Source organism: Amphiura filiformis, unplaced genomic scaffold (genome assembly GCF_039555335.1).
Source record: "Amphiura filiformis unplaced genomic scaffold, Afil_fr2py scaffold_24, whole genome shotgun sequence".
In the NCBI taxonomy this organism is placed as follows: Eukaryota; Metazoa; Echinodermata; class Ophiuroidea; order Amphilepidida; family Amphiuridae; genus Amphiura; species Amphiura filiformis.
The window spans coordinates 1,128,713-1,272,891 of record NW_027305488.1 but is presented as its reverse complement, the minus strand read 5'-3'; the positions used below and the strand labels follow the sequence as shown (position 1 = coordinate 1,272,891).

Sequence of the window (144,179 nt, the reverse complement as noted above, 5' to 3'; positions counted from 1 at the left end):
TAAATTCTTTTTACCATCTATAATATTTACCTAAGGCTATCCAATTATTGCGGAGTGCTGAGACGATCATATAGCTGTTTGGTAGGGGCCAGCGCTTGTATAATCATACAACAACAGCTACTATTTTATTGTAAACGGGTGGTGCAAGATTATGTGATAAAACTAAACTGCCAATAAAAATATTGTTACACTTGAAAAAGTCGTCATAATTAAGAAACATATTGAGTGAATTAATAAACTCGCTGACTTTAATATTGCGAAAAAGTATTGTTAAAAAAGGATTCATGGTAAATGGTCGCATTTCAAAAGTTGCAGTAGTCCCTATACAAACGCTTCTACATAGATTTCTGGATAATTATTTCAATGCGGTGCATGCTTTATTTTATGAGACTTTTGCATTCAAATTTAAATCAAATTATTTGTCGCGTGGTTGGTTGAACCCTATAGAGAGCAGCATTGACCAAGAAGTCAGATGCGATTGTATGCAACGTCGCATTACAGCGGTTGTAAACAGTGATAGTGGACACACTAGGTATTGTTGGATAAACTGAAGTAAACTGCGTTTGACATGATTCCCAACAAAACTGCTGTGTATATAGTCAGTTTACAAAGGATGCCAAAGGTGGGTGACCTGGTTGACAGCCTCATTCCCCACTTCAAGTTCAGATTTTGGTATCAGGTAAACGCTCGTATTAGTCATTAACATATTGAAACAGTTGAAAAACTGTCGCATTAGTCTCGACTATGAAGGGGTAAATATTAAAAACTAAAACTGAAATAAGAATAGAAAATAAAACAATCGATGACTTAGGTTACGCCTTGCTTCTTTGCCCTGCGGGGCCATTATATATTGGAACTCCGTTAGTTGCAAGTCCTCACTATGGACTTTCCGGTCTTGATGTGTTTTGTTGATGCTGAGCCAAAAAAACACATCAAGGCCGCAAGCCCGGCAGGGCTGAGGCCGGAAACTAAAGTAGGCTTAATGGAGTCAAAGGACACCAATTCAGTCATCCTAAACTGTTTTATATAGCCAATTTTGAGCCATATGCAAACTGACTATATACGGCAGTTTAGTTAGGAGTCCAGGTTGGCCAGAGTGAAGTAGATGTATATTCACAGAATAGCCAAGTTATGGCAACTCTCCGACCGGGACATATTAAGAATGTTGGTTTACACCTTTCTGATATTGGACCTGGTCTAAGTTTCAGATTTTCAGCTTCCGAAGATCGACTGCCCTGCTAAACGTCTACGTTGGCAGTTCAGGCATGTAACGAAAGCGAAAGGGTGTGGTTAAAAAACATCAGTCACAAGTACGTTAACCAACAGTGGCCATCGGGTGAACTATATTATTGTTAGGGTGCAAAAGAGATAATAAATGTGTATGTTGATTTAAGCGTCCCTGACATTTGGCCTGGTTCACATTTCAGATGCTCAACCTCCTCTAACTCGACTGCCCTATCAAACATCTACATTGGCCTGTTTGGTATTAACACAACGTGTCGAATTAACACAGCTCAACAAGGTGCTATGTGTGATTTCATCACACGTATGTCCTCATTTGTTTGTTTTTGAAGTCTGTCTTATACTACGTATTATACAATAATTTGTACAATAATAAACCACCTCAAATAGTTCAATCGACGTCCTTCGTGTAACAAATTATGATTAGTTAACCAATGTCCTGATCAGGAACTTAACCCCATGAGAACTACCTGCCGATTGGCCAAAATGAAGTTTTCATTATCAATTGGACCAATCAGCGACATTGTTAGAATAATTTCACCACACAAAAAAATTGGGGTGAATTAGTTGCAAAGCTCCATTGTGATTGGTGATTAAAGTGAAGATATCATGTAATTGACCAGTCAGAGGCAATGTTAGATCGACAGGTGGGGGTTAAACCTAAACACATTACATAGCGCCATAACTTTCAAATCATGGGATACTTTCATTTAAATGTACGCTATTGAGACTATTGCAACAAATAATAGGTGTCAGAAACAAATTCTGCTTCGATTTCATATTCCAAATTTGACATGCAATTAACCGTTTAGGAACAATGACCATAATTAAAGGGGGTAATTACTTTTTGGTAGATGTTTATATAAATAATGTAGAGAGTTTTTTGTAATCTATGTGATTATAAATCCATTATAATAATTTGATATACGATTCTAAATGCGATGCGTCTTTTCCGAATCATATCTCATGACGAAACATAATAGAAAGTCAATATTTAGAGGATTCATTTAGAGACACCAGCTTCGTAGCATGTTGATGCAGAACGAACATATCCTGACCCAAAAAACAAGAGTACAAAATAATCGAGAGGAGTTGTCTGCATTTGGGTACATTCCCGAAATAAGCCGGTTGATTTGATTGGGGGAAGTCTATTTGTAAATGTAAATTAATGACCATTATAATATAAGTACAAGAGATAAATCACACCGTACTTTAACCTAAAGTAAACCCGATATTCTGTCAGGGTATGATAGGCCCATGGTATTACTGGACACGAATCAAGGCTAATGACTCATCTTCTGCATAATGAGTGTCTTCAATGCATGTTTTGATATGTTCTTTAAGTTAATCGGCGCCTCTGTATAAGAAAATATAGTCCCATGCCCGCCCATTCAATTAAGAAGTCATTACTCCTAATCTTGAACGGATATTGATATTTGGTGATTAGCATAACTAGACATTTAATCAAGTCAAGGCCCTGACTGACCGTGGCTGGCTGCCGTTTGGACGTTACGGAGCCGGAAGAAGAACTAACCACTTGGAATAAGAAATTGGCACACGTATTGACGCGGCCATTGAGGTGCTGTGGTGCTTGCATGGTGCTAAAAACACCACTAATAGGCTTGGGCGATGCATGAAAATACGACGAGGAACTATTTGTTTGTGGGCCATCTGAACAGTGGACTTCGGGTATATATATAAATGCGCATATATAAATGCGCACGTGACATCTACAAGTCGCCATACCGTGTTCAACGATGTAAGGTACCCGGATGTGCACAAGTTCCACACGCAAATGTATAGGCGAAAGTGACAGGTTACAAGGAAAATTGGTTTTGCAAAATAGTGGCATTGATTGCAAAGGGCAAAATAATTTGACCCGAAACATAAACTCTTTATTTGAATTTTCCATTACGGAAAAAAAAAATTATGACGGAAAAGCTAGATATAGCTGATTTAAAAAGTTATATTTCATTATTTCCGTGCTAAATGGGCGTGGCAATTGGCCATATTGATGACGAAATGTGATTCTTACTGGCATTAAGGTCAGAACTGGGTAGCTGCCGATGATGTTATTTGATAATGTTTGCACGTAGGGAACTTAAGGGGCTGTCATTTTCTTCGGAAGGAAGGGGTCATGGATTTATTTATTTGGGAGTCAAGATAAGTATCCCCCCGTAGCGCCGCCAATGAACATAACTCTGACCCTAATTTTAACTCTAATTATAACGTTAATTGAGGAAACTATAACTTTAGCCCTTTTCGGTATAATGACCCTCTCAAACTAATAGGCTAGATGTCCCCGCCCGACCTCCTCAATTCTAACTTACTCATTCGTTCGCAAATGGACAAAAACAAATTCAAAATGTGTTTTTAAGCACCTTTTGTGTCCCCCATGCTAAATCGGTAATCTGTACACCCTTTGTCACCCTTTGACGTACAATTTAGAGTATAAACACGTAGATGACTGTACATGATCTAATCATCCCGGCTGGAAGATGTTGAGGAAGACTCGTATACTATACATCACGCTCATACGTTATATGACAATATGACGTACAATCACGTATGTCATGCATGGTTTGAGGTTTATTCAGCTAGTAAGTTAGATCTCGTCATACACATTATTGTCATGGTATATTGTAATTGTATACGTCAATTTTGTTCAGTTTGATTCAACCGGCTTATAAAGTTTTACTTTACACGGAAGGGGAAAGTTAGCAAAAAAACAATTAATTTAAAAGTGTAAAAGGGGGGGAGGGGTGGTTTTGGGGAAAAAGGGGGGGGGGCAAATAATATTTATAAAATTATAAGTAAAGGAGAAAGAGAGAAACCCTGTTCTACGGGCGAACGGACCTTTCAAGTAGGGTTGGTCGGTCGGTTGGTATTTTTTTTTTTTTTTTTTAAATAACCCAAAAAATCACAAAAATCTGTAAATAAATTTCAATTTGAGTAAATACAAAAAAAAAATTATCCTGAAATTTCCGAAATTTGGGGTCGGCATTCATTTGTACAGGAAAAATTTGTTTCCCAATATGTTCAAAATAGAACAGGCTTTTCGTTTTTCGTCGCATAAATAAATAAATAAATAAATAAATAAATAAATAAATAAATAAATAAATAAATAAATAAATAAATAAATAAATAAATAAATAATTAAATAAATAAATAAATAAATAAAAATAAATAAATAAACATTAGTTATGTTTGTACATGGGGGTGCCGTGCAATAATCATGATCCTTTGATATCCATGATTTATCCTTAATAAACAGTAAATAATTTGAATTCCAATTTTGCGTTTACTGTTTTATCACACCTCTTACACCATCCGTTTACAATAAAATCGTAGCTGTTGCTGGACGATTATACTAGCTTAAGGACTTAGCGCTGGCCCCTATCAAACAGCTATATGATCTTCTCAGTACTTCTTGAGATTACATTATAGCGACACTCCGCAATAATTGGATGGCCTTAGGTCAATATTATCGGTGTAAAAAGGATTTGCTAGAAACTTGGAGAGGATAGAAGAAGGGATATGTAGTTAGCCCCATTTGATGGCACACAGTAGAGCACAAATTAGGTATTTGTGCCATACTATCGTCCTAGATTTCTTTTCATACTTTTACAGACTAAACAGTCGTTAATTGCGTGAATAACGGTTGCCTAAAGTAAAGCCACTTTATTCTCAATCGCGTTGGCAGAAAAGCAAATCGAACGCATACTTAGTGTAATAAATAATTTTGTTAAAAAAGAAAAGTGGTGCTCGCCCATCTAACTGTTCAAATCACTCTCCTGTGACACCATTTTGAAAATTAATACGGCCTACGCACGATACTACGTGGATGATCCTTGATATCAGAACTCTTTCGACATCTATTTGACACAAATCTATCTTCTTCTTATGAGTTGTACGTTGCTATCAAAACATAATAATTATATCCTTTGAATTGGGCTTAAATTAAGATACTAATAAGAAATGTAATCATCTTTCATCTTTTTGTCACATGGGAAATCGTATTTCCATCTGAAGGACACGTGGTAATACTAAGCATGTCTACAAGTTTCGCAAATATTGTAATAATTTACTTTCCTAAAATAGATCACAAAAATAAGATTCAATTTACCAGAGATTTCATTTGTTGAATCTGAATTTGGGACATGAAAAATTTAGAGCACTCCATTTACACGGTACAGACCAAAAACGTTTTGTGTGTTTTCAGTATCATTATTTATACAGTTTCATGTTGTTTTAGCTTTTCTTATTCGAGGAAGAAGCAGTTTCCTAAATGCCTCACAAATGTTTTGACTTTTTAAGTCGTAGACGTGGTCATATCGATGCCTTAAAGTCACCTGTCTCAAATTGCCAAGTTAGCGTCCGACAAACATCCCAGTAGTGCAGTTATCGTGACTATGCAATCATTATCTTTAACGATTTCTTTTGTCCACTATTACTCGAAACCAATGGTGAGACTAGATTACATAAAAGCGCCCGATAAGCAAGGCCGCTTGTGGCGAGTACTACTGGTGATGGGAATCGCTCCTAGCATATAGCAGGTTATTGACATATGAAGTAAGATAAATGGAAAGGGTACTCTTAGATAAAATCTCTTTTCCCTCTATTTTCTTCTACTTGTTCTTCTTTTCGGCCTTCGCATTCAAACATAACTCCATACATGTCATCTACCATAATGTTAAGCGTCTTCACACAATTGTACGGATATTTGAAGTCCCTTTAAATCACTAGCCGTGGCATTCACCCTCTTCCATTACATCAGATAAAACAGATCCAATATGATAGCTAAAGAAAGACCCTGGTATCAAAACAGTCAAACACATTCTAAATCTACAGCCAGTAAGGAAAACCAAAACCAAACCGAAATGTGTATGTATAGTTAAAACAATCAGCAAGTAGTTGTTTTGTCGTGGTTTACATTTGCTATGACATGTGGAAGCATGGCGTGACGTACATTGACCAGTCAGTAAAATGCGATATTTGTTACAAAATTGATCAAGTTCCTGTGATCACCGTATGAATAAAACAACAGTTGCCACTAAGTCCCAGAAAAGTCAAATTGACATTGTACCTTGTAGATATAAAATAGTGCCAGTTATCGAAAAACACACTGCAGACACACTCTCCTTTAATAGATCAGTCATACTTTAACTGCAAAAAGGTTAAAAACTCATTCAACAAATACCGCAGAATGTGAGTATGCTACCTGTGGAGGTTGACGCTAATTCATAACCTCATTAATAAACGCGATGCGTGCGATCGAATCATTTTTATTTATTAGGCAAAACGCAAACGCTGAACGCGGTCATTAATAAACAACAGTGGACCTCCGCGCCGTCAGCGTAAATATTAGTAACCTCCGCGCGCGCCGTGTTGTGCGTCGAACAAATTGCGAGAGCGCCGGTCGCCGTATTTGGATTGAGCGCTACCATATTTGCACAGATTGTAATTCGCACTTTTGTTGTTGGTCATCCTGTTTTAGCCTGATCGATTTTTGGAAACGCAAAACATAAAAATTGTTTATTTTTGGAGGAAAATGGTGAAGTGAAGAGATGAAAGTGACGGTTATGAATGAGGTTAATAACTTTGCATCGGTAATATGTCGGGCATTGTGAAAAATCTAAACACTTTGCTTTGGACCTCGGGATATTCCTCGGTTCCAAAGGCAAAATGTTTAGATCTGCCCTCCAAATAACCGATGCGCAGTTATTAACCTCTAAGTCAGGTTTGCGTGTACTAAAGCATAGCGCAGATAGCTCAAACGTACACAAAAGAAACTTCGCGCATAAGATGAGCGATGTCGCCAGGTCTGAACGCTGTAACGACTGTACCGGCTGTAACACCTTTTACCAACTGTCAACATTTGACAACCAATTGCCTCAAAATAAGGTCACTTTTAGGTTATCTGACGTTACAGACCCATCTGGATCATTGACCATGGCTGTATTGCGAACTGATATACTGGACTTCTCTGGAATATTGAAACAATTCTAAAGAAACTGAAGCTGTAAAGAAAAATGATGAAAAGTTAGATGAACCAGAAGCGTGGATTAAAAATGACTAGCCTCACTTGTAGGATTTTTGGTCTCGCAAGGAGTTCCTTATACATTTCGATACTCATCTTACGAGTAAAAGGAACACAATCCAAATTTAAGAATTTGGCATTTGAGGTTTTTAAAAGAACAACGCATTTCATTAGACAAATATCAATTGGTCATATTATATAACGAATAGCTATAGCGAGAGGCTGGGGCTGCCGTGTAAAAGATATTACGTCAAATGAGTGTCTTATGGCTTAATTAATGGTAATTAAATAATTTGTAATCTAGTATAGAAAAGATTCTCAAAATAATTATGGAAACTAATTAATAAATTTACAAAAAGGTATCCAAGGCACTGTTTTTTGAACTTGAACGATCATGATACTCCATCACGCCTTAAAATGTAAGATCTTTAGTGTGCAAGACAGAGATGAAAAACAATTTTTTTTCTTAACCATAAATATGACATAATAGAACCTGCTCTATTTTGAAGGAAAAGTGTGCCATTCTTGATAATCTTGTAACTTGACGTCGCAACAAATTTTAGCTATAGCGATACGATAACAATACCACACGTGATCATACTGCATAATCATAAAGACTTCACAAAAAGTAACGTAGCCATTATAAATATGCCTATAGCTTCAAAACTAGTGATAGTATTCATAATATTTTTACATAAAAAAGGTGTATCAAAATACACGTAAATAAACCATTCTTCTTCATATGTTAAAACATTGCGAATACGATTAAGGGATGGGGTATGAACGTCTGGACAGTATTTATCGTGGGACATTAGAGCACATCAGACATATCGAATTGCATTCTGAATACGAAGAATGTCCTTCTGATATCAAATAATTTAGATTTTTTGAAATTCGCAATGTAATACAATGTAATTAAAAATTGATATTTTGATATTTAACAGTACTCGAAGTAAACTTTATAAATCTGATGATTTATACTTAAAGTGTATGAAGGTGGGATGAAAAGGTGGTATTGAAGATATGAATTTTTTCCCAAAACACCAAAAAAAATAGGTCTTTTAGGGAAAAAATCCATATCTTCAATATGAAAGGTCAAAATTTTCAATTGGTCGTCGGCATTTCCTCCCAGCTACATACACTTTAAGAATATATCATTAAATTTATAAAATTTACTTCGAGGACTGTTATATATCAAAAATGTGAAAATATCAAATTTTTATAATTTGTCATAAAATTTGTATTATATCGTGAATTTCATATAATGAAAATTATTTGATATCAGAAAGACATTCGTCGTATTCAGAATGCAATCCGATATGTCTGATGTGCTCTCATGTCCCACAAAAAATACTGTCGAAACGCTCATTCCAGATCCCTTAATAGTGCTGAAGCTATCATGTAGCCGTATTTATAACGACTGCGGTACTTTTTATGAAGGCTTTATTACAAGTTCAAGTACATCGCCAGCTAGTGTAACATTCGAATGATATTCTGCAAATAATATATTGCAATCCTGTGTAAAATTCAACTCACTGTCTCATTAAAACGTACATCACGTCTGTCAAATCAGAATATATATAGAGCAATATTCACACTATCGGTTTGTCTCGTAGAGGTAAATATCCGTCAGTTATAGTAGGCGGCTGTTGCAGTTGAAATCAATATACCCCGTATGGAAGACACGACCTTAATCTTCCACACAGGGAGTGTATATTTCAAATGGAGTCACCCATTCAGGTAATCCCATTTGAAATTCACACTACTACCTGTGTGGGACATCACCCCTCTGACCGACTTCACACCTCTGACCTCAGATATTTCTAAAAGAGCGAGGAAACCAAAGGCGGGTAAGATCAGATGAGGATCAGGAGCGAAGCCGAGATTTAGGACCAAACTCAACACAACTATTCACCAGATAAATTAAATCCGTCATGTAACCTAGCGCTTGGGCATTAATACATTTGCAAACGTAAAAAAGTAATTTGAAATGAACCCGTTGTTTTACTGGCAGCCAGTGAAGCTCATCAACCAAGCTGGCATGTCTTCCGCAGGGGGTGTATGGATTTTAACTAGAAGAGCCCAATACAAAAATCATTAACTTAAGAAGCAGTGATTAATATTTCAGGCCACGCCACAGAAACGAGATTTCGTATTGTAAATGTACTTTGGTTCACGTTTTATAGCTTATCATGACCGGTGATCCTCAAGGCGAAATTTTGTGTGTGTGAAGTTTTCAGATTTTCACGCTAAGGACGCGTTGCCTTGGGACGTGAAGCTATAAACTGGGAGTTAGTTAGAAAGATAAGCACTCTCGTGGGTATATTAAGTGCAAGAAAGATTTCATGAGACGATTTTAAACTAGTAAATATGTGAATATCTATTTACCAGGTGAATATCTAAAACACGCTATCGAATAATACTTGATGAATAAAACGCCCATGCTATAGAAAAGTGCAACCTTTCGTGGGCAGAGAATTACAAGGTTCTAACTAATGAATTGTGTTTTCGAGATAATGGCCTTGAAAGATCATAAACAATTACAACAAATCTTTCGTCCTTGACGAATGTAAGAAAAAACAAATGGTAAATTGGAGAGGAAGGGTACGCAGCCGTTGTTCCCTCGCCTTGCACCACCGAGTCTCCGGTTCAAGCCCCGGTCGTACCCAAGTATTGTATATGTGCACTTGGTTTATCCCGATTCATGCTCGCTATTGCAGGATTTATCCGGGATCTCCGGTTTTCCTTCTGATTTCAAAGGCGGTGATTAGTTCTTTGGTTATCAAACACCTCCTTCACCCAATAGAATTTGGGAAGCTGTACTGATAATTGGTGGATGTTACACTCTACGTGATTAAAGTGCGGACCACCTGGTTGATGCGATTTGATTATGATGATCACCCAATGGTAGCGCTTTGAAACCTATGCAAAATGCGATATATAGATGCAAAATAATAAATTTATTTATTTTATTTCAATCCCACGATAAATCTCCTTTTAGGGAAAACGAGGGAATTAACTAAGTAGAATTTGCGAGATGTCCGTTAAAAGATAACAGTCTTGACACATTTGTCAGAGTTGTCTCTGATCCTCAAGTTTGTTTTTTAGGCTTAGAGTGTTAGTTTAACTGCGCACGTTCTTGTCCATGGATGGAATAAACATGTTGTAGATGTAAAGCCGTGTTTAAAGGTATGTCATAATATGTGTCCGGAACAAACTCTACAACATTACTACTGTTACATCGCAGGTTTGTATTGCTTGAGATAACAAACGATATTGTTATCTGCCAGACATTTTCTAGCTATCTTAATTACATTTATCGCTGGATCCATTAAAGACTAGTAGCGCTTCAATACGATTAACCTGTAACTATAGAGCCAATGTTACAGAACATAAACATATCCATTGTTTAGTCAACGGCTCGATGTGTGTATGCCCCACACACAATGACACAGTCGCGGCGTATCTGTAATTGAGTTTAATATTGAGGGACTGTTCTCTTGTTATATATTGAGGGAGTGTACATTTATACTATCAAAATAATTGTCCTTCACCTCACTGTTGGTCCGAGACTTGTATAATATAAAATAACAAATTATCCAGACAGAAAAGATATAGTTTGGGGCATGTCTGCCCAAAGTATTTTAAACACACTTTCATTTGTCCAGATATGAATAGTCCCTAGGCCACTCACTACCTATCAGAAAAGGTACCATGATCTACTTATAGTGACTGTGACCTACTAGCCTAGTTCTAATTTGGGATACAAGTTGAGCCTGAAGTGGAAAAACTTGGCACATTGACTTCTCAAGGTAAAATAATTGGTTCAATATTAGTACTTTTAAATTGACCCACTTATAGATTCATCTTGGGTCATGTACATTCATAATATACTGCGCCAAAAAGTATCATTACACAAAAGTTGGATTTTTTTGTAAGGATAGTTTTTGGCTTATATATTAGCACTTAATAAAACGGCTAGCATTCTAGAGAAAATCATTTTATTATTCCAATGCGTTGAATAATGTCAAGGCTAATGCCAAATTCCACAGCAAATAAAAAAAAAGTCAAACGTGAAACATTTAACATTTATTTGGTGATACTCTCACATTTAGCTATATCTTCCTTTACATGTGTCATTCAACTTAAAACCTATTACGATATTCCAAAATCCTGAATAGTCATTTAAAAACAGGATCATTTGGGTGTGGAAGGTGGGAAAAGCTCCGTCCGAAAAACCCGTTTCTCACTAACACTAATGTGTTACCAATTAAATACAATTGGGCAAAAAACACTGTGCAATCGCACAAATGGATAAATGAAGCGATAGTATTGAATAACGCAAGCAAGAGTGATCTAGTGACGATGTTTCATCGTCATCGCAATGCAGGCAGAAGAAAAACAATGGGCTTTTCTAATTGAAATTCATACACCCCTATGGAAGACTTGATTTTAATCTCCCACACAATAAGTGTGAATATCAAATTGAGTTACCTGAATGGCTGACTCCATTCGAGATCTATACCCCCTGTGTATGAGAATAAGGTAGTGTCTTCCATGGACGGTGTATGTATTTCAACTGGAATAGCACAATAATCAAGCAGGCTGAATGCATTAACAGAACGACCTTGACGAGCTTCACAAAGGCGCCAAAGAAGTTTGATATTTCGACCATCATATGTGATGCGATCAAGAAAAATCATTCGGAACTCGGAAATATTAAATTTTCAGTTTCTTATAAGATAGTAAGAGGCACTTACAAAGCTGCATTCTGCAGAAAAGCCCATTGAAATCGAGCAGCCTGTCCCAAAGATATGAGCAAATAAAGAGTTTCCAAAACAATAGGATACAAAAGGAAATATTTCCTTTGTTTGGCTATATCTCAAAACCGAGTTCCGACTGAAGTTGCTTGATCGCATCACATATGGCTTAATTGTTATTGGTTTTTCTATAATGAACGAAAAAAATTATTGTCGCAACAGGTCATTGTTTTACTTAATTGAGTTTACACTCATGATCTTACTCATAAATATTTATATATTAAATATGAGAGGTTGACCAATAATAAGAACGAAGGCAAAAAATAAAGACACTCATCTTAATTTCAAGCACGGATTCTTGTCATATAAGAATATCACACCTTTAATTAAGACGACTGACGATTGTGTGAAATTGCTTAAAACCATAACAAAGATTTACGAACTGTAGTAACAAAGGTTAGAACTTGTTATGGATCAGTGAGGCCCCTTACAACGTGGGTCTCAAGGGTTTCAGTAACATACCTTAAGAAATAAAAGTGACCTCATAGTTAATTTATCAGCGGGCATTGGGCAATGAACCGGGTTATTGCTTAAGCCGAGAACTGCGAGCTAACTTAGTTTATTACAAAATATGAAACACTCTTTATGTGCGATTTAATTTCAATATAAGTTCATAATGTTAAATTTTAAGCACCAAGGATGAATGTTTTACTCGAGGTTAACCTGAATATTAAGACATCAAAGATTTTGTCAGAGCTTCCGATTGTATATATTGTTTATACATGTACAGTGTAGATGGCGGCTTCAGGCATATCAAGGCAACATGCTTTCGCGACCCTTTGATGCTTCAGAATAAGATATACTTTAATGCACTAAAATTGTATATTAATGCTTATTATTTATTGTATTGTACTTTAATATTTTTATCATAGACATACTGAAAATAAAACTTGACACGAAGTATTGTAAACTGAATCAGTATAACTTTTAAAACTATCAGAAAGCAAATTATAGAAGGCGCTAACCCTAGTCAGCCTATATATAATAACTATCGCAACCAGGATCAGCATCCCGAGTTGTTTGCAACCACAGGAAGACCGGCAGTTGGCAGTAAGATTCTTGCCCAGGAAAATTTCAAGATATCTCGATTGTTCTGCGAGAACAGAATAGTTACTGCTGGGCGGGGTGGGGGATTGGAGATCGTACCCTCAAGCATTCGCCCACCAGTCTAGAGGTTCGTAGACTGCAGTCCTTGTATGTATACCGAAACTCTTGCTGTTTATAGTGATGCACAGTTGCCGTTGCACAAATCATGTACCAACTCGTGTGTTTGTAGTGCAAATATCTCGCGCCCATATCCTTCGGTTGAGAAGGATTACTTACGGTACATACCCATTACGGTTAGTGTTTATAGCATTAAAGCAAATTACCGGACAATTTTTGACCGGAGTCAGAAATATAGTTATATTTACCTTACATCTGGTCCCACTATGGTAATGAGTTATGACCACTCGACAACAGTACCAGCAGGAATGATAAGGAAAGCAACCACAACAAAATAAAACAAAGAAACAGGTCCACTGTCACCAGTTACAATTTGTTTTGCATTGAATTTGACTTATGCATTCAAAGGTATTCTTGACTGTAATCTCCTTTTTGTTGGTGAAAATGTGTCGAGTCATTTCCTTGCTGGACAAAACCATCGGTTATATCTTGACTCAATCTGTATTTCCAGATGCGATGAATCTTCCACCAAACAAATTATCGCAAAGATGAATCTTTGATTAATCTTTGCACATTAAGATTGTTATGCTTTTACATAGAACCAGCACTCATCGAGCAGGTGAATCCTGACCTACAAAAACTGTTTTCTTGTGATGAATTTTAAACTAATATTTTGGGATAGTGATGAATTATGATTGCACAATAAGATTGCTCTGCTTTTACATAGAACCAGCACTCATCGAGCAGGTGAATCCTAGCCTAATATCTGTTTTCTTATGATAAATTTTAAACTAATATATTTTGGATACAAGGTGAATCTTTCCTTAAAAGATATAGGTGCTACAAGACGTAAAAACGAACTGAATTAACCCTTGATAGAAAGCAATTAATATCAATTACATCACATAGTCGTAATCGTTCAATGATTCTCAACAGACCGATCAAAGAAAAAACCCATACCATTCTAATGCAACAATAACATAATTAGAGAATGCTTGGTGTCCCATTCTTTCAAATTAGGTCACTTATCACTGGTAAAGTGTGTCATCAAAATATAAAATGTGTTATTCCCGACAGGTGACATAATTACTTCTTCGAAACGGGTGGCTCGCATGTTTAGACTTTCCAATTTATATACCCTTTCAATGCGATTGTCATGTCCAAACGTCACATTTCATATATTCTTTATTAACTTTAAATTGAAAATGAAATTTTATTTGATATATGAATTAAAATCCATTCATATGGAAGTTAACAAGCCAGTGCTTGTTGGTGACTTTGATGTGTCAGTTATGTTGTCATTGATCGTGTATAATGTAAATTGTATTACCATTTTCAAGGTAGCAAACATAAAACGTGTGTCTGATTATTCGACCTGCCTTGGGTTCCTTTTTAGAGACAATTATCGAGGCTAGTGGAGTAAAATAATTTTTGAACCGTTTAAATTGATGTGTCTTTTGTGATCGGTCCGGGCCAATCAGGCTAAATTCGGCAATAATGAAACTGAGATATAGACAAAAATTACGAGAAAAAACAATAAAAGAAAACATAAGAAATTGGACATGTAAAAGGTTCATAACTTTACCCCCAAGTATTAACATTTTCATTACTAAATATACCAGGGAATTACTATTTTAGTTCATATGGCAAGTTTAATCATAGTAAAACCAGTCATGTCTGCAAAAGAACCAAACGATGAGAGCTAAGGATTACACGTAGTAGAATGCGTATTCGACCACGTAATTAAGCCAAATAGCTGTAAATACTCGTTTTCATGGCTATCTCAATTATTTCAGAACTATATAATATACATTTCAAATGATTGACCTTGTTCTCAATTCTCGATTTTGAGTATTCGACACTCTGTAAAAAACCGGTGTCATACACTACACCAGGCACAAAAAGAAACTCGTCAGTTATATTCATCCTTGCTGTTCAATAACTGGATAATTTTGGATTATTCTGAAATATACATTTTGTTAATTGACTTTTCTTTTCATTTGACACCCTGTTCGTGAACATTGAGCAAGAATTGACCAAGATATGCGCCTCAAACTCTCAAACCCCAAAATGAAAAGTTGCAATTTTAACGATTCAATTGTGCCTGTTACACTGTGTGCTTTATTGATTGGCCCGTGGTGCTTGTGTGCAGTACAACGATGCGTTCCCATTGAAAATCTTTGAAAATGCAACTTTTGATTTTGGGGTTTGAGTCTTTGGAGGCGCATATCTTGGTCAATTCTTGTTCGTTTTTCACAAACAGGATGTCAAATGAGAAAGCAAAGTCCAATTAACAAAATGTATATTTCAGAATAATCCAAAATTATCAAGTTATTGAACAGCAAGGATGAATGTAACTGACGAGTTTCTTTTTGTGCCTGGTGTATTTTGACCTCGGTATATGCCGAGGACATTCCCAACGTCATTTGCTGACCTGTTATAAAGGATAAACAAAATATAGCAAATTTATAATAAACACGTTCATAGTGTCCTAAAGGCCTTTCATTTAAAGGTTCAATGCAAATTACTATATCTAAATACTTTGCAAGATACTTGAAGACTCGAAAATGGCACGCATTATCATCCTAGATTATTTTGAAATTGACATTGCTACCAATATTTGCCGAAAGGTACAGTTATCAGCACAGCTACTCCTTATATACATGAATGTCAAGAATGCACACATGTAAATGGCACCTTCACGTAAACCAAACCAAGCAAGTAATAGTAGTCATGGTAGTAGTTCTCAAATTAACCCTGGTTTGAATGCAAAAGAATATTACATTTCATATTTAAATAGTCTGCTGCAGTGAAACCAAACTGACTGCTCCTCATTTCTGTCACCAGAAAACCAATAGAATCCTGCATTATCATCTAACATCATTCCTTGCTTAAGGTGGTACTACACCCCTTGATAAATTTGTGACTAAATTTTGATGATTTTTACGATCGTCCGGATGAGCAAATTACTGAATGGACCTTAAAGGTAAGTTTGATAGTGCACATCACATCATTACAGACGGTGCATATATTGTTTTATTTAATTAGTTATTGTTCTTGCACAGGTCCCCTGGTTCTAAACGGGTTCAAAATTAGCCCAACTTCAGTCAAAGACAAGCGCCCTCTTATGGCAACTAAATAGTTTAATTCATGTTAAACCACATCTTCCAGAATTACGTCGTTGACCTCTAAGTGAATAGACCAATCAATTCGCCGTAGATTAATCGGATTAACTACCATAGCAATAGATAAATACAACTTTGAATATATCGCCCTGGACTACAACGGTCACGCGGTACCTATGCATTGAACCATAGATGTCAAAGAAAGTCTGATCACTCGCACCTGTAAGATTAGTATCTTTGAAAAGACCGCTATTGTATTCAATTGTGTGTATGTTTGCTAACATACACAGGTGATTCGTGCAATCTACTTGTAGTGCAGGGCGATCTATTCAATAATTGTATTCATCTATTGCTAGATGGTAGTTAATCCGATTAATCTACGGCAAATTGATTGGATTAGCTGGATTATTTTGACAGAACAGAGAAACTAGGTTGTCGTCGTCTACACCCGAAATAGCCTCTTAGACACAAGCTGAATCGAGCGTGTGTAACGGTCTTGAAGTTTGATGCTTTAAAAACAAAAGAAAATACTATGTTTCATATGGGCACTAGTTTTTATTTCTGCAATTGAATAAAAAGCAATGTCTGGCGCATTTTAATAATAATAATGTCTAAGGACTATAGTAACATTTAAGCTGTTGCATAACATGCAGTCTTGGGAAAACCACCTTCATATTCATCGAAACTGATACTTTGGAGCTAGTTATTTTCTTTTTTCCTCAAATTGATTTTATATTTATCTAATTTATTATCTCTAGGTATGACACAAACAGTATTTATATATAGGCTATACTTTATATTGACTGTGTGAAAATTATGATAACTTCATGGACGTATAATAGAGCACGAAGTGCGATGGACTTGCAACTCCGTTCGTCGATGTGAGGTCAGCGATCGTCACGCTTGCAACATGTGGACGTAGATGGCAGCAGCATTTTTTTTAATTAGCATAAGTCTCCACAGCACTACGCATATTTTTTTTTACATAAAGTTGTGTTTCTTCTTTCATTAAAAAGAGGATCGAGCACGTAGCTTTTAGTACTATCGTGGTGGCAGCAGCATTTTTCTTTACTTTTCCATATGGCGCCGCCCTTGAATCAATTTGGTGCCTGTTGGCGACGCCATCGGACGCCATTAAAACGCAGAGTAATACACAGGGAAAGCCGACGCTGTCGCCACCTTTTTGTATTGCGCTTGTATACGAGTTGCAACGGCCTGATAACTTTATAAATCAATATATCTACTCAATCTACCTAAAGTGCATCTAGCTGGGAGAAAAGCCGTCCAAAATTTGAAAAATTTGACATATCATATTGAAGTTATACATTTAAATGTATACGCGTATCTTCAATACGGATGGTCAAAATTTTCAAATGATGGACGGCTTTTCCTCCCACCTATATACACTTTAAGTACGTATCAATAGATTTATAAAGGTTACTTCGAGGACTGTTAAATATCAAAAGTATAAAGAAAAAATAAAATAAAATAAAATAAGAAAATAAAATTTATTTGATGTCAGAAGGATTGAAGATGCAATTTGGTGTGTCTGATGTGCTCTCAGGTGCCACAAAACTACTGTGCAATCGTTGCTACCCGATTCCTTAAGTATTTAAACATATTACAGAAACCTGCACACCTGAATTTACAGCGAGCAAATGGTGAATGGTTTGTCGATTTCCATAACAAAACGTTCTACTCTTAACCATGCATTCGGCTACAATTTATAGCCACGGATCTCTTTTATTCTAGTAATACCAAAATAATATCGTAATCTTATACCATTTATCATTTGTCAATCAAAATAAAATGTGAAATGATCGTATTGACAAGAAGTAGCGCAAATATTTACCGATATCATAACAACATCACCACCATCCCTGACACATAACACCTACCCGTTAGTACAGCTGCTAAAAGTAAATGATATCCAACACCACTTTTGTCATTTTGATCTGATTTTCTAGACTTATCACAAACTAAATATATTGATACAAAAAGCCCTGTGTACTAGTATAAAGGAAACCGGATAGTCTCTCGGAGAATTGGTGACAACACTTACAAACAAACTAGCATGACAATGGACTCGTGTAAATCACCATCTAAATTGAATCTGGTGACACACCGTAATTCTAACACAATACAGGATAACTAGTAGGGTGGCACTAATGTAACACGATTCCTGTACCTGTAATAAAGAGAGCCTCAGTCTGTAAAAAGCGATTTCACGAGGTGTATTATGGGTGTTATACGAAGATGGATATTTAGAAATAGAACCCATCCATTGATAATGTATTGGAAGGAATGACTCGTAGAAGAAATTTAAGATTGACTTTCTTATTTAGATCGCACTTTGTGGAAACTTAAACCACACGGTTTTATATCACGTTGAATGCAGCCAACAATTGCGAGGCATGATAGGGGCGTATTTTACTCATCTGCCGTGCTGGTCGCCATTGTTGCAAAACCTTAAAAATGTCCTTGTCAATTTCCACATATTTCCCAGAGGAGACTGACAATTGATGGACCTTTGATTTGTTTTTCGGTATAGTCTAAATTGGACTGAAGATTTGTCCAAACTTTATATTTTCAAGTGTATATGATATAAATGTAGAAATGTAGTGGTTGTAAGGTTGGTCTACTCTCGCCATTACGCCGCATGAATACAATATGCCGTTAGTTATGTGTGCAATTCTGGATTTTATTTTCTGTTATACCATTTTTAACGGTCAGTTAAACCACATAAAAGGCTCAAATGTTTTCCTTAGAACATAAAAATAATCATCTCCCAGTCAGTATTGTAAAATGACATACAACAGAGGTCCGTTTTACAAAGAATCAAACTCGATCTTACATTTGATATAATCGGTAATATATGTGGTGTATCAATCGTAAAAAAAACCTTCGCATGCACCTCTTTGCAGAGGTTATCACACGGTTGTTTGGTGTGATCATTTATTAATATTTCTAATGAAACATTATTATATTGTTCAATTATAGACCGGAATAATATCAACAGCTATCACACCAATAAAATGTATATATACAATTATATTTTGCAGCAATTTCTAATATAGATTTTCGTTTCTTTATCAAATTTCTGCTTTTTGTGGTAATTGTAATTGCATAATCTGTACATTTGTGTGCAAATTGAGGGCGCTATTTACATATATTTCACATCTTCAATGTTATAGCTTACATTTCATGATAAAAAGTGGGTTTTTTATTTCCCTTGTCATTTGTTAGTCTGTTTGCTGATGTTCTATACCATTTTACAAGTGTCTACCCCATGTAAAGATGCAAACAATGTTTTAGATAAATAGCGGCACCATTGTTCAACTTTTCTTAAAAATTACTCAGTTTTACATGCCATCAAACAACCGTGTTCTCAGAACCATTTAACAGATTTATGTACAAGGACATTATGACCGTGCTTATTTATTTAAAACCGTATAGATTTCATTCGATCATGTTTTCTTTATTGAATAAGAAGAGTAATGTAACAGGCACATGCACTTATTCTCTAAAACTGAATCTATACTACATTGCTGAGCGATAGCGATTGGTTTGTAGCCAATAAAGTAGAGCACTTTTTGTTACGTTGAGAAATGCGCGCTACCTTATTGGTCAAATACCAATTGCCCATCGATCTGCGATGGAGTATAACTTCAGCCTAAGACGTAAAACATACTTATAAAAAAAATCTCTGCCCTACCCGGGATAAACGCATTATCTGCAATGTTATTTACTTGTAGAATCTGTGTTTTTTCATCGGAAGCATATATATCATCAATAATAAAAAATAAACCCTAAGGAGAGTTTACACAGTTAGCAAGTACAGTAAAATAAGGTCAGACAGACAGTTAAAGGAAACAGTGAAATCAAAACATAATCCCATTTATATCTCTCTATATTCCCTGCCAACTTAATAACCAATGTATGCTTACTACATCCCGGAGTAACGTGTGCTACGTCAACCGCGCTATTAGATAACACTTTAGTTGTTATTATAAGCAAGAAATATACCTGTCGAATTTGGCATATGAGATTTCAAAGTGCACTTTATTGTCATATAACACCATCTTGTGCGAGGAAAACGATATCGTAATGAATTAAATACCATATTTTGAAGTGACAAATTGGAAACGTATATGTTAGGATAGATTTCAACAGTATCGAAAACTTAGATATTCCGCGAGTTTGAGGAATTATTTTTTATAGAGTATGTATCTATAATCCCTCAAAGTATATACTTCACGAAATATTGAGACTATTGGTGATAAAATGATTATTTACTTTTCATCTTGGGGTGGGGGTAAAGACGGTTTAAAATTGTTTTTGGAGGGTTTGATTTAAAGCGTGTTGATTTTTGGAGGGTTGATTTAGCAAACCAACTCAGGGGATTAATCACCACCCCCTCAAAGACCACATTGATTAACACTTAGAGTGTTCACACTCTTTTCAAATAGGAATTAAAGGTGGGCGATAGATTTACTTATATTCTGTTTTCTATCTTATGCTGAGGCCTACAATTAAAACAATCTGTTTCCGTTTTAATTGTAATTAATATGAGAACGAACACGTATACACCCATAGGATAGAACATACTTCTGGTGGTGGTAAACACTTTTTACTACGGTTCACGCCACATCTCCGGCGATACATTGCTCGGGTAATGATAAAAATATGATATTTCTTCGGATACCAAAACCATCAGTTGTGTTAAGGAAAAATGCAGGATGAGGTTGCAGTTCTAATCATGCACTTTTAAAAGATAATGCCAATCTATTTGTGTATATTCACTTTACATACTAAGCTATTACGTTAAGCGCTGTTGCTACAGCAGCGGTCACGGGAAGTCAAAAGAGAGTCCACTACTTACACTCACGTATACTTTGATGACTCGAGTATTTACGTGTGTAAAATTATACTATTCTTTTATCTGTAAAATGACGATTGCAAAATGCAAATAAACACGTCATATGGCTGTCATCCATGTAATTTATATATTATATTGACAAATAGCAGGACACCTTAAAGGCCCATTCAGCTATTTGCTCATCCGGACGATCTTAAAAATCATTAAAATTTTGGTACCTTTGTCACTGTCATAGATGTGCTAACATAGCATAGCATCCGCAAGACGTGTATGAAAGACAAAAAAAAGACATTTAAAATGAATCTGTAATTTATATACTGACAATATATAAATTAGCTACATGTAATTCGATGTCGTTTCAACTTTGTCAATAATGCTGTTTCCTTGCTTTTTTGCCCCCATTTTTCATTTCAGAAATAGGCTACCTAATGACAATTTTAACGACTTATCCATCACTTTTAAGGGATTTACACACAATTTCATTTTTTTATACTTTAGCTGGGAACACTGAATGGGACTTTAACTTTTGGGAATAGGAATCGTTCCTTAGTTTGCGTACATACAGCGATATTGATGTCGCCTGTCAAATATTGACGTATTTTCCAGTTACACCAGGCATATTATTCGTCGAACATATTAGAAGAAGAGAAGACAATTGTCATTAATAATACGAGCCTGAAATTCATCAGTTGACGATTGATAGTCACTAACGCTACACCTGACGATTACAAGAGAAACAGCGTAACAAAAACACAATTTCTAATTTAAGTCAGATTTCAGTTCCTGAATAAACACTGGTTTGTAAAAGTCCAATGACTATGATATTAGCCAACCTTGTGATCACACTAAGTACGTTTACCTCTCGCTTGTTCATAGATCTGTGTATTTCAGTTCTACATGTTAAGCGTTGAGGCATGGGTAAAATAAGCGAGTGTGTTGAAACTATAAATAAACAATGTACTCCAAACTATTTTTAATAAACTAAACCTTTGTGATAATGATAGAGCTTTACGCGCTTTGGGATAAAGGCTAAATTACACACTACGTTGAATACAAGACAAAACAAGTATAGTATCTTATTGTAATCTGTGTAATCCTATGGTACTCTTGTGTCGATTAGTACTTAGTACAACACTTAGGTAAACATATCGTTATGAACGGCGTTTTTCGGTATAGTCTAAATTGGACTGAAGATTTGTCCAAACTTTATATTTTCAAGTGTATATGATATAAATGTAGAAATGTAGTGGTTGTAAGGTTGGTCTACTCTCGCCATTACGCCGCATGAATACAATATGCCGTTAGTTATGTGTGCAATTCTGGATTTTATTTTCTGTTATACCATTTTTAACGGTCAGTTAAACCACATAAAAGGCTCAAATGTTTTCCTTAGAACATAAAAATAATCATCTCCCAGTCAGTATTGTAAAATGACATACAACAGAGGTCCGTTTTACAAAGAATCAAACTCGATCTTACATTTGATATAATCGATAATATATGCGGTGTATCAATCGTAAAAAAAACCTTCGCATGCACCTCTTTGCAGAGGTTATCACACGGTTGTTTGGTGTGATCATTTATTAATATTTCTAATAAAATATTATTATATTGTTCAATTATAGACCGGAATAATACCAACAGCTATCACACCAATAAAATGTATATATACACTTATATTTTGCAGCAATTTCTAATATAGATTTTCGTTTCTTTATCAAATTTCTGCTTTTTTGTGGTAATTGTAATTGCATAATCTGTACATTTGTGTGCAAATTGAGGGCGCTATTTACATATATTTCACATCTTCAATGTTATAGCTTACATTTCATGATAAAAAGTGGGTTTTTTATTTCCCTTGTCATTTGTTAGTCTGTTTGCTGATGTTCTATACCATTTTACAAGTGTCTACCCCATGTAAAGATGCAAACAATGTTTTAGATAAATAGCGGCACCATTGTTCAACTTTTCTTTAAAATTACTCAGTTTTACATGCCATCAAACAACCGTGTTCACAGAACCATTTAACAGATTTATTTACAAGGACATTATGACCGTGCTTATTTATTTAAAACCGTATAGATTTCATTCGATCATGTTTTCTTTATTGAATAAGAAGAGTAATGTAACAGGCACATGCAAGCACATGCACTTATTCTCTAAAACTGAATCTATACTACATTGCTGAGCGATAGCGATTGGTTTGTAGCCAATAAAGTAGAGCACTTTTGTTACGTTGAGAAATGCGCTCTACCTTATTGGTCAAATACCAATTGCCCATCGATCTGCGATGGAGTATAACTTCAGCCTAAGACGTAAAACATACTTATAAAAAAAATCTCTTCCCTTCCCGGGATAAACGCATTATCTGCAATGTTATTTACTTGTAGAATCTGTGTTTTTTCATCGGAAGCATATATATCATCAATAATAAAAAATAAACCCTAAGGAGAGTTTACACAGTTAGCAAGTACAGTAAAATAAGGTCAGACAGACAGTTAAAGGAAACAGTGAAATCAAAACATAATCCCATTTATATCTCTCTATATTCCCTGCCAACTTAATAACCAATGTATGCTTACCACATCCCGTAGTAACGTGTGCTACGTCAACCGCGCTATTAGATAACACTTTAGTTGTTATTATAAGCAAGAAATATACCTGTCGAATTTGGCATATGAGATTTCAAAGTGCACTTTATTGTCATATAACACCATCTTGTGAGACGAAAACGATATCGTAATGAATTAAATACCATATTTTGAAGTGACAAATTGGAAAGGTATATGTTAGGATAGATTTCAACAGTATCGAAAATGTTGTTAAAACTTAGATATTCCGCGAGTTTGTCATTGTCATAGATGTGCTAACATAGCATAGCATCCGCAAGACGTGTATGAAAGACAAAAAAAAAGACATTTAAAATGAATCTGTAATTTATATACTGATTATAGGTTAATGAACGCGTATTACTTGTTGGAAGAGAAATTAGACAAAATAATGCACGCGCGCTGATGTTGATGCGTCTAATGCACGAGCCCCGAAGGGGGAGTGCATTAGACGCATCAACATCAGCGCAAGTGCATTATTTTGTCCAATTTCTCGAGCAACAAGTAATACAAGTATTTCATACACGACAAGAAAACAAACACGTGATATTTGCTTTTTTTTATAACAAAATTGTCACTAAAAATATTGGAAAATAGAACCAAATATAAATGCATCAACCCGCCCGAAAAATGAATCAAGCCTACGAGACGCGAACGCGCGGGAAAACACTGCGCGTAGTACGCGGAGTGCAATTAGACACAATCAATGAATGGTTTGGATTTTTCTAACGCTTGCTCTGATTGGTTCTCACTATCTAAGAGTGTATGAACAATATTTAAATTAGCTACATGTAATTCGATGGTGTTTCAACTTTGTCAATAATGATGTTTCCTTGCTTTTTGCCCCCATTTTTTATTTCAGAAATAGGCTACCTAATGACAATTTTAACGACTTATCCATCACTTTTATGGGATTTACACACAATTTTATTTTTTTATACTTTCGCTGAGAACACTGAATGGGATTTTAACTTTTGGGAATAGGAATCGTTCCTTAGTTTGCGTACATACAGCGATATTGATGTCGCCTGTCAAATATTGACGTATTTTCCAGTTACACCAGGCATAATCGTCGAACATAAGAAGAAGAGAAAACAATTGTCATTAATAATACGAGCCTGAAATTCATCAGTTGACGATTGATAGTCACTAACGCTACACCTGACGATTACAAGAGAAACAACGTAACAAAAACACAATTTCTAATTTAAGTGAGATTTCAGTTCCTGAATAAACACTGGTTTGTAAATGTCCAATGACTATGATATTAGACAACCTTGTGATCACCATTAAGTACATTTACCTCTCGCTTGTTAATAGATCTGTGTATTTCAGTTTTACACATTAAGCGTTGAGGCATGGGTAAAATAAGGCAGTGTGCTGGAACTATAAATAAACAATGTACTCCAAACTATTTTTAATAAGCTAAAGCTTTGCAATAATGATAGAGCTTTACGCGCTTTGGGATAAAGGCTAAATTACACACTACGTTGAATACAAAACAAAAGAAGTATAGTATCTTATTGTAATCTGTGTAATCCTATGGTAATCTTTTGTGTCGATTAGTACTTAGTACAACACTTAGGTAAACATATTATAATACAAGACAAACAGCTAGATAATGATCGTAATACTTCTTTATATGTTTTTAAAAGTCCACACAATGAGTGATTTGTTACCGGAAGCAAACTTTTTATTGTATTCACACCAAGTCTTGTTATGATGTCTTTCTTTTTGTGATGACTAAATTTTGAATAACTCTCAAACAAAAGATGATAGAAAGATCGGATTTTCAGTGAAAGTAAACACGATAATTGATAAAGATATACAATAGAATTGATTGATTCAACATCAGACTCATCGCATTATTATTGGCTACGGGTCTCTTCTATTACAATATATCTTCTAATAATACCAAATGGTATCTTAAGGTTAGAAACTATTTTAAACTATTGAGATTTGGTAGTTTACAGCATCTTGCGAATGGTAGTGAGCTTGGCAAAAATTGCATTGATCATTTCATAGCGAGTGTGTAAAAGAATTTAAATATCACAGATAATACTTTTGTAGGTCCTGTGGTTCTTGAGGTATGTTGTACAAAGGGCTGAAACAACATTTTGTAAAACGCACATAACTCATTAACAATAATAAATCAAGCAAGTTGTCAAAGTATATGAATTTTGTTGAATGAACTTCTGCAAAACATCAAAGTGTTATGTTCAATAATATATTGATATAGATAATAAAAAACAATTTTTTTGGCTGCCTCGACCAACAATATCAAGTCTATATCCTTTATCTTATACCATTTACCAATCAAAATAAAATGTGAAATGGTCGTATTGATATAAAGTAAGCAAATATTTACCGATGTCATAACAACATCACCACCATCCCTGGTACATAATATCTACCCGTTAGTGCAGCTGCTAAAAGTAAATGATATCCAACACAACTTTTTTTTCATTTTGATATGATTTTCTAGACTTATCACACACTTAGTATATTGATACAAAAAGCCATGTGTATAAAAGTAACTGGATAGTCTCTCGGAGAATTGGTGACAACACTTACAAACAACCTAGCATGACAATGGACTCGTGTAAATCACAATCTAAATTGAATCTGGTGACACACCGTAATTCTAACACAATACAGGATAACTAGTAGGGTGGCACTAATGTAACACGATTCCTGTACCTGTAATAAAGAGAGCCTCAGTCTGTACAAAGCGATTTCACGAGGTGTATTATGGGTGTTATACGAAGATGGATATTTAGAAATAGAACCCATCCATTGATAATGTATTGGAAGGAATGACTCGTAGAAGAAATTTAAGATTGACTTTCTTATTTAGACCGCACTTTGTGGAAACTTAAACCACACGGTTTTATATCACGTTGAATGCTGCCAACAATTGCGAGGCATGATAGGGGCGTATTTTACTCATCTGCCGTGCTGGTTGCAATTGTTGCAAAACCTTAAAAATGTCCTTGCCAATTTCCACATATTTCCCAGAGGAGACTGACAATTGATGGACCTTTGATTTTGTTTTCGGTATAGTGTAAATTGGACTAAAGATTTGTCCAAACTTTCTATTTCCAAGTGTATATGATATAAATGTAGAAATGTAGTGGTTAAGTTTGGTCTACTCTCGCCATTACCTCATATGAATGCAACTTGACTTAGTCATGTGTATAATTCTGCATTTTATATTCTGTTATACCATTTTATCGATCTGTTAATCCACATAATGAGCTTAAATGCTTTCATTAGAACTTTAAAATATAATTTCCCACACAGTATTGTAAGACGACATACATCAGAGGTCCTTTTCACAAAGAATCAAACTCGATCTACATTTGATATAATTGGGCATACGTATGGTATATCAATCGTAAGGTTTTGTAGAACGGGGCCCAGTAAATTTATATGCGCTTACATTTAGTGATTCATCTTAACTTTCAGAACCATGGGTAATAGTAACGACTTTGCAACCGCCTCTTTGCAGAGCTTTTCACAGAGCCATTTAACAGATCTATTTACAAGGACACTATGACCGTGTTTATTTGTTTCAAACCGTATCGATTTTATTCGATCATGTTTTCTTTAAATAATTGAATAAGTAGAGTAATGTAACAGGCACATGCAAGCACGGGCACTTATTCACTAAAGTTGAATTTGTACTACATTGCTGAGCGATAATGATTGTATTTTAGCCATTGAAGTAGAGTACTTTTTGTTGCGTTGAGAAAAGCGCGCAACCTTATTGGTTAATACCAATTGCCCATCGCTCAGCGATGGAGTATAAATTAAGACGTAAAACTTACTTATAACGCTGCCCTACCTCACACAGAATAACGCACTATCAGCAATGTTATTTACTTGTAGATTCTGTGTGTTTTCATTGGAATATAGAATTGTATATTATCAATAATAAAAATAAACCCTAAGGAGAGTTTACACGGTTAGCAAGTACAGCAAAATAAGGTCAGATAGACACTTAAAGGAAACATTGAAATCAAAACATAATCCCATTTATATCTCTCTATATTCCCTGCCAACTTAATAACCAATGTACGCTTACTACATCCCGAAGTAACGTGTGCTACGTCAACCGCGCTATTAGATAACACTTTAGTTGTTATTATTACCAAGAAATATACCTGTCGAATTTGGCATATGAGATTTCAAAGTGCACTTTATTGTCATATAACACCATCTTGTGAGAGGAAAACGATATCGTAATGAATTAAATACCATATTTTGAAGTGACAAATTGGAAAGGTATACGTTAGGATAGATTTCAACAGGTTCGAAAATGTTGTTAAAGCTTAGATATTCCGCGAGATTGACGCATTATTTTTTTTACAGAATAATATCTATAATCCCTCAAAGTATATACTTCACAAAATATTGAGACTATAATTGATAAAATGGTTATCTAAAATCAACCGTACGTGGAAACAAAATAAAACAAACAACGAAATCAACAATAACATCATTAAAAAGAATAACAACAAAAAATGATTCTATATAAAACTGTCAAAATATACACAACTCCTTAAAGTGGTGTTTTTCTCAATTAACATGTGACTAACACAAGGTTAGCCTTTGTTAAGATTCGTGGTTTTGGGTTTTTTTGGGTAGGGGCGTTTTTGCCAAGAAAAAATGTGACATTGTTGACCCCGGGTTTTTTTTCCGCTCGCTCCAAAAACCTGACAGGGTGTGGGATAGGCTTTTACGACGGGAGTTCATAACAATTAGTAATATTTTAGGGGGTTCACCGTCAGACAAGTTTAGAATTGTCAAGCTGTAAACCTAAACTTAATCCCTCAAAGACCACACTGACGAACCCTTACATTTGGGCATTTTTGCCACGTTGTGCATTTTTGCCAAGAGAAATATTTAAAAGAGAACTAACGCTACACCTGACGATTACAAGAGAAACAACGTAACAAAAACACAATTTCTAATTTAAGTCAGATTTCAGTTCCTGAATAAACACTGGTTTGTAAAAGTCCAATGACTATGATATTAGCCAACCTTGTGATCACACTAAGTACGTTTACCTCTCGCTTGTTAATAGATCTGTGTATTTCAGTTCTACATGTTAAGCGTTGAGGCATGGGTAAAATAAGGCAGTGTGCTGGAACTATAAATAAACAATGTACTCCAAACTATTTTTAATAAACTAAACCTTTGTGATAATGATAGAGCTTTACGCGCTTTGGGATAAAGGCTAAATTACACACTACGTTGAATACAAAACAAAAGAAGTATAGTATCTTATTGTAATCTGTGCAATCCTATGGTAATCTCTTGTGTCGATTAGTACTTAGTACAACACTTAGGTAAACATATTATAATACAAGACAAACAGCTAGATAATGATCGTAATACTTATATATATGTTTTTAAAAATCCACACAATGAGTGATTTTTTACCGGAAGCAAACTATTTTATTGAATTCACACCAAGTCTTGTTATGATGTCTTTCTTTTTGTGATGACTAAATTTTGAATAACTCTCAAACAAAAGATGATAGAAATATCGGATTTTCAGTAATTCGATAATTGATAAAGATATACAGTAGATTTGATTGATTCAACATCAGACTCGTCGCATTACCATTGGCTACGGGCCTCTTCTATTATAATACCTCTTCTAATAATACCAAAATGGTATCTTTTAAGATTAAAATCTTATACCATTTGCCAATCAAAATAAATGTGAAATGATCGTATTGACAAGAAGTAGCGCAAATATTTACCGATGTCATAACAACATCACCACCATCCCTGGCACATAACACCTACCCGTTAGTGCAGCTGCTAAAAGTAATTGATATCCAACACCACTTTTGTCATTTTGATCTGATTTTCTAGACTTATCACAAACTAAATGTATTGATACAAAAAGCCCTGTGTACTAGTATAAAAGAAACCGGATAGTCTCTCGGAGAATTGGTGACAACACTTGAACAAACTAGTGTGACAATGGACTCGTGTAAATCACCATCTAAATTGAATCTGGTGACACACCGTAATTCGTACACAATACAGGATAACTAGTAGGGTGGCACTAATGTAACACGATTCCTGTACCTGTAATAAAGAGAGCCTCGGTCTGTAAAAAGCGATTTCACGAGGTGTATTATGGGTGTTATACGAAGATGGATATTTAGAAATAGAACCCATCCATTGATAATGTATTGGAAGGAATGACTCGTAGAAGAAATTTAAGATTGACTTTCTTATTTAGACCGCACTTTGTGGAAACTTAAACCACACGGTTTTATATCACGTTGAATGCTGCCAACAATTGCGAGGCATGATAGGGGCGTATTTTACTCATCTGCCGTGCTGGTCGCTTTTGTTGCAAAACCTTAACAATTTCCTTGTCAATTTCCACATATTTCCCAGAGGAGGCTGAAAATTGATGGACCTTTGATTTCTTTTTCGGTATAGTCTAAATTGGACTGAAGTTTTGTCCAAACTTTCTATTTCCAAGTGTATATGATATGAATGTACAAATGTAGTGGTTATAATAAAAATAAACCCTTAGGAGAGTTTACACGGTTAGCAAGTACCGTAAAATAAGGTCAGACAGACAGTTAAAGGAAACAGTGAAATCAAAACATAATCCCATTTATATCTCTCTATATTCCCTGCCAACTTAATAACCAATGTATGCTTACTACATCCCGGAGTAACGTGTGCTACGTCAACCGCGCTATTAGATAACACTTTCGTTGTTATTATAAGCAAGAAATATACCTGTCGAATTTGGCATATGAGATATCAAAGTGCACTTTATTGTCATATAACACCATCTTGTGAGAGGAAAACGATATCGTAATGAATTAAATACCATATTTGGAAGTGACAAATTGGAAAGGTATACGTTAGGATAGATTTCAACAGGTTCGAAAATGTTGTTAAAGCTTAGATATTCCGCGAGTTTGAAGAATTATTTTTATAGAATATGTATCTATAATACCTCAAAGTATATACTGAACGAAATATTGAGACTATTGGTGATAAAATGATTATTTACTTTTCATCTTGGGGTGGGGTAAAGACGGTTTAAAATTGTTTTTGGAGGGGTTGATTTAAAGGGTGTTGATTTTTTGGAGGGTTGATTTAGCACACCAACTCAGGGGATTAATCACCACCCCCTCAAAGACCACATTGATTAACACTTACAGTGTTCACACTCTTTTCAAATAGGAATTAAAGGTGGGCGATAGATTTACTTATATTCTGTTTTCTATCTTATGCTGAGGCCTAAAATTAAAACAATCTGTTTCTGTTTTAATTGTAATTAATATGAGAACGAACACGTATACACCCATAGGATAGAACATACTTCTGGTGGTGGTAAATACTTTTTACTACGGTTCACGCCACATCTCCGGCGATACATTGCTCGGGTAATGATAAAAATATGATATTTCTTCGGATACCAAAACCATCAGTTGTGTTAAGGAAAAATGCAGGATGAGGTTGCAGTTCTAATCATGCACTTTTAAAAGATAATGCCAATCTATTTGTGTATATTCACTTTACATACTAAGCTATTACGTTAAGCGCTGTTGCTACAGCAGCGGTCACGGGAAGCCAAAAGAGAGTCCACTACTTACACTCACGTATACTTTGATGACTCGAGTATTTACGTGTGTAAAATTATACTATTCTTTTATCTGTAAAATGACGATTGCAAAATGCAAATAAACACATCATATGGCTGTCATCCATGTAATTTATATATTATATTGGCAAATAGCAGGACACCTTAAAGGCCCATTCAGCTATTTGCTCATCCGGACGATCTTAAAAATCATCAAAATTTTGGTACCTTTGTCACTGTCATAGATGTGCTAACATAGCATAGCATCCGCAAGACGTGTATGAAAGACAAAAAAAAAAGACATTTAAATTAGCTACATGTAATTCGATGTCGTTTCAACTTTGTCAATAATGCTGTTTCCTTGCTTTTTTGCCCCCATTTTTTTCATTTCAGAAATAGGCTACCTAATGACAATTTTAACTACTTATCCATCACTTTTAAGGGATTTACACACAATTTCATTTTTTTATACTTTAGCTGGGAACACTGAATGGGACTTTAACTTTTGGGAATAGGAATCGTTCCTTAGTTTGCGTACATACAGCGATATTGATGTCGCCTGTCAAATATTGACGTATTTTCCAGTTACACCAGGCATATTATTCGTCGAACATATTAGAAGAAGGGAAGACAATTGTCATTAATAATACGAGCCTGAAATTCATCAGTTGACGATTGATAGTCACTAACGCTACACCTGACGATTACAAGAGAAACAGCGTAACAAAAACACAATTTCTAATTTAAGTCAGATTTCAGTTCCTGAATAAACACTGGTTGGTAAAAGTCCAATGACTATGATATTAGCCAACCTTGTGATCACACTAAGTACGTTTACCTCTCGCTTGTTAATAGATCTGTGTATTTCAGTTCTACATGTTAAGCGTTGAGGCATGTGTAAAATAAGCGAGTGTGTTGAAACTATAAATAAACAATGTACTCCAAACTATTTTTAATAAACTAAAGCTTTGTGATAATGATAGAGCTTTACGCGCTTTGGGATAAAGGCTAAATTACACACTACGTTGAATACAAAACAAAAGAAGTATAGTATCTTATTGTAATCTGTGTAATCCTATGGTACTCTTGTGTCGATTAGTACTTAGTACAACACTTAGGTAAACATATTATAATACAAGACAAACAGCTAGATAAAGATCGTAATACTTCTTTATATATATATGTTTTTAAAAATCCACACAATGAGTGATTTTTTACCGGAAGCAAACTATTTTATTGAATTCACACCAAGTCTTTTTATGATGTCTTTCTTTTTGTGATGACTAAATTCTGAATAACTCTCAAACAAAAGATGATAGAAATGTTGGATTTTCAGTGAAAGCAAACACGATAATTGATAAGGATATATACAGTAGATTTGATTGATTCAACATCAGAATCATCGCATTACCATTGGCTACGGGCCTCTTCAATTATAATATCTCTTCTAATAATACCACAATGGTATCTTAATCTTATTCCATTTGTCAATCAAAATCAAATGTGAAATGATCGTATTGACAAGAAATAGGGAAAATATTTACCGATGTCATAACAACATCACAACCATCCCTGGCACATAACATCTACCCGTTAGTGCAGCTGCTAAAAGTAAATGATATCCAACACCACTTTTGTCATTTTGATCTGATTTTCTAGACTTATCACAAACTAAATATATTGATACAAAAAGCCCTGTGTACTAGTATAAAAGAAACCGGATAGTCTCTCGGAGAATTGGTGACAACACTTACAAACAAACTAGTGTGACAATGGACTCGTGTAAATCACCATCTAAATTGAATCTGGTGACACACCGTAATTCTAACACAATACAGGATAACTAGTAGGGTGGCACTAATGTAACACGATTCCTGAACCTGTAATAAAGAGAGCCTCAGTCTGTAAAAAGCGATTTCACGAGGTGTATTATGGGTGTTATACGAAGATGGATATTTAGAAATAGACCCCATCCATTCATAATGTATTGGAAGGAATGACTCGTAGAAGAAATTTAAGATTGACTTCTTATTTAGACCGCACTTTGTGGAAACCTACACCACACGGTTTTATATCACGTTGAATGCAGCCAACAATTGCGAGGCATGATAGGGGCGTATTTTACTCATCTACAGTGCTGGTCGCTTTTGTTGCAAAACCTTAAAAATTTCCTTGCCAATTTCCACATATTTCCCAGAGGAGGCTGACAATTGATGGACCTCTGATTTGGTTTTCGGTATAGTCTAAATTGGACTGAAGATATGTCCAAACTTTCTATTTCCAAGTGTATATGATATAAATGTAGAAATGTAGTGGTTAAGTTTGGTCTACTCTCGCCATTACCTCATATGATTGCAATATGCCGTTAGACATGTGTACAATTGTGGATTTTATATTCTGTTATACCATTTTAACGATCTGTTAATCCACATAATGAGCTTAAATACTTTCATTAGAACTTTAAAATATCATTTGCCACACAGTAATGTAAGACGACATACATCAGAGGTCCTTTTCACAAAGAATCAAACTCGATCTACATTTGATATAATTGGGGATACGTATGGTATATCAATCGTAAGGTTTTGTAGAACGGGGCCCAGTAAATTTATATGCGCTTACATTTAGTGATTCATCTTAACTTTCAGAACCATGGGTAATAGTAACGACTTCGCAACCACCTCTTTGCAGAGCTTTTCACAGAGCCATTTAACAGATCTATTTACAAGGACACTATGACCGTGCTTATTTGTTTCAAACCGTATCGATTTCATTCGATCATGTTTTCTTTAAATAATTGAATAAGTAGAGTAATGTAACAGGCACATGCAAGCACAGGCACTTATTCACTAAAGTTGAATTTGTACTGCATTGCTGAGCGATAACGATTGTTTTTTAGCCAAAGAAGTAGATTACTTTTTGTTGCGTTGAGAAAAGCGTGGTACCTTATTGGTCAATACCAATTGCCCATCGCTCAGCGATGGAGTATAAATTCAGTCTAAGACGTAAAACATACTTATAACGCTGCCCTACCTCACACAGAATAACGCACTATCTGCAATGTTATTTACTTGTAGATTCTGTGTGTTGTCATTGGAAGACAGAATGGTATATTATCAATAATAAAAATAAACCCTAAGGAGAGTTTACACGGTTAGCAAGTACAGCAAAATAAGGTCAGACAGACAGTTAAAGGAAACAGTGAAATCAAAACATAATCCCATTTATATCTCTCTATATTCCCTGCCAACTTAATAACCAATGTATGCTTACTACATCCCAGAGTAACGTGTGCTACGTCAACCGCGCTATTAGATAACACTTTAGTTGTTATTATTACCAAGAAATATACCTGTCGAATTTGGCATATGAGATTTCAAAGTGCACTTTATTGTCATATAACACCATCTTGTGAGAGGAAAACGATATCGTAATGAATTAAATACCATATTTTGAAGTGACAAATTGGAAAGGTATACGTTAGGATAGATTTCAACAGGTTCGAAAATGTTGTTAAAGCTTAGATATTCCGCGAGATTGACGCATTAATTTTTACAGAATAGTATCTATAATCCCTCAAAGTATATACTTCACAAAATATTGAGACTATAAATGATAAAATGGTTATCTAAAATCAACCGTACGTGGAAACAAAATAAAACAAACAACGAAATCAACAATAACATCATTAAAAAGAATAACAACAAAAAATGATTCTATATAAAACTGTCAAAATATACACAACTCCTTAAAGTGGTGTTTTTCTCAATTAACATTTGACTAACACAAGGTTAGCCTTTGTTAAGATTCGTGGTTTTGGAGTTTTTTTTGGGTAGGGGCGTTTTTGCCAAGAAAAAATGTGACATTGTTGACCCCGGGTTTTTTTTTCCGCTCGCGCCAAAAACCTGACAGGGTATGGGATAGGCTTTTACGACGGGAGTTCATAACAATTAGTAATATATTTTAGGGGGTTCACCGTCAGACAAGTTTAGAATTGTCAAGCTGTAAACCTAAACTTAATCCCACAAAGACCACACTGACGAACCCTATATTTGGGCATTTTTGCCACGTTGTGCATTTTTGCCAAGAGAAATATTTAAAAGAGAATGACAATCTATTTGTGTGGGTATTCACAATACATACTTTTCTATTACTTTAAGCACTGCTGCTGCAGCAGCGGTCACGGTAAGCCAAAAGAGAGTACACTAGCTTACACTCACGTACTCTGTGATGACTCGAGTATTTACGTGTGTAAAATTATACCATTCTTTTATCTGTGAAATGACGATTGCAAATAAACACATCATATGGCTGTCATCCATGCATATATTATATTGGCAAATAATAGGACACCTTAGAGGCCCATTCAGCGATTTGCTCATCCGGACGGTCGTAAAAATCATCAAAATTCAGATTTTGGTACCTTTGTAATTGTCATAGATGCGCTAATATAGCTTGTTAGTATTGTATCCGAAAGCCGTGTATGAAAGACAAAATAAGACATTTTACATGAATCTGTAATTTATATACTGACAGTATATAAATTAGCTACATGAATTTTAATGGCGCTTCAACTTTGTCAATAATGCTGTTTCCATGTTTTTTGCCCCAATTTTTCATTTCAGAAATAGGCTACCTAATGACATTTTTAACGACTTATCCATCACTTTTTAGTGATTTACACACAATTTCATTTTTTTATACTTTAGCTGGGAACACTGAATGGGACTTTAACTTTTGGGAATAGGAATTGTTCCTTAGTTTGCGTACATACAGCGATATTGATGTTGCCTGTCAAATATTGACGTATTTTCCCGTTACACCAGGCATATTATTCGTCGAACATAAGAAGAAGAGAAGACAATTGTCATTAATAATACGAGCCTGAAATTCATCAGTTGACGATTGATAGTCACTAACGCTACACCTGGCGATTACAAGAGAAACAACGTAACAAAAACACAATTTCTAATTTAAGTCAGATTTCAGTTCCTGAATAAACACTGGTGTGTAAAGGTCCAATGACTATGATATTAGACAACCTTGTGATCACAATTAAGTACATTTACCTCTCGCTTGTGAATAGATTTGTGTATTTCAGTTCTACACGTAAAGCGTTGAGGCATGGGTAAAATAAGCGAGTGTGCTGGAACTATAAGCAATGTACTCCAAACTATTTTGTAATAAGCTAAAGATTTGCAATAATGATAGAGCTTTACGCGTTTTGGGATAAATGCTAAATTACAAACTACATTGAATACAAAACAAAATAGGAATAGTATCTTATTGTAATCTGTGTAATCCTGCATTTGGTAATCTTTTGGGTCAATTAGTACAACACTTAGGTAAACTAGTAATACAAGTCAAACAGCTAGATTCAGATCGTAATACTTGTAATATGTATATCGTAATACATGTTCTTAAAATTAGACATAATGAGTGATTGTTGTATTATATTTTATTCACAACAAGTCTTATTATGATGCTTTTGTTTTTGTGATGACTAAATTTTGAATAACTCTCAAAACAAAAGATGATTGAATGATCGGATTTTCAGTGAAACCAAACACGATAATTGATAAAGATAAATACAGTAGAATTGATTGATTCAACATCAGACTCATCGCATTACCATTGGCTACGGGTCTCTTCTATTATAATATCTCTTTTTAATAATACCAAAATGGTATCTAAATCTTATACCATTTGTCAATCAAAATAAAATGTGAAATGATCGTATTGACAAGAAGTAGAGCATATATCTACCGATGTCATAACAACATCACCACCATCCCTGGCACATAACATCTACCCGTTAGTGCAGCTGCTAAAAGTAAATGATATCTAACACCACTTTTGTCATTTTGATCTGATTTTCTAGACTTATCACAAACTAAATATATTGATACAGAAGGCCGTGTGTATAAAAGTAACCGGATAGTCTCTAGGAGAATTGGTGACAACACTTACAAACAACCTAACGTGACAATGGACTCGTGTAAATCACCATCTAAATTGAATCTGGTGACACACCGTAATTCTAACACAATACAGGATAACTAGTAGGGTGGCACTAATGTAAAGCTATGTAACACGATTCCTGTACCTGTAATAAAGAGAGCCTCAGTCTGTAAAAAGCGATTTCACGAGGTGTATTATGGGTGTTAGACGAAGATGGATATTTAGAAATAGAACCCATCCATTGATAATGTATTGGAAGGAATGACTCGTAGAAGAAATTTAAGATTGACTTTCTTATTTAGATCGCACTTTGTGGAAACTTAAACCACACGGTTTTATATCACGTTGAATGCAGCCAACAATTGCGAGGCATGATAGGGGCGTATTTTACTCATCTGCCGTGCTGATCGCTTTTGTTGCAAAACCTTAAAAAATTTCCTTGTCAATTTCCACATATTTCCCAGAGGAGACTGACAATTGATGGACCTTTGATTTGGTTTTCGGTATAGTCTAAATTGGACTAAGGATTTGTCCAAACTTTCTATTTCCAAGTGTATATGATATAAATGTAGAAATGTAGTGGTTAAGTTTGGTCTACTCTCGCCATTACCTAATATGAATGCAATTGGACTTAGTCATGTGTATAATTCTGGATTTTATATTCTGTTATACCATTTTAACGATCTGTTAATCCACATAATGAGCTTAAATGCTTTCATTAGAACTTTAAAATATCATTTCCCACACAGTAATGTAAGACGACATACATCAGAGGTCCTTTTCACAAAGAATCAAACTCGATCTACATTTGATATAATTGGGCATACGTATGGTATATCAATCGTAAGGTTTTGTAGAACGGGGCCCAGTAAATTTATATGCGCTTACATTTAGTGATTCATCTTAACTTTCAGAACCATGGGTAATAGTAACGACTTTGCAACAGCCTCTTTGCAGAGCTTTTCACAGAGCCATTTAACAGATCTATTTACAAGGACACTATGACCGTGTTTATTTGTTTCAAACCGTATCAATTTCATTCGATCATGTTTTCTTTAAATAATTGAATAAGTAGAGTAATGTAACAGGCACATGAAAGCACAGGCACATATTCACTGAAGCTGAATTTGTACTACATTGCTGAGCGATAACGATTGTTTTTTAGCCAATGAAGTAGAGTACTTTTTGTTCCGTTGAGAAAAGCGCGCAACCTTATTGGGTAATACCAATTGCCCATCGCTCAGCGATGGAGTATAAATTAAGACGTAAAACATACTTATAACGCTGCCCTACCTCACACAGAATAACGCACTATCTGCAATGTTATTTACTTGTAGATTCTGTGTGTTTTCATTGGAAGACAGAATGGTATATTATCAATAATAAAAATAAACCCTTAGGGGAGTTTCCACGGTTAGCAAGTACAGTAAAATAAGGTCAGGCAGACAGTTAAAGGAAACAGTGAAATCAAAACATAATCCCATTTATATCTCTCTATATTCCCTGCCAACTTAATAACCAATGTACGCTTACCACATCCCGGAGTAACGTGTGCTATGTCAACCGCGCTATTAGATAACACTTTTCTTGTTATTATAAGCAAGAAATATACCTGTCGAATTTGGCATATGAGATTTCAAAGTGCACTTTATTGTCATATAACACCATCTTGTGAGAGGAAAACGATATCGTAATGAATTAAATACCATATTTTGAAGTGACAAATTGGAAAGGTATATGTTAGGATAGATTTCAACAGTATCGAAAATGTTGTTAAAACTTAGATATTCCGCGAGTTTGAAGCATGACAATGGATTCGTGTAAATCACCATCTAAATTGAATCTGGTGACACACCGTAATTCTAATACAATACAGGATAACTAGTAGGGTGGCACTAATGTAACACGATTCCTGTACCTGTAATAAAGAGAGCCTCAGTCTGTAAAAAGCGATATCACGAGGTGTATTATGGGTGTTAGACGAAGATGGATATTTAGAAATAGAACCCATCCATTGATAATGTATTGGAAGGAATGACTCGTAGAAGAAATTTAAGATTGACTTTCTTATTTAGACCGCACTTTGTGGAAACTTAAACCACACGGTTTTATATCACGTTGAATGCAGCCAACAATTGCGAGGCATGATAGGGGCGTATTTTACTCATCTGCCGTGCTGGTCGCTTTTGTTGCAAAACCTTAAAAATTTCCTTGTCAATTTCCACATATTTCCCAGAGGAGACTGACAATTGATGGACCTTTGATTTGGTTTTCGGTATAGTCTAAATTGGACTAAAGATTTGTCCAAACTTTCTATTTCCAAGTGTATATGATATAAATGTAGAAAATGTAGTGGTTATAAGTTTGGTCTACTCTCCCTATTACGCCGTATAAGTACGATATGCCGTTAGTCATGTGTACAATTCTGCATTTTATTTCTATTATACTATTTTACCGGTCTGTTAAACCACATACTATACTGGGCTCAAATGATTTCCTTAGAACGTACAATATTCATCTCTCACTCAGTAATGTAAGACGACATACATCAGAGGTCCTTTTCACAAAGAATCAAACTCGATCTACATTTGATATAATTGGGGATACGTATGGTATATCAATCGTAAGGTTTTGTAGAACGGGGCCCAGTAAATTTATATGCGCTTACATTTAGTGATTCATCTTAACTTTCAGAACCATGGGTAATAGTAACGACTTCGCAACCACCTCTTTGCAGAGCTTTTCACGTAGCCATTTAACAGATCTATTTACAAGGACACTATGACTGTGTTTATTTGTTTCAAACCGTATCGATTTCATTCGATCATGTTTTCTTTAAATAATTGAATAAGTAGAGTAATGTAACAGGCACATGCAAACACAGGCACTTATTCACTAAAGTTGAATTTGTACTGCATTGCTGAGCGAAAACGATTGTTTTTTAACCAATGAAGTAGAGTACTTTTTGTTGCGTTGAGAAAAGCGCGCAACTTAATATTGGTCAGTACCAATTGCCCATCGCTCAGCGATGGAGTATAAATTCAGCCTAAGACGTAAAAAACATACTTATAACCAGTGGCGTAGCCAGGATTTTGGAACCGAGGGGGCACAACTTGTAAATGTACCGACGGAAATAATTTTTACCGACGGAAGTTGTGAATGGTTGCCCCAAATTTTTTTTCAATGGTTTGAAAAAGTGAAGACAAAAAAAAAAAAAAAAAAACAAATCAGGCGCTAGCAACCGACAAACTTCAATTTTTAAACATTTTTTTAGACAATTTTCCACTCTTTCTTTCATCATCGTGCATAAGCAAAGTAAAATATTAGTCCATTGATCACCCAAATTATTTTTCGCCAACACCTTCCGTCTACCGACGGCCTCTCATGTACCGACGGCCATCATGAGCGGGGGCACCGGCCCCCTGCCCCCCCCCACTGGCTACGACACTGCTTATAACGCTGCCCTACCTCACACAGAATAACGCACTATCTGCAATGTTATTTACTTGTAGATTTTGTATGTTTTCATTGGAAGACAGAATGGTATATTATCAATAATAAAAATAAACCCTAAGGAGAGTTTACACGGTTAGCAAGTACAGTAAAATAAGGTCAGGCAGACAGTTAAAGGAAACAGTGAAATCAAAACATAATCCCATTTATATCTCTCTATATTCCCTGCCAACTTAATAACCAATGTATGCTTACTACATCCCGGAGTAACGTGTGCTACGTCAACCGCGCTATTAGATAACACTTTTCTTGTTATTATAAGCAAGAAATATACCTGTCGAATTTGGCATATGAGATTTCAAAGTGCACTTTATTGTCATATAACACCATCTTGTGAGAGGAAAACGATATCGTAATGAATTAAATACCATATTTTGAAGTGACAAATTGGAAAGGTATACGTTAGGATAGATTTCAACAGTATCGAAAATGTTGTTAAAACTTAAATATTCCGCGAGTTTGAGGAATTATTTTTTATAGAATATGTATCTATAATCCCTCATACTTCACGAAATATTGAGACTATTGGTGATAAAATGATTATTTACTTGTCATCTTGGGGTGGGGTTTTTCATTCATTTCATTCCTCTGCGAAGCAGGCGACTACAAAGTTTCTCCATGTACTACGATCTGAAGCCAAAGTGGCAATGGCATCTGGCAGTAGAAAGTTGTCGAAATCCCCCAACAGTTTTTGCACATAAGACAAGTAGGATATTCTTTGCCTTCCAGGTCTTCTTTTACCATGTAATGGGGTGTCGAGAGCATATTTTCTGCATGGTTCATCTTCCTGCATCCTCAGGATATGTCCCAGGAATCGTAGTTGTCGTGATCTGACAGAGTTGATAAGAGGCACAGTGTTGGTGATGGTATAGACCCTTTCATTACTAACATGGTCAGTGCGCTTGATGTTCAGCATTATCCTGTAACATGATGTACCAAAAGCGTTGATCTTATTTTCCATGTCAGTAGATATCACCCAGGACTCGCAGCCATAGAGCAATACTGTAACACAAGTGGTGTGAAACAGCTTGACTTTTGTTGCAACAGTGATTGTTGGACTTCTCCACAGGTGCTCCAGTTTCCAAAATGCATACCAAGCAAGCGCCTTCCGTCTGGAGAGGTCACTGGTGCTAGAGCCCATCATGGAACCAAGATATTTGAAATCAGTGACATACTTGATGGACTCTCCGTATACTTGGAGTGGTGGCTGAGGATTGCAGTTGATGGTCATGTACTCAGTTTTGGGAACACTGATGATGAGACCCAGGCTTTCTGCTGCAGCCGCTGTTCTGGTCAGCTGTGCCTGTGCCCGCGGGATGGAAGATTCAAATAAGGCAATATCATCAGCGAAATCCAAGTCGTTCAAAACCTTGGCAGGATAACGCATGGAGCGACGCGGGTGTGTTTCAACGCCACTGTTAGTCCCCTCGGTAGCCATCGTCATCAAATAGTCAATGAGAACAATGAATAGGAATGGGGCTAGAACATCCCCCTGCAATACTCCAGTAGTCACTAGGAAGGGATCCGAGATGTTGCCATCTACCAATACGGCACTTTGCGAATTTGTATACAGTACACGTATTGCCTTTACGATGCTCTCTGGGATACCATAGTGCCGCAAAACAGAAAACATCATCTTCCTGTTGATTGAATCAAAGGCTTTCTTGAAGTCAATGAATGTTATAGTTAGTGGAAGTTGGTAACTATGGAAAGCCTCCATGATTCTACGGAGGATATGCGTTTGCTGTGCACAGCTTCTGCCTGGTCTAAATCCGGCCTGGTTACTTCTTATTACAGGATCAACATGGTCCCTAATTCTATTCAGTAGGATCCTATTATACACCTTAGCTGCAACTGACATCAGTGTGATTCCTCTATAGTTGTTCATGAGACTGAGGTCTCCTTTCTTTGGAAGGGGAACAATAACATTGGTAATCCACTGTTCCGGTGGCGTAAGCTTTGTAAAAACTTCTACACAGAATTTATGGATGATGTCTACCATAGCTTCACCACCACCCTGGAGTGCCTCGGTGGTAATCGCACAGTCCAGACCAGCAGCTGTGTTTGTTTTCATTGCTTGAATGGCTTTTCAAGGGGTGGGGTAAAGACGGTTTAAAATTGTTTTGGAGGGGTTGATTTAAAGGATGTTGATTTTTTGGAGGGTTGATTTAGCAAACCAACTCAGGGGATTAATCACCACCCCCTCAAAGACCACACTGATTAACACTTACAGTGTTCACACTCTTTTCAAATAGGAATTAAAGGTGGGCGATAGATTTACTTATATTCTGTTTTCTATCTTACGCTGAGGCCTAAAATTAAAACAATCTGTTTCCGTTTTAATTGTAATTAATATGAGAACGAACACGTATACACCCATAGGATAGAACACACTTCTGGTGGTGGTAAACACTTTTTACTACGGTTCACACCACATCTCCGGCGATACATTACTAGGGCAATAATAAAAATATGATATTTCTTCGGATACCAAAACCATCAGTTTTGTTAAGGAAAAATGCAGGATGCGGTTGCAGTTCTAATCATGCACTGTTAAAATATAATGTCAATCTATTTGTGTGTATTCACTTTACATACTAAGCTATTACGTTAAGCGCTGTTGCTACAGCAGCGGTCACGGGAAGCCAAAAGAGAGTCCACTACATACACTCACGTATACTTTGATGACTCGAGTATTTACGTGTGTAAAATTATACTATTCTTTTATCTGTAAAATGACGATTGCAAAATGCAAATAAACACATCATATGGCTGTCATCCATGTAATTTATATATTTGCAAATAGCAGGAGACCTTAAAGGCCCATTCAGCTATTTGCTCATCCGGACGATCTTAAAAATCATCAAAATTTTGGTACCTTTGTCATTGTCATAGATGTGCTAACATCCCGGGGCTAACATAGCATAGCATCCGCAAGATGTGTATGAAAGACAAAAAAAAGACATTTAAAATGAATCTGTAATTTATATACTGACACTATATAAGTTAGCTACATGTAATTCGATGGCGTTTCAACTTTGTCAATAATGCTGTTTCCTTGCTTTTTTGCCCCCATTTATCATTTCATAAATAGGCTACCTAATGACAATTTTAACGACTTATCCATCACTTTTAAGGGATTTACACACCACAATTTCATTTTTTTTATACTTTCGCTGAGAACACTGAAAGGGAACTTTTGGGAATAGGAATCGTTCCTTAGTTTGCGTACATACAGCGATATTGATGTTGCCTGTCAAATATTGACGTATTTTCCAGTTACACCAGGCATATTATTCCTCGAACATAAGAAGAAGAGAAGACAATTGTCATTAATAATACGAGCCTGAAATTCATCAGTTGACGATTGATAGTCACTAACGCTACACCTGACGATTACAACAGAAACAGCGTAACAAAAACACAATTTCTAATTTAAGTCAGATTTCAGTTCCTGAATAAACACCAGTGTGTATTAAGTCCAATGACTATGATATTAGCCAACCTTGTGATCACGATTAAGTACATTTACCTCTCGCTTGTTAATAGATCTGTGTATTTCAGTTCTACGCGTTAAGCGTTGAGGCATGGGTAAAATAAGCGAGTGTGTTGAAACTATAAATAAACAATGTACTCCAAACTAATAAGCCAGAGCTTTGCAATAATGACAGAGCTTTGGGATGAATTCTAAATTGCAAACTAGAATACAAAACAAAACAGGTAGTAGCTTATTGTAATCTGTATAATCCTATGGTAATCTTTTGAGTAAATTAGTACAACGCTAAATACAAATCAAACAGTTACTATAATATTGTAATACTTCTTTATACGTGTCATGATTTTAAAATTCAACACAATGAATGATTGATGACCGGAAGCAAACCATTTTAATTGTACACCAAGTCTTGCTATGATCCAATTTTGAAATATCAAGTTTGTTGTGTCACTCGATGTAAATAAGGCTGCGCAGTTTGCTGCTCATAGCACGCAGATTCAGTGTAATGGTCTGCTTTGCTCTAAAGCGTTCGACTATTTTCTGCTGAACTGATTTACAAGGCAGAGCAACGTACATAGTGTGGTGGTTGTATTGATGGCCTTGTTACTTCACTGTGTTCAATACGATATATCTGGTTATGTCAAGATAACAAGTTCTGTTATGCAACCACACAAGGTATTACAATGGTGTTATTGTTTTGAACGTGCATATGTCAGTATACACATGACGGACTTTGACCGTATTGAGGTTCTTCTTAAGAACCATTTCAACCTCCTTTTTAATCACGAACAGAATACTTTAATTGATGGTTTTTCATTTTTGTATCAATTTGTTTCTAAACTTCCTGTATTCACAGCATCAGTCCATTTATCATGTTTGTTACTTGACGTGCAAGTCAAGGAATAGCACGGAAATGGAGAAGCATTTTCATTGCTAACACGTCATTCGTCTCTTTTATTTTTACTTCTAGGAATACCCACGGGATAGTGTTCACACTCTTGACTTCATCTCTACGCGCGTCTGTTGTGTGTAAATCGAAACAAGTAACGATTCGTGTGTACTACTGACCAGTGACAGAGAGAAGACCGTCTTGCATGGTAAAGTTTGCTATTTACTCAACGTGTAGTCCAGTCACTGAGCGCTGGAGAAGACCTCATGGGGGTTTTCCATCACACATTATACAGTTAATGCTGTTGACCGATATTCTTTTATTATAGTATTATATGTTCGAACCTAGGCAAACGGACATCGATGTTATAGGTAATTGGACTAAGAGATCATTTACTAGTTGGCCGTCCGTAACCGAGGTTATCTACAAGAAACGTATTCAATATGCCGGCCGGATAACGATTCTCTATAGAATTCTCTGTGGTCTTATATTACATCAAGTGGATGTTTAAACAAGGACATAAGGACGGTCAGTCGGGATCTAAGCTGCAACACCAAGCTACTTCACCAGCCCTTAATTCTCCTGATAGATTGGCAAAGATTTTTAATCTGTTTCCTGCTATGTGCAGAATTTAAATCGCACGATTTCTGGTGCGAGCATTGTCAGTTTGAGCAGACAGGTTGACACCTGAGACTATCTTCATTAGCTAACATTTAAACCTCAAGATGTTGGGTTGCTAAAGTTCTGCAATGTGAGACATATGGAATCAACATAGACATATTTATATGGAAACAACTTACTTATCCACCGATTTGACCATGAATACTTTGTGACGTACGTGTGGAAGTTAAACGTGATTTAGTGTTTGTTTCGAAGGAATAGAAAAGCATTAGCGAGCCACTAGTGCAGCAGGTTTACATTGATATCAAGGTAAGACTTTTAGCATAATATTCTTCTTGTCCTGAGGTAGATTTCGTTTTTGATATGGGGGAAGATGTCGGTTGGTGTAAAATCTGTTAAGCAGAGTGAATGCTGCACCTTTAGCTACCATATTAACTTTTCTGCAACAAAACAACAAAAAATGCGCGGAAATCGCGCCAAAATACGCCTGGATGTGTCAAATATTTGTGTGTAACATTTTGGGGATAACACTGTGTATACTCACAGCCATCTGGGAAATATTCATATTGTGAATAATCTACCCAAAAAGTGATTTATCTGGTTGACACGATTTATTATTCACAATTTATTTTGGGGGATCAGTTATGGACATCTCCCACGAGTCGAATATTGGGAGGATTAATCCCACATCCCTCTAGGATATTCTCCTATGTTCTCTTTATTTGAATATATCCCATTTTATACGTCTTATTTGTACAAGACCTGAACACTAAAGCTTGCTTTATCGAAACATACAACCAATATTAATTGAAACCGATCACTTGCATATAATAGCTTTTGACCAGTTTTAGTACTCCAATATAACTATTTAGCAAAATCATTAAGCTCATTTTATAATTTCAAGTGGATCAAAATATTGCATTTTGGAAAGTTCATTACGCTTCATATTCCTTGAACAATTCGTTCTATTCTACCAACATTTTATCTGAAAATAAAGGTTATAACTCATTCAAATACGCTATGAACAAATATCCAGCATAACACCTGTTACCAGCCGTCAACATTTCACAAGCAATTGCCTCAGGTGAATGTCACTTTCTGGAAAGCTGTGCTGAACAAGGTCATCTGATGTTACCCATCTGGGTCATATAGGCTACACAATAGCTCTAAGAGAAGGTGGTAAACTGATCACCTCGTAAACAATGTAATGCTCTGTGTGCTAGCCACAGGCTTCAATATAAAAAGACGAATTTTGAGAAATTTATCAAAATATCAGGAGCTAAAAGCAGTCAAGATAGCTCAATCGATACGGCGTTCAACTATGGTGTGAGAGGTTGCGGGTTCGAACCCTGGCGGTGCCTAGTACGATCTCGTGGACAAATTGAGTTAGCTTGAAATTCCCCTGGACAAGGAACTTACTGCTAATTGTCTCGTTGTAACCCGTACGAAAGTCGGGGAGCTGATCCTGGTTGCGAAGGTTATTTGTGGAATGTCTAGGGTGTGCGCTCTTGTAGCATCAAAGTCCCTGAATTGTTGTTAAATGGTTTATGGAATGATGTGGGCCCGTAGTGGTCAGCGACAACCAGACGCGTAGCAAGCGGGGGGACAGGGTGGACGAAGTCCATGGGCCCCGAGGGTTCAGGGGCCCCGAGCACAAAAGCGAAAATTAAATAAGGGCTGATAATGGAGAGCAGGGCCGGATTTTTATACCATTGGGCCAGATGGATCCGGGTCCAGGGCAATTTTGGGCCCCCAAAATTGCCCTATGCATCTTTCTTTTAACCTCAATAACAGCATGTTTTTTGGTCAAAATAGGGCAAAATTGTAAAATTTTCCGCGCTTCGCGCGCATTCAAATACCAAAATTTATGGTGATCTGGGGCCAAAGTAGTCTAAAATTGAAATGAACAAAATAGTCCACCTTTAGTTAAACCAAAACTTGGCCACTGACTTGAGTGCACATGCCTTCCTCGGCACGTGAGTTCGGGGCCTCCAAATTTTGGCCTGGCCCAGGGCCCATAAGGTAGGCTAAATCCCGCCCTGGTTAAAAGGGCCCGCGCTGTTCCTTGTCCATGGGCCCCTGATGCTCTTGCTACGCTCCTGGCGACAACCTGTAAAGTGTGCTGAGGCTTGTGGATCAACGTCTATAGGCGTTGTGCCTGTGTGTAGCTCACTATAAATCACTGCGCTTTTTTTTACCACTGAACCAATACTAGTCTTGTTTGTATTATTTTTTCATGCTGATTCCAAATATGGTCAAAAAATTGCATTTTTGAAATATTTGAATTTTAAAAAAAAATTGAAACTTGTCGTCTGCTGTCGAAACCCGCTTGCTTAAAATTTGAATGAAGCGGTAGCGTAAAGCTGGTCTTTGGTCTTTGTTTTTCCATCTTATTTTCAATCTTTTCCAATGCCAGATATAAAATGCGAAAGGAGGAGAGGATACTGATTACCTCATTTTGGTTGAATAACATACCCATCACCTCCATGGAGTCCAATAATCCATTATGATATAGGGACCAAAACCTGTATCCATTTGACGCGTCCTATGAAATACGGTTTGTCTGCAGATGTCTAACGGACATTCCTAGTAAGAACCAATCAGAGCAACCGTTACTAATATGCGAGCTGTGTATAAATATTGTATAATTGCACGGGCGTGCATTCCGCGTAGTACACGCAGTACTTTGAACAGGTTGATTTTTCTTGCGGGTTGATGCATTACATTTGCTTGTATTTTCCAGCATTTAACGGACAGCCACAACGCTTACTTGTAGGTCATATGATCGTCAAACTTTTCAACACGTCTCGTTTGACCTAAAATACATATTATAGGCTCCCCTTATACACTAAACTGAGTGGTTGTCTCAATCACTTTACATTGACTGCCGTCATGGTTAAAATCAAGTACCAAGAAAATACTTATACATTATTGAAAGTTATTTTTTATATCATGTGGGTGATATGTATGTTCATTGGAAATGTTCCTGGAGTGTCTACGTAGATATATCAAGATGACAATTTAAGTGTGTTTTGATGGAATGATATTTTGTAAAATTTAAGTGCGCGCGCATTTTGCTTTTAAAGGATTATGTCCATGAATTATATCAAAATGGACATCCAAATACACACAATTGATACGTAAAATCTCATAACAGTATGCAAACATATAAATGCATTAATACATGGCGCCATTTCATCAGGATCAGCATGATCAGAGCGATGCAGTTTTTGGATATCAAAATCAGTGCACTAAGCTTCCTTGGCGCAGATCGACTGCTTAGTGCCAGAAGTGGGTAATTGCACTTACTCACTTCTGGCACTAATCAGTCGATATGGCGGGACTGACTGCAAGTGACAGTACAGACATGGCTCTTCAAACCGAAGGACGGGATAGACCTGCTATCATGGTTCATTGACGAATTATTAATGTATTATTAGGATAGCGTAAAAACATCATTTATCTAATGAGAACATCCATATTGCTTTCAGTTTAAATTGTTAAAAAACAAGAGACGCAAAAAAATCCTTAAACATCCTGTATGTGAATATTTGACGTCAATCACTTGGAAGAAGGAGGCCTGATGCGATATCGCCATTTATGACGTCGCCATTTGATTACACTTAATAGTTATTAAATCTTCACAAACAATTCTAAATATGTTATATATTGCTAAAGCAAAATTATGTCTAAAACCGTGCCCCACTGTTAGTATGTTGTTTTTCAATTTGTAACTGCTAACCGTCTACTTTGAACTGGCTGTCAGCCTTGTCGTTTCGTCAGCCTCGTACGTCACGTGTCCAGTGGCCTACACCACCAGCCAATCATTGATTGATACTTCAAGTTGCATTATTATATGATTTTCACACAAAAAAACACAAAGTAACAAAATATATCATTGACAAGTTGAAACGAATGCACCGCCCTAGTTTGAAATAAAAAAAAAAAGGGATTTCTTTTATTTACTTTCTTGATTGCTTACTCATTTTATTACATACTGACTTGCTTAATTATATCAGTTTGTCTAATCTTTTATCTTTGATGACCTGTTTTAATAGCCTGTACAAAATGTGATTACATTAACACTAACATGTCTCGAAAATGCAACCACATACTACGCAAAAAATGTAATGTAAAAACACTAACACGTAGTTTAATGTGTTGGCATACTAACACATAAAATGCATAAACGTTAGTGAACTTGCTTTACTTTAATACTAACTTGCTTACTTACTTTCCTACTTACTTCATGCACTTACCGAATTGATAAAAAAAAGTAAAAATAGTAAAATAGATATTAACGAAATACATTCTGAACAACGAAAAAATTGACCTTAAATTGTATCTGTATTAGTTGCATTATATGAGATTTACGTCAGCATATCCTTCCTTTGGGAAATATCAGGTAAGTACAAATGTAATTATTGGACAAACAAGCTTTTTAAGTGCAAGGATTTTACACTGGAGACATTTTTGCGTCCATTTAATAATTTGCTTTAAAGGTGCAAAAAAATGAGTTTAAACTTTATAATGGAGGTTGTTTAGTGTATGGGACGATTTTATTAGTGTCAACAAATGCAAAAGCACAAATAATAACATTGCAACAACAATGACATCTTCATGACCATGATCATCGTCATTCGTATCATCATTATCATCATCATCGTTGGTGTCGTCATCATTATCATCATCATCAACATCATCACCATCGTCGTCGTCGTCGTCGTCGTCGTAATCATCATTATCATGATCCTGAACGATTATCTTATAAATGCATCTACGCAGTTTCCCCCTCGAAACACCCGAGTACACAGATATATCCAAGCACGGCGAGTCTAGCCTCTACGCCAGAGGAGGCTTAAAGGCATTCCTACAATGCACTATGATTGGGAAATTTGATCACTATAACCTAATTTTAAAGGCAAAGTCCCCATTGCCACACACACAAAATGGTAATTTTAAAACTGCAGCCAACGAGTTAATAGTTGAGACTTATGACTGATATTTAATTTTCTTACAGGAAACATTCATATTGTCCCACTGCATTAATTTTATTCCTAAGTCTCGATGTTTTGAATGTTAAATAATAGGATGAAACAGATATTTGCACACAAGCCCAATGCAAGGTATGATCAACTGTACCGCATGTGTACAAAAGCCAGACATACAAGGTCAGAAACCCCATTGGGTTGTGAGAATGTCTTTAAACATCCTCTGCCTCTACGCAGTCTGTATTTATACTACACGGTTGAGTGCATATCATCATAAGAGCTGTGAGAAACCTAGTGGAAGATATGTATCTGTGATTGGTTCTTGTCAAAACCTCAAGTGTTCCCTTTATCCAATCAGAATTTTTTATATCGAACGAAAGCTAACACTTCCCCTTAAAAACTCTTTTTTTCATTACGACAACAGATAACGCAATTCAATGTTTATAGCAAGGCGAATGTGGTAAATCTGTTGCAAACGACCTATCCAAGCACATTTTTTGACTAAAATGTAGGTTTTAAAAGTCAAAACCTCAAGTGTTCCTTCAAGTTTATGTCATTAAATGAAAGAGCACACTTATATTGTCCATAAAGTAGCTTCATTTCAATGAGAAATGGCCAATTCTCATTAAATTACAAATCTTGTGCAAAAAGTTACTTTTTCGCCTGTTTTGTCATACAGGCTGAGTCAAAAAGAAGTAAACTCATGTTTGAGGAGCTGTAACTCGAGATCTGCAAAGAATCTGCTAAAAATAAAAATACCACTGGAAAGAGAAAAATCTACACGTCTAAATTAAAAAAAGAATTGTTGCAATTGCTCACAGCAAACTAAAGTTATGCTCATTTGAATACAACCACCCATTTTTGTAGCTGCACACGGCTGATTGATTTTCATCCATTTCAATTTCGAAGAATCAGCAAAGTGCTACCAGGATTTATTGTTGAAAAGACAACTTTTGCTTTTAATTAATATTCAACAACGTCCATGACGGTACTATAGTTTGTAGGGATACCAATTCAAGTCTTTACGATCGATCCGGCAGAAGCTTGATTGGGGAATGTTGGGTAAAGGATTGAGCTGATCTTTGGTCATGCTGTAACGCATGTCACGTGTGATCTAGCAGTTTGTGGTCTGCCTGAAGCTTCCGGCTGTCTATTCCTTAGTGCCAATGCACATTGAGCTTGTTCACATTCTTATACCGTAAAAACTCGATAGTTAACATATGTGCTTACTATCGAGCGCTTTTAAAACATGCAAACAAACATGAAGAGCCCCATCCACAAAAGTGTAAAGGGTTTTGAGCAAATCATCGATACGCATAGTTATATACGAACAAGTAAACCTGTAAATGTGTGTCTCAACCCCATTAGCTCAGTTGGTAAAGCGCCGGACTTTGGTACAATTTCACGTTTTCAAAAGCAATCGATAGTAAGCACATATGCTAACTATCGAGTTTTTACAGTATACTGCTCCCTCACATGAAACCCGGTTAGCTGTAGGAAATTGGAGACAACAAAGACGCTGAACTTCAGTGGGACTCTTAGTTTCATGATACTTCGTCGCCAGAAACGTGCGCTCCCGTGCAGTAAATTGTGGTGCCATGTTGTCATTTGGCCCGTTTTATTGTAATGTAGTGCAATGAGGTAAAATTCATATTGAAAAGAGCCCTTTAACAGGAATTATTGGTCGAAACCACACCTGCCACAGAACGTTATTTGCATTTGGATATCGCGCCTTACCAATCAATATAATAGGTAGGCTCTACTTAGGAAGTGAAACCGTGTGCAGCTACAAAAATGGGTGGTTGTATTCAAATGAGTATAACTTGAGTTTGCTGTGAGCAATTGCAACAATTATTTTTTTATTTAGACGTGTAGAATTTGCTCTTTTTAGTGATATTTTCATTTTTAGCAGATTCCTTACAGATCTTGAATTACAGCCCCTCAAACATGAGTTTACTTCTTTTTGACTCAGCCTGTATGATTGTAAATTCAATGAACTTTGACTTTGCTAAAGAGCGTTTACAGATTCATATGGAGAAAAGTGGGGAGAGAGAATGTATAGACACTGAAAAAGCTCTCTGTTTACAGACATTAACGCATTGGCTTCCACATCACGTATAGCAAACCCATAATGTTATTTATTTTCTTTTTGACCCTTTTTCTCACCTGATTTAGTTGATCACATTTTCTTCTTTTTGATCTGATTATAGCTGCTCATTTTGTTTACTGTGTAACACGATATCCCAAACTGCATGTCGATAACGCAGTCCATATCGATTGTATTGATTAATGCCTCACTATAAACTGCCATAGCAAGATCAAGGTGACGGCAGCCTACAATTAGATTTCCTGACTAGGGTCTGCTTAAATGTCAGCTCACGTACAGTAAAATTATTTCTCTCTCAAACAGGACTTGCTCAAGGGACGCCAATTTGAAATTCCTAGATTCTGTTGCATTTGAAGGAATTAAATGACCACTTTTATCTACCTCTGGCTCTTATTCAAAATTATTTTAAAAAGTAAAAAAAAAACTGTAGAAAAGAATCTATAACTTTATAAAATAGATAAACGTGTGGGTTGTATTGCAAGGCTTTGATTAACAGTGCAATGCATTAATTCAGAGAAGAAACGCACAAATACAAACCAAGCATAACTACATTAACGAAATGCATTTGCATTAAAAAAGACACAAGGCTAACATGATTAAGATGAATTAAAGCTGTCATGATTCAAATGAAACCTTTTATCATAGCTCGAGGTATAAAATATCCATTAACTTTGTTTAAGGGTAGTTAATGTGTTTTTAGTTATTTTTTAGTATGTTTTATTTGTTTGTATATCTCACAATAATAATCAAGACTCATAGATGAACAATTCAAAGTGCCGTTTCTGTTATTGTTTGTTTTGTTAGAGTACATTTATTGATAATTTTTTAGAAAATTTGTTCTTTCATTTTCATCTTGCTTGTTTTGTTTGTTGATTGCTTTTTGTTTATATTTTTCGTGCGGGTACATTCATTTACACCCCACACCCCCCTACACACACGTCGTATCACGGGTCCTTTTTGTCCTTTTTTCCTCTTTTCTTCTAATATGAATATATAGGAATCACATTGGAAGCTGTATAACTTGTGAATGTGCACTTTTGGCAACAAAGTGCTACTTTCGTTATTCAAGTTTTATTTACTTATGCGGCAGGTTTGCTCTCGGCAAAACAACATTTGAAAGTCAAAAAGTAGTAGCTAAAGTTGAATGGTGTCATATGATTACATTAACACTAACGACGTAAACACTAATACATATATACAAAGGGATTACGTTTATTTAATTACTTTCTTAATTGCTTGCCTATTTAATTACATACTGACTTAATTACTTCTTATTCTATGGAGACAAGAAAGTCCTAATTATCAGTGTGTTTGATCTACCTTTTATCTTTGGATCTATAGCCTACACAAAATATTACTGTATTACATTAACACTTAAATGTAAACAGCAATACATATTGTTGTCTCGAAAATATCAGCGCATACAGCACATAAACTCTAGCACATAACTGTAAGTGTTAACACATAGAATACATAAAACATTTTAACTTGCCTTACTTTAATACTTACTTATACAGGGTGTCCCAGAAAAAAATTACCGAGTGAATATAATTGGACGTAAGTCGAGAACTAGACATCAGAATCACAAAAATTACAATGTAGCACATAGCCTATTTTACTGTGCATTACATACGAAAATTTTATTTGATTCGCTTGAGTGGTTGCGAAGAAATTAACAATTACATAATGCGTGCATTAATGCAGTTCATTCCAAGTTTGATCAAAAGGCGTTTTTCTCATACTCGCTCACCGCTTCCTAAAGTTTGTGTATCTCACTAAATTTAGTCCACATAATCTATTTTATAATCCGACGGTGTTATATTATTCATGCTTTCACTGAAGAAGAATAACATTATGTCCGAGAAAACTGTGATTTCTGCAATTGGAAACTTTCCAACTTTAATTCTTTAGGTTGTGCAAATATGTTATATTTTAACTTTCCAAAGAACATTTGAGTAAAGAATGACAATGACCAAGTGCTCACAGCTTTACGTGTGATTTTTGATACCATGCAACATTAATGTTGAAGTTTTAAAAGATTTAAACTTTGCATTACAATTTCTTGGAAATATTCCAAACACATTAATATGTATGAGAATTGTTTTTAAGCAAGATGGAATTCTTTATCAGTAACTCTTTATGCAACATTTATATCAACATTAACGAAAAAAGTACCGAGCATCATCTTACATGCAAGCTCTCATTTTCAATACCATGCAAGTTTTCAAATTTGAACAAACCCTAATTAAATATTTTGCAAGAAACAAATTATTTAAAAATAACGGAAAGAATTTCACGGTACAAAATATGAAGCCCATTGACAGTTAACCACTAGTGCGCATGTTGAATGATTTTCTTTCAAACTTGGAATGAAGTGAATTGAAACACGCGTTATGGAATCGCTCATTTCTTCGCAATCAGCCAACTGAATCCAGTAAAATTAGCGTATAAGATGCAGAATAAGATGGGCTACACACATATTTTTAGATTCTGATTTGTATTTCTCGACTGGGACACCCTGTATACTTACTTACTTACTTACTTACTTACTTACTTACTTACTTACTTACTTACTTACTTACTTACTTACTTACCTACTTAGTTGCTTAAATTCCTTTTACTTTCTTACTTTTACGTACGTCAAATAAATAAATAGATATAAAATTAAATACATTCAGAACAAAGACAATATTTGACCTTAAACTGCCTGTATTAGTTTTATTATATAAGACTTACGTCAGCATGGCCTTCCTTTGGGAAATATCAGGCGCGTATAAATGTAATTATTTGACAAATAATCCTGTTAAGTACAACGACTTTACACCGGAGACATTTTCCGTCCATATAATAAATTTGCTTCAAATGCGCAGCAGCAAAAGTAACAATAATAACATTACAACAATAATAAAATCATCGTCATCATCATCATTATCATCATCATCATCGTCGTCGTCTTCGTCGTCGTCGTCGTCGTCGTCTTCGTCGTCGTCGTCGTCGTCGTCGTCGTCGTCGTCGTCGTCGTCGTCGTCATCATCATCATCATCATCGTCGTCGTTGTCGTCGTCGTCGTCATAACCGCCATAGTAATAGTCACCATCAACATTAGCAGTAAGATGACAAAATTATTAACTAAATTAACAAACAAAATAATGACATAATAATAATGCAAATTTGAAATTAAGCTAAAAGATTTTAAAAAAAACAGAGAATAAGCAGACAAATACTAATGAACAGGGAAAACCCCTATAATCTGAGTCAGAATGATAACATATACAATAGCTCAAATTGAAGCAAGTAAGAGAGAGAGAGACAAAGAGAGGGAGAGAGTGGGGAGAAAGAGAATATAGACACTACATCAAACCTTATAAATGTTTACAGACTTTGAATCCACATCACGTACAGCAAACCCATAATGTTTTGTTGTTTTGACCCTTTTTCTCACCAGGTTTAGTTGATCACATTTTCTTCTTTTTGATCTGATTATAGCTGCTCATTTTGTTTACTGTGTAACACGATATCCCAAACTGCATGTCGATAACGTGCTCCATATCGATTGTATTGATTAATGCCTCACTATAAACTGCCATAGCAAGATCAAGGTGACGGCAGCCTACAATTAGATTTCCTGACTAGAGTCTGCTTAAATTACACGTACAGCAAAATTATTTCTCTCTCAAACAAGACTTGCTCAAGGGACGCCAATTTGAAATTCCTAGATTCTCTTGAATGTGAAGGAATTAACATGAGCATTTTATAGAGTCGTGTGATTTTATTTTAAACCAGATTTTTTTTCTTGTGCTTGTACATTCCTCCTCCTCCTCCACACTTACACAGCATTTTTTGCGTTCGATGTGTCATTTATTCCTCTTCTCTTTGAATAATAATAGGTATAGCTATATATATAATACATAAAAATGCCACATTTCTAGCTTAGACATGTGAATGTGCACTTTTGGCAACATAGCGTTACTTTCGTTATTCAACTATTGTTTACATATGCGACAGGTTTGCTCTCGGCAAGACAACATTTGAAAGTCAAAAAGCAGAAGCTAAAGTAGAATGGTGTCATCAAATTCAAATAATTCCTACCTCTCTCAGATGTCCTTGACGAGTGCTTGTTACACATTGTATTTGTATAGTTACGTGCTTCCTTTCGTGTGATCCTCTCTGTAAATAAATACATTAGTTTCCATATTCATTAACACGAACGTAAATATACGTTCCGGCAAAGATTGCGGTTGAAATAAAAATGTATTGATTTTAGTGAAAGAAACTGTAAACTGTCTTCCAAAATATGCACATATTTCGATGATATTGTAAGGTTGTTCATTTTTTCAGACACGTTTTTGAAGACATAATACACTTAACTCTCTTCACGCGGGTGTCGATTGCAGACGACAAGTTTCAAAACTTTTTAAAAATTCAAACATTTCAGTAATGTAAATTGTCATGACCATATTTGGAATAAGCATGAAAAATGCATTAAAATGAGTACAAACAAGCCTAGTATTGGTCCAGTAGTTTTTAAGATAGCCCTTGATATTTTGAAAAAATATTTCAAAACTTGAACTTTTTCCACATAGCACGCAGAGCATTAATACACGTTTGTACTGTAAAATGTAGGACATTATCATATGTGATGCGATCAAGCAAAATCAGTCGGAACTCGGAAAAATTTAATTTTCAGTTTTTTAAAGGATAGAAAAAAGCATTTACAAAGCTGGATTTTGCAGAAAGCCCCATTGGAATTGAACAACCAGTTCCAAAGATATGAGCAATTAAAGAGTTTCCAAAACAAGAGGAAACAAAAGGAAATATTTCCTTTGTTTGGCTATATCTCAAAATCAATATTTGCGAGTTCCGACTGATTTAGCTTGATCGCATCACATATTGCAACACGAGAAACTACCTAACTATCAGTTTGTACATGGTGTATGATCTATCTTATATCTGTTGATCCGGTATGAGATATCAATACATACTGTAAAAAGATATTACCAAGTGCGGAAAACTAGAGAAAAGACACAATGATGATCTGTTAATGTAGACTGATTGAGTGGAGGAAATTGAAGAAAGGTAATCGACAATACTAGTCATGTTATCACTCATGATCAGTGCTATATGAGCAAGAATCATGAGCTAATATGCCATACATCATCATTATTGAGAAGAAAACACCTCCTATGTGACCTTTGAAATTCAAAACCCCTATGTCAAATTGGGCTGTTCTAATTGAAACCTCTCAGTACCCCCCCCCCTAGTAGTCATGACTTTGATCTTCCACACAGGGAGTATGAATTTCAAATGGGGGCTACCTGAATAAGTGACTCCATTCGAAACCTACACTTTCTGTGAGGGAGATTAAGGTTATGTCTTCAATATTGGGTGTATGGATTTGAAATGGAATATGCAAATGCGCGTGGTTTTAAAACATGTCGTATGTACAAATTACACCACTATGACAACACACCCTATAATCTACAATATTTACTCTGAATTCAAATTGGATATTATAAAAGATATTTTGCTGAAGCTATCATGTCCACCATGTATTAAGATTTTGCTAGTAATCTTGCATAATTTACCCTTGGGTCTTGTTTTGAAACTAAGCATGTCAAAGTTAAACTATGATGACACCACTGTTCATGAAAACAATATTCCATCTCTGCAACAGATGAGATGATCGACATCAAACGCCACAGGCATGTCAGTTACAGAAACCTGGTGATTTTTAACTGGTTAGTGTTGTTTATCTTGAAAAAATAAGTATTAAGTGCATCTAATGTAATTGTTTCCCTATCTGTGTCATATTAGACTTTGGCTGTATGACTGTTGTATAGTTAATGTGCTTCATATATTTTAGATTATTTTGGTATAATTAAACAGATAATAAACGAATGAATCAGAAGTTCTTGCGCAGCTCAATAAGTATAAAGAAAAGAATGAACATCCTTGAAGAGAGCAACTGTATCTAAGCAACTTATTCTGTGTAGAGTAAAAGTGTGTGTGCTTTATACAACTTCTATCACGTAGAGATTAAGCCTTCATTGTATTAGCTTTTTATAAGCATTCACTTGGGAATGTCGTTCGATAGCTCGCTTAATACCCAGTGGATTGGCTACGTTAATACTGACACTTAACTTCTACGAATCAACTATCACTGTGGAAGCATAAAATTGAATTGCTTGTCTTGTAAGGGGAATTAAAACAAAATAAATCTACGGAAGAACTGAACTTTCCGGAGTACGTTTTTATGGATTCTTTGCTTGTTACCTTGATTAATGTATTGCAGTGTTAGTACAAGAAGGCTGTATCTGTAAGAGCTGCCCTGTATCCTGTATACTAGTATATTTGACAACTTCTGCATTCTATATGTTACACATGTAATAATAATGACATCCGGCAACTATTGCAGATGGGAGCCTTATTACACCAACCCATCGGTATGTCAAAAATTCAATTGGGATCAAAGTAATTTTGAATCAATTGCAGATCGCTTTGCGAAATGTCAAAGTAAAGACACAGCCTTTGATGAACTTCACAAACAAATAGAATGGTAAATGAAATATTAAACGCAAAATGACAAAGTTATTGCATTTGTGAAAATTACCTACTAGAAAAATGTTGAACATGTTCAATATAACATCTGTGAAAGTTTTAGATTGATACATTTAATTGCAATGAAGTAGCGTTATTTACATTCTACGCGGATAGTGGAATTTCACGTAAAAAAAAAAAAAAAAAAAGGTTTGTCTCTGGACCTTTTGGCTAAAAAGCTATGTGCTATGCTTTTTTTTTTTTTTTTTTGAAAAACAGGCTATGTCCTATGCGATGTTTTTTTTTTTTTTTTTTTTTTTTTTTGTAACAAGAACGCCGCCCCAAATAACATGGCATACGCAAACGTAGTTCTTACTCCCGGTTTAACTAACCGTCACCTCCTAAAACCCCTAACCTAAACCCTAACCTATACTAAAAAAAAAGGTAAATAATTCAAGTTCCCGTTCAAGTTCTGAACAATTTCGATCACACGACGTGACAATGTAAATGTTGTGAGTAGTGCCAATGAATTGGTGCAAAATTCAGCACCACAAATGTTGATGTGCGCCGCTATTTTGTCCTACATTTAAACATTACCGTAAGTAAGGAGTACAAAAGTTGACATTTATGTGTTGAGGAAACTCCAATATTTACTCGGCATGGTATGAAAATTAGTTAAATAATGATCGTTTCTCTGGTATACCGATATGAAATCGCTTATCGAGCAGCAAAATATCTGCACATGGGGAATTCCCAGTGACGTGTTCTAGATCTACAAGTAGAGTCGATTGTCCCGCTATTTCGTTCGCAGAGCCGTTACTTGCATACTGTTTCAAGAGATCGGTATTCAGAGCGAACATGTCATACAGTTCTTGGAGTATTTATTTTTGAATTGTCAGAAATGATCGCCAATTGATTGTGCCAAAAATGTAATTTTTCTTGAAAACTACGATGTTTTATCATTCAAAAAAAAAAAAAAAAAAGCACTAGCGCGTAGCGCTACGCGCTAAATCTCATTTTAAAAGCTATGCGCGCGGGGTCCTGAGACAAACCTTTTTTTTTTTTTTTTTGGCCTAATGAAACTTACATAATTAAACTATTAATATCATTAACAATAGTTACACAACTTTTTTTTACAAAAACAGTGTCAAACTGTTCAAAATAAGACATTCATTAGGCAACAAAGTCCTTAAACAAATCGGTGCTATTTTCCAACGTTTTAACTGGAGGCTTAACTCATTCAACCATATTACTATGGTCAAAACATGCCTCCAGCATGACACATGTTACCAACTCTCTATATCTGACAACCAATTACGTTCAGGTCACTTCCTGGAAAGCTGGACTGCCACTCAACAATGCAGCAAGGATAATCTTGGATAACTATATAAATTTAGTTACCACACGGAATAAAGCAAATGATTCTATCGAGTTCAGTCGTGTTAACTGGATAGTTGTCCAAGATTCTGCTTTGTGCCTCAACAAGGTCATCCGATGCAACTGATTCTCCATATGTGTGATATATTACCCATCGTTGTATGCCGTACACTGGTCATTTCCGGTACGTGGAAAGACTTCCTTCAGGAAATAAAGCTATTGTAACAGTCGCCCTGCGGTGCTCCAAGTAAAAGGAGGAATCTCCACAGCGAATTTCTACCGATATCATGTCAGCCCACATGTCGCCGCACTGTTGATATTTGCGGAACGTTTTGGTGTAAATTTGACCTTTTATAGGACCCAAGGTGGTAAGTGTGTTTGATAGCCACATAATAATAATATTGCACTTGTGTTTAGGTAAGGTAAAGGTGCTAGATCGATCGTCATAAAGCTTATAATGATGTGTTTGAGCTCCTTGAGTTGGAGCATGTGTATACAGCATGTAAACAGAGTTTCATGATACATGTTGAACGTAATGTAAGGAAATGGGTTATTATGTTTGTGCAAGAGGATTTCCCATGCATTCTTGTAGCTATATGAACGTTTCATTTTATGATTATGCTAATGAAGAAAGAACCAGGTGTTCTATGTAGTAGAGTATCCCTACATGATCAATCTTTTGTAACCATGGTAACCAAATTGTGATTACTGTCAGGTGTCAAAATCTTGAAATTGGTAAACTATTATTTTACTGAATCTGATCCCAGATGTGATCATACTAGTCTCATGATATGATTTAATTGTTTGATAATGTGAACCTTTGAAGTAATGTTCAGTGATTTTATGGACTAAAACTGTATTTTTCCTTATGTGTGTTCTTTGCAGTTTTACGGAGTTTTACCGAAATAAACTTCTGTGAGAATCAGAAACACGTTGTTAACTTGCGAATTCTTCGTATGCGTTTTGCGAGTCAGTTTACACCGTGGTGGCAAATTATTGCGAAATAACTGCGGCCGCTACAGTAAAACACCAAGGTCCGAAGTAAAACAGCAGTGGTACTTCGGCGAATAGATGTTTGTCCAGCTGCCACGACCGCAGCTGATGAGATGAGATGTCAACGAACACCGATGGTGATTGGTAACTACCGGTACCTGCGATTCCTGAGTGCAGAAGCTGTAACTCCGTTCATTTCAACTTCAGCATAGATGCGACAGGAAACATCCACTGGAAATCAGAGAACTTCAGTGAACTTTGAACTTTATGAAATTAAAGTTGATTTTGCTCATTTTAGCAAAGCACATTTGCCATGCGTAATGAATAATGGTCCATAAAGGATCTGGGTATATGAATGATACCATATACATTTACAGTTGTCACAACAACAGTGGTATTATTAGCACAAGCAAGGTTATACCTCCCTTTTTTGATTCATTGAGTACAATTAGGTATCATTGTGATCCATGTATGGTTTGCCATGATCTGGTATAATTTTGTGTCCACCACATATTGGTCAAATTTGTTATGTTAATGTGTACTCAACATATCAAACAGTTTTTGCATGTTGTTGGTAAGGTATTATAAACAAGAGTATTGTGGTGACCATACTCAACATATAAAACAGGTTTTGCATGTTGTTGGTAAGGTATTATACATGTACATGTATACAAGAGTATTGTGGTGACCAAAGGTATGTGTAAAATAACACATGGTTGTCAATGTCATAGCTACATTGTTCTGTGAAACACTGTTAAAATTACATGTTGTTTCTTTTTCTATGTATATGCGTGAATTGCTTGAAGCAAGGGACAAAGGCCCAAAGGGCCCCTGAAACTGTATGTAGTCAAATAGATGAATTGTGTCTTGTGAAACCAAATATATCATTGCTATTGAATAGCATTGTTTATCCCTAGCCAACAAATTGGTGTTGGGGATTCAGTTTTCTCTGTGTTTGTGTACATGTCAGCACAAGCCAGCGTCTATGCTTGTCTGTCTATCCGTCTGTCTGTCTCACAATTTGAGATGCACAAGATAAGTTTTGCGTAAATGAAAATTATGAATGTGTATGTTACCAAATTGGTGCAAGGGCTGTGAATGTGTAGTAATAATATTATATTTTGTACCAGGTACCTACATGATATTATTGGATGTACTGCGAGCACATATAATCACGACTTGTAAATCCATTGTTGCAGCAAGTTTTGTATGAATGCCAGTAATTGGACCTTCAATATTCACACTGTTTTACGACAGGTCAAAACAATATAGTGTGTCACATGATATATGTACTGGTATCTAATGCTGTACCTGTGTATGAAATTTGCTTGAAATTATTCGTGTATGTATTGTACCAAGCTTAAGCATGGCATTTAATCCATGGGAAGGAACACCCAGAAATGGAGATGGAGAGAGACTTTTGCGTAGTAATGTATCAATTACTGATCGAACCCGACAGTTTAGTGACCTCGTGAAGGATTTGGAGAAAGAGTCATGGGAAACGAGGTCCGAAGTAAGAGCAACGTCCAGGTCATTAAAATCATCGTCCAGGTCAGTAAGATCTGGTGGAAGTATGCTGTCTGATGCTGTAGCTAATGCTGCTGCACTGGAGACTAGATTAAAGTACTTGGATGAAGAAATACAATTGAAAGGCAAACTTGAGAAACTTCAGACAGTCAAAGAACTGCATGTCGCCAGATCACAGGTCAAAGCTCTTACTAAATTAGAGCATGAGGGCAGCTCCAGTAGTTCAAGTCGTAAAAGCCTCCTGTTGCCCGATGTGGATAAGACAGAGTTTGTCCAAAATTACGTCAGTTCCCTTCCAGCTGAAGCTGGGCCACGCCCTTCATCTCAAATACTCGCCCCTCCCGAAAGCTTCAGTGATGCTGGGGCTATGCCTACAGGGTATAATGGTATAGGTAGTGAGGACATCAGGCAATCTTTTGATGGTCTGAGCACTCCCCAACCTCTGCCTGCCTCCACCTACCTCAGCCTGCTGAATCTTGGAAGACTTCCTCCCCCGGAGCCAGGGGTATTCACAGGCAACCCCATTGAGTACCCGGCATGGAGCATGGCTTTCGATACGCTGATTGAGCAAAGAGGATTACCACCTGCGGAAAGGCTGTATTACCTGAAAAAGTATGTAGCAGGCGAAGCCAAGGAAACGGTAGATGGCTACTTCTTACTTGGCTCTGATGATGCCTATATTGAAGCAAAGCAGGCCCTCAAGAACCGTTATGGTGATTCGTTTGCTGTAGCGAACGCCTTCAGGACAAAATTGGATTCCTGGACTAAAGTACCATCTCGCGATGGTCAAGGACTTCGCAAATTTGCTGATTTTTTACATCAATGTGAGACAGCAATGTCAAGGAATGAGAGCCTGAAGGTATTGGACGATATGCATGAAAACAGGAAAATGGCAGCCAAGCTACCAGAGTGGCTGGTGCACCGGTGGGGACGTGTCATCTCAGACTTCAAAGAAAAGGAGAAGAGGTTTCCACCGTTTAGCAGATTTGTCAAGTTCGTCACAAAGGAAGCTAAGGTGGCATGCGAGCCAGCACTGATGAATCTAAACAGTAAAACCAAACCTGAAGAGAAAGGAGGGAAGCTGACCACAGTTCACAAGCCAGCACGATCCTGCTCCACAGCCACGAAGCCAGCTCTGGTCTGTGTATTTTGTGACAAAGAAGGCCATGAGATCAGCAAGTGTAGGGGCTTCTGCAAAGTGGATCTTAAACAAAGGAAAGACTTTGCGATGAAACAGGGCCTGTGTTTCGGGTGCTTGCGAAAGGGTCATATGGCGAAACGCTGCAAGGATCGATTACAGTGTGAGACCTGTAATAAAAATCATCCAACTGCCCTACATGGGGACATAAGAGAGAAGAAAGCTGATCCTACTATAAAGGAAGATTCCCTGGCAGCTATTCCATCAGTTAGTCATCATACATCTGAACATTTAAGCGACAGATGCAGCAAAAGCTCAATGATTGTCCCAGTCTGGATTTCCCATTGCGCCAGACCAGACAAAGAGCAACTGATATATGCGTTGCTGGACACCCAGTCAGACACCACATTTATGTTAGATAGCAGCTGTGATGCTCTTGGACTGGATGGACCTAGTGTGAATCTGTTATTGTCAACCATGTCGGCAAAGGATCTGGTGGTGAACAGCCGTAAGATAGCTGGTTTGCAAGTGAGGGGTTATGATAGTGACTTAAGGATTCCTCTTCCTAATGCATACACGAGACAACTAATCCCAGCCAATCGTTCACATATCCCTACCATGGAAATGACCAGAAAGTGGCCCCACCTACAGAGTATCGCAGAAAGATTGATGCCTCTGACTGATTGCGAGGTTGGGCTCCTGATAGGGTATGACTGTTCGAGAGCACTTGCACCGCGTGAGGTGATCCTTCCGGCTCCAGATTCAGATGGACCCTATGGACAAAGAACTGACCTTGGTTGGGGCATCGTGGGAATCATCGATCATCAGATTGATGAAGATGGAAATGATCCCATTGGTGTGAGTCACCGTATTATCGCTCGTGAAAGTCCTCCACAGTTGAACCGCTCTTCTGATGTACAAATCTCTTTAAGATCTACCGTCAAAGAAACCATCAACCCGTTCCAGGTGTGTCAGATGATGGAGTTAGATTTCTCTGACAGATGCAGTGAACAGAAGTCTCTTTCTCATGATGACAGACACTTCATGAAGATAGTCAAGGATGGAGTCCATATGAAGGATGGACATTATGTTATGCCCTTGCCCTTCAAAGCGAAAGAGGTGAAAATGCCAAACAACAGGAGACAGGCATGGGACAGACTAACACAATTAAAGAAACGTCTACTTAGTCAAGCCAAACTAAAAGAAAACTACACGTGCTTCATGCAAAAGATTATAGACAATGGACATGCAGAGCTGGTTCCACCTGATCAACTCAGCAACCCTGATGTGTGGTATGTGCCACATCATGGAGTCCACGCCAAGAAGACTGACAAGCTCCGAGTGGTCTTTGACTGTAGTGCACGATCCAAAGGAGTATCCCTGAACGACCTCCTCTTACAGGGCCCTGACCTCACAAATGGGTTGATTGGAGTGTTATGTCGCTTCCGCCAGGAACCTATAGCAGTGATATGTGATGTGGAACAAATGTTCCATCAGTTCTATGTGAATGCTGAACACAGGGATTTCCTGAGATTCTTCTGGTGGGAGAATGGAAATTGCGACTCACCGCCTTTGGAATATCGGATGAAGGTACACCTGTTTGGGGCTGTGTCATCTCCTGGATGCGCCAATTTTGGCCTGAAATGTGTAGCAAATGACAACGAAGAGGAATGTGGATCTGCAGCAGCAAAATTCGTGCGGGAGAATTTTTATGTAGATGATGGTTTGACATCCGTGCCATCGGTTGAAGAGGCCATTGATTTGATCAACAACACCAGAGAACTGTGTCTTAGAGGTGGTTTAAGACTACACAAGTTCATATCGAACTCAAAGAAAGTAATGGCCATCATACCACCTACAGACAGGGCACAAGGCATGAAGGATCTTGATCTACTGAATAATGATCTTCCCATAGAGAGAGCCTTGGGGGTCCAATGGTGTGTGGAAACGGATACATTCCAGTTCCGGATCACTTTGCGGGACCAGCCTTTGACAAGACGTGGCATTCTTTCCACGGTCTGCTCGATCTATGACCCTCTAGGGTTTATAGCACCCGTCCTGCTTGTAGGCAAGCAGATACTGCAAGAAATGTGCAGAGAGAAAGCCGACTGGGACTCTCCCATGTCAGATACATTGAGAGTACGATGGGAAAAGTGGAGAAGCACTCTTTTCCAACTGGAAGGGCTGAAGATACCACGGTGCTTCAAACCAGATAAGTTTGGTGATGTTAAGTCCATTGAACTGCATCACTTTTCAGACGCCAGCACTGAAGGCTATGGACAGTGTTCCTACCTGCGTCTGATTGACAAGACAGACCGTATCCATTGTGGTCTAGTTATGGGCAAAGCCAGAGTCACGCCCTTGAAAGCCGTTACAATCCCCGTCTTGAACTTACTGCGGCGGTGGTATCTGTACATGTAAGTGATCTTCTGAGACGTGAACTCAGCCTTATGAATGACATAAAGGAAGTCTTCTGGACAGATAGTATGGTAGTCCTGGGATACATCCAGAATGACACCCGTAGATTCCACACCTTTGTAGCTAATAGAGTACAGAAGATCAGAGACTACACCGACCCAGCACAATGGAGACATGTCAAAACTGACCAAAACCCGGCAGATGAAGCGTCCAGAGGCATAAGTCCTTATGATCTTGTGCACACTTCGAAGTGGTTGACTGGACCTGAATTCCTGTGGAAGACTGAACTTCCCGAGAAGGTAGACACTGGCCAGTTGCTGAATGAAGATGATCCAGAGGTCAGGCGTTCAACCACCCTTGCCATGAGTGTGAGCAAGTTTCCCGAACAATTTGAACTTGAGCGACTAGAATACTTCTCCGACTGGGACCGGGCAAGAAGAGCTATTGCGAACTGCACCAAGTTCAAAGATCTTCTCAAGAATCGTGTCCGCCGGGGGGCGCAGGCCGGCGGGCAGTCAGGTGTTGGTGTTGGGGATCTCCAGCGAGCGGAGCGTCATGTCATCAGGGTGGTGCAGCTGGGGCATACCGAGAGGAGTTGGGGGTGATTACCTCCTTGGGAGTGGCTCAGGACACTCCTGACAGAGTGAGTGCAAAGAGGCGCAATGAAAGTATCAAGAAGACCAGCTCACTGTATCGTCTGGACCCATTTGTAGACTCTGACGGACTCCTTAGAGTTGGTGGTCGAATAAGAAGGGCAGAGCTTGCACCAGAATTGAAGCATCCAGTAATTCTACCAAAGGGCAATCACATAACAACCCTCCTTATACGTCACTACCATGAGAAAGTCCAGCACCAAGGCCGTGGCATGACCATCAATGCACTTAGGGCGAGTGGATACTGGATTACAGGTGCTAGCACAGCAGTTTCGAGTGTTATCCACAAATGCGTGAAGTGCAGAAGATTGCGCAGCCCATGTCAGCAACAGAAAATGTCTGACTTGCCAGAAGACAGACTGGAACCAGTTCCCCCATTTACATACAGCGCTGTGGACTACTTTGGGCCATTCATGATCAAGGAAGGCCGAAGTGAACTGAAACGGTATGCAGTGCTATTCACATGCATGTCATGTAGAGCTATCCACATAGAGACAGCAAATTCTCTGACTACGGATTCCTTTATAAATGCGCTCCGCAGACTTCTTGCAATACGAGGCCCAATAAGGCAGCTTAGGTCAGATTGTGGAACGAACTTTATCGGGGCCAAAAGGGAACTCCAGGAAGCATGGGCTAAGATGGACCATGAAGTCATACGGAATTTCCTACTTAAGGAGAACTGTGATTTTGTTATTGACTTCAAGATGAATGTACCCGCCTCAAGCCACATGGGTGGAGTATGGGAACGTCAGATACGAACGGCTAGAAATATCCTGACGTCCATGATTGACCGTGATGGCACCCAACTCAACGATGAGTCCTTGAGAACACTGCTGTATGAAGCCGCAGCTATTGTAAACTGCCGTCCCTTAACGACAGAATATCTGAACAATGCTGAACAAGAGCCACTGACACCTAACCACCTCCTCACTATGAAGTCTAGAGTCGTCGTACCACCCTTTGGTAAATTTGAGGAGACAGATATCTACTCGAGAAAACGATGGCGCAGAGTCCAACTTCTAGCGGAAGAGTTCTGGAAGCGATGGAAACTTGAGTATTTGTCCAGTCTACAAGCCAGATCAAAGTGGGAACAGCCTTGTAGAGACTTCCAAAGGGGAGACATCGTGATTTTGAAGGAGGATGATTCACCCCGCAATCAGTGGCAGATAGCGCGCATTGAGGAGACATACCCAAGTGAAGACGGTCGTGTGCGCAAAGTCAAAGTGAAGCTTGCAGACAAGCGCTGTGATGCAAAGGGCAAGCGTACCCACTCTGCAACCTACCTTGACCGTCCCATTCATAAACTTGTACTGTTGCTGGAAAATCCAGTATTTGATTTGTAAGTTGTAGGAAATCCTTATTTGTGGGGGTGTGTAACAGTCGCCCTGCGGTGCTCCAAGTAAAAGGAGGAATCTCCACAGCGAATTTCTACCGATCTCATGTCAGCCCACATGTCGCCGCACTGTTGATATTTGCGGAACGTTTTGGTGTAAATTTGACCTTTATAGGACCCAAGGTGGTAAGTGTGTTTGATAGCCACATAATAATAATATTGCACTTGTGTTTAGGTAAGGTAAAGGTGCTAGATCGATCGTCATAAAGCTTATAATGATGTGTTTGAGCTCCTTGAGTTGGAGCATGTGTATACAGCATGTAAACAGAGTTTCATGATACATGTTGAAATAAATGTAGGAAATGGGTTATTATGTTTGTGCAAGAGGATTTCCCATGCATTCTTGTAGCTATATGAACGTTTCATTTTATGATTATGCTAATGAAGAAAGAACCAGGTGTTCTATGTAGTAGAGTATCCTACATGATCAATCTTTTGTAACCATGGTAACCAAATTGTGATTACTGTCAGGTGTCAAAATCTTGAAATTGGTAAACTATTATTTTACTGAATCTGATCCCAGATGTGATCATACTAGTCTCATGATATGATTTAATTGTTTGATAATGTGAACCTTTGAAGTAATGTTCAGTGATTTTATGGACTAAAACTGTATTTTTCCTTATGTGTGTTCTTTGCAGTTTTACGGAGTTTTACCGAAATAAACTTCTGTGAGAATCAGAAACACGTTGTTAACTTGCGAATTCTTCGTATGCGTTTTGCGAGTCAGTTTACACCGTGGTGGCAAATTATTGCGAAATAACTGCGGCCGCTACAGCTATCATGCACAATCATTTTGCTTAAAACTGTGATAAGCTAGGATAAGCTTTGCCGAATATTTAACATTCAAAGAAAACATTTTTATCAACATATCAAAAGCAGGAAGCAGGACATTTTAGGATTATTTCTCTGAACATTTAACATAATAGACAACGCAATCCCTCCCGGACATCCGTACATGAACATCATTCACAAAGCTCAACATGCTCTACTTCATGGCTTTCCAGCCTTGAAATATTACTACTACCCTTTGAAAAGATAAACATGTCCAGGGGTTACAGAATAAGATTTTATTTTTAAGAAATCCATTAATGACCCGTCATAGTCGGTATTGGAAACATGCAGGTCATCTTTGGACGCTTTGACATTTTAACCAGGCTAAAGGAGGACATTTTGTAAATAGAGTTATTAACATCGCCAACTTACACAGTAACTTAATGGCCGATTTGTGAAATCCTTTAATCCCTAAATGATTTATTGCCAAGTTATGACCTTTTACAATGCCAGTTTTCTTATCTATTTTATTGTTTTATGTTCCTTGTTTTTACATGTATCTCAATCTTGCAATATTGCCATCTTTAGCCGGTTGGATCTCATCACATTTGTAAATCGCTCTCGGTGACAAGGAATAATTATTCATAACTTCAACGGAACCTTGAACATAATGAATAATTGTGCTTTGTTTTATATAGCGTACAGTAAGCGCCATGTTTATATTCGCAATCTTTTTTCATAATTATGTTTTCGAATAATATCTTCAATATCAATTTATCGACAAAATATGTCTGAGAAAACAGTGTGATAACACTTACAGTGGGCGATAAGAATAACAAAAAATGGTTGTTTATCACCAAGTAGCAATCAATACCTTACAGTTTCCTAGAACAGCAAACGAGTGGTCATCCCTTCAAGATATGCCCCAATATGCCGTCTTATGAATACAATATTTACTGTATGCATGATATGAATGGCTGCTTCGTGTATTATCTCACCATTGTATATATAAGTCAATGCTTTAATTGTTGTCTGTTTGCTTAACTCTCTCCACGCGGGTGTCGACTGCAGACGACAAGTTTCAAAAAATTTCTGAATTGTAAATTTTCATGACCATGTTTGAAATCAGCATGAAAAATGCATTAAAATGAGTACAAACAAGCCTAGTATTGGTTCAGTGGTTCTTAAGATAGCTCTTGATATTTTGAGAAATTTTCTCAAAACTTGGGTCTTTTTATGTTGAAGCTTATGATTAGCGCGCAGAGCAATAAATAAGTAAAGAATATTACTGATTTGTTCCCATCAATATTTTACCTTCCTCACAATACTTGGCGTACATATGTTGGATTGGATTTTCACAAAAAGCACTTGAATATGAATTTCATACGTACAGACTGAAATCTAGGTTATGGTTCTATATTAAGATATCACTTAAGAACTGACAGACACGTAATAGCTTTATTTGGTTTGGAATGAATATGCACTGATTTACTCAAATTCAATATAAAATCATATACAGACTTTGTTAGATATTTTTTTATGCACAATTTTTTAGCAGGTGATGCTTGTATCAGGTATGACAAAAATTGACCTATTCCTTAAACATGCAAATAACTGGGTAACTCTAGCAAGGGTTGATTTGGAGCAAAATTTAATTTTCTATTTATCAAACATGTCAAAACACAGCTATTATAATAAGGCCATATTCTTGGATTTACACATCGTCTGTCCTTGCTATGACGTGTCCATGTCAGAATTTTAAGCGGCCTGCAATATTCCTTGGATTCCTTGCTCGAGGTGAACATTTTGAAGACACCGACACCATTAGCTGTAGTCTCGATTACAAATGAAATGGGAATTATATTCTGTTTTTACAAATCAATTAATATATAAATGTGTTGATCATGACAGTGAAAACAGATGCAATGGAAGAAGATGTAAATTGTGCATTATTGCACTTATGCATTATTGCCTACAGGGAAGACCAAACATAATGAGAATTAGCTATACAATTGCCATATTTATTTGGTTGTGACATTTATTAGTTTTAAAAACAAAACACCATTTACTTCTCAAGTTTAGTCTTGGGCAATGATGACAGCTATCAAATTCATCTAAACTGTTATACTTTTGGGCTATTCCATTTGATATCCATACACCCCCTATGGTAAACACGACCTTAATCTCCAACACAAGGGGTGTAGATTTCAAATGGAGTCCCAATTTCAGGTAACCCCATTGAAATTCGCACTCACTGTGTGGAAGATTAAAGTCATATCTTCCATATAGGGGTTGTATGGATTTCAACTGGAATAGCCCTCTGCATTATAACGAATGCTTGTTACCTTACATGTACATGAACAAGGCGATAGACAATGTACCTGTATCAAACGCATCATTTATTTGTTGTTAATACGGTAAATTACTATTTGGCGCATCACTATATCAACGAATACTTTGGTTAAATATTGAGCGTGTTTTGAATTATTGCAAGTATAGTTTTCCATATTTAAGATTTTCCTAGGTTTTTTATCATGGATAATTCAATGGTGTTTTAAACCACAACTATGATATTGGAATCAAATAATGAACATTATTTAATTTCAAACACTAAAAACATTACTTAAATAAGCCAGCTGCATAACTACATTTAAAACACATTATTATGTACGTACGTGAGAATTTTCAATTGTCTAGTGCATTAGCCAAATGGAACTCGAGTACCGAGAATATTAGCACTTCTTTATGCAAACTACCTTTATGTTAAAACAATAGCACGTTAATTTTTATTATACAACATATCACATAAAGTAATTACCCTCATCATTACGAAATAATAACGCAAAATCTTCCAATTATAGAACTGAAATATTAAAAAGAAACCAAATTTTTAGCTGCCAATTTTAATAGTCCAAATTTTTGTTACCTTTGAATCAAAAAGATGCATTGTAATTATACACAGACTTAAGGGTGGTCTTAACCCTGGAATTATAGAAACTTTTGGGCCTCATAACTGCTAAATTATTGGTCCAAAATATATAAAAGTATACATATAATATAGTAGCTAAATGCACAGCTGAAAGAGTGCTCAATACCTAGGTAGAGCAAAAAGTAAAAGTATACATATTTAGAATGGCAAAGATAACTTGTGTTAAAATCAAGTTGTGGATACCGAGAGTATAAGCAATGGCACGTGCTTTAACATAGTTGTTGAATAGCAAGGCATAAATTAACAACCATAAAAATAGTATTCTTTTAATACAGGGTGTAACAATAAAATTTGTACAATTGCATTTTGACTTCTCAGGAAAAAACTAAAAGAGTTACGGCACACATGTTATATGCAATACAATCAGTAATATCTTGGCTAAAAGAAGACGTTTAATTGGTTTCTTTACTAGCTTGGGTTCAAAAGTTATGTTCGATTAATTAAATCGTCCAGAAAACGTGTTGGGCCACTCTTGCCATGTTAGCGTATATCAAGTTTGAGCCGCGTAGATTGTGCTTATCGTGCATTTAACATCAAAAGAACTGACACAAAAGAATTATAAGTGGTGTTTGTTCATAATTATGATTAACATGAACTTAATAATAATATGATATTTCTTTAAATTCTATAAATGAAGTCATGAAATTTCTTTCAAATTATCTTACAAATAAAGTAATTTCTCATATCCCTGAGATATCATTGGTAAAACCGAGAACAGTTTTTGCATCCATAAATACAAAACAATAAGATTTTAAAATTAAGTTCAGCTCGGCTTCTAGCTGTTTTGGGGCGACCACTTTTGCCAGCATTTCTGTTAACAAATTCTACATACTTCTCATAGTTATATGTAATTCTATGCCTTGATGGAAGATGTGAGTTTGGAAAATGAGCTAGATAAACATTCTTATTGTTTCTGCTTGAATCCATGTGCTACAGAATATCACAACCATAAAAATACGCTCTTCCAACGTGAATTGGGGTTGAAGGTGTTGAGCTGCAGCCACGATTTCTATAAATGAGGTTGTTATGTCAGTGCTTAGTTGTTACTTTCAAAAACTCAAGGAGATATTCTATTATGTAATCATTTCTACCACTTCGAATACCCCATTGTTTAAATCGACCTATCGTAAGATCGCCGTCCAACTGGTCCATGATTCAACTCTTTTCAGTCACTTTTGTAACACTTAGACAAAAGTGGCCCAAGCGGTTTTAAGACTAGGTTACATTATTGGCTATATCTTCACTTGTATACCTACGAATTTATTGGAACAAAGCTTATCTGGTGGCTAAATAAATTATCTTGATAGACATATAAATATCAAACCAAAAAATAGGCGGCATGCTTGTGTCATTCTATTTTCAAAATTGTACAAATTTTATTGTTACACCCTGTACACTAGCTTTGGCAATCATGTTGTAGCATTAATCCTCACGATACTCCGAATCTAGGACACGACATGTTAAGCCAGATGGAGCACTGACCATATAGTGAAGAGTATGTCAATCAAACGGTCGACACGTCTCTGTGCAAGACGTTTCCTAATGGCAGATACAAATTACTAGTATGTCCATGCATATTGCATGCGTCCAGCATATTGCACTTTTAAACCAGTTTTGAGAGACTTTCTGCGCCTTCAGGTCAGATGTGACCTGCTTGAGGACATGACTAAGCATGGCTCAATGGCTGAACATGATAAATGACCTGACATACTGTGGTGGCATATGCACTGCTATATATAACAGATTATGACGTGTTTGAGGACGTGGCTAAACATGGTTCAATTGCTAAACATATTTCAAACGACCTGACATACTTGGGTATCACACGCACTGCTATAACACCTCGTATTTTAGTCCGTAACCTTGATAACAACACGCAAATAGATAATGACTATAGAGAAGAGGATATCATCACCGACTAATGCGATCATTGTACTCAAAGACGTTTTTAAGGGTAGACGAGGTATTGTTGGTCGAAGCAACCAAAAAAATCGATTTTCATTATCTAGATCAATATATGTGACCCGGCAGCACAAATGAGCCGTAAATTCCCTAAATTGTATTCTGAGTTACGGTGTAAAATGTGTACGAAGGTCATATTCATCGGTAACCTAAGCTGGCCCGACATCCGTCTCATTTCGATAGTCAAAAACTAATCAATAATCCTATTGTTGAAGTGGATAATAAGCTTCTACCTTAGATGGCTATAGAACTTTTAATAGCTCTGGTCTTTGTTTGCTTATATTGCTAAATCCTGTTCAAGTGGTGGGTTACCAGGCATTGTATTTTGTACAGGTATGCATAACCAACAATTAACAATGAGAGAACTTTCGTAAACCTCGTTGACTTGGGGATGATTTGAAATGACCGCCAATTATGACTGTTTGATATTTATTGCCAACAATGTGGAAAAAGAGACACATGTAAAAACGTAAAAAGCTATAGTTTTGTTGAAGGAGCAAAGTTTAACAAACCATAACCCCGCTTCTGGATATACCATTTTTTTTTTTATGTTGTTTATTTTTTACACACGAAATAAAACAAAATTGACCGGGGGAGGAATTTACGGCTCATTCGCCGTGGACGGTCACATATTATTGAAAATTAACACCTTGATGTTTTGCAAAAGTTCATTCTACAAATCATATATTTTGCAAACTTGCTTAGTTTATTGTTGTTAATGAGTTATGTACGTTTTACAAAAGTGTTGTTGTTTCAGCCCTCTTTACAAAGTAACTCAAGAACCGCAGCACCTATAAAAGTATATCTGTGATATTTTAATTCTTCTACACGCTCGCTATGAATTGAGCAATGCAGTTTTTGCCAAAGCGCACTACCATTCGTAAGATGCTGTGAACTACCAAATCACAACAGTTTAAAATAATTAATAACCTTAAGTGAACGCAAGAAAGCGATTTCAGTAACCTTTCTCTATTAGAAAACGATTGGTACACGTTGATTACCTGTTGTTCAGATTAGCTGTTGTTCAAATCAATACAATTACACTGTCACGCGGCACCTCTATTATACAAAATGAATTGCATACGATTATGCTGCAGGTGGAGTCAGAGACTACGGCACATCCGCATTAGAACATGGGATAGCAAGATTCAGGGCATGCAAGACACTTCCTAATTGAAGATTCGAATTACCAGAGTCCCCATGCAGGGCACGTCCAATATATCAAAGACGTGTCATTTTAAGTCAATTTTCAGAGACTTCCTGTCCTTTCAGGACAGATGTGATCTGTTTGAGGACGTAGCTAGCCCTGACTCAATGGCTAAACATGATAAACCACCTGACATACTGTGGTAGCACACGCAACTGCATATATCCTCATCCTACTTTGAGGACATGGCCAGACATTGTTCAATGGCTAAACATGACAAATAGCCAAGGCATTTCCTAATTGCAGATACGAAATTACCAGCGTCTTCTTATGCAAAGCACGTCCTGTTTATCGAAGACGTGTCATTTTAAACCAATTTTGAGAACATGTCTGCGCCTTCAGGTCAGATATGATCGGTTTATGGACATGGCTTAACATGGCTCTATGGCTAAAAATAATTTTGAAAAACAACCTGCCATATTGCAATAAAGTATGGGATAACAAGATGATTCATGCAAGACATTTTCTGATTGCAGATACAAATTACCTGAGTCTTCATACAAGGCACGTTCAGTTTATCAAAGACATGTCATATTAAGCCCATTTCAAGATACTTTCTGCGCCATCAGGTCAGATGTCATCTGCTTGTGGACATGGCTAAAATGGTTTTATGGCTAAGTGGTAGCACACGGATACCGCAGATCCCTTACTTGAGGACATGACTAAACATGGGTAAAATGCTAAACATTTTTAACGACCTGACATAGTTTGGTATCACTCGCACTGCTAAAACACCTCGAATTTTGGTCTGACACAATTAAAACAGCATTTTGAATAAAATACAGATTAATGGTTATAGAAAAGTGGATATCATCACCACCAACTAATGCAATTAGTACTATCCAATCCATTGGCTACAGACATCCTCAAGTAATGACGTTGTTTAGCGAACTCAAGAAAACGATTGAAGTAACCTCTTCACCATTTGGAAATGATTAGTACACGTTGATTAGCGTTTGTTTTCCACCTGGTCAAAATCAATACAATTACATTAACACGTGTCACCGCTATTAGACAAAATGATTTGCATACAATGTAGCTGCAGGTGGAATCAGAGACTACGGCACATCCACAATAAAGTATGGGATATCAAGATTGCAAGACATTTCCTAATTGCAGATACGAATTTATACCAGAGTCTTCATGTAAGGCACGTCCATTATATCTAATACACGTGTCATTTTAAGCCAATTTCGAGAGACTTTCTGCGCCTTCAGGTCAGATGTGATCTGCTTGAGGACCAGTTGGTTCACGTTGATAAGCGTTTGCTTTCCGCCTGGTCAAAATCAATGCAATTACATTGTAACGCGTCATATTAGCCAAAATGATTTGCATACAATATAGCTGTAGATGGAATCAGAGACACCCAGAGTAAAGTATGTGGGATAGCAAGATTGCATTTCCTAGTTGCAGAGACGAATTGCAAGTCTTTATGCAAGGCACGTCCAGTATATCTACGACGTGTCACTTAAAGCCAATTTTGAGAGATTTCCTGCGTCTTCAGGTCAAATGTCATCTACTTGAGGACATGGCTCAATAGATAAACATGATAAACGACCTGGCATACTGTAGTAGCACACACACTGCTATAATGGATAGGACTTGCTTGAGGACGTGGCTAAACATGGTTCAATTATTAAACATTTTCTAACGACCTGAAATTGGTATCACACGGGCTGTTAACAGATATGACCTATACTTGAGGACATGGTTTTGCTAAACATGCCTTTAACGTGACCTGGCATACTTTGGTTGCAGACGCACTGCTATAACACCCAAAACGAATTTTGGTCCGACACTATTGTAACAATATAGATCAATGGCTATCAGCGCCGACCAATGCTATGCGAATGTTGCAGTGAAACGTACGATACAATTCATTGGCAACAAACCGTTACTCAAGTAAGGATATTTTTAAGTGAACTCATGAAAGCGATTGAAGTAACCTCTTTTACATTATGAAACGATTGGTACATGTTGATTAGCTTTTACTTTCCAGCTGGACAAAATCAATACAATTGCATTGACAAATGGCGCCTTCATTAGCCTGATTTGCATATACTTAAGCTGCATACACTGTAGTAAGAGAGTGCAAATCGTGGATCCTGGGATTCTCTTTACTACTCAGTTTGTACCGAAATTCTGTCCATAACTTTTATGTTTCCGATAATTATTTCTGGGTCAAATTTAACAAAATGGTGTTTTGTTTCAATAACATAAACCATATCACAGAATATATGCGTGTGTTCAAAATTTCTCCTCGCCACTGATATGCCCTCATGTCCTTAACCTTTACACAAATACTCCCATGCAATATGAGCCACAATATGACCTCGTTTTCAACTACCGAGTTCAATAACCCCCATTTAACAATCACTGCTCAGAACTTGACCTCAAGTTGTGGAGAATGAGTTTTGTACCCAAGACATAAAAAGGTCATTCTATAATTGTACAAACGTATTGGGGTTAACGAACTGCGCCGTAACATATGAGCATGCCTGACATCCTAGCAAAGCAAGTTCAAGTATCTTTATTACCGTCGTATCTTTAAAAGCTAAAGTAAGTTCCCAAAAAGGACTTGAAACTTCCTGGGTATGTAAGAATAGAACCCGGGAATAGAAACACTTCTTCACGGATCGTTTGCGTTAAGCGTGAAAGAAAGTTTGTTTTGTTCAGATTAAGCTGGTTTTAAAAGAGAGGTTTTAATTGCACCAAGTGACGCCACAATCTTTGAATACTGCGGTATTAGTGTTCAAGTAGCTACTAAAGGTGTCGAGTGTCTACTCAAATCGGCTATTCCGGTAGAGATACATACACCCCTTATGGAAGACATGGCCTTAATCTTCCACAGAGGGAGTGTAAATTTCTAATGGTGTTACCTGAATGGATCACTTTATTCTAAATCTATACCCCCTGTGTGGGAGATTAAGTTCATGTGTTTCATAGGGGGTATAGAGATTTCAACTGGAATAGCGCAATTATTTTCTATCGCGTACGTGAAAGCATGAACTTCAATTCATTCATAAAATGCATTTATGCGATGAGGAGGTGTAAGCGCAAATAGCATCATTGTATTCTAGTAGAGTTGCGGTTTAATGTATATAATCAGATTTAACATTTGTATTTCCAAAATGTATATACATTTGGTCAAAAGGCTCATATTACCCGACTTAACGAATAACATCCGCTATGTAAAGAATGTACAAGTATAAAGACATTAATGCAATATAAATAAAAGATGAGTTAACTCTACAAAATGGTGAATGATTGAAAGCTTTTTCCTTCATTCTTGGAATACCTTATGTCCTACTTCTTTGCACGCAGTATATGGGTTTACTCTTATGGTCGTTGACCCCCTATAACTGAACTCTGGTGAATCGATGAACAATTTGAATAATTAAAGTGCTCTTGATTATATTTCAACGAAATACTTCAAATTTCAGTGGTGCCTGTTCAAAAGCACTTCAAAGTCGATGCGAATAATGTTTATCAATGGAAGCTAAATATACTGATTGTACTTTTTGTTTAACAATTTGGCCCTAACTGACTAGGAAGTTAAAATAATCAGCGTCAACGTTTCGTGTTTAATGCTTTTTCTACTAATGTTATACTAAGTGAACCGTTCATATGTTGTTGTTTTTTGTCAGTATAGTCGTTTTAACATATTTTTGTTAACCGTTTTCGCTTTTACTCTTGGCAGTAATGTCCTTTTTTTCATATCCCCGTCAATTTTCCAGGGGTGTTGAACTGTATACAAAGAAGAATTTCATTTAAAAAAAACGCAGTGTTTTATAGTGCGCAACGCACAGGCACAACGCCTAGACGTTGATCCACAAGCCTCAGCACACTTCATACCATATTCGTGTCAGCGTTTCATTTTTAATTTTTTTTGTCAGTATAGTCATTTTACCATATTCTAGTTAACCTGTCATGTTTAACACTTTTGCTAGTAATGTTGTTTTACCATATCCTGATCGACCTGTCATGTTTGATACTAGTAGTGGCGCTTTCCCTATCGTCAACCTTTTATGTTTGATAATTCGCTAGTAATGTCGTTTTACCATATTTTGGTCAACTTTATAAAGTTTAATATTTTTGCTAGTAATGTCATTATACCATATCCTTATCAACCTATCATGTTTGATACTTTTGCTAGTAATGCCGCTTTACCATCACCTGGTCAACCGTACATGTTTAATGCCTTGGTACTATTGTCGTTTTAACATATCGCGGTCAACCTTTTCTGTTTAATAATTAGGTTAGTAATGTCGTGTTACCATATACTGGTCAACTGTTTAATATTTTTGGTAGTAATCACCATTTAAGGGTAGACGAGGTACTGTTGGTCGAAGCAACCTACAAATCGATTTTCATTATCTAGATCAATATATTATTGAAAAATAACACCTTGATGTTTTGCAAAAGTTCATTCTGCAAATTAGATACTTTGCAAACTTGCTTAATTTATTGTTGTTAATGAGTTATGTACGTTTTACAAAAGTGTTGTTGTTTCAGCCCTCTTTACAACGTAACTCAAGAACCGCAGCACCTATAAAAGTATATCTGTGATATTTTAATTCTTCTACACACTCGCTATGAATTGAGCAATACAGTTTTTGCCAAAGCTCACTACCATTCGTAAGATGCTGTGAACTACCAAATCACAACAGTTTAAAATAATTAATAACCTTAACTTATCCATGGCATTGTTTCATTTTCAATACCTTTGGCAGTAATGCCGATTTACCCTGATTAACCTTTCATGTTTCAATACTTTTGAAAGTAATGCCGTTTTACTATGTTTTACTCTGGTCAACATTACATGTTTAGTATTTTGCCAGTAATGTTGTATATTATTTCCTGGTCAACCTTTCATGTTTAATACTTTTGGTAGTAATGCCGTTTTACCACTTCATGGTCAACCTTTCATGTTTAATACGTTTGGTAGTAATGCCGTTTTACCACGTCACTGTGAACCTTTCATGTTAAATACTTTCAATGGTAATACCGTAAAACCCCGTCTACAAGGATATACCTAAGAAACGCCCTCAATAAAATTGGTTGCTTGTTGTATTTGGAGTTTGAGCAAATATAATACTGGCACTGGGTGGCTACGCATTCCATCTAAGTATGTTGTAACACCAATCAATTGTATTGACATAATAACGACTGTTTCGTATTATCAGGATCGTATAGCTCAATTGATAGAGCGTCAGACTTTGGAACTGAAGACATGCTGAAGAGAGCATGGTCCGGGCACCGGTTCCGTTTTTTCATTCTCGTTTAATTTTAACTTTTTGACATGTTCTTTTTATCTTTCTTCAAATCTACCTTTCTACTTTTAATTTTAGGTGTGTTTTTTTTAATTTTTTTTTTAGTTTTTTTATAGTTTTTTTAGTAATTTTGTGGTTTTATAGAAACTAGTAAAAGCATTTATTCTAAATAATAGCGAAACCCACGGTTAGACAGATGTGTTGTAACTACTTGTCTGTCCTCGTCTTTGCAATAAAAACCTATCATGCTATGTTGCACCTTTGTGCCATCCCAATTCTTGAGGAATGGTAGGTAGGGTGCGTTTTTGGCTTAAGCACGATTTTGTTTCTACTTGAAATGAAATCAAAATAAATATTGTTCTGTTGCCACAATTGCAGTTTTTTCAATAAAAAAAAATAGATGAGGAATAATAATTATTCCATATTTGAATCTATTGTCCCATCAAGAATAGAGTGTCTTCAAAAACTTCAATCAATTCATCTGACAAAGGAAACTATTCTGGTCATTCAATTTTGTTTCGCTTGCACCTGTTATATCACAGGCGTTGGTAGAGAAGGCACACTTCTCTTATCTTCACCGAAGTAGTGATGTAAACACTAACATGATTAATTACCATAGCTAGCAATGGACATACACTTTTTTGTTCCACTTGAACCCATACTATAGGCTATTCGCTGTCGATGTGACGTAATTAATCGGATTAACTACCATAGCAATTGATGAATACAATTTCGAATATATAGCCCTGCACTTCATCGTTCACGTGGCACCTATGCATTAAACCATAGTTGTCAAAGAAATGCTAATCACTCGCCATGTAAGATTAGTTGAATTTATGAAAAGAGTGGTATTCAATCTATGTTTGGTGACATACGCGGGTGATTAGTGCAATCTGCTTGATGGTAGTTATTGCGATTATTACGTCACTTCGACAGCGAACTGTAGTATAGACGAATCCAACAAGCCAAGTGATGGTCAGAATTTATTCGGCCATTATACGCTGGTAAAGTTGCGTAATTAATCGGATTAATTACCATAGCAATAGGTGAAAACAATTTTGAACATATCGCGCTGCGCTACAAGCAGGTTACACTCATCACCTGTACTGTGTATGTCTGCAATCATAGATTGAATACAATACTGGTCTTTTCAAAGATCTTACAGGTGCAGCATGATATGGTTCAATGAAGAGGTACCGCCTGAACGTATCAGTGTATAACGCGGTATATTCAAAAATTGTTTTCACCTATTGCTATGGTAGTTAATCCGATTATTACGTAACTTCGCCAGCGTATTGGAATAAAACAGGAGGATGTGAGTTCATAAGGGCAATGTCGGGGATTATAGGTCACAATCGATGTGGAGAGATGAGAGGTCCGACCAACAGCCATAGCGAATGGTTCATGTTCAACTAATTCCAGCGGACGGTCTGTGGCTAGTAAGGAATCGTCTTTGACCACATGCGCAGATCTGTCTCGTCAGGAAGATATTTAATATCCCGAATTTATAATAGGCCTATGCCTACCAGTTCCATCGTATAACCGATCTGCTAGAGAATATTTGTTACCATGTTTAATAAATTCGTATTTATCGTATAATAAAATGTAGCCAAATGTATATTATGTGTCACACGGTTTTCTGCTGAACCACTAGCAGGCTATGTTACCACATCTATGACAATGACAAAGGTGAATTTTGATGATTTTTACGATCGTCCGGATGAGCAAATCACTGAATGGGTCTTTAGTTCCCTCCTCTCCTTATCCTGCCAATATTATATGAATCAAAGAAAAATAAAGAAAAAATAAATTAAACAAGAAAAAAAGACAAAGAAAAGAAACAATAAAAGAAAAACAATAGAATAAATTAAACTAAATATGAAAAAAAATGATCACGAAAGGAGTCTTTAGAAAATGCAAGAAAATATAAATGAAAAGTTTGAACAATATTTTGTTTATAAAAGTTTGTGTGACCGTGATGAGGCTCGAACTCACCATCTTCCGATCTAAAGAACCAAAGTCTTATGCCTTGCCAAGTGAGCTATGCTCGTGAGATGCGAAATAAAGATAAAATAATACATTGTATACCTGCTTGTGTCGGTAAATGATTTGCTCAAATTCCATAATGATATAATATTGTGGAGGGCGCTAGCGTGAAATATGCTATCATCACAGTCGCTTCTATTCCTTATAGACGGGTTTCTACGGTATTGGGTATGACTAAGAATTTACACTCTTAATTTATATTTATCATGAAAAATACAAACGCACCAAATCAAAACAAACTCGCTTGCATTCGTTTGCAATTCGCTTGCAATTCCAATATATGTAAAAATTGCAATCACGCGAAAGAAACCAATGTTTTCACCAGCCATGTTACAAAACAACCTTTTCAAATAAAACTGACCATCACCATCAAAATGACCAGCAACGTCATTTACCTCATCGAATGCTCCCTCTGTAACATCCAATATGTTGGTGAAACCAGCAAAGGGTGCAGGATCGCATGAGAGGTCACCGGAGTGATATCAATTGCAAGCGCACAGACGAAAACCATCCAGTTGCAACTCATTTCAATCAACCCGGACACACACTTAATCACTTTAAAGTCACTGGCATTGAACATTGTTTTGAAAAACCAAACTCACACAGACAGAACAGTGAAACATATTGGCAACACCAGTTAAGATCATTCAACCACTGGGCCTAAACATAAACAACCAACTTCCGCAAGTTTATTAATAAATTTTCGCATCACAGTAGTATTTCTAGTTTTTTATTACCTAGCACCTCAGTTGAAGGCTTAGCAATGGCCGAAAGCTAAGGTCAAAAACCTGGTTGTTTTTGTTCTGTTTAGATTTGTATTCTCCGTATCTCTTTTAGTAGATCCAACCAGCATATTTTACAGCACACTGTGGAATTGTTTGTGGGCATTCTGGGTACTATTAATCAAAACAAACTGTTACGAGGCAGCACTATGTAATGTCCCTTATGCACTGCTTGCTAGCCATAGGCTTCAACATAAAAAGTTTTGGGATATTTTCCCAAAATATCAAGAGCTATCTGAAGAACCACTGAACCAATACTGGGCTTGTTTGTACTCATTTTAATGCATTTTTCATGCTGATTCCAAATATTGTCATGAAAAGTTGTAATTCTGACATTTTTTTTATTTTTTTCAAGAATTTGGAGCTTGTCTGCAGTCGAAACTCGTGTGGAGAGAGTTAAATTGTTTAACTTCATTTGTTTTATCCAACACTAAAAAGTTTTAACCAATTATACTTTTCTTATGTAGTTGACAGCTTTAAATGAGAAATAACCTTACATAGCGTCACACAGGGGCAAGGAAAGGGGGAAATGTCTGCAATAGCTTGTACCCCTGCAATCAATCAATTCGGTTCTACCTCAATCGGATGATTGACGCAGTACACCTGTGCCTAGGTAGTAGGATCGGATGATCAATGCAGTACATCTGTGCCTAGATAGGTGTAACTTTCAAAGAGAATCTTTGCCACCATTATCGATCACCATTAAGTGATGAATGTGAAACTGTGCAGATCAAAAAACACATATTTCCTTCCTTCCCCTCTCCCTCCCTACAGTGGCGGCACCAGAATTTTTGGCGCATGTGGGGAGGCAAAATGAATTTCAGAATCATGACATTTCACCTTTTCGATATTTTTGGGTATTTTCTGGGAGGAATTAAAATTTAAACGTATATGGCATATAATTATTATTATCACACATACACATTTTAAATCAAAACGAAGTAAAAACAGAAAAAGAAGGTATACTATTTTATTTTGCAGCAAACCTTTGACGAGCGCGACTACCGTGATGTTGCGAATTCGGAGCTAACAACGCGTACAGCACACAGTTCATTCATAAATTTCCACTCGGTAACAGCAGATCACCTCAGCACCCAATCAGAGACAAGTGCGTCCAACGCAGTAAATACGCGACGTATGCTTAAAATACGCACTCGTCAAAGGTTTACTGCAATTCACCTTTTCGGTAAATCCCATAAGCCTTTGCGAGTACACCTGAGACCTCGTCATTTGACGTCACACCGATCTGCGCCGATGCGCACATCGTTTATCGAACATCGTTACTGCGCATTGCAAATCGGCGTAACGTCAAATGACGAATTCTCAGGTGTACTCGCAAAGGCTTATGGGATTTACCGAAAAGGTGAATTGATTATAGCACAAACGTTACATTAACACAGAGAGGATGCTACCATTTTAGGATGTGACAGCTTTTACATAAAACCCATTAGAGGGGCCATTTTAATGCAGGTCCATTCACAACTGCAATCATAATGTAGGCTACCTTTTATGAACCAACATTTGCATATAGGCAGTGTCTCACCTGTATGAATGATCGTTAGACCGTGCGTTTTAATGCTCTCTGTGCTAGTCATAGGTTTCAATAAATTATAACAAATTTTATAACATGATTCCACATGTGTTCATGAATATAAACAAATCTGAAATTAAAAAAATGAATAAATAAAGTTGACTTAATTTCGTTAGTCACTGAGGGTCACACTACCAGCATATCATGTTTTCATTTCTTGGAGTACATTTTTTGTTCAAATTTAATAAAAACGTAAGAAACATTTTTAAAACAAATACAAAACAAAGAAATGACTCCTTATAAGAAACCTGAACCTCTTACCGAAAAAGCATTGTTGAATATTTTATTATCCAGGGACATACACATTTTTAAAGTAAATATTCTTCGGTGCATGTACTCCATATATTCACACGCCATTAAAGAAGAAACCAACATAACATTGAAATAAAATAAAATATTGAAGTTTGGAATTAAATCAAAATACTGGACTTACTATTTTTAGCAAAGCTACGTTGCGTGTGATACCATCACACTTCATCAGGCAACTGACCCGTTGGACTGGTCATGTGACAGACGGCTAGGGATCGGCTTGATGGCTCTGTCCCATGCGTGAGATAGGTTGTATCGTAGGCCTCCCCTTTTGTTGAGTGATGGTGATTCTACTCTCTCCCAAATAGCCTCTTTGATGCCTCGGCGGTGCCACTGTTCCTCCCTGTCTAAAATGGTTGCATCCTCAATGTTTATGTAATGACCACTTTCTTTGAGATGTAAATAAACAGCGGAGTTCTGGGCTTCGTTGGTGCTCGGCCGCCTATGTTGGTTTACTCTGGATTTTAAGGCTTGTTTGGTTTCACCCACATAGAATTCAGTGCAGTCTTTGCCAGCACACACAAGTCCACACACAAGGTTGGAGGATTTCTCTTTGGGTTGTTTGTCCTTAACATGAACAAGTTTTCCACGGAGGGTATTTCCTGGTTTAAACGAGGCTGCAATCCCGTACGCTTTCAGATGTTTCTTGACGCGTTCCAAGGTTCCCGAGATTAACGGTAGCGTAGCCCGCGCTTTAGTAGGTCTACCACCCCCGTTGGTTTGTTGGTTATCCTGGCTTTTCTTCTTGTTGGCTTTCAAGAATGCCCAGTTCGGGTAGCCACAGTTTTTGAGTGACTTTTCAATGTGGTCTTTCTCCTCCGGGACTTGTTCAGTTTCACTTATTATAGTGTCCGCTCTATACTGGAGAGTTCGTATGACTCCTAGCACACAAGTATGAGAGGATGGTGAGACCCAAATTGTAGATAATGGTCTGTGTGTGTGGGTTTAGCCTAGCCGTCTGTCACATGACCAGTCCAGCGGGTCAGTTGCCTGATGAAGTGTGATGGTATCACACGCAACGAAGCTTTGCTAAAAAATAGTAAGTCCAGTATTTTGATTTAATTCCAAACTTCATATACTACAACTGGATGACTGAAAACATTCATCAAAATAAAATACTGATTTAAAACCCTAAACAAATCTTCTCTTCTTCCTCCTCTGCCTCTTCCTCCTCCTTCTCTTCTTCTTTCTTTTTTCTTATTGCTTCTTCTTTTCTTTTTCATCTCTTCCTGTTTTTTCTCCTCCTGCTCCTGCTTCTTTTTCTCTTCATCCTCCTCATTCTTTTCCCCTTCCTCCCCTCCTCCTCCTTTTTCTTTTCTTTTCGATTGTTCGTACGCGACTGAAGTATAAATACAGTACAATAACAACCACCAGAGCTGTCTAGCATATATATGACTCAATTCCCAGCCAGCCACGTGCTCTACTGATATTACCCTGTCTGCATCACTTTAGACCTAACAGAAAAGAAATGACATAGCCATAGGGCAATGTCGCTTTAAACGTCACTTTTGATGAAAGCTAACATCATATTTATAAGATCCTTTGGAGGAAGAACTTGTAGTAAGCATTTCCTCCCTGCATAATTATGATAATCATTCGTTCTGTGTTTCAGATTTGATAAAATACATTTTTTCAGGCGACCTTTGTGATAGTTGGTCATATTTAAATGTCGTTATATTTTATTATGTTTTATGAAAGAAAAATATCACCATTGTTAGCTACAGGGTGAGTCAAAAAAGTGCAATAGAGAAAAGAATCCATTTTACTTAAGAACCGGGTTGAACTTTTTAGGTTTGAAAACATTTCATATATGGTATATCCATCAGTGACCTTGTGTGAAAAAATTAAGGAATTAGCATTTACCGTTTTGTTTTTATGACACATTTTATAGCGCTACCCAATTTTAATGTGTGTCCAAGAGACATCTAGAATTTGAATGTCAGCCCACTCTGTGTAAGGTTGTTTTGGAACAACTGCCATTTTCTTAACCTCATTGGCATTAAAATAAAATGGAGCATCCAGAGTGATATTGCCCTTGGTCTTGTTTAAGGAGAAGAAACATTATTTGTTGTTATTTTCATTTTACCTTTACTTTAAAGATGTTTATTCTCTATCAAAAACATACAAATTTGCAGGCAGGTTTTTCAAATGTCAAAATGAAATGCGCGCAAATTGAAATGGAGTGAATTACAAAATATCCAGTAAGTTGGACATATAGGAATTAAAAAAACTGGAGTTGGAGTCGAGTGAGGTATGAAGGACTTAAAGTAATGTTAGAAAGTTTGTTTGAACAGAAAAAAAGAAATTAAATTAACACAAAAATCAACCTTATTTAAGTTAAGGTCAGTTTTAGATATGATGCCTTTACCGCGCACTGTGTGCTCTCATTCAAAATACATGGTACCTCGTGGACAAATAACGAAATTGGGTATCGCAACAAAAGGACTCATCAAAATTAAACGGTAGTTGCGATTCACTTCATATTTTCACAGAAGGTGGCCATTGAGTGTAGCATTTATAGAATCTTTCAATATTGTTGTAAGATGTAAAATTCGCAAGTTATAAAAGCAGCACGCAATATTTTAGTATGTTTTGAATCATGAAGAAAGCGGATACAAAATCAGATTATTGTGTTCCACTCAGCAGACGACACTGTTTCCTTCCCATCATGCCTTAGTTCAATTATTTTTTATTTGAAAACCTAAACACTTTTAAATTTTAAATTTTAGTCTTGTGTAAAAAATAGTTATTAAATTCATGTTACCGGATATTTTAGGATGCTATTTCTTCCCATTTACATATTAATCTACTTATTAATCTATTTATTCATAATCTATTTATTCATAAATTATTTATTAATTTTGTAGAAATTGAGGGCGCTAATAATTTTAACTAAAATACTAATCTTATTATTGCTATTCTCTTGTTTAATGGTTGAACCCTTTTTCATGTTATTCATTATTATGATGGTGTTTTATCCTTAACTAAATGAGCAGTTTAATAGTTTTTACTACCTGTAAATACGCAAATTAGGCTTAAAGTAAATAGCGCCCTCAATGTTGTAATTTTGTTAAATAGCTCAATTGGTAAGGCGCTACACTCTGGTGTGTGAGTGCATTACGGTACGAGTTCGAGTCCCCGTAGTGGCTATTTCTGATCTCGTGGAAAGATAGAGCTACCTTGAAATTTCATTGGATAAGGACATTATGTCTGTCTATTCGTACAAAACTTGGGAGACTGATCCTGGTTGTGATGGGTTATGGTTGGGCGCATGTATAGAGCATTGTCTCTCAATGATGCTAAATGGATTATAGGGTGTGTCCTGGGCTACAGTGGACAGCGAGTTCATGTGAAGTGTGCTATTAATGCTCTGCGTGCTAACCATATTCTTCAACATGAAAAATTCCAAGTTTTCAGATATTTTCTCAAAATATCAAGAGATATCTTAAGAACTACTGGCTTGTTTGTACTCATTTTGTTGCATTTTTCATAATGATTCCAAATATGGTCATGAAAATTTGCAATTTTGCAATTTTTTAATTTTACAATTCTGAAAAATAAACAAATAAAGCTTGTCGTCTGCAGTCGAGTTAATAGCTCAGTGATTTAGCACAATTTGACAGACGCACCATGGGATGGTTTTGATCTGTGCATATGCCATCAGCTAGCTCCGTAACAAAGACACATCTACTTTGTGGTTCGTTGTGAACTTGTAAAATAGTATTCAACAAATTTAACAAGAAACTTCTATGTCCATCTCTACTCAAAGAAGGTAGGATCAATTCGAGACGGACAAAGCCTTAGCAGTGTTTGATTACACATAGAGTTGTATATCAGGTGTTACGCGCCAGAATATATGCACCGGAAGGAAGAGCGCGTAGTTTTAGGCTCCATATCACTTTTTCAATCAAGGGTACGCCTCTTCGCTTGAGGATAGAATTACTTTAAATCAAAATAACTCAGGTTTCTCTTTTGATACGACAAGAAATGTTTCCCTCGACTTCTTGCTTTGTGTATCTTATTTTAATGCAAGGTGAGACTTGTATTTACACATGACAGAACACAGAAGTCGTGTCTTCCCGCTCTTTCCATTATCTGATAGCAGACGGCATTACGCATCGATAACTTTCGCGCCAAAAAACACAAAATTAGTTAAGAGCGCTGATGTGTCAATAGTCACATGGAAAATGGCTTTTAACATTTAATCGTTGTCAGGTTACAATAACCACCTTTCCACTTTATGCCTTCATGAGGAAAATGAAATACCTACCATACCATGTTATTGACTTCTAGCTACTGCAATTTTCAACGGAAGGGTAGATATATATTCGGATTAAGGAACTTAACAATGTTGTTTTACTTTTGTTATTTGTAGGAGGCTTGGAGGTGTACGGATATATTGTTCCTGTGATGGAGACTAAGGGCTTCATTATTGCAGCGGTTTTTATAATAGAGGTAAGTTAACCAAATCACCCATGAACACTACCTGCCGATCTAACATTGCCTCTGATTGGTCAATTACATGATATCTTCACTTAAATCACCAATCAGAATGGAGCTTTGCAAATAATTCACCCCAATTTTTTTTGCGTGGTGAAATTATTCTAACAATGTTGCTGATTGGGCCAATTGATAATGAAAACTTCTCTTTTGGACAATCAGCAGGTAGTTCTCATGGGGTTTTAAGTTGTAAGTTAATGTTTGGAGTTTTCAAAAGCATACAATCTTTTAGAGGTAAGCATGATTTATAAATTAACACGATTGCAATTGTAATTTGCCGTGCTAAACCTGGAGGGTGAAAGTTTATAAGGGCAATGTCTGGACTTTATTATTCAAAATCCGTGATTAAACCTTACACGAAGAACTGGATAATCATTTTGATGTATACACTGGGTAATTTAATTTAATCATTTAACTTTGTTTACAATTTAAATCTATTTCATGAGAAATATGAGAGATGGGAACCACTTTAAATGTAATCATGCAATATTTTGTGTGTTGTAACATTTTTAGGGAAATACTCGTTGGTTGAAATAACAATTCAGTCAAGATTTATGATCGTAACATAATATCCAGTTTTACTACTTTGGTATAAAGGGTGAAAGCAAAAGATTTCTGTAGCAGATTGATCAATAAAGCTGTTGTAGGCTTTCTATTGTTTTGGTAGTCTGTGCCTTTAAAGAACGGTACCTGTGAACCAGTCATTATGCATAGCCAATAATGTGCGATTAATACAGCAATAACGAGGCAGATTTCGGGTATACGAAAGTGTTCACCCTCCCTAAGGGAATAGTATTCTTTTGTCGACTTGCTGAAGTCTGGTTTATGAAACAACACATCTGTCATTAAAGTGGTACAGTGTTGAAAAGGCATATTTCCTGGCGTGATTGGTGAAAGCAGCATCACATTGGAAACGGTCATTTTATACGTTACACTATGGACCACAATGGCCTCATCCCAATGGCATAGTTCAATAACCACAAGTAAACAATCATAGTGCAAAATTTGACCTCAAGTTGCAGAGTATGAGTTTTTGTACCCAAATTGTCAAAGGTCATTCAATGAATGTACAAATGTATTGGGGTTAAAGAACTGTGCCCTGATAGATGAACATGTTGTGGATCCTGGTGTTAAGGATATAATAACTTCAATACAATGTTTGACTTCGCTGAACGATTTGTCTTCGCAGGACAAGTTTGAATCAGTATATACATCAGTCGTCTACAACTTTGTAAGCAACAAGAAGAACGATATGTAGTAATTATTAGTGTGATATATTTATGTGCAGAATCATTGTCAATCACTTTAGGCACCACGTTTAATTTGGTCCTATAGAACAATCGGTGCCCGGTTAGGTACCGATGACTCTTAACATCGCTCCCTGGAGATATAATAAACTGTATCAAGCATATAATTAACAGTTCCATAGTGTTTTTGTTTTTCATTTAAATAAAAAACAAATGCACTGTACAAATGTTCAGGGTACGATAAAAAGTGTCATCGGTACCTCTTCGGCCACCGATAGCGCTATAGGACCAAAAAAGATGTTGTGACTTATTTTTCACTAAAGATATTGTTAACTTAATCAAACAGTGTGTGGTTGCTGTTGTTGTACATTCGTGTAAGAAATGGGAAAAGGCGTATTTTGACCTTGAGTGTTTACGGCTCGTAACTCTATTAAGTTGAACATGACTGGAAATAGAAAGGGAAAATGTTGCGTCGAATAATCTACGTCGAATACAAGGTATACAGCCAGCTACATGCCTTTAGGTACATGTTCTAGGGAGCGGAAGACACCAAATAGGTGTTTTGTGACCTCTGACGTTCTTTTAGAGAGTGACATGGTCTTTCATTTCGCGCCGAGTGTCCTTGACAGACCTGACTATGCTTCGGTGGTCATGAAAGAATTCAAAAGACAACCTCTGTCCCAATAATCCCAATTGTCTGAAACTGCTTCTCAGATGATGTATCATAATTCGTTATGAATTCGGCAGAGTGACGAATCGAGAATTTTGAGCAAATTGAGTTTTTGTATGCTTATGATTATGTTTCAGGTTATCTTTTATTTCCACCAAATATTAATGGTAAATCTTACTCACCGACGTAGTTATTGAAATTTTGATTTGGACGAATCGCGCCTAAGTGCGATAAATGGATTCGGCAGAGAGACGAATCGTATACGAATTTTCTATATTACATGTCCTATACTAATATATTTGATACCAACGTATAGCTGTAGGTATCTTCTATCCAGTGATACCAAAATAAGTACAAACATTCCCCACATGATATTGCTGTGGTTTAATAATGTGAGTGCGCGCCCGTGAAATTGGAAAATCCCGGAAAATCATACGCAAAATATAGGCCAATAATTGTTATTTTTGCTTTAAAATACTCGAGGTTTTGCTAAATATTACAGGGATGACTATTTATAACTTATATAGTGAGTTACGTCTACATAGCCTTACGACAACCAGTAGTTTCTACACACAAGCTCAAAATCAAGAATGCGTGCTATGGTTTACACGTAGTTGAATGCGTATTCGACCTCTCTCTGCGCAGTGGTAGAGGCATTTTGGATACAGCATAAAGCCGAATAGTTGTTAAAACGCGTTTTGAGGGATATATCGATTATTTCAGAACATGCAAGTATTGTCAATAATTCGTGTACATTCACTTCTATAATATACATTTCAAATGAGTGCTCACGAATGTTCTAAATTTTTAGAAGGACCAATGGAATGGTACCAATATCTTCAAACGCCGTTTACTCAGAACAGCGATTTTGCGGATTCAGCACTCTGCCGTATTCATAACGATATGAACTCAGTCTTCAAATCATACTCATATAAAAAGACCAATAGATAAATGACTGACTATAATTGAACACTGAGTTCCGCAGTCTAGTATACAGCGAGTCTTGATGGCAGATAAAAATAATAATAAACGATGATATAGAGAAATAATTCACACAAATATCACGACCTATTTCTAAGCTAATCGTCTACGGTCTACGCTGGAATTGCAATGACATCTGTGAGAAACATCACAATGCGGTATATAGGGTAATATTTCTACGCTAAAACTGAAACTAAAAGGTATATATAATAAGTCTCGGGTAAAACAAGCCCACAGGATGTCTGCATGTATAAGACCGATTATATGCAGCTACTTTCAACTGTTATGCATGTTTGCTGCAGACACACAGGTAAAAATTAACCTAACCCTTTTCTTGCAGCAATATATTCAATTTAACATTCAGTTTTTCATTGTGCTAAAGAAGGCAAATCTTTTTAAAGATAATCAAATATATATCTGTACAGTTAAATGCGTATGTCAAATTTCTCAAAATGAGGACAAGTTTTAACTCCGTATGCGAAGTGGTCCTTGAGATATTCACAAAAATAAAAGCGATATTGTTATACGTGTAAACCGTCCACACTTGTCGTGATAATGCCTCCGGTACCCATCAAGCATTACTTGTTACCCGTGGCTTAACCATGGTGCATTGGTGAAATTGTGCCACATCACACTCACACATGGCATCCTTGCTATACGTTGCTGAATAGAATGGTAAGGCGTCGCAACCAAATTTGTTCGATCGACCTAATTTAGTTATATTACCAATTGCTCATGGAATATAAAAATGTAAATTATGCCTTTACTTAAGCATTTATCTCTTGACCCTAAGCTTAACTCTTCCTGTGGGTGTTGACTGCAGACGACAAGTTTCAAATTTTGTTTTAAAATTTAAAATTGTAGAATTGTACATTTCCATGGCCATATTTGGAATCAGCATGAAAAAGGCATGAAAATGAGTACTTTTTATGTTGAAGCCGTTGGCTAGCACGCAAAGCTTGAGCAATTATCTCAACCCTCGGTGAAAATCATTGTTTTAGGCCAAGTAAAATAAAAAACATGTTTCACGTCCGGGTTTTTGAAAAAAAAGGAGGAAGAGGGGCTTTTATTTTTATTTTTTATCACAAAATCGGTGTAAATACCCATAATTAGAGCTGTTTTAGTGTATACAATAATGCCTGGAAAAAGGAGGAGGCCTCTTTTTATTTGTTGTTCTGAGAGATAGGCCCCCTCTTACTATCACAAAACCTTACAAAAGTGTTTCTTGTATGCTAGCAAGGCTATAGAAAGCATCTCTACTTCCTAAAAATATTTTTTGAAAAGTTATAACTGAATTTCAAAAAATAAAAATAAAATTGAAGAAACCTCAAAAAAGGAAGCGGGAGGGGACGTGAAACACGTTTTATTTTTTATTTGGCCTTATCTTAAAACAAATTATAATTATGTTTATGATTGTTTTAATTCTTAAAACAAATTATAATTATGTTTCGTTGAATAAGTTCATCAGGTTTGTAGATTGGTATTTTTGCTTGGCAAAACTAAGTAAATCTGTACTCAATAGGCTACTATATTTTATCCTTCACATCGGATGACTTCATCAGATATGATTGATTTGGTCATCTGATCAACATTCCCGGGGCACTGGTGTCCGGTATTCCTTAGTCTCTCTATCAGTCTTTAACCCTCTCAAGGCGGGTGACACGTTTCAAATTTTCTTTAAAAATTCAAAAATTGCAGAATGTTACATATTCATGGTCATATTTGGAATCAGCATGAGATATGCATTGAAATGAGTACAAACAAGCCTAGTATTTGTTCAGTAGTTTTAAAGATAGCTCTTGATATGTTGAGAAAATATCTCAAAAGTTTGCCTTTTTGTGTTGAAGCCTATAGCGAGCACGCAAACCATTAATTAGATGACCATATCAGTTATACCTGATGAAGTCCTCCAATGTGAAGGATGACACATTGTAGTGAGATATTTTGAGAAAATATCTCAAAAGTTTGCCTTTTTGTGTTGAAGCCTATGGCGAGCACGCAAACCATTAATTAGATGACCATATCAGTTATACCTGATGAAGTCCTCCAATGTGAAGGATGACACATTGTAGTGAGCAGAATTTCACTTGTTTCATTCGTTTGTAAATTATGCCATGAGATTGACGCAATGCATGCTGGGAATGCAGGACCCTATGCATTACTCGATACCAAATCGGAAGTCACAATATGCCAACGGGGTTTGTTTTTAGTATTGATTTTCTTGAGTTATTCGCCTCAATGTTTGTGTAGGTGTTACCATGTAGACAGATACAAAACCCTGGTATGTCACGGACTAAACGAAACTGTTTTCCAATTCCATGCACTATAACACGAAAGCACAAGGGGAATATCAAATATGTTGTGACTCAACGGGATTAGATGAGGCAGATGTTGGAAATTCGAAATTTTCGTACAACAGCAATGTCCGTAAAACAAGGAGTAAAGAAATTCCTCAATCACATTTATTTGACATGGAAAATAATTAAACATGAAAGGTTTACTAGGATATGGTAAATGCCATTACTAGCAAAAGTGTTAGAAATGAAAGGTTGTCCAGGATATGGTAAAACGACATTACTAGTAAAAGTACTAGATATGAACGGTCGACCAGGATATGGCAAAACGGCATTACTAGCAAACTGATTGAACATGAAATGTTGACCAGGCTATTGTAAAACGACATTACTAGCAAAAGTATTAGATATGAAAAGTTGATTAAGATTATGATAAACGACATTACTAGCAACATATTATACATGGAATGTTGACCAAGATATTAGTAAATGACATTACTAGCAAACGTATTAGACATGAAAGGTTGATCAGGATATGATATACGACATTACTAGCAAAATACTAAACATGTAATGTTGACCAGGGTATGGAAAACGATATTACTAGATATGAAAGGTGACCAGGTTATGATATTCAATATGAAATATATTATGGTAAAACGCCATTACTAGTAAAATTATGAGATATGAAAGATTGACCAGGATATGACAAAACGACATTACTAGCAAAAGTATGAAATATGAAAAGTTGACGAGGATATGGTAAAACGACATTACTAGCAAAAGTATTAGATATGTAAAGTTGACCAGGATATGACAAAACGACATTACTAGCAAAAGTATGAGATATGAAAGGTTGACAAGGATATGGCAAAACGACATTACTAGCAAAAGTATTAGATGTGAAAATTTGACGAGGATATGGCAAAACGACATTACTAGCAAAAGTTTTTAACATAAAAACTTTACCATGATAAGGTAAAACGATATTACTAGCAAAAGTATGAGATATGAACGGTTGACCAGGATATGGCAAAACATTAATGCATGTAAAGCATAATATGGGATACCAAAACAAATTGTGGATGCCATTGGAAGGACATACAAGAAAACCAGAGCCAAAGTGATCTCCCCTGATGGAGAAACTGAGCTGTTTGACATCGTAGCCGGCGTTCTACAAGGAGATACCCTCGCCCCGTATCTGTTTGTGATAGTGCTTGACTATGCCTTGAAAATGGCTATAGATGGCAAGGAAGAAGCACTAGGATTCCAGCTTGAAAGGAGAAAGAGCAGGCGAGTTGGGCCAGAAGTGGTAACCGACCTGGACTTCGCTGATGACATCGCCCTACTGTCAGAAGAAATAAAACAAGCTCAGGAACTGCTACAAAGGGTAGAAGCATCAGTCGGAAGAGTCGGCTTAAAGATGAATGCCACCAAGACAAAGTTCATGTCCTTTAATCAAGATCAGCAAGTTAACATCAGCACAAATAATGGTACAAAGCTAGATGAGGTGAAAGACTTCAAATATCTAGGAGCATGGATGGCTAGCATAGAACATGATGTCAAAACACGCAAGGCGACCGCTTGGAGAGCATGCAACAGCCTAAGTAAGATCTGGAAGTCTGCTCTACCAAAGAATTTCAAACTGGGGGTCTTCAATGCAACAGTGGAGTCTGTGTAACGTACGGATGTGAAGCCTGGACCATAACTCCCAAACTAGCCAAAGAGCTGGATGGCTGTTACACCCGTATGCTTAGGGCAGTGTACAACATCCATTGGAAACAGCACATAAGCAACAAAGTGTTGTATTGAGACCTCCCAATGCTCTCAGAGAAGATCAGAGAAAGGAGAACACGCTTCGCTGGCCACTGCTTCAGGAGCAAGTGTGAACCTGTCGCCAACCTGATAAACTGGGCACCCAAACATGGAACAAGAAACCCTGGTAGACCACCCCTTACATATGTAGATGTACTCAAGCAAGAGACCGGACTGGAAGCATCTGACTTGGGAACGGCGATGCAGGACAGGAGGATATGGAGAGCTGTCGTGGTTCGGGAAAATCACCCGAAATAAGCAAGTAAGCAAGCAAAGCATAATAACCAATTAAAACGTTTTCTTTTCTTTCTTTTTTTTCAGTTTACCTTAATAGAAATAACTTCTGGTCAAGATTTTGAATTACCAACGGGATTTAGTCCACCTTATTTCGATGAACTCCAAACAGTAGAACAACGAGATGCCTTAACATTCGAAGCACAGGCATGTTTGTACCGCATGTTGACAGACCCCTACCCCGATGAAGGTAAGCTTTTCAGTGATTATTTTCGTTTTTAAGCATGTATTGATACCAGTGTGCGTATATTTATTTCACGCGTTTTTCATCAGGATTGGCATCTCATTAAGAGGTGTACCACCATTTTGGTGTACCACCTGGTTGTACACCAGTTATACACCATGTCTACAACCAGGCGTTTTTTCTAAACAGTCATGGTTGCAAGCTGTTGCACATGCAGGTACTTCTTTTGAAAATCCTAAACAAGGTATAGCAGTCGCTGATAGGATACGCAGCTTATAGAACACGGATAAGCTCTATTGAAGCCTGCTATAAAGCATGCTGCGTTTCAGCGGAAGATATATACGTAAGGTGACGACCTCGAAACTTATGACGCTCCTCGGATACGATGGTTTTGAGCTCAACAATTTTGATTTGGAATCCAACTTATTACGTCGCTGTTAGCTTACGCCGAACTTTGCAAGAGTTTGGTGCACTCCACTTGAATTTTACCTCCCGTTGCACTTTTAAATCACTGTCAATTCGACCTCAGACAAATTACCTTTTGTCGTTGGACAGGAAAAACTTCATATGTCATTGGCCCCTGAACATGTACAAAGCAAAACCGTCTATTTTATCTCGTGGCAGTTTTGTTTCAAATATGTTCAAGGGCCGTAAACATAAAACGACGCTTTGGTGTCTAAATTAGTTTTATACGGGAATTACATATAAAAAGTGAACAACACTTTTTCATGTAGTATTACTTAAATATAACTTAGTCCATATTATTATGTATCATAATTCTAGGTTACAATAATACACTCCATTCCCTGTAGGCTAGATATTGTATACTTGCCCTCTTTGTTAAATCTTTAATAGATGTGAAGCAAACAAGACATAATGCTCCTATGTCTATATCATGTATGTATCATATTATTGTGTATTCTGGTTCAGGCTGTTTAGAGCTGAACAAAAATAAAACTTTCTTTTATTAAAATATTCTATTTTATTTGTATTATCTAAGTAAGTACCGTAATGATTTTATTTGACATAATGTGATGTGATCAAGCAAAATCAGTCGGAACTCGGAAATGTTGATTTTGAGATATAGCCAAACAAAGGGAATAATTGTTTTTGTTTCCTCTTGTTTTGGAAACTCTTTAATTGCTCATATCTTTAGAACTGGTTGTTCAATTTCAATGGCGTTTTCTACAAAATGCAGCTTCGTAAATGCTTGTTACAATCCTATAAGAAACTGAAAATTTAATATTTCCAAGTTCCGACTGATTTTACTTGATCGCGTCACATATGAGATGTTTACGGACTCATCAGTTTTGTCTACTCGCATTGGGAAAGAAGCCATATCAACGTAGCACTATGGAACACAGTGTACTGTCATGCATCTGAGAAACAAATTGTGATTCAATTAATGCTCTATATTTAAGCACTAGACTTCAACATAAAAAGTCCTAAATTGTTGAGATTTTTTTCTCAAAATATCAAAAACGCTCTCAAGAACCACTCATTTCAATGCATTTTTCATGTTGATTCCAAATATGGTCATTAACATTTACAATTCCGAAATTTATGAATTATAACAAAATTGAAAATTGTCTTCTGAAGTCGACACCCGCGGGGAAAGAGTTAATCTACGCAACCAGAAAACCCACGTTTTAATATACGGAATCGCCGTCGTTGCTACTAAAAGATTAAACAAGTTGATATCAGGTGACCTTGAAAAACCTTGAACTCAATTTTGCACCCAATGCCTCATTTCAAATATTTAGTTTTAGTTTTGGTTTTGGTTTTGGTCACGTGGTTTTCTATTGTCCTGCCTAACCACTTGAATCACAAGATATCGAACTCATTGTTTCTACCTTTTGTTTAAAACTAAACATTTGTGACAGGTAGTTTCGGTTTTGGTTTCAGTTTCTTATAAGTGGTGTGACGAATAAAATTACACGATTTTCGAGTTACCTGATCTAAGTATACAAAAGAAATGTTTAAATTTCGCAGTGCAATATTCACGAGCAGAGAAGTCGAACAAAGCAGTCTACATTTGAAAGCATTGATTTAGTTTGAAAGCATTGACTTGAGACTACGAAATAGCCTTAGCTGATTTCACTGTGAAAATATATAGACCATCGAAATATTTGCATTCGACATTACAAAAGGGGCCACTATTGTAATTGTATAGGTGCTATAAACAAAATCGATTCATGTCCTTAATCCCATGTACCAGAATCGATGGAAGGCCATTATATGACCTCTAATAACCTAATGACTTTTACTGAAGCAATTTTACTGCAAAAGTAGAAGATAGAGGGAGAAGAGATTGTGTGATGTGTGGGTGTGTGTGTGTGGGGGGGGTTGGAGGGCAAGGGGATATGGGCCGGGAGAGAGAGAAACATATGAGAGAGAGCATTGGAAGTGAAAGAGAAGGGGGAGATGAAGATATCGAATGTAGGGGAGGAGGAGGGGGAAAGGGGTAATTTAGGGAAGATGTGGTTATATAGGGAGGGGAGCCCCCTCTTAAAGAGGTATGTGTTGTGCTTCCCGGGGATAATAAACTAATTCACAATCAAATCATCTCCAAGTAACGTTTATGTTTCATACAAACAAACAAATCCCCCCACCCCACCCCATCCTTCAATATACGCGCATGTATATGATTTCTAGGCCTAGAACTCGTGAGTGTAATATGCCACCTACCGTCGACAGAGAGCATCAACTGTCGTCCGCGGGATAGATTTCCGATATCAATCATGATAATAATTATGTTAGCACAATAGGCTATTGTATACTTCTGGTTATACCCTATACTGTGTCCTCCCAGCATAATAGTGTTATGATTGCAGACCAGATCAGCTCTACTTTTTAATCCCTTGATTTTTGGTTTCTGAACAAAAGAGAAACCAAAACTATATATTTGAAATGAGGGAATGGTTAACATTTCGATCAAGTTTCAAAATAAATCAGATAATTTTTATTGTTATTGACCTCCAATTATCCTTGATGATCTTGAAATGACCTTCAAACTTAATAAATGTTAAATCCTTCCAACCAAGTTATCCAAAATAGGGAAATAGGGTATAGGGAAAAACAAGGGAAAGATTTGAAACACCGATTTGAAACTCGGCATGAAAAATACATTATATTGAGTACAAACAAGCCTAGTATTGGTTCAGTGGTTCTTCAGATAGCTCTTTATATTTTGAGAAAATATCTCAAAACTTGTTGAAGCCTATGGCTAGCATATAAACTAATGCATTGTATTTCATTCTGACAGGGAATTATTGTAATATAACATTTGATGGCTGGATGTGTTGGAATTACACAAGAGCTGGCGAAACCGAGTACCAGAACTGTCCCTCGTGGGTGGTTTCTTCCGATCCACATAGTGAGTATACGACAGACCACAAAAGAATTAAGAATTAAGATACCATTTGTTTTTACCCCTGTATATAGCTTAAGCAAAAACATAATGTGTATTAAACAGAACCAGCAGCCAATAGCTGCATCTTTTAGCTCGGATTTAAGACCTAATTCGTTGAAATCGGTCAAGAAATGAAGACACGGTGATCCAAAATCCCAAGAAATATGCAAATGAAAAGTTTGCAGTTTGCTCCATTGCATGCTCTATTGATTTGTACGCAAAGCGTTTTGGAGCAGTAGAATTAGCGCCGTGCTTTCATTGATTAGAACATTAAAACGCTACTTTTGATTTCGTTCCCCAACACAAAACGTTCTACAGAAAAGGTTTAAATGTCAGGTTACAAAATGTAAAAGGGTACAAAAAAGTTTTAATAACATTCATCAAACATTTTTGAAAACATGATGAAAAAATACAATAATACTATTCATGATCTTTATATAACCCGACATTTATATGTTATTACAACGTTTTGAAAAAGCATTTTTAAGAACATTTTAGTGTTTGGTGGGTCCTTTATTGGGGTTTAGATCACCGTTTCGTTAATGCTAAACCGATTTCAACAAATGAGGTCTTAAATCAGAGCTAAAGGGTACAGGTATTGGCTGCTGATTTTAGTTTTGACATAGTTGTCTTTGTTTATATGATATAGAGGTTGTGCGTGAAATTATTAATTGGCTCCAAACAAAGGATTTGAACCGATGTCCTTTATCGTAATCATGGCGCAGTGCAGTACAGTCAATCAAATGAATTATATGTTTGGTAAAAATTAAATGTTGGTAAAAAGGACTGATTTGTTTAAGGCGTGTATAACGTTTTCTTGCATTAAAAACATCGAATTTTAACCAATTGACTCAAAAGGTTTTTTTGTATGTTTCACCTAGTTTATACAATTCCCAGAGATTTAATACTATTAACAATATAAGCGTTCATAAAAATTGGATAACTAGGTTGATAGTATATCTAGTCCATTGTAAATCATTATAACCAAGTTATGTCATACAGAACTTATTTATTTATGAAATAGAGCAGAACAATTGGAGTGATTTTCTTCAAGATTTGTGTATTACTATATCAATGTTGACGTGTATGTATGAAAGAACCTGAATATATCTAGTTTTACCACAATATTGATGAATCCGGATATTTACGTAGCGTTAATGCCCTACGGTATTATTTGATGCGCAGAACTGATTGCTAATTGTGACATGTGTTTATAGATAGATAATATACTCTGAACTACATCTATGGTATAGTGCAAGGTGGTGTCATCTGTAATAGCTGCCAGGTGTCATATCTTTACAGATGTGTACATTATTAGAATGAAGAAATGGTCAAATGTCTATAGAGCAGCTATTGCAGTTAAGGCATTCTTGCATAAATCTCTCGGAACAGAATGACCTAAGGGCATACACTTTCACCAGAGAGTACAATACGATATATTGGTTATGATAAAAGTAAACGCGATATATGTTTTTATCACGCGAGGTAAATATTTGAACACTTTGAGCAGAGAAACAGACGCAATTAAGGTTATTGGCCTGTATAGGAAACAAGCGAGGATTTATGAGTTTATATCAAGCACCTTTTTAACTAGATTACACAGTACAGGATGCATATAACAAGATAAGATTATATGATAAATTTTATGTAAATGTATGCAAATTATACGCAATCTTTTGAAACATCTTTAAAACACAAAAAAACATCACCAAGAAAGGCGTCGACCCCGGGGCGTTGACCTTACAGAAACCGATGTATTATAATGTGTGTATCTAACTGCATTTTACTGTAGTTAGAAAGTACACATTGCAAGCCTTCAATATGAGTGTATTGTATGACCATACGTATTATTTCTTCTTTAATACAAAAAAGTCTTCAAAAATATAGATATGAACATGATAATACCAAAACAAAAATTTGTTTTAGTTAAGTTCGGCAGTGACTTCGATGCTTTTTCGCGGATGCGCCTCAAGCGTTCCAACAAACCGTCCTTGATTCGATATTGCAACCATGCCAGTGAAATACGCACCTACGTCACTACCGAAATTGAGATGAACATAAGTAATGTATATTACAATTATGTTAATTCCATTTCAGATGAAGCCCATAAAACCTGCTATCCAAATGGGACATGGTTTATGCATCCCAATACGTCAGAAGTGTGGACCAACTATTCAGCTTGTCACTTTGCTCCTGAACAGGTAAAAACCCACAGCTTGTCGTATCTTTCCATTATGAACCATTCTAACCTCCCTATAGGTTATGGTTATGGTCCTATGCGGGTTTACAACAAACCAATTCCATAGTACAGACTGTATTAGGGAATGTATGATTTACAGTTGTGGGCACTATCAACCATTTTCCTTATAACTTCCTTATTATCATATGTGATGCGATCAAGCAAAATCAGTCGGAACTCGGCAGTAATAAATTTTCAGTTTCCTATTGGATTGTAAAAAGTATTTATAAAGCTGGATTTCGCAGAAAACCCCATTGAAATTGAACAACCAGTTCCAAAGATATGAGCTCTCATAGAGCTTTAAAAACAATACGAAACAGAGGAAGAAATTGTCTTTGTTTGGCTATATTTCAAAATCAATATTTCCGAGTTCCGACTGATTTGGCTTGATCGCATCACATATGACGGGCTGTCCAACCCAAATCCTGTGCGTTAGAGATATCCCTTAACAAATCACTAAAGAGATATAATTCTGATCTCTTAAGTGGCACTTAATGGTCGTAGATAATCAATTCCCGACATGAACGAAACACTCAAGTGGTAATTACTGATTCGATAACGGATTTCTTGTTCAAGTCCCCAAATTTTTTAAGGATTTGTTTCAAATCGTAGTGCGTGTCTCTAACGCATTCGGGATTTCACTTCGGGATTTCCCTTACTCATTAGGGTTTTGTTTGGACGCTTCGCCAAAGCCTATTAGCTATATTTTTATCGGTATATGGTAATGTTAAAACACGTTAGTTATTGTCTTCAAAAACTTTTAATACAAAGCTTGTATTCACAGTCAATCTCGTGTTCAGAAGTATGCAATAATGTTCCCTGATTCTCTATATAGGTGATATATTCTAGACGACAGAATAACCAACATACACAAAGCACATTGGGTGCCTGACAGGGTGTTATGAGTTGTTAAATTTCTTGTAATATCACGATGTTCTATCATCGCATTACTCGCCATAATTGATTTGTTGCATTGTTTATTCTTTAAACATATTGTGCCATTATTCTTTTATCCTATGAAAAAACAACATACGGAATTGCACCAGATTATATACAGAAACATACAAAAAGGCCCCATTTTTTGCATGTCTGCGAGTTATTGTAGATAAAATACTCGAATTAAACTAATATCTACCTATAAAATTAAGTTTAATCTATGTGGTAAATTAAATATGAGAAAGGTTTTTAACACAAGTCAACACATACATAAATGACAGCCAGTGAAAAAATTTCACTGACTATCCAGGATTTGAAACCTGGATAGTCAGTGAAATTTTTTCACTGGCTGTCATTTATGTATGTGTTGACTTGTGTTAAAAACCTTTCTCATAATATCTACCTATATTTTGATTGTTTTTTTTTTTCCTTTTCAGGAGAACGTGTATATTATTTATTATATAGGATATGGGTCATCCGTGGTTTCACTTATAATAGCACTCTTCATTTTCTTTTATTTCAAGTAAGTAACCCGGCACAATGTTAATTGATATTGGCAAAGCTATAAATAATTCCGGGGTTTCGTAATGGAAATGAGGGTACGGGGATGTGCGGCAGATTCAGGGTGCATTTTCAGCCATTTTGGTTAGACTCCGGGTACATTTACAGCCATTTTGGTTTATTTATTTTATGGCTCTTAATTTCTTGAAAACTTGGTTTAAGAAAGGGTGTTTTGGTTTTTTTTTCTCGAAAAAGTGCAAATTTCTCATTTTTTTCAGTAATCTTTTCCCAAAAATTTGTTATAATTTCGGTTCTGTTTTTCGTCAAAATTTGACGTGGATATTATTCATAGAAATATTGCAGAATAGAACAGTGACTTAAACACAGTAATATGACGATTTCTTGACATTTAGAGCGATTAAATATGCAAAACACAATATGATAAGAATCACACAAGTGAAGATCAATTTTTCCAGAAGAAAAGAATTGGGCCGCATTAAGCAGACATCTGGGGAGTCTCGAGCGGTTTTTCATCGAACACGATAACATCTAAGTTACTATCTTAAAATCTTTCTAAATTGCATTTTTTATTAAAAAAAACAAGTCATTCAAAAACCAAGCTATTGTAAACCATTGTCGATCTGGTGGGAGATTGAGGGCGGCAAATTGGGCTGTTCCATTTGCAATACATACTCCATCTATGGAAGATTTTGCTAAAGAGAGAGAATGGAATTCAAATTGAATAGACATTTGGGTTACCATGAAAAGGGGGAGTATGGGTTTCAAAATAACTCACCCTATCCAATTCGCTCTCTACCCAGGTGTAAAACGGGGAGCTGTTATGAATATTGTCAATTGTGCGCCGCCCAAAGGTATGAGTATGCTTTGGGCATTGTATGGCAGCTGGCACATTCTTACGACAGCGCTTTGATACTAATAAAGTGAAAAGCGCTGTATAAGTGTATAAATGACAACATTTATTTATTTTATTATTTTTCCTTTTTGTGACAGGAGTTTAGGCTGTCCAAGAGTAACAATTCACAAGAACCTATTTGTATCGTTTATTCTGTGTGGAATAATGTGGATAGTATACTTTGCAGCTGTTGTTAGCAATAACGACACATTAGCTGAAGATAAGGTAAGTTGGGAATAATGATAAAGATGACTGGACTCAAAGATGTCAGATGGATGATGAATATGGATTTGACGACTTTGAAATAATCACGATGCTAATTTCTGATGTTTGATGATGACGGTACCTGGTAAATACGACGATGTTAATGATAATGAAGATGATAATGTTGTGGTGTTTTTGTTATTGTTGTGGTTGTTGTTGATGATGGTGGTGATGGTGATAGTGATGGTGATGGTGGTGATAATAATGATTAGATGATACAAGATGATGATAATAATGATGATGATGGCGATAAATAATGATGATGTTGGTGATGATGATGATGACGATGATGGTGATGTTGATGTTGATGATGACGATGATGGTGATGTTGATGTTGATGTTGATGTTGATGATGATGATGGTGGTGATGATGGTGATGGTGATGACGACCACGATAACGACGACGACGACGACGATGATGATGATGATGATGATGATGATGATGATAGTGGTGATGATGATGGTGGTGATGATGATGATGGTGGTGATGATGATGATGATGATGTAGATGATGATGATGATGACGACGACGACGACGACGACGATGATGATGATCATGATCATGATCATGATCATGATGACGACGATGATGATGATCATGATGATGATGAAACACTACATTGATTTCCTGTATTTAAATTGTTTAACGATGTTCTTTAATCATTTTTGTGCGTCAGACTTGGTGTCGAGTAATCCTAGTACTGGGTCAATATTTCAACACTTGTAATTATTTCTGGATGTTAAGCGAAGGCCTGTATTTACACACAGTCATCGTTGTAGCTGTATTTTCAGAAAACCACCGTCTTCATCAATATTATATCATAGGTTGGGGTAAGTTGAGATAATTATGTTTGTCTTTACTACATGTATAGACGAATCTAATTTCACGCATTCCTATACCTCAATGACAGCCATAGCTGGGACCCCGTCGGGTATATTCCACCTAAAATATGAAATGATGCGTCCTTGGCGGGGATTTTAAACTGCATTTCATCACCCGTGTTACACGTAGACAATAGAATCATGAAAGTATACACCACAATACAACATAACATCGATTTTTAAGCGGCCTTAATCCACCCAATTGGGAGTCACAAAACCAGTTTGATGCAGGGGGACCCAGTCATGGCCGACTAAATTCTGACCATCACTTGGCACGTAGGATTCATCTATACTATGCATTGGGCTGTTTTAGTTGAGAAACACAAACCCCTATGGCAAACATGATCTTAATCTCCCACACAGGGGATGTAAACTTTTAATGGAGTCACCCCTTCAGGTAACCCTATTGACATTCACACTCCATATGTGGAAGATTATGGTCATGTCTTCCATAGCATGTGTATGGATTATCGCTGAGCGATAGCGATTGGATTTGAGCCAATGAGGTAGCACGCTTTTTGCGTTGGAATAAGCGCGTTACATCATTGGTCATATTGGTCAAATACCAATCGCTCGTCGCTCAGCGATGGAGTATAAATTTAGCGTAAGACGAGTTTGCCAATGAAATGGCAAAAATGCGACACTTCCTTTGTTGGAAAGGAAAAACACCTTGAACTAATAGGCAAAAATTACAATATATCACCATTTTATAACATATCCCTTTCTCACTTAATATTTACAGTGTTTCCAATGGTGCCTGTTGCATTGTATACCGGTTTTATGGCAGCCTTCAATGAAGGAGCGTAAGTACTTTATAAAAAACGAAGTATCAATAAATGGGCAATTCCATCGCATCATTCCACAACGCGAAGTTTGCATATGGATGTAGCAGACAAACATGTAGGTGAATAGCATAATGGTAAACAATTTTTGGTTAGTGAATGATTAAGGTAGGAGAAACTTTTTCAAACCACCCTAATTTCCTATATTGTATTTTAATAACTTTTATGTGTAATAATAGTAAATAATTCTGATGGTTTACGAGATCGAAAAGTAACGCAATTTGACTATTTGCCACGATGTTATTTTGAATAAATCTGAAATGAAATGAAATGAATTTTGCATATGCAAACTTCGCGTTGTGGATTGATGGGCTTGGAATTGACCAAATAAACTACAAAATCGATAGTGCCATTTGAATTGAGACATACATGATTTACCAAAATCTACAAGTAAACAACTGGATACTGTTTTTATCTGGGAAGCAGATAACTTGACCAAGTCTGCTTCTCAAAACACATATTGCCATTTTACTTGAGACCACAGATGATTTACCAAAACCAAAATCTACAAGTAAACAACACACTAGATACTGTTTGTGTTTTATCTGGGAGACAGATAACTTGACCAAGTCTGCTCCTCAAAACACATATTGCCATTTTACTTGAGACACAGATGATTTACCAAAACCAAAATCTACAAGTAAACAACACACTAGATACTGTTTGTGTTTTATCTGGGAGACAGATAACTTGACCAAGTCTGCTCCTCAAAACACATATTGCCATTTTACTTGAGACACAGATGATTTACCAAAACCAAAATCTACAAGTAAACAACACACTAGATACTGTTTGTGTTTTATCTGGGAGACAGATAACTTGACCAAGTCTGCTCCTCAAAACACATATTGCCATTTTACTTGAGACACAGATGATTTACCAAAACCAAAATCTACAAGTAAACAACACACTGGATACTGTTTTGTTTTATCTGGGAGACAGATAACCTGACCAAGTCTGCTCCACAAAACACATATTGCCATTTTACTTGAGACACAGATGATTTACCAAAACCAAAATCTACAAGTAAACAACACATTGGATACTGTTTTTTTTTATCTGGGAGACAGATAACTTGACCAAGTCTACTCCACAAAACACATATTGCCATTTTACTTGAGACACAGATGAATCACCAAAACCAAAATCTACAAGTAAACAACACATTGGATACTGTTTTTTTTATCTGGGAGACAGATAACTTGACCAAGTCTACTCCACAAAACACATATTGCCATTTTACTTGAGACACAGATGAATCACCAAAACCAAAATCTACAAGTAAACAACACACTGGATACTGGTTTTTTTTATCTGGGAGACAGATAACTTGACCAAGTCTGCTCCACAAAACACATATTGCCATTTTACTTGAGACACAGATGATTTACCAAAACCAAAATCTACAAGTAAACAACACATTGGATACTGTTTTTTTTTTATCTGGGAGACAGATAACTTGACCAAGTCTACTCCACAAAACACATATTGCCATTTTACTTGAGACACAGATGAATCACCAAAACCAAAATCTACAAGTAAACAACACATTGGATACTGTTTTTTTTTATCTGGGAGACAGATAACTTGACCAAGTCTACTCCACAAAACACATATTGCCATTTTACTTGAGACAGATGATTTACAAAAACCAAAATCTACAAGTAAACAACACACTGGATACTGTTTTTTTTTTATCTGGGAGACAGATAGCTTGACCAAGTCTGCTCCACAAATACATATTGCCAATTTACTTGAGACACAGATGATTTACCAAAACCAAAATCTACAAGTAAACAACACATTGGATACTGTTTTTTTTTATCTGGGAGACAGATAACTTGACCAAGTCTGCTCCTCAAAACACATATTGCCATTTTACTTGAGACACAGATGATTTACCAAAACCAAAATCTACAAGTAAACAACACACTAGATACTGTTTGTGTTTTATCTGGGAGGCAGATAACTTGACCAAGTCTGCTTTACAAAACACATATTGCCATTTTACTTGAGACACTGATGAGTTACCAAAACCAAAATCTACAAGTAAACAACACATTGGATACTGTTGTTTTTTATCTGGGAGGCAGATAACTTGACCAAGTCTGCTTCACAAAACATATATTGCCATTTTACTTGAGACACAGATGATTTACCAAAACCAAAATCTACAAGTACACAACACACTGGATACTGTGTTTTATCTGGGAGGCAGATAACTTGACCAAGTCTGCTCCACAAAACATATATTACCATTTTACTTCAGACACAGATGATTTACCAAAACCTAAATCTACAAGTAAACAACACACTGGATACTGTGTTTTATCTGGGAGGCAGATAACTTGACCAAGTCTGCTCCACAAAACACATATTGCCATTTTACTTGAGACACAGATGATTTACCAAAACCTAAATCTACAAGTAAACAACACACTAGATACTGTGTTTTATCTGGGAGGCAGATAACTTGACCAAGTCTGCTTTACAAAACACATATTGCCATTTTACTTGAGACACAGATGAGTTACCAAAACCAAAATCTACAATAAATAACACACTGGGTACTGTTTTTTGTTTTTTTTTATCTGGGAGGCAGATAACTTGACCGAGTCTGCTTCACAAAAAACATATTGCCATTTTATTCGAGACACAGATGATTTACCAAAACCAAAATCTACAATAAATAACACACTGGATACTGTTTTTTGTTTTTTTTTATCTGGGAGGCAGATAACTTGACCGAGTCTGCTCCTCAAAACACATAATTGCCATTTTATTTGAGACACAAATCATTTACCATAACCAAAATCTACAAGTAAACAACACACTGGATACTGTGTTTTATCTGGGAGGCAGATAACTTGACCGAGTCTGCTTCACAAAACACATATTGCCATTTTACTTGAGACACAGATGAGTTACCAAAACCAAAATCTACAATAAATAACATACTGGATACTGTTTTTTTGTTTTTTTTATCTGGGAGGCAGATAACTTGACCGAGTCTGCTCCTCAAAACACATATTGCCATTTTACTTGAGACACAGATGATTTACCAAAACCAAAATCTACAAGAAAACAACACACTGGATATCTTGGAGGCAGATAACTTGACCAAGTCTACTCCATAAAACACATAATTGCCATTTTACTTGAGACACAGATGATTTACCAAAACCAAAATCTACAAGTAAACAACACACTGGATACTGTTTTTTTTTTTATCTGGGAGGCAGATAACTTGACCAAGTCTGCTCCACAAAACACATATTGCCATTTTACTTGAGACAGATGATTTACCAAAACCAAAATCTACAAGTAAACAACACATTGGATACTGTGTTTTATCTGGGAGGCAGATAACTTGACCAAGTCTGCTCCACAAAACATATATTGCCATTTTACTTGAGACACAGATGATTTACCAAAACCTAAATCTACAAGTAAACAACACACTGGATACTGTGTTTTATCTGGGAGGCAGATAACTTGACCAAGTCTGCTCCTCAAAACACATATTGCCATTTTACTTGAGACACAGATGATTTACCAAAACCTAAATCTACAAGTAAACAACACACTGGATACTGTGTTTTATCTGGGAGGCAGATAACTTGACCAAGTCTGCTCCACAAAACACATATTACCATTTTACTTGAGACACAGATGATTTACCAAAACCAAAATCTACAAGTAAACAACACATTGGATACTGTGTTTTATCTGGGAGGCAGATAACTTGACCAAGTCTGCTCCACAAAACACATATTGCCATTTTACTTGAGACAGATGATTTACCAAAACCAAAATCTACAAGTAAACAACACATTGGATACTGTGTTTTATCTGGGAGGCAGATAACTTGACCAAGTCTGCTCCACAAAACATATATTGCCATTTTACTTGAGACACAGATGATTTACCAAAACCTAAATCTACAAGTAAACAACACACTGGATACTGTGTTTTATCTGGGAGGCAGATAACTTGACAAAGTCTGCTCCTCAAAACACATATTGCCATTTTACTTGAGACAGATGATTTACCAAAACCTAAATCTACAAGTACACAACACACTGGATACTGTGTTTTTTTATCTGGGAGGCAGATAACTTCACCAAGTCTGCTTCACAAAACACATATTGCCATTTTACTTGAGACACAGATGAGTTACCAAAACCTAAATCTACAAGTAAACAACACACTAGATACTGTTTGTGTTTTATCTGGGAGACAGATAACTTGACCAAGTCTGCTCTACAAAACACATATTGCCATTTTACTTGAGACACAGATGATTTACCAAAACCTAAATCTACAAGTAAACAACACACTGGATACTGTGTTTTATCTGGGAGGCAGATAACTTGACAAAGTCTGCTCCTCAAAACACATATTGCCATTTTACTTGAGACAGATGATTTACCAAAACCTAAATCTACAAGTACACAACACACTGGATACTGTGTTTTTTTTTTATCTGGGAGGCAGATAACTTCACCAAGTCTGCTTCACAAAACACATATTGCCATTTTACTTGAGACACAGATGAGTTACCAAAACCTAAATCTACAAGTAAACAACACACTAGATACTGTTTGTGTTTTATCTGGGAGACAGATAACTTGACCAAGGCTATTCCACAAAACACATATTGCCATTTTACTTGAGACACAGATGATTTACCAAAACCTAAATCTACAAGTAAAGAACACAATGGATACTGTGTTTTATCTGGGAGGCAGATAACTTGACCAAGTCTGCTCCTCAAAACACGTATTGCCATTTTACTTGAGACACAGATGATTTACCAAAACCTAAATCTACAAGTAAACAACACACTAGATACTGTTTTTATCTGGGCGGCAGATAACTTGACCAAGTCTATTCCACAAAACACGTATTGCCATTTTACTTGAGACACAGATGATTTACCAAAACCAAAATCTACAAGTACACAACACACTGGATACTGTTTTTATCTGGGAGGCAGATAACTTGACCAAGTCTGCTCCACAAAACACATATTGCCATTTTATTTGAGATACAGATGATTTACCAAAACCTAAATCTACAAGTAAACAACACACTGGGTACTGTTTTTTTTATCTGGGAAGCAGATAACTTGACCAAGTCTGCTCCTCAAAACACATATTGCCATTTTACTTGAGACACAGATGATTTACCAAAACCTAAATCTACAAGTACACAACACACTGGATACTGTGTTTTATCTGGGAGGCAGATAACTTGACCAAGTCTGCTCCTCAAAACACATATTGCCATTTTACTTGAGACACAGATGATTTACCAAAACCTAAATCTACAAGTACACAACACACTGGATACTGTGTTTTATCTGGGAGGCAGATAACTTGACAAAGTCTGCTCCTCAAAACACATATTGCCATTTTACTTGAGACACAGATTTTTTACCAAAACCTAAATCTACAAGTAAACAACACACTGAATACTGGTTTTTTTTTTATCTGGGAGGCAGATAACTTGACCAAGTCTGCTCCTCAAAACACATATTGCCATTTTACTTGAGACACAGATGATTTACCAAAACCAAAATCTACAAGTAAACAACACACTGGATACTGGTGTTTTTTTAAATCTGGGAGGCAGATATCTTGACCAAGTCTGCTACCCAAAACACATAATTGCCATTTTATTTGAGACACAAATCATTTACCATAACCAAAATCTACAAGTAAACAACACGGTTTATACTGCGTTTTATCTGGGAGGCGAATATCTTCAATCAGTCTGCTTCCCAAAGCAAAAGGCAGTATCTGATGATATTTAACCAAGCAGATAGTGTGGTTTTATACAGGTTTCATACTTTCCTGCCGCTTGCTGCTTTGCTTCACTGCGCTTTTGCACCTTAGCGGTGACCAGCGGCAAGCCGATGCATCGATCACTCCACCTCTTTGCCCAAAGCGGCAGATCGCTGGGAGTTGAATTCAACTCAGTGGTGTGCCGCTCCGCTTGCAGAAAAGTGCAAGCGGCATGATGAAGCGTCACCCCGCTCAGCGGCAAGCGAAAGAAAGTATGAAACAAGCATTACTTGAAAGAGTAGCTATTGAATTAATGTAACTTAACCACAGCTGCAGCCTTAATATTTTATCACCGAGACATATTCCTTACGCTATTCCGTACCGTCCCCGACCTAATACCTCTACCTGGAATTTGTTACAAATAAAATACTAATAAATGCTAGATAAGATATTACTCTTAACCCAAACCTGATCCTGAAGCTTAAGTTCACTCAAAACATACTTAAAGGAGAAATTTGGTTGACCAGGCCAACTTTGGCGAAGACTGTGGTAATATTGTATCATTATACCTACCATATAGCAAAATATTTGAATCTGAGATGATGGACGTCCCGTCATTCTAATCAGTGATCGTCGTGTATTAGGACTTTACGCTTATTCTGCACGAATGTAACTTTATACAACCTGCACCTGAAGGTCACCTGAATTAATTTAAATTGTGGAATACAGTGCAATAAAACTCCTGTCTAGCTGATGAATGTCACTAATCTGTCCTCATAAAAGTAATGCTAATGAATTAAATGGGCATAAACATGTTGTATGTCCAGGTGTGTTAATCTGGTTTCATTTTATAGACGGTCTTAGCCCTGGCATTATGGAAACTTTTGGGCCCATAACTGCTGAATTGTTGGTCCAAAACATGTAAAAGTATACATATTTAGAATGGTAAAGACATGACAATTTCATTTGTGAATTTGGGCAAAAATGCTTACTTTTGGAGAAATTTAAAAAAAAAGTTTTTTTAGCAACATAGCAAAACAATTCTTCAGTAAAATTTGTGTTTATTATTGATTTTCAAAAACTAGTTAGGCCTATAAATATCTAGGAATTTTTTTTTTTTTTTTTTTTTGCTTCTTTAATTTTGATCCGATTTTTATACTACCACAAACCTCTGGCTTACACATAATGTTTTTGTGCAAAAACAATTCTCGCTATTCGCAATAAGGGCGCCGCCAGCGGTTTGCGATGTAATCGTGATGTATCATAGGAAAATCGTGATGTATCATGGGAAAAGGTCGACATCCAAGTCCGCGCAATACGAATATTACCATGCTATTACATAGGAACACGTGACAATATTTTTTAGTTTGTCAATATAACGGTATTACACGCAAATCGATAGAGAAAAATTAATTGTGCACATTTCAAATCACATTATTAAGTATTATTGAGTATCGATTCGCGTGTAATACCGTTATATTGAAAAATTAAAAAATATTGTCACGTGTTCCTATGTAATAGCATGGTAATATTCGTATTGCCCGGACTTGATGTCGACCTTTTCCCATGATACATCACGATTACATCGCAAACCGCTGGCGGCGCCCTTATTGCGAATAGCGAGAATTCTTGCAGATTCATTCGCTTAGCTAAAATATCGTCAAAATGTTCGCCTATATGGAGTGTGTCAAAATGTTCGCCTTTATGGAGCCTGTGTATTAAATACATACGGTAACTACTAAATATCTACTGAAAAAATAGGCCTATCATAAACAGAGGATATAAGAATAAAAAATACTCCTTTAATATGATAATATGATCAGCAAGATCGACGGTGCGCAAATTGAATTTATGTGTGCGTGAAAACAACAGCAAGATGTTGTTTTTTCGAATACATCACGTTCATTCTGGATGACTGAAGTTGAAAGTCGATCAACACAGACTTTTATCGAACAAATATATTTAGAAACTGTGTTGCAGCTGCTAGCTGGTTAAATATTTACAGCAGAAACAGGAGTTTATAAACTTAATAATGTTTTGCAAAAGCCCAGTATACTTGCAAGTCTAGAGATTTCACTTTGCACTATTACTGGTAATTGACTTAATTAGGCTTCTTACGTCCTTCACGTTCTCACGGACCTATGTTACACCTTTTGTATTGCAGTTCCATTACAACGAATTAATCATTTAGTGTTCCTTTTATTAGTGTTATAAACCTTAACCCAGATTTATACAGTTGAGTTACACTTTAATTTGAAATTACTGTTAAATGAACATTAAAAAGACTATAGCGTCATGCTGGTTCCAAACTACAAACTATTTAGCAGTCTAAGTTTATCATGCGTACCCTGGTTTCTATGTCAACATGTTTGCGTGACGATTTCTTATCACAACCTTAAGTCACTCAATTATACGTATCAGGCGTACCGCCAGAAGATGATGAAACATTATGATTATTATTTTGCTAAGCCCCTACGATGTTCCCATAGGTTAGGAGCATGTTTCTTCGGTGAGGGTAGTCCCCAAAGGAGCCTCAATCGTGGGGACTTCTAATGTTCCCGCCATACACGCACGAGGCGATCGGGATACCATGCTTCGAGCATGCATGCGGTCACGTGGCGTATGGTAATTCATTTTCCGTTGAACCAGCATGTTTAAATTTAAAGATGGTAAGATATAGAGGTGAAACAGGGAGAGGGAGACAAGAAAACACATTAACATGATTTGTCGATGTCTCTGTTGTTGTGGTTTACAAAAAGGTAAGGAGGGAGAGCGGAGGAAGAGGCGAATCACATGGGAGTGAGTAATTCGGTTTTTTTCCTCCGATTCCAACGCAGATTGCTATTATAATCATTCCCTAGTATACCTAGAAAAAGAGACGAAAGGCAGGTACCGCCACAATAATAATATTACAATAATACATGTTTGTACAGCCACCTGTATCAGTAATATAGTTGCTCAAACTCCAATTTGTGGGCTCGTTTGTACTCATTGTAATGTATTTTCATGCCGATTCCAAATATGGTCATGAAAATGTACAGTTTTTGAAGAACAAAGATCTCATTTAATGTTTTCTAATATGAGTAATATATTGTTTAAAATTGATATCGTATGCAGGTGCTGGTTAGGAGAAACACCTTACGAGTGGTGGGTGGCTGCCTTTATTATATTTGTTTTAGGGGTAAGTCCATTTTAGTAAATTAAAGTTCTTAAATAATCAACTAATAAAAAAGTGCCTTAATAATTATTGATCTTTATTTCTTTTTCTTTTTTTCTTTCTGTCTTTCTTTCTTTCGTTCTTTCTTTCTTTCTTTCTTTTTCTTTCATTTCTCCTTCCTTGTTCTTTTGCATATAATATGTTTATGATTATTTTGTTATATAGGTCAATCTGATTTTATTACTAAACATCGTACGGGTCCTTCTCACCAAATTACGCACCACGCCAAATGCTGGAGCCAGCACTTACACGTAAGCTAACAATTGCAAATATTTTAGATCATGTGTAACGTTACGCTACATGTGCATTTCTGTTTTAAGCAGCTCTCCGTGACAGCAGTAGTTCTCAATATATACTAATGCATTAATTTTCTGTGCACAAAGATGACCCAATTGCCAGTTTTCCACACAGCAAAGTGCAATATCATGGTCAATCCAGCTTTCCAGAAAGTGACTTAGAAAATACCACCCATTTGTTTACTATCTAAAACAATCGTCTTCCGAATTGGAAGAGTGCAGAATGGGTGTTAATTCCCAGTGCTATACGATCTGTATCAAACGAAATGTTACTTGTGTTTTGTTGTTGTTGTGTTTTTTATGTTTATATTGTTGTTGTTGTGTTTTGACTTGACAATGCTGATAATTGACTTAAACGCAACCCTACTCACTCCCCAAAAGAGTGATTCACTTATAAAAACACTCAAAAATGAGTGAAATGTGTTTTTAAACTTCACAACCACTCAAAAAAGAGTGAAAACCACTCTAAAAGAGTGAATTTCAACTCGTTCAAGGAGTTAAATGAAGGACAACGCGTTTTTAGAGTTGTCCTTCATTTGCCTCCTTGAAAGAGTTAAAATTCACTCTTAAAGAGTGGTTTTCACTCTTTTTTGAGTGGTTCTAAAGTCCTTTTTGAGTGGTCTTATAAGTGAATCACTCTTTTTGGGAGTGAGTTTTTCACTCTTTACATTTAGAGATTAAGTCTTAACTTATTTTTGTAAAGGTGAAACAATCCATGACTGTCATCACTTTCGTAGGGCGTAGCCAGCTTTCTTGGTCGAAAACAAAAGAGGGTTAAAAATGGTTTTAATCCCTTTTTTATGTTTATTTTTCAGGCGAGCCGTTAGAGCGACTCTTATTCTCCTGCCACTTTTAGGTCTTCATTATCTTATTATGCCTGTTCGGCCTCCAGAGGGCACTCTAGCGGAGAGATTTTTCTCGTATCTTATAGCTGTTTTACTGTCATTTCAGGTAATGTAATATCGATGATGAGTATTTCGTTATCTAGGCATAATTAAACAACAATGCTGGGGCATTATTTACACTATATTACTGTTTATTAGCCATAGATTTTCTTCCTTAAAAACGTATTCGGTATTTTTTCAGCCGAATTTGCTCAACAATACGATGACCAAGACATGGTTACAGCCATAGTGGTGATGATGTAGGTTTTTATTGAAAGTCGACTTAATGAGATCTAGTATTTTGTCATCTGATTATCTCGTCCCTAAGAGGTCGGCTTACCCATAAAATTATCTCTACATCCGGGTGGCACTTTTAAGCGCCCGTTTTTTAAGCGCCCACATTAAAATCGCACTTTTAAGCGCCCATATTATATGCTCTATGCAACAATACACCTCTCTAGATGAGGTGACATGTGTGATGCGATCAAGTAAAATATCAAGTAAAATCAGTCGGAACGAGGAAAAAAACATTTGCAAAGCTCCGTTTTGCAGAAAACCCCATTGGAATTGAGCAATCAGTTCCAAAGATATGAGCAATTATAGAGTTTCCAAAACAACAGGAAACAAAAGGAAATATAGCCTTTGTTTGGCTATGTCTCAAAATCAATATTTCAGAGTTCCGGCTGTTTTGTTTGATCGCATCACATTTGTTTACACTTAGTACGCCCTCTGTTGGTCTGAGGGGGACAACTGCCAGGCAACGGACTGTATAATTTACATGTAGAATTTTAAAACAATTTTAAAAAGCAAATAATACGGATATATTATAGCTTGATTACAGGTTCACAGGTTCACAAGCTACATAATATCACAAAATTAAAACAACAAAACTTCTGCAAGTTTTAAAAAGATTTCTGCCATAGACACTCTGTATTATTAACAACAGAGGGCGTTCATAATGTAAAGATGTGACGTCACCGGTCACGTCATCTATAAGGTTGTGGTTTCTGATTATGACATTTGCTATTTATCTCTCTTCACAGGGTTTCTTTGTGGCATGTATCTTCTGTTTTTTCAACGGAGAGGTAATGGAAAAAATACATAGAAGCTTTCAAAAAATTAGTCTGGCTCATACTTCCGACTCCTACGCAACCAGTCGCCCGCGTCAGACAAAAGTTAGTTAAACCCCTATTGGCTTATTTATGTCACGTGGTGATGATGTAACCATTAATAACGTCGCGTTGTGTAAAACACTACAAGGTCATGCTGTATACACTAGGATCCACAACATGCTCATCTATCAGGACAAAGTTCTTTAACCCCAATACCTTTGAAAATTTGTGTACAAAAACTCATACTCTGCAACTTGAGGTCACATTTTGCACTTTGTTTGAATTGAGGTTATTGAACTATGTCATTGGGATGAGGCTATTGTGGTCCATAGTGATAGTAGAATTAGTACTGCTGTTACTTTCTTTCAGTTTTGTTTACTCACTTATATTATTATTTAAACATATCAATTGGATAGTTTGCATGCCGTAGACATCCTGATGAGTTTATTTTTTATTTTCGTCTTTTCTGCAATTTTGTAGATACCTACCAAAGCCTTTCTTCATCAACGTGTTTCTACTGAGTATATCGCATCACCCCGCTTTTATTCCGCCTTACTTGTTTTACGGGTGTCACCGTCAACCGGGTCGATCGTTTCTGCTGCACTACAAATGCAGGACTCACTCTCCACGTATTTAGTGGGGCAAACGGTATAAAATTTATCGTGACCTGCGCGCTGTATCTGTGGTAATATTTTGTAGTCGTAAACAAATTAAGATTTTTTTGCAAAAAAGTGACTTCGGCGTATTAGGGAAATCACCACCTCGTACTTATACTGCCAACATCGCACCATATCACCTACTTTACTTAGTATCTCTAAAAGGTGATTGACGGTTGACAGTGATGATGTAGCCCTGCATCAACTTGCATCACCCGATCTATTTGTAGTGAGACCATCACCGCGTGTTACTTCACATCACCCCGCATCATTCGTCACCATCTTGCCGGCTCAGTAGAAACACGTCGATTGAGTGTAATCTCGCACTGTGAATCTTTACCACATCTGACTAACAATATTGCAGCATATATCCAGGCCTTCCACACATTAAAAAACACGCTCGCTTATTCACAAATTAAAGCAAATTCCTATCATTATTTTCTTTAAAGATTTACAGTTTATTTCCTATTAGGATTAAAGAGCACATGCGCAGAAGTTGCACATGCGCATAAACGGCGGCTGGGTGATCGGAGAAGGGGAGCAATTATTCGATCGAGGGAAGTGGGGTATTCCAACTCTTTATGCAGTTTTAAGAAACAACCGGGGTTACCAGCACCGTCTTGGAGCACGAGTAATGGGAATATGTCCAATAATTGATCACAGCAAAAGCTTTTGTATACTAATGTCATTTTGTTAATGGAAAATGGAATCAAATTTATAAAGTTTATGTTCTGTTTGATTGCTTTCATGCATGCATCATTAGTTACCCCGTTCCATAACGATATTGCATGAAAGGGTATCTAGAATTATCCTACAGCATGAAGTCAATAGAATAAAGAAGGGAAACAAACAAAAACGGCCACCTGAATATGCAATTTTATGTCGGGCTCCGATAAGAATCGGGTGTCTTGTTATGTTTGTCCATTATGAAATCAATATGTTATTTGTTGTGAATTGTCTGTTATATGACATAACTCATCCTGATTTCAAACAAAAACTACACTGTTCGGTTCTATTATAAACGTTTGGATGTTTTAAATGAAACTTGTAAAATTCTTAATACATTTAAAAGTTGCCCAACAATAATACAAAATCTCTTTAACCGGCTTTAACTGAAAATGTCAGCGCAGTATAGTTTAAATTTGACATTAATGCTGGTGTTGTCAATTCGACCACAGTGCTTAAAATGATAAGGCTGATTTTATCCTTCTGTTGTTTCGGAAAACGTGCTTTTGGAATACCAAACTTCCCTTGACCAAGTGTTGACATTATATGTTAATTTGGTAAGTAAATTTATTTTCCTTAAAAGTTGATTTTCTCTTAATTCTTTCATTTATCTTCGCATGTTGCTACCAGCAATTACGCAGCCTATAGTTGAGCACATAATGTCCATAATGCATGCATTCTGCTCACCGCATTTACCTCCTGCCTTACCCGCGTACATTAATCTCATGCGTGCTAGCCATGTTAGCCATATTCTTCAACATAAAATGTCAAAGTTTTGAGATATTTTCTCAAAAATCTTACAAACCACTGGACCAAATAGGCTTATTTGTACGCATTTCAATGCTTTTTCCATGCTGATTCTAAATATGGTCATAAATATGTACAATTCTGAAATTCTTTACAAAAATAATTTTAAAAAAGTCGTCTGCAGTCGAGAGAATGATACTGAGACAAATCATCAAAATCTCAAGTTTGATGAAGAAAAATGGGGGATGAGGCTGTCGATCAGATCAATGACCTTTAATTTGTTAACATAATTGGTGACTTGATTTGGCTTAACCAGCTGAAAACCCATGCACCCCCTATAGAAGACATTACCTTAAGGGGGTACTACACCCCTGTGGTAAATTTGTGATTATTTTTCATTTTTTTTTCTCATAAAATAATAACACACTGGCAAAAAAAGTTATGTATATTATTGGGGCAAGCAATCCAATTACTACACTGAAATTTCAGTGACTCAAGACAAGCGGTTCAGTATATATGATAGGAAACGAGGTACATCCTAGCGGTACCTTATTTCTTATCATAAATAACAAACTGCTTGTCTTGGGTCACTGAAATTCCAGTGTAGTAATTGGATTCCTTGCCCCTATAATATACATAACTTTTGTTACCACTGTGTTATTAGTTTTTGAGAAAAATGCAAAAATAGACAAAAATTTATCGAGGGGTGTAGTACCCCCTTAATCTTCCTAACAGGGAATATGAATTTCCAATGGGGTTACCTGAATGTATGACTCCGTTTGAAACATGCACTCCATGTGTGGGCGATTAAGGTCATACTTTAGGGGGTGTATGGATTTCAAGTGCAATAGGTCAGTACAAGTTTGGTAATTATCCACAATCCTACCGCGGATTCTTAACAATTTCCAATGCATTCTTATGAAGCTGTTTTCGCACAACGTGAGGTACATTAAATGACAAAATCTTTATACTGCGCTAAAAAAAACTACTGAGAAATGATATGCACTATAATCTTAGACAGAATTTTTGAAATTAGTTTGCGTCTGACGTCACTTTCATTTAAACTACCCACGACCCTTGATATGTTAGTGCGTAAAGGTTGATTCATCTGATGTCTTCATCGGAGAAAAGAAAAAATGGTACTTTTCTAGACATTGCTGACATATAGTGCCTTCACGAAAGAAAGTTTCCAATTTCTAAGACCTCACTTTTGAGACAGTTTGTATGTTTGAAGGTACGAAATTAACCATAAGGCACGCTGTTTTACCTCTGCGTTCAGTTATTTCATTCATCTCGACAACACTTAAAATAATACGTACATCATTATACTTCTGAGTTTATTTGACAGGTGACGCCAGGCGCAAACTAGTCTTTTTAACTCTGTCTCCGATTATAGCTTGGTTCTGAAATTTCTTACTACGTTGATTTTTCCTTTTGGAATTTTAACCGAAATGCATTATGGGAAGTGAATATGGCATAGGTTCGGATTAGGGTTAGGGATGAAGTTAGGATAAAGGTTAGAGTCAGAGTTATGATTAGAGTCGGGTCATGTTTAGGTTATAGCCGGGTTAGGTTTAGGGTTATTGTCGGGGTTAGATTTAGGGTTAGGGCTTAGGTTATAGGTTCGGGTTAGAGTGAAGTGTAAAAGACGCTAAAACTAATTAAGTTACCAAATAAAGTAGTCGATATACAAAGAACGTACTTTGATACCTTATTTGGCACGATGAAACTATATTTCCACCAACTTACAATAATTTGAATAAAAAGGGAGCCTTTTAAAGTTAAAACAAAGTATATAATGATACTTGTTGCGTTTAGTAAGAGCTATCTAAAAGCTTTACAGTCACGGTGTCATACTGCCGTGTCGCTTGCCGTTGATTCGCGTGACGCACACGCAATGCAGATAAAGGGACACAATCAAGGCTTGTGATTGGCTGATACGTCTTGCCGCTTGCTGCAGCGGCAAGCGGCATGAAAGTATGACAGGGGCATAATGCACGCATCAAACACGCTGCATGTCATGCATGTGGGTTCTGGCATGTATTATACTTGTTTTTTGTAAAATATTTGTTTCGGCAATGGAGTCAAATTCGTTTGATCTTTCGATCGACGACCGATGCTTGGTCGATCATTTTCATTAATGAAATATCACTTAATTGACCTGTTAATTGTGAAAATATTTAATCTTTGCATGCTCTGCAATCTTTGTATACAACATATTGACAATTTTGTTAATTACTCGATAGTTCATTAATAACAACAAGTATTGATGCAGCATTGTGGGTTGATCGATCAAGTTTGACTGCGGTACCTTAGGCAATAGAACCAAATTATTTCGATCTTTCGATCGAGCATCGATGCTTGGTCGATCCTCATTATTTATAAAATAACAATTAATTAGCTATTTCTAATTGTTATAACATTTAATCTTTGTACCTAATGCATTGTCCAATACCTAATGCATTGTCCAATACATACATTAATAACAAGCATCAAAGCAACATCACCGGTGGATCGAAAAAATTTGGCTCTGGTGTCTTAATAAATCTATTCAAAACTACAGTACTCTATCACATTAACTCTTTATCTGTTTGTGATTTTTGTAATGGCGATTTATGTCATTGCAAATGGTTCTGATCATGCTTTCGACTGTACATTTGCAGCATTCTTGTTTTGTTTAAAGAATGAATATTATGTAATTGTTTGCTGCATCGTGCAATGAATATGAACATGAATTGCAATAATTAGAATACAACTTTTATGTGATATTACCTAGATTAGAAAAATGACCTTTTAATAATTCTCACCTTTACGCAGTTCGCATTTTACATTCTCTTTCGATTTTAACATTATTCTTACAGTTAGACATACAATAATGTTTCCATTAACAGTTCTTTATGGCAATTACTTCCAGGTTAAAATGCAGATTCACCGGAAATGGTTTTCATTTGGTTTTGGACGGAAAAGCAGTGTATTTACAAGTCGTTACGGCAATATGAACACTACAGTAACTGAAGCTGTATCAATGCCGGGACGACGTAGTGTAGACATAGTATCCCCAGGAAGCCCTCTACTAAATAAGCAGCATGGAACTATGGGTAATGGAACACCTGGTGGTGGCGCTGTTGATGTCCATGCAAGTTCATCCAAGTTAGAGAAAGTGAATGAGAAAGACGAGACTTATGGTATGAATGGGAAGGATTATAATGCCAATAAAAACACTGGTAAAGATAGCGATTCGGGAACAAATAGTCCTTTAATAGAACATCATCGTGATTCGTCCAAAACAACAGAAGTATAAGACTTACACCGTTACAAGTGGTCACTGCGTTTATGTAATTTTGCTTTCATTGTTCATGTTTGACAATCTTGCCTGGGTATTTGACTTGAAATAACATATTATTACCTCTTTGCAAATACTGGACAAAGCCATTGGTAAATAGAACAGACGTTGTGTTTGGTCGCTTGGTTATATGATCTAAATTCCAATCAAATTTTTGTCTAAAGTTTTAGTGGGATTTGAAATAAGGTAATAAACATTATACCACATCATGCACGGATATAGAAAACACTGGATTTAGTTGCATGTGACGCAAACATTTGAGACTGAAGAGTATATCGTTACTACAGCTTACTACGTATTCTTAACCGCGCGCTCTTTTTCTCTCTCTTCTTCTGTCATTTCATTCACATCGTCTGACTTTAAATAAAATAGTTCTTCACAAATCAACAATCAATAAACATCGATGTTTTTTCATCCTAAACATACACAAAATTACTATAAAGCGACTCTGTGAATTCAACCGACTATAGAGGGCGCTGTTTAAGATTGTTTTTAACCGCAATCATAGCCATAATTGCCATGATTGGCACCCGTGCTCAACCAATCACAGTATAGGTTATATAATGGCGTTCTTCATTGTGCGCAAATAATAGCCATTTATTACCACAGTTGCCACAGTGGCGTAACTCCTATGGGCTCTGGGGGGGCGTGCCCCCGGGCACCTGGGCTAAGGGGCACCCAAGCCTGGATAGCCTTTGACACGATAGTACTTTGTTATAGGAAAGAAGTGGAAGCCTTTACCCACCATGCATTGAATTACTCTTCATTTGGGTGCCCCTTCAACACAAAATTTTTCGCGCGCTTCGCGCGCATTGCAACATATAAATTGTCATTTTAAAGACCTAAATTCAACTTGATTAAATACCAAATTAGTGGTATTTATGCACATTTTCGCGCGCCCGCACGCAATTGCTTTAGGAAGAGGGGGTATTTTGTATTCTTGCCCCTGGGCGCCATTTGCTACGTCACTGACGAGTCTCCAAAGTAAAGACATTAGAGAATATGAAAACATTTTGTTTTATTAACATGAACTGCATTGAAACATGATATAGGCCTAAATTTAATCTGAAACACTTCGTAAGTTATTCGGTAGGTCTATGGCTTTCAATACTAAAATTGATTATTGTTGGTCAGGGGCACCCGAACTACTTTCGCCCCCGGGCACCCTGACCCAAAGTTACGCCACTGAGTTGCCAAGCACCGAGAATCACGTGATACAATATTACGTTACGCTATAAAAAGATAATAGGACACATTGGTATGCTGGTGTTCTTCGATGCGCGGAAATCTTGATGTATAAATCATGGCTTAGGCGTCACTGAAGTTCTAAACTGTTAATAGAGTTGTAAAACAAAAACAAAACAACACAAATCAAAAAAGCCATGAGTCTCAGCAATGACTACTTCAGCCAATATGAAACTGTTCTGTGTCTCGTGTCAAGTTGAAAGTAACGCCATCTACGTATTAATTTCGCAGTGGTAATATCGAATGGCGCGCTAACCTTATTCCGCGGGTGTATACACAGTCGTAGCAGGTTGGCGACACAGCCATGTAAACACAATGGCGGCATCTTAACGAGAGACAGTATTATAATAGTAGTTGGTATCATCTTACCTTTTGTGTGGAGATGGAGGTCTGCGTGCGATTACCAGAATCCCTTCCATGCATCCATCTTATTAGGGATAACCATCAAAATTTCATGTTGACCCTATTGCTACAAAAGATTGTTTTCTGAGTAGAACTAATCAACAGAAGTATTTTGGTGGTTAAATGGTCAAAATCGGTCAAAAACTTTTCGAATTATGAATTATCAAAGTTTCCCATTCTGACCGGTCATTGGAACGAAATAAAATGACAAGGTCCAAAAATAGCAGTTGGGAGCAAAATTGGCATAAGCATATATTTACCTTTATATATTTCTTTATTTTAACATATTTGCAAACATGAAACAAGCATATTGTGAAAGTATCAAAGGGTTTCTTATGAAATGGCACTTAACTAGTCACTGGCATAACTTATTTTTTCAAACCAAGGCATTGAAATCATGCATTTAGAGGACATTTGCCAAAAATCATCCAAGATAGCCGATATGGCACAAAATCAAAATTGCACTAAGTAGGTGAACTTTTTTTCACAACCAAGAATTTCAATGTTATTGGGTTTAATATGACCAATTAGTAGGTGTATGTAAAGAAAATCTTAAGTTTTGAAGGTCATTGACTCATTCACAACAATAGAGATTATCCTCATCATACTCATGTGTATTCCTGTAGTATTCCTCATTCAAACCATGTTCAAACCAAAGTAGCACTCAATACATTATGAGTATCTTTGTTCAAACCAATTCAATGCTTGACCTCGGAGTTACCTGCATGACTATCGCGGGCTATTTTGAAACAGTTATGGTTGCACATTCAGGTACTTCTTTTGAAAGTCCTAAACAAGGTATAGCCAGCAGCAAGTTGTAGATGTTATAGGCCTAAATATAAGAAAACGTTTAGGGTTAAGATCAGGTGAACAATACATCGAATGAGCACGAAACTTCACATTTATGTTCAGAAAGGTGTCTTCTTAACATGATTTGAAAGGAATATAAAAATTCCAAAGGGAAGCTGGTGATTTAATTTGTAACTCGAGATCTACTTGTTCAATTTTTTAACCTTTTTACAGAGGGTATGATAGAGGTATTACTGGCAACTCTGCCAAATTACAGCTCAGTAGGCCACGTTTTCACCTGATCTTACTGATTTGAATATTTTGTGCCATTCTTGAGCAGTGCTAAACTCAGCCACTGGCAATTAAGCGCACTGTGGCGATGGACCAATTTTGACTCGCACTTACAGAAAAACAAAATTAGTTATGTTGCTGTAATTTGCAAGATAGTTACAAAATATAATTGGCAGTAACTTCCCCAAATTTTACAGAAAAATATTGAAAAATAAAAGAATAAGATCAATTTAGAAATGTATGTGCAAGCAGTGCACAGTTGAGCTCCCTGCATGTCTATGGGAGTGTTCTAATCAAGTTGATGGTTCATTGGTCATCCCTAATCTTATACCTTTCGTCGCGCATGTAACGAGCAGTCTTATTGATTAGCTATCAATTATTTGTCGTTGTTCGTGTCTGTGTTCTTTTTTAAGTTGCCATGTCTAAGAGGTATTACAGTGTATGGGTAGTATTTATGATATGATTTGGGGATTGAAAATACGGTGCGCTGCCAGCGGATGCACTTTCCAGTCCATTTCTGACTTTCAGGGTCCAAATCACTGTTTCCGTTACCATTGGATTTACACGCAAGTGATTGGTTAGATTTGTATTAAAATCACTTCAATGAAAGATTCCGTGTAAGCGACTGACAAACAAAAAAAAGAAGGATTTAGTATAATAAGCGATAGCCTATTAGCATTACAAAATTAAATTCTGAATGCATTCTGGGATGAATTGGTACAGCCGAACTCTGACCTATCTGAAGAAATTACTTTTTTGTGCATACAAAATAAAATTGAAAGAAACACACAAATATCTTAATTGCGATTACAATATTTAATATTAGTAAAACATTTTAAACAATATTTTCAACACAAAAAAGCAATAAATAGCCAACTGTCCCAAAATTTGCCAAATCTGTCCCACAATGCGTTAAAAATTTTATGCCGATATCACTTTTTGTTAATCGCTCTTTAAGTGCGCGTTAGCGTGTTACATCATTATAAACTAAACAAACAGTGCAATGTACTCCAGTGCAATACCGTAAAGATTCGCTTAATGGCGCACATGGGCTCCTTTGCTTAGGATAAATTTCACGTACAATTAGAGAGCTCCCTTCTCTAAAAACCCAAACAAGAATAAAGGTTTAAATCCATTATTTGCTGGTGTTATTTTAGTTTGTATCTAAAATTCCAGCACATCAAGGGAGCCCATATGCGCCAGTAGGCGAATTTTTAAGGTATTCGCATCAGACGGGCTTTACAGGCAGTGTGTATTTTGGCTATTCTCCGGTAACCGCTTGCGGCGCAGCGTATAAGCAGTGGACTTCGGGTATATATATAAATGCGCATTTATAAATGCGCACGTGACATCTACAAGTCGCCATACCGTGTTCAACGATGTAAGGTACCCGGATGTGCACAAATTCCACACGCAAAAGTATAGGCGAAAATGTCAGGTTACAAGGAAAATTGGTTTTGCAAAATAGTGGCATTGATTGCAAAGGGCAAAATAATTTGACCCGAAACATAAACTCTTTATTTGGATTTTCCATTACGGAAAAAAATAATTATGACGGAAAAGCTAGATATAGCTGATTTAAAAAGTTATATTTCATTATTTCCGTGCTAAATGGGCGTGGCAATTGGCCATATTGATGACGAAATGTGATTCTTACTGGCATTAAGGTCAGAACTGGGTAGCTGCCGATGATGTTATTTGATAATGTTTGCACGTAGGGAACTTAGGGGGCTGTCATTTTCTTCGGAAGGAAGGGATCATGGATTTATTTATTTGGGAGTCAAGATAAGTATCCCCCCGTAGCGCCGCCAATGAACATAACTCTGACCCTAATTTTAACTATAATTATAACGTAAATTGAGGGAACTATAACTTTAGCCCTTTTCGGTATAATGACCCTCTCAAACTAATAGGCTAGATGTCCCCGCCCGACCTCCTCAATTCTAACTTACTCATTCGCTCGCAAATGGACAAATAATATTTATAAAATTATAAGTAAGGCGAGAAAGAGAGAAACCCTGTTCTACGGGCGAACGGACCTTTCAAGTAGGGTCGGTCGGTCGGTTGGTATTTTTTTTTAAACATTTTTAAATAACCCAAAAAATCACAAAAATCTGTAAATAAATTTCAATTTGAGAAAATACAAAAAAATTGTCCTGAAATTTCCGAAATTTGGGGTCGGCATTCATTTGTACAGGAAAATAAATAAAATAAATAAACATTAGTTATGTTTGTACATGGGGGGGGGGTGCTGTGCAATAATCATGATCCTTTGATATCCATGATTTATCCTTGCAAATTTATAGCATTGAACCTCCAGCCAATGTTCCTTGCCAGTGCTAGCCACGAAACAAGGTCACAACTGTAGCCACTCCTTCAATGGTTGCCATTTCAGTGATTGACAGTGATGTAATGCAAATATGGCGCTGGCCATCTGGTCACGTGGGCATTTATAAATGCGCATTTATATTTACAACCGAAGTCTACTGATAAGTAATCCACCTAAATAATCGGATGTCGATTACAAAATAAGTGTATACTTTCTTTTTGCACCATTTTAACTATTTATATCTCGGAATCAAATTAAATTTGTATTAGACAGTTCAGGATGATGACCTCTTGCAATGGTTTCATGTAACGTAGAACTTCGAAAAACGAGATCGACATTCGATTCAAAACTGCATAATCTTATCACATTGATCTATTGCAGCTGAAATCCATACACCCCCTATGGAAGACATTACCTTAATCTTTTACACAGGGGATGCAGATTTCATTTCAAATGGAGCCATCCATTCAGGTAACCCCATTTGAAATTCACACTCCCTGTGTGGGAAATTAAGGTCATGTCTTCCATAGGGGTGTATAGATTTCAACTAGATTAGCCAACTTGTTCATGAAATGAATTCTGTGTCGTGGTATAGTTGTAATTTATTGTAATTTATATTCAACATAATAGTTTATGCCGTAATTCATACTGCATAATTTTATAAGAGAAATTCAGTGATGTGTTGTAAATAATTCACTCTAATATGTTTTAAATAATGTGCAATTATGGAGAAAAGGTTAAGCGTCAAGTAGTTATGTAATAAGTAGAAATATATCTTATAATTAAACTTTTCTGCACCTAAAGTTCGGTAGTGACGAAGGGCGCATGTTGCTCGTCGCAGTATCGAATCGCACGCATTAGGGTAATTGCGCTGAGCGTAGGCCTGCACACACGCGCACAAGGGCGGTTTATTGGCAAGCTTGCGGCGCATCCGCGAAAAAGCATTCACTATCGGACTTAAAGTGTAATGTCGGGATAGAACACAAATATCACGAGTTTTAGACCCCATATATGATTATTAATGTAATGCACATTTTGGGCAGGCTTGAAATCCATACACCCCTATGGAAAACGTGACCTAAATCTCCCACATAGGGGTCGTAGATTTCAACTGGCGTCACCTTTTCAGGTAACCAAATTTACAATCTACACTCCCTGTCATGTCTTCCGTATGGGGTGTATGGATTTCAACTAGAATAGCTTATTCCGGGACGTCATTCAATTTTGCCCCTCACCTTCAGTCTTTGCAATCAGTAAACACACAAATAAGCAACTCTCTTAGAAATATCCAGTACATCCAGTTATACAAGAGATATAAAGTTTGTAATTTACTCATTTAGAGAAATAATTGGGAACATTGGAAACAGTTTTATGGTTTGTGTTGTTTAGTGTATGGCCGTCAATAGAGGCTGCCGAATTATGTTGGATTTACAAATGTAGAATTCTGTTTGCTACACTGTTTAAAAGGCTGTTTAAAAAGTTTAACAACCGTGTTTAAATATTAAAGCAGATTGTTAAATAATTTTAAACAACTGATGTCCACGAGTTTTAACTGTGTATCACCGGCATTTATTATGTTTATGTTGATTTTGTTTTTTAAATTCCTAATTACAGGGCCGGAGCAACAAATGCTTAATATGTGCTGGAATGGTTAAATAACTTTACTCGGATTGAATATGTTAATTGCTGACCTGTTGTAAAGTGCTTTATATTAGCATTTTAGTAGGGAGAGTGTATTGAAATGTACTCTTTCAAGCCATATAATGTACGATTCCGTCAACTTTTAGTGCGTTATTCTTTAATACCCAGAATGCTACAATTTGTTAGTAATAACAGGCAGCAAGGGTGTCTGTCCATTTCAAGCCAAAACAACAAGATAATGTGCAAAAAAAAACCCACTTCCTATTTGAAGACCATTGTAGACAATACAAATGTGCTAAAAAATCGGGTTTAAAAAATAACCAATTCAATATTATGGGATTGCACATTATGGCTTTAAGAGATTGTGGTCATGTGCCTTGAATAACATTCCATTTGCTGTAAACATCACACCAACAGAGTCATGGCAAAAGCTATTGGCAATGTCGATATGCCAGTTTAAAAGGGGTTGATTGTTTATGGAATGTTTTTGTGTTTTTTCAAGGCCCTCCGAGAGAGATGGTGTTTTAAATATATTCTTACGCTTGACATATGTTACACTATATGGGTTTTTACGGTAACTGCAATTTTTTTAGATATTTATTTTTACTCCGTTCATGTTTTGTTCGCCCTTTGGACACTTCGACTTTATCCAAAGATGTTACTTCTAGCGTCCAACTCGGTTGTGATCGAAATAACACATTTTAATTTTAAATGTGTTATTTTGACGTAATTAATCACACCCTACTCCCTAGTTCCTTTCTTTCAAATAACGATCAGCTCACCCTGTATTTTCTATATGTGGATTCGCGGACAGTTCAAACTTTTGTATTTCAAATAATTAATGTGTGTCTAACTTTTAGAACCGCTACTAGTTTTTTTTTTAAAAAGATACCCGTATTTATCATATCTGTTTTTGATGTTTATTGACGTTTTCCCTATTTTAGTACTGATGTAGAGAGGATTGGGTTATTATATTGAAATCCATACACCACCTATGGAATGTTAATCAGCTTAATCTTTATCTTCCCCTTGATGCATCTATGTGAGAAAAGGAGAACATTTTCAGCGTAAAAGTGAATAATTAGCACAATTTGCAAGCCAATACGTTTGAATTGCATCATGGTCCAGTATTCAGAAACAACACTCCTACCGAGTGCTTCGCCATACCACTACGCCCATCATTCTTGTGACAAAATATCTCATTCTTTTTATTTCTAATTAATAAGTTAATTAATTAATTTTGTAGTGGGGGGGGCATTTTTTCTTATATTTTTTTTCATGTTCCTCGTATCATGCTTGACAAGATATGGCCTTACTTTTTATTTATTTCGCCTCTTATGTATTTCTTTATTTTTGTTTTAAGCGTATATTATTAGAGCGCCCTCAATATTTTGGACCTATTTCAGTTCGTGCGAATCGGTATGGGAGTAAAATGGCTCTTATTCACGGATTCATTCTTTCCTACCCAGAATGTCGAAGGTGGTATACCGCTATTAGCCTGATTTTCATGATTTCTCAGAAAATACATCAAATTGGATCGGCAAATTTCAGGATGGTAATGAGAAAAATATAATCTATTAAATGATACCAAAAACTCATCAACAATGAGAAAAATCGGGGGGATGATGTTGTCGATCGGGTTACGGACCTTTAAAATTGTTATGTCTTCCATAGATGGTGTTTGGATTTCAACTGTAATAGCCCATTTCACGACGGTAATCAAAATTATCAGGTGTGGCTCTGACGTCATCGGATGAAGTCACACTGCGAAAGTAAAATACAGTATTTGCTAATATTTCGACTTCTCAAAGCCAGAAGTGGCTAAGTGCAATAGCTGCCATGTGTAGATGATTACAATATAATGTGTGTAAATTGCCAAATGTTCACAGGGCAGCTATTACACTTCCCCACTTCTGGCATTGAGCAGTCGATTTGAGAAAACAGATACTACAGGTGTGCTTGACTTTATATTGCTGGTTCTAATGGCACAGGTAGTCTGCCCCTCTTAAAAAGTCCATTAGCTATCATACAAATCTTCACCATTGGTTTGCTGGTAAGCCACCTGTGGCGTAGCATCATAGGGGCACGTGCCCCTCGAATCGATGGAAAATTTAGAAAATCGAAAAACGGATTGGCAAAAAAATGGACAAAAAAATTATTTTTACTTTTGGAGTTCTGACCACCCGAAGTTGGTCCTGGATGGACAAAGTTGCATTTTGAGGGCCCTATGTCTTTTAAAGTAAAGGAGTTACAAGTTTTCTGATGCCAGATTTGAACTCTACACAAAAAAGTTGTAGAGGGTTCCCTTTATACATTTATGGACCTCCAAACATCGTCTTTCGCGTTGCGACACATTTTTTACACTGATCACCCTAAATTTCAAATTGATGCCACGGGAAAACGGAATAGAGTATGAAGCTCAAATTTTCAGGATTTTTCTCATCAATATCTACCCCACACAGAAAAAGAAAAAAATTGAAGAGGTGCTGTGGTGCACATCCCTGGAGTTGACATGGAATCAAGACTAATTTGCGTATGACGTCCTATTAACCAGACCAAAATGCCTTAATGTGCAGGTCAGCAACAAATCACGTCGCGCCTTTTAATACCCTGTCGCCAGGTCTTTTTAGGTCTTCAATTATAATTATGGTAAAGTGTTGGCCACAATTTTACACTAAAATAAGCTAATGGCCTCACTAAATCAGCTCAAGTCAAGCGGTGTACCGTGTGGCAATTAGTGTTAGTAACACGAGGTTTAAACCAATAAAAGCCTTCCTACCATTCATTGCACATGTAACGAGTCGTCGCATTGGTTTGTTATCGATCGTTTATCACTCGCTATGAACCAGAGGTATTTTGCATTTCTGACGGCTTGGCAATAATATATTTTGCTTACATGTTTATAATATTGTTTTCTGATGTGTGTAAATAATTACGTTGACTTGTCAACAATATGCTTTGTCTTGTATTATATGTCTTTATAAGCAGAAAAACAGCTTTGTGTATAAATCTATAATGAATACACTTATTTGTATATTTCCAGAAAAAAAGAATAAAATATGTCGAATTTTCCATGAGGTTTAGACTGTTTATTTCCTGTGTGGGTATGATGCAAGTCCGATGCAACATGAAATCTGTGCCCCTTCATTCCCAAATGTCTCTTTTATTTGCAATTTACTTTAAAACTTTTTCAATGAAGGAGTACCAGTTTTTAAAATCATTTAATATATGGTGTTTCCTTGAATCTTAATTAATAGCACCATTCATTCATTCATTCATTCATTCATTCATTTATTTATTTATTTTCTTACTCATCAAATAACAAAAATAGAATACATACAAAAATCATAATACAAAATGTGTGAGTGAAGGAATCACAGGAGAGACCAAGAAGAGGCCTGAAGGTCTGTGATCCCTATGCTTGGTTTATTCATCATTGTACATGACAGCAGATTGTCATTTCAAAGAAGTTACATTAAAGCCATATTATAACATTTTTGTAAAAATAGATTGGTATTTATTTTCCATAAAATGTTAGCTTTTACTGTCAAATATGTCCCCTTTTACTTTTGAGCCGAACAAGTGAGGTAAAGCAAAGAAAATTGGAATTTACTACTAGCGCCAATGCATGTTACTCCGGCGGTTGTAATATGGTACGATCGTCTGATGTGTGTGTGTTTGTGTGTCCCGCACGCCGTGTACGTACTATGTTATAAACAGCGCATACGTGTTCGACTAATATTTCCATCGTAATAATAAAACGACGGTTCCGGCGTTTTATTCTAAATCTCGGATTTTGACAAAACTACAGCACCTAAAGTCTTGATTTTTGCAGAGTATCTTTGTTTACTTAAGTACATTACAATCGTGTAAAAACCAGAATTTAAATTTTTTTGAGGGTTCTCCTCAGCAAATGTTATAATATGGCTTTAAGCTGCAATATCTGGATATAAATTAATCTACATACATAAAAAACAAAACAATAAACAATAGTAATTTAGGCAATGCACAACACAAATATATAAATTATAATAAGTATAAGTTAAATAAAAAAATACACGTTATGGTAATGTTTACAGCAATATCAAAAGGCTTCATTTGATCTGAAAAAGATGCGGATATCACCATCATATGGCGGGCACAGTTTAAAATGTTTCCCAGAATAATGTCATCACAGACGGTCAAGTGTACCTTTGGGAAACCCAATTAAATTTGTAGATAAACGTAGATAAATACAGGATACGTCATAATATTTTGTATAATTAGAGCTGACGCAAATATAATAAATAATAATTGGCCAATCAAATGAAAATGATAAGAATCTTTGTATGAGTTATATACAGCCTGTCTAAAAAAATGTGCAAGTGAAAAGCGCCCTCTTTGAAATTAGGAAATACCGTTGTGACGTGATGCTTACATCAACGTCAAGTTTGTTCTGTTCAATTTGCTTGTTTCAATCTCGAGATATGTTTAGTAACAACGAAATGGTAAAGTCACAGTTGTGCCACCTTTACTAGGGAAGAGGGCTGTACATGTAAAATAATGATAGCTGATATTGATGCGTCTAATGCACCCCATTCGGGGCTCATGCATTAAACGCATCATCATTTACATGTACAGTCCTCTTCCCAAGTAAAAGTGGCACAATTGTGATTTTACCGTTTCCTTGTTAACTAAATATATCTCGAGATTAAAACAAGCAAATTGAACAGAACAAATGGTATTTGAAAGCTAAGCCTACGCCCTTGACGTTTATGTAAGCATTATGTCATAACGGTATTTTCTAATTGTCAAAGAGGGCGCTTTTCACTTGCACAATCTTTTTAGACAGGCTGTATCTAGGCCTATTTATAGTGCCTGGTTGAAGGTCAATATGACAAGGTCAATAATGCCTGGTGTACGTGTGTACTTTCTAAAGCAATTCAACTCAATCAGTTCATGAAAACTTCCTGCATATACAATAATATAACTTGTAGGCCTACACCTTGAAATTGAACAGAGAAAGAGTTGAAAGCTGAAGACTAATTTAATCCTACTAGATCGTTGATGACGTCATTACGATCGGAATTGGTCAAAATGAGTAAAAATCTGAATCTGAGTTTCGCCATGTTTGGTGTTGTATTCGCTGCACTCAGCGCATTGCTGTGGTATCAAACAGTAAGATTTGACAATATCGTACTGGTTTTGATAATAGGTAAGTAAATGGAATAGATATATAGATATAGAGTTTAAGGCATTGCTTTTGTTAAAACATGGTGGCCGGATTTAGTGGTTCCCTATGGCTTTGAGTGTTGGTAGACGTGATTAAAATAAGAGGCGGCAAAAACTGCTCAGTTGTATGGCAAACATTTTGCACAATAAAAGAGAAACAAACAGAAACCTGGGTTCTCGCCAAAAACCTTGCTTTCTCGGTCAACAAGTAACTTGGCTTTCTCTTATTGCCCAAAATATTTTGTGGAGGGAATTTCGCTCATTGCTGATACTTATACCCGCCGTTCACATTGAATGGAGTCTATCAAACACGGCGTATCGTATTTAAATATTACAAGTCGGTTATGCATGGTTATACACCATTGCAATATAAAATATCATTCAATTACCTGGTCGACAATGGAAAATTCCTAAATGTAGTAAAATTGTACCGTACATCATCTAAATTTTGAGGTGTGATTATGGCGTTCACTCTGTAGATATGGCAGTATATGTGTTTACGACCTCAGTCGCATTTACTTGCGTGAAGTCACACAACTCGGTGATGATCATGGTGATAACAAAAATAAGGGACAGACTGTCATGGAAATCAGAATTACGTAATTAAGCGAATGGACGGGTATTAAGAATTTTTTTTCACAAGCATGGTTAAACTCACTTATTTCTTTGACAAGAAGAACCACTCACCCATGCTTCATACAGAGTGTGCACTGATAAGGGTCAAAGGTCGCGTGCATATTGATAGGGGAGAGAAACCTGTGCGAATCTACGTTATTATTAAATTGTGATACTCAAATAAAGTGATCTTTTTTTTTCAAATATCTTTCAGGTATTTTCGCCCTACTATCAACTCTGGTGTGCCTTCTCTGCCTTCACATTTCAACTTTCCGAATATCAAAATATCATACTCTCACGAGTGCAATAATCGCCTATATATTGGATAAATTTACCACAATTTTAGGAACGCTAACCCTTAAAAGATCACTTTCCAAAGCATGGAAATATCCAAAGGAATCGCAGGAAAACTTCTTACTAAATCTACTGAAGAAAAATGCTCAAACAGAATACGGCAAACGGTACCAGCTTGATACTGTACAATCAGTGGACGAGTTTAGACAGAGACATCCAATTGCAACCTACGAACAATTTGAGAGCTTTGTGTCAAAGATGGCTAAAGGAGAAATGAATGTGTTGACAGCAGAATCTCCAAGCAGGTTTTGTTTGACATCGGGTACTACAGGGAAGGGAAAGATGATACCCATCGTACCATCATTTGAGAAATCCCTTCTTACTCACGCATCGAGTATGACATCAAAGATAATTGCTGATACTTTTCCCAACATCAGCCCGCTTCATAAGTCATTATGGTTCTATACATCACCAAAGATGAGACGGACTGACGGTGGACACCAGTTGGGACCTATGTCAAGGATCCAAGAGTCGATGAAGAAGGTTCTCGTATCACAAAGTTCTCCACCTGATGGTTTTGATGTTGAGACTCTCTACGAGTCTACATATATCCATCTACTTTTTGGGTTGTTTGATCGGGATGTGAGTAAAATACTTGCGGGGTTTACGACGACTTTTTATAACGCTATGAAGCAGCTTGAAAAGGACTGGCTCAAACTTGTGGAAGATATAAGAATAGGAAGTATTAACGCGGACTTGAAACTTCCACAAAACATTCGAGATGCATTGCAGAAAGCTATGGTATCAGATTCAGATCGAGCTAAAGAATTGGAAGTGGAGTTTGAGAAGGGATTTGATGGTATCTTGCGACGTATATGGCCCCGATTAGTGTGTGTGATCGTTATTGATATAGGCGGACATAAGGAAAAGCTAATCAACACTTATGCCAAAGGTATGTATTATTGTTCAGAAGCTCTATCTAGGGAACTTACAAAACACAACACAAAATAAAAGTCCTGACTTATGTAACCCGTCTAGTCTAAACCTGCTTAAGTTTTGACGATTTTGTCGGGTTACATAAGTGAGGAGTTTTTGTGTTGTGTTTATTACGATTTGGACAGGGCGAGTGAAAATTGCACGAATTTCCAAACAACGGTTCCTATGCTCACGATGATTAAACTTTTTATATTAAATTTGGTATCAACCTTCGAAGGAAAGTGTATAGAAAATAATTATATAAATTATTTTGCCATAAACTCATCAGACTCTGATTAAATATGGGGATGGAACTAGTGGCGACTTTTTAATTTGGCTGTGTTTATTTATATATTATTTTGACATGCATTATTCACAGGCGTTACTCCAAAAGTCATTTACATGTACACCTTACACACCCCCGCACACCCACCCCCTCCTCCATACACCCCCACACACACCCATTATAAATGACAAAATTTTACCCAATTTTAGCGTGTAAAATTTTAGAATAATAAAATTTACATAATTAAGTCAATATTACTTAGACCTGAGGTAAATTTTACCGAATTGTTATGAGGTTCTATACTTATATAACGTTATGTAAACATTTCTCTGTGTGTAAAACTAAAACTGTCCAGAAGAGTAGCGTAAAACTTTAAGAGACATATAGCGTAATAAACCTTTTTTGTACTCTGATCAGGTGTGACGTTGTACGGTCACTTATACGCATCTAGCGAAGGAATCATAGCAATCAACCTCTGGCCTGATATTATGGAGGAGCGCTATGCTTTGTTTCCAGATATCATGTTCTATGAGTTTATTCCAGAAGATATCAGGTAAAGGGTGGCTTCAAATTCCAACCTGTAGGGAGCCTTTTCCCTCTTGACCAGGTGCAACTTTGTGCTGTCAATTATACGCATCCAGCGAAGGAAGCTTCCCTCTGTGGAAAACATGACCTTAATCTTCCACAGAGGGAGTATGAATTTCAAATGAGGTTACCTGAATGGGTGACTACGTTTCAAATCTACACTCTCTGTGTGGGAGACTAAGGTAATTTCTTCCATGGGGTGTATGTATTTCAACTGGAATAATCCAATAAAGCTCTTGCCTGAGATCAGATACTACTAGCTAAACAATTGTATCTGTCCACTTTATGTATGTGATACCAAGAAAAAAGCAATGGTAAATCACGTCATATTTTTCACGACGGGCGAAAAAATAGAGTTAGATGATACCGAGTAGACGTTTGGAACAATTGTTACATGCCTACATTACCGTATCTTATTATGTGCACATCTGATGTTAAAATAATCTCATGTGACTTATTGTTTCAATAGGGTTTTAGTCACAAATGTGATTTATACTCACATGGGGACTCGCGGGACACATTGGATTTGTTGGTAACCCCTTAAATATTCTTGATTTGATAGGGATAGAGACCAACCGGAAACGAAGTTAATCCATGAGCTTCAGATCGGAGAAAGCTATGAAATCCTCCTCACTACTTCTTTTGGATTCTGTCGATATCGTTTTGGTGACGTCATCAAATGTGTTGGCTACCATGACAACACACCACTGATAGCTTTCCAATACAGGTAATTGGTTCAAACTATGACAATTTATTATGGGTCTTAAAGTATTGCAAATTCAGTCACCTTCATGAATTCTCGCTATTCACAATAAGGGCGCCGCCAGCGGTTTGCGATGTAATCGTGATGTATCATGGGAAAAGGTCGACATCCAAGTCCGCGCAATACGAATATTAACATGCTATTACATAGGAACACGTGACAATATTTTTTAGTTTGTCAATATAACGGTATTACACGCAAATCGATAGAGAAAAAATTAATTGTGCACATTTCAAATCACATTATTAAGTATTATTGAGTATCGATTCGCGTGTAACACCTTTATTTTGACAAACTAAAAAATATTGTCACGTGTTCCTATGTAATAGCATGGTAATATTGTATTGCGCGGACTTGGATGTCGACCTTTTCCCATGATACAGCACGATTACATCGCAAACCGCTGGCGGCGCCCTTGTTGTGAATAGCGAGAATTCATGAAGGTGACTGAATTTGCAATACTTTAAGACCCATAATAAATTGTCATAGTTTGAACCAATTTCCCAAAAATTTTCGGGAAATTAGGCATTTCGTCCGAACATTAGAAAAAGATGGCTCATCGATATATAGTCTAAAATTGCCCTCAAAGGGGGTCTTTGTCAAACCAGATAGTCGCAAATTGCAGTTATATTTTATTCATCTTGTTCAATGTGATAAATATTGACGATTCTAAAACATGGATGTGATTTAGAGTACATGTTTGTATAATGCATGACAGAAGTACAAAGACTAGTTCGTGTCTGAAATTCTGACAACAGAAAGTGCCTTACTGCGCAGGTCGGCAACAAATAACGGTGCGCCTTTGCCCTGACGTCAGACGCGAACTAGTCTTTTTATTATATATAACTACACATATGTGATGCGATCAAGCAAAATCAGCCGGAACTCGGAAATATTATTTTTCAGTTTCTTATAGGATAGTATAAAGCATTTACAGAGCTGGATTTTGCAGAAAACCCCATTGAAATTGAACAACTAGTTTAAAAGATACGACCAATTAAAGAGTTTCTAAAACAGGAAAAAGCAAAAGGAAATATTCCCGTTGTTTGGCTCTATATCAAAATCAATATTTCCGAGTTCCGACTGATTTTGCTTGATCGCATCATATATTTACAACATATTTACAAAATACGATCTGTTTATTAAATCTCGATTTATTTCAATTATATTTCGTACAGATCGGGACAGCTACTAAACCTACACGGTGAGAAGGTCTCCCAACTCATAACAGACAAAGCAATTAAAGACGCTGCCTCTCATTGGCCAAAAGTGTCAGTTGTAGACTACGCATGTGCAGAAAGTCTAAGCTTATCGGAGGAAAGCTTAAAGAGTAAGTTTGATGATATATAGTTCAGATAGTCTACCGCAAGTTTTGGCGACACTTCAAATCAAGAGAAGGACTGTGTTTTCTGCATGTAATCTATCTTAGATCAGAAGGTTGTATAACAATCATAACTGCATGGTGAGTTACTTTGCACTGTTTGGAGTAATGAGTTGAATTGTCTTCAATCATAATTTGAGGTCTGCTAAAATTTTTACTTATCATTATCAGTTTCGAGTGAGCACTGTAATTTTCAGGGTATTAATTGTGCAGTACGTTAAAACAAGAAACTCCTCAGGCCCCAGGTCGACTTAAATTGAGTTTGTGAACATTTGCTAACTAAAAACTGAGGGAATGCTGAAAAACAAAAAATCCGTTGAAAGCTGTGTAAAAAGGAATCTTTTGAAACAAAAGCGGTTAGGTGGTTGCCCGCCTGTGTGGATCGCGTCTTCTATGTGATATGTTTAATCACCGTTTAATATCCCATTTCGGAAAATCCGTAAAGCCTTTGCGTTAATGTAATTTTCCCCTGAACATGTTTAAAGCAAAACTTCATATGTAATTTCTTGGCAGTTTTGTTTAAAATATGTTCAAGGGCCACAGGTATATACGTCACGTCGATGCGCACATCGTTTATGACGTTACTGCGCAGTTCAAGGGATTATGGGATATGCCGAGCAGGTCAATTCATCAGTATCAGACTAATCCGCCTACATCCATCAACCAGTATAACGTTTTAGGTTTATAATTTTTTCACAGAATTTAATCAGAAGACAACGCCATTTTACTTGATATTTATTGAACTTGAAGGTGAAAGTAGGAACCTGACGAGCCAGGAAAAGAGGATGGTATTAATGATGTTCTTTGTATAAATATATCATAATGTACTTTTAAAAATATATAAACAAATGAACAATTTAAAAACAACATTTAGATATTGAGATTCAGATTTAACAAATGATTCAATAAAATTAAATTTGACAAATTGAACATAAATACCCGCAAATAGTGTATGTAATTGGTGCAATATATTGCCATAATTGCTCAGAATGTGGTAAAAGCACCAAACTTGGCACAGGTGTTCTTTGGGCCCTACTGATCATTTTCAGGGGTAGTGCCAAAAATAGCAATGTATTGCTTAGCAACCGTTGCTAAGGAAGGGAATTACCTTAGTAACCAGTTAATTGAACCTTTCTAATCCATTTTAAATGATTTAGAAAGGTTGATATTAATGTTTCAGAACATCAGAACTATCAAATAGACTATTCTAAGGTCATAAAAAAGAAGCCTTGCCTTAACAACAGTTGCTAGGCAAACACATTACCTAGCAACAAGCGTTTAAAGTTACATTAGTCTATATAATAAGGCATATCTATGTAACTGACCAGGAACTATACTATTGAGCAAAATATTAATAACTTTCAGCCAGTTAGTTGAAACAATAGTGTGAAATTTACATCTGATCAAAATACATTATGCTGATACTTGAAGACAGCACATTCAAAGTTAGTATCCAGTCATTTTCAAGTTCATATCACCTTAAGACTGTTTGCGGACCTTTGCCACAGTTAGCCCTTGCATGTGCAATATACAGTGCACTTCAAGAGTGCCCTTACACATTTACCATCTCTAAATCTGCTCCTACATGCACACTTCAGCAACTCTGGACAGGACACTCTAGCTTCTGGAAAATGTGTCCACAAGGGCATCCACTGTTCTGGACAAGTCCAACCTCAGTCAGCAGGCGATGGTATTTGACGATATGGCACCGTAGTACTAGCCCAGATATGCCCCCTTGCAAGACTGCTCTTCTAATATGTTGCTGTAAAGCAGCCCTGGTGGGAGGAAGAGATGACATCTGACGCCCTTTGTATGTAAAGAGAAGCTTTCGTTGATAGAGGTGCATGTTGCTGTCCTGTCATAGAGAAGTATCTGTCTCTTCAGATATTTGCTCTGGTGAATTGTGCAGCTCATAGAAGGTTGCAGTGAATTCATCATGTGAGGCCCATACTTTCCATGCAGTCTTCTATCCCACATGGGTAAATTGGGATTGTCGCAGCCTGTGAACGTATGAAACACCGATAGTGCCAAAGATTTCAGTGGTCCAAGTGATGCACATATCTCATGAGCAGGGATGTAGCGGAAGTTCTTGCCAGTACTAAATTCAATCCAAATGTTATTCTTAGCTGTGGCAGAGCAGCTACTGTAAGCACAACTACATCAATATCTACTGTTCGAACGAGGATCCTTTGAAAGCCCAGCATGATGGCATCTGCAACGTGAACCATGATTCTGGAATCAGCTTCTTCATGGTTGCAAGGAGCTAAGTTGGTCATTCCTCGAGCAGGGGCACTGAATACAGTGTCGCCATTGGTAACAACGAGAGACTTTTATGCAGTTGTACTTGTTAAGGAGTTTGAACAACTCTGTCATGTTGTCGTTCAAGCGGAGGAACTGTTTCCAGTTCCTTGGTACGGGACTAGACAACTCCACACGTCTTCGTTGAGTTGGTCCTGTACTACGCTTTTCTCTGTACTGGTCCCACACAATGTCTACTCTTTGAGCCTGATTTTGTTCCCTCTTGATGTAAAGAACAAACACCTTTGCTGTGTAGTCACCAAATGTCTTG

At 36.5% G+C, this 144,179-nt stretch overlaps 4 protein-coding genes across 4 annotated transcripts; all 4 read left to right on the top strand.

Annotated features, from left to right (window-relative positions):
* The first annotated feature begins 45,488 nt into the window (after positions 1 to 45,488).
* Positions 45,489 to 125,412, top strand: LOC140143626 (calcitonin gene-related peptide type 1 receptor-like). Its single transcript, XM_072165443.1, has 14 exons — positions 45,489 to 46,301; positions 90,435 to 90,514; positions 97,888 to 98,050; positions 101,310 to 101,420; positions 103,554 to 103,657; positions 105,069 to 105,154; positions 106,144 to 106,270; positions 106,987 to 107,140; positions 107,934 to 107,994; positions 116,940 to 117,003; positions 117,205 to 117,290; positions 118,151 to 118,286; positions 119,263 to 119,304; positions 124,375 to 125,412. Exons 2-14 carry the CDS (start codon positions 90,470 to 90,472, stop codon positions 124,759 to 124,761), a joined length of 1,566 nt encoding a protein of 521 aa, XP_072021544.1. The 5' UTR covers positions 45,489 to 46,301; positions 90,435 to 90,469; the 3' UTR covers positions 124,762 to 125,412.
* Positions 63,335 to 67,667, top strand: LOC140143612 (uncharacterized). The gene has a single exon (XM_072165425.1). It carries the CDS (start codon positions 63,364 to 63,366, stop codon positions 67,081 to 67,083), a length of 3,720 nt encoding a protein of 1,239 aa, XP_072021526.1. The 5' UTR covers positions 63,335 to 63,363; the 3' UTR covers positions 67,084 to 67,667.
* LOC140143599 (uncharacterized) lies at positions 67,113 to 69,801 on the top strand. Its single transcript, XM_072165412.1, has 3 exons — positions 67,113 to 67,563; positions 67,623 to 69,072; positions 69,768 to 69,801. Exons 1-3 carry the CDS (start codon positions 67,113 to 67,115, stop codon positions 69,799 to 69,801), a joined length of 1,935 nt encoding a protein of 644 aa, XP_072021513.1.
* Positions 125,413 to 137,878: 12,466 nt separating the features above from the next.
* Positions 137,879 to 143,412, top strand: LOC140143598 (uncharacterized). The gene is made up of 6 exons (XM_072165410.1): positions 137,879 to 138,572; positions 139,299 to 139,434; positions 140,029 to 140,193; positions 141,408 to 141,559; positions 142,310 to 142,398; positions 143,209 to 143,412. Exons 1-6 carry the CDS (start codon positions 137,879 to 137,881, stop codon positions 143,410 to 143,412), a joined length of 1,440 nt encoding a protein of 479 aa, XP_072021511.1.
* Positions 143,413 to 144,179: the final 767 nt, after the last annotated feature.

Coding starts and splice junctions, on each gene's coding strand:
- LOC140143598 (XM_072165410.1), top strand. CDS start 137,879: ATGGCTAAAGGAGAAATGAATGTGTTGACAGCAGAATCTCCAAGCAGG. Junction 139,435..140,028: donor TTTATTCCAGAAGATATCAG/GTAAAGGGTGGC, acceptor TTGATTTGATAG/GGATAGAGACCAACCGGAAA. Junction 142,399..143,208: donor CGAGCCAGGAAAAGAGGATG/GTATTAATGATG, acceptor TGCACACTTCAG/CAACTCTGGACAGGACACTC.
- LOC140143599 (XM_072165412.1), top strand. CDS start 67,113: ATGAATGACATAAAGGAAGTCTTCTGGACAGATAGTATGGTAGTCCTG. Junction 67,564..67,622: donor CAAAGATCTTCTCAAGAATC/GTGTCCGCCGGG, acceptor GGGGATCTCCAG/CGAGCGGAGCGTCATGTCAT. Junction 69,073..69,767: donor GAAAATCCAGTATTTGATTT/GTAAGTTGTAGG, acceptor TGTTCTTTGCAG/TTTTACGGAGTTTTACCGAA.
- LOC140143626 (XM_072165443.1), top strand. CDS start 90,470: ATGGAGACTAAGGGCTTCATTATTGCAGCGGTTTTTATAATAGAG. Junction 105,155..106,143: donor TTCATTTTCTTTTATTTCAA/GTAAGTAACCCG, acceptor TTTTTGTGACAG/GAGTTTAGGCTGTCCAAGAG. Junction 107,141..107,933: donor ATATTATATCATAGGTTGGG/GTAAGTTGAGAT, acceptor TAATATTTACAG/TGTTTCCAATGGTGCCTGTT.
- LOC140143612 (XM_072165425.1), top strand. CDS start 63,364: ATGGCATTTAATCCATGGGAAGGAACACCCAGAAATGGAGATGGAGAG.